Raw genomic sequence first — 141,366 nt, forward strand, 5'->3', positions numbered from 1 at the left:
GAGCTTGTCGACGGCTGGAGCGAGGCGCATCCTGCACGCCAGCGCGCCCCCCTTCTTGCTCAGCCCAGAAGCGCCCCACCCGGGCGAGAGGGGGAGAGGGGAGCCCGCGGAAAGCCCCGAGCTGCGCGCGCGGGGAAGGCGCCATCGGAGAGGCTCTTGCTTCGCAGGGCGCATCCTCGCCGCCCCCCCCCCGTGATTATATAGCGCCTGGCACGTCCCCGAGCCCAGTCTGGGAAGGGCGCGTGGAGCGCGGCGGGAGGAGGGCGGGAGGCGCGGCGGCGCGCACCGCGCTCGTCGGCAGGAGGAGGAGAGCGCGGGCGAGCGGACGAGCGCAGGCAGCCAGAGCCGGGCAGGCGCTTCGGAAGCGGCGCAGCGGGGCCGGGGGGCGCCTCCCTCCCTCCTTCTTCCTTCTCCCCAGCGGGCAGCGCACCCCGGGCCCGCCCGCCGGCCGGCCGGCTCCCTCCCCCGCCGTCTATGTCTTTTTCTGACTCCAGCGCAACCTTCCTGCTCAACGAGGTAACCGACCAGGCAGAGCGCAGCCGCCGCCGCCGCCGCCCCCCGCCCGCCCCATGGCAGCCCCGGCGCCATGCCCGTCTCGCGCGCCTCTCCCGCGCCAAGCGGCAGCTTCCTCGCGCGCCCCAGACATCCCTCCCCACCCCCACGCGCGCCATACAGCAACTCCGGGAGGATCCCGGGAGCCCGCCAGGGAGAAGGGGCGGGCGACTGCGCGCCTCGCCCGCCCGCCCCTTCGCCGGGCTCCTCGCCTCTCGCTCTCCCGCGCCTTCAGCCCCCTTGCGCTTCCTAGATTCGCGGCTGGGATGTCAGGATTGGTGCTGCGTCCTGGCTGGCAAAGGGCGGAGGGGTTTCTTTCTGCAGGGACTGCCCAACTTCCGTGGGACGGGGTGGGGGTCCAGCTGGCGCCTGCACCCCTGGCACCGGGCTTGGAGAGGCATCTGGAGACGCAGCTTGGGGGAATGGCAGGGGGAACCCCACCGGGCCCCATTTCCGGCAAAGCCGGAGGACCGAGTCCAGATCAGCGGGCAGCAGCAGCAGCACCTGCCCCGAAGTTAACGGGGGGGGGGCAGGCGAACGTCCCCATCTGCCCTTTAGGGATGGAGCTGTGAGACCGTCTGGGTGGGCAATCCGGAGCGTAGAGCCGGAGGAGAGACCCCCCTTGATGCCTTAGGGAGAGGCGCTGCATCAGGGGAGCTGGAGGGAGGCAGAGGCTGGCATTGCCAGGGGTCGCGCGGAGAGGCACCCAGTTGGCCCTGGTTATCCAGTGACCTGCAGGCAGTTAAGGCAGCCGGGGCTAGGAAAACAGGGGCACTCAAGGAACCGGGTGGGGGGCACGGCGTGTCGTGGTGGTGGCCTGGACTTCTCACCCTTTCACTGCCCACATTCCTTCGCTTGCCAGGTCTCGGTGCCCGGACCTTTCCTGGCCCAAGCAGGAAGGCTGTGTCTCCCCAACCGCCAATTCCCTTTTGTTTGGCTGAATATCCAGCAAGGCATCCTTCTCTGCCCTCCCTGTCTCTGGAGGCAGAATAAAGGGCAGAGCTTGGTGGGCACCAAGAATGCACTGAGAACGACCCCTGCCCCCCCAAACCCACATCACATGCCCTCCGGTCGTGTCTTCCCTCTCCCCATCCTGCTGTTCCCCTTCTGCTCTCTGCACCGCGCCCCTTGGCACCCCGCTTTGGTCTTGCCCCAGGTGGGTGCAGACGCATCCGGACAGTTCAGGAGCTGCTGCCTGCCCCACTTCTCTCTCCTCTCTCTCTCCTTCTCTCTGCCCGCCCCCCACCTCCCCGCTTCCTTCCGTGCTTGCCTGTCTCAATGCCTGCCCCCAGGGGAGGGCTGGTGGGTGGGCGCTATTGTTTTTGCCGTCGTTGCTGAGCGGAGAGAGCGAGCGAGCGAGCGAGCGCATCCAGGGTGGGGAATCTTTCTCGGGGAGCAGACAGCAGCTCTGCCATTGCGTGCCATCCGCTGCCCCCAACCCAGCTTGGGGCAGGGGGCACAGCGCTGGGCATCCCTCCGATTGGAAGAGCTGCCCCTTTTCACCCCCCCTTCACCCTGCTGCCACCACCACCACCTCTGTCTTGGTTCCTGAACGATTCTTTCATCCCCCATGTATGACGACTCCTGTCTCCATGGATTCGAAGACTCCGAGGTGGTGAGTCTGGCAGAAGCCAGGGGCTATTTTCAGCAGGGGAGCCGCCCACTTACAAGAACCTGGCATCGTCCTGGTTCGCTGGGTGCAGGGCTGGTTGGCAGGGGGTAAGGTGGGGTGGCTCTGGGGCTATTGACTAGGTGTTAGAAAGTTGGGGCAGAGGACCCATGAGGGCACTGGGGGGTTGTGGCTGGGGGTTGGGGAGACAGTGGAGTAGGCGACTGAGCTCATGGCACAATCACAGATGCCAGGAGGGTTTAACTAGGCACCTTTGGTGGAGAAAGACCAAGGCATGTTAAGGGTGCCCCTTAGTTATGGGGTGGTGGTAAGTTGCTTTCCTTGGCTTCTGTTTGGCTCAGGGCTGGAAGGCACTTGGAGGCTTGGTCCTCTCCAAGGAGGAAAATGGTTCTGGATAGATGGGGTGCTCTAAATATGTCCGGGTGCAAGCGGGCAGTAGGTTGGTTGCCCTGGCATTCTAGGGAAGTGGTATTCTTTCCCCTAACAGCTCCCCCTGCTGGTGGGTGAATCCAGCACGTAGGAACATGGGAAGCTTCCTTGCATCCCTAGTCAGACCATTGCTTCATCTAGCTCAGTCCTGCCTACCCAGCAGGCACAGGGTTTCACTCTCTCCCAACCATGCCTAGAGATGCATATTGAGAGGCATTGGCCGGACCCTGGCATGGTGTTCCTTGCCAGCAGCTGGTTCTTGGGAAGGGCTTGTGCTTTCCTGAGCCAGGAGCGGTGGGAGCGAGTGCAGAGTCCCTCGGACCACGCACCTGTTTTGGGGTAGATCCTTGGTTGGAGGTCCTCCTACATGGCTTGGGTAAGGGGTGGAGAAAGTCTCACGTCTCCCTTCAAGTGGGATCCCAAAAATAACTCCTTCCTGAAAGAGGAGGAGGTGTTTCTCTTCTGCACTTTTCCTGGCTGTTGTCACCCAGGCATTAGAGCTCGAAAGAGGAGTTGCGGGAATCCTGGCTGGAGAGTTTGTGGAGGGCTTTGGCTGGAGGATGTGGGCATAAAGGAACCTGCTTTGTCCAGAGCCAGACCATTGGGTCCACCTAGCTCATTACTGGCTGCGCTAACTAGCAGCGAGACTCTCCAGGAATTCAGGCGGGGATCTTCCTCTTAGCTGGAGATGCTGAGGATGGGACCTGGAGTCTTTTGCATGCAGAAGAGATGCTCTAGCCACTGGACAATGGCCCTTCACCTAACATGTGTAAGCAAACAGGGGCTATAATCTAGATAGATGACAAGGGAAGAGGACACATGGCTAGGAAAATCTCCACCCAGTAGGCTAGTTCAGCAGGTCTGGAACAAGCCTCTTTGTCAACCTCTGTAGGAGCCCATCAATTATAAGTCAGGTGTGGGGGCTCCCCTGTGTGATGCCAGCACAGTTTTTATCATGCCCGGTCCTTGGGCTTCCTGCCCACCTGGTTGGGGTTAGGCATCCACAGCAGGCACAGCTGCTCCGCTTTGAAATGTGTTGGTGGGTGTCGGCAGGAGGAGGTGGATGATCAGCTGACATGACGGAACTGGGCTTTGGAGGGGGGAGGGGGCTGGCATTTCCTAGTGTCTGCCTGAGCTCGGGGGGGGGGGGGAGAGAAGAGAGACGCTGCATGCTGTAAGTGCGAGATGTTCACCTCTCCTCCCGCCTCCATTTCTAGCACCTCTTACCTAAGTCATAAAAGCACTTTTTAAAGACTGTTGCAAAGTATTTTTTTCTTCTCAGTGTCTGTTGATCACACTCAATATGCAGAGGGAGGGGAGGAGAGTGAAGGTGCAGAATTGCAGGTGGTAGCATAGGGCTGCGAGTTATTAGAGGCATTCGCACTTTCCATTCGCATTCCGAATTCCTGGGAACCAGAATCAAGTTGTGCCCAGAAATCCTCGCTCCTGGTTCATTCCATCTCCAATCTTATTTCTTGGTTTATGGGAGCTGGATTATTTACATTTATTTTTGCAGGGGCGGGGGACCAAATTTGGCTCAGTGGCTGAGCATCTGTTTTGCGTGCAAAAGGTCATGGGTTCAATCCCTGGCATCTCCAGAGAGGACTGAGATTGTCCTCTGTCTGAAACCCTGGAGAGCCCCTGCCCAAGAGACTCTATATAAGGCAGCTTCCTATGTTCCTGTGTTACACTTGTAATCTGACTTTCTCAAGCTCAGGTTGGCATACATGGTTCTCCTTCCCTGCATTGCATCCTCACAAGAACCCTGTGAGGTGAGTTAGGCTAAGAGAGAGTGACTGAACCCAAGGTTTCCTGGGGATCTCAATGTGGCTGAGTAGTGATTTGAGCGCTGGTGGCGCTGTGGGTTAAACCACTGAGCCTAGGACTTGCTGATCAGAAGGTCAGCAGTTTGAATCCCCGCGACGGGGTGAGCTCCCGTTGTTCAGTCCCCGCTCCTGCCAACCTAGCAGTTTGAAAGCACATCAAAGTGCAAGTAGATAAATAGGTACCGCTCTGGCGGGAAGGTAAATGGTGTTTCCGTGCGCTGCTCTGGTTCGCCAGAAGCGGCTTAGTCATGCTGGCCACATGACCCAGAAGCTGTATGCTGGCTCCCTCGGCCAATAAAGCGAGATGAGCGCCGCAACCCCAGAGTCGGTCACGACTGGAGCTAATGGTCAGGGGTCCCTTTACCTTTACCTATCTCCCGTTCCAGACTGGTGCTCTTAATGACTACACAACATGCTAACTCTGGTTTTCAAAGGGCAAGGTAGGAATGGGGTGGACAGCAAGGCTGAACTGGAGCCGGGAGAGGAGAAAGTGGGGTCCAGACAATAGCCAGCTTTGGTCTTCAGGCTATTCTGAATCCTCCAATCCTTTTCATAGTAATCTGATTCAACGGTCTGGAAAGGGAGCAAAAGATGGGGTGGTTTCTTATTTAGCTCATCATCATCAAATTTATTGTTCAAGTTTAAAATTCAGAATTAAAAACAAATTACCATCACAAGGATCAGGTGTGGTGTGAAAACACACATTTCTGATGTCGCAGGCCAGGGTGAAGAGGGGCAGACTCAGCATTCGCTGAAAGCTGTAAAGAGAGGAAGTCAGACTGGGGCTGGGGAGGGAATGCCACAACCTAGGGCAGGGGTAGGCAACCTAAGGCCCGTGCGCCGGATGCAGCCCAATCACCTTCTAAATCTGGCCCGCAGATGGTCCGGGAATCAGCATGTTTTTACATGAGTAGAATGTGTCCTTTTATTTAAAATGCATCTCTGGATTATTTGTGGGGCCTGCCTGGTGTTTTTACATGAGTAGAATGTGTGCTTTTATTTAAAATGCATCTCTGGGTTATTTGTGGGACATAGGAATTTGTTCATACAGTGGTACCTCGGGTTACATACGCTTCAGATTACATACACTTCAGGTTACAGACTCCGCTAACCCAGAAATAGTGCTTCAGGTTAAGAACTTTGCTTCAGGATGAGAACAGAAATCGTGCCCCAGCGGCGGCAGCAGGAGGCCCCATTAGCTAAAGTGGTGCTTCAGGTTAAGAACAGTTTCAGGTTAAGAACGGACCTCCGGAGCGAATTAAGGTACCACTGTATTTTTTTTCAAAATATAGTCTGGCCCACCACATGGTCTGAAGGACGGTGGACCGGCCCACGGCTGAAAAGGGTTGCTGACCCCTGACCTAGGGGCTGTCACAGAGAATGCCACAGACACCCCCCCCCCAATTCCCAAGGGAGGGAGAACTACCAAGACGGTTCCCTCTGCAGACCTTAACACCTGGGAGGGTCTATAGGGAAAGAGGAAATCTTTCAGATATTTTGGGGGCCTGGGTTGTTTAAGGCACTGGTATTTGAGAGGCAGAGTACCAGGGATTGTCATTGTGGCACTTTCTGGATGTTGTCGGACTCCAACTCCCATAATCCACACGATGGGTGTTGCAGTCTGGCAATATCTGGAAGGCACTGCACTGGTCCTCTTCCTTCTCGCCTTCTCGTGACCTTCCTTGGTGTAGGAGTAGCGAGTTGACAGTGCAACCCCTCTCCCTTCGCATTCTCCTTTAAAACGAAGGATCTCCCAGGGTGGGTGGGTGTTTCCCCCCCTTGCAAAAAGGAGAGGCAGACTGAGAAGGGAGCTGGGTGAAGTGGTGGAGCTTTTCGTTGGGGAGAGGAGAGGGAGCGAGGGACTGTTGCTCGCTGACAGCTTGGATCTTAAGCTCTTTGGCCGAGATTCATCCTCCTCTCAGGGGGGGACTGTGGTTGCAGCTGTGACAACACAGATTGGGCCAGAAAGAGCCTCTCTCTCTTCCGCCATAGCAGAGAGGGTGACATTTTAAGGATTTTCCATTTTGTGCCTCCAAGTCCAGTTCCTTTCAGCCTGTCTGGAGAATGCCGTGTGAGTACATTGGCGCTCATTTTTTGGGTATCTGTAAAGTGGGAAGCCCCTTCAAATCTTAGGACTACAACTCCCATCATCCCTGACCACTGGGCCATGCTGGCTGGGGCTGCTGGAAGCTGGAGCCCAGCAGCACCGGCTTGAGGGGGGCACAAGCTGCCCACCCCTTGCTCTCTTAGGCAACCGTTCTTAAAACTGTTGGATCACTTCATAAACTTTCTCCCCATTCAGCCTCTGCTTCAAAACCAGTGCTGCTTTATACAAATTGTTTGGCCTAGGCCAGATTGTTGAGGAGGGCCAGTTTTATGGGTCAGTTTTAAGGGGCAAAATCCATTGTGAACAAACATAATAAAAATAAAAATAATTATTAATACCCCACCCTCCCGACCGAGACCGGGCTCAGGGTGGCTAACACCAAATGTATAAAATACATTGAAAAAACAAAATCAAATGATTAGTTTAAAATACAATTCGAATCATATTTAAAATCAAAATAAAATTAAGTGGGAACCCATGATCATAAGCGTAGGGGTAAGGAATTAAAACTTCATCAGGCCCGCCCACCTGTGCTGGTCCCATATGGGCCGATAGAAAGAGCCATGGAAGCCACTTACCGGTACATACAGGCTCCCATAGAAAGAAGGGGGTCAGACTGGACTTGGATCAAAGGCCTGGCGGAACAGCTCCGTCTTGCAGGCCCTGCGAAAAGATGTCAAATCCCGCAGGGCCCTGGTCTCTTGTGACAGAGCATTCCACCATACTGGGGCCAGGGCTAAAAAGGCTCTGGCCCTGGTCGAGGCCAGGAGAGAGATTTGTGATTGTTTTGCAATATTTTTGTGGACTGCCTGAATGGAGCTTGCAGGTCACCAGAGATCCATGGATCACAATTTCAGAGCCTCCGCTCTAAGGCTTACTTTGGGCAAGGACTCCAGGGTAGGGGATCTTAAGGTAGTGGTGAATGAAGGAGACGCGTTTCTTAGCCACATGCAATGTGCCTTTCTCTCGCCACTGATTAAAATATACACTTTGGATGCATTTGACCTGACATTAGGATGACTGGCATCCAGGGCAATGGGCAAGAATTCTGACTAGGATCTAGCACAACTGTTTTGTTTCGCTTTAGCTGTGATTGATGAACCACAAAATATCACCCTGCTGTGGTTCTAGACTCTAGAGCAGTGGTTCTTAACCTTTGGGTCCCCAGATGTTGTTGGACTACAACTCCCATCACCCCTAGGTAGCAAGGCCAGAGCTCAGGGATGATGGGAGTTGTAGTCCAACAACATCTGGGGACCCACAGGTTGAGAACCGCTGCTCTAGAGTCACTCCTCTCCCTCTAGTATTCCATCCTGTCCTTTCCCTGGCCAATGTAGAGGTTCAGATATCAGTAGAATGGAGGCTTGATTCTCTACGCCTTGGGTTGTGTTCAACTAAGTTTTCCTCAGAGTACTGTACTAGAAATTAATGGACCCAACTTTTTCATGGTTATTAATTTCAGTGAGTCTTACTGAATGTGAATCGAAACATAGTAGATGTTTTTCATGTCTTGTTTCATACCCCCCCCCACTCCCTCTCATTTCCCAGGCAGTCAGAGTTCCATAAAGCAAGCTTTGCACAAGGATAGGGAATTTGTGGCCCTCTGCGTTGCTCTGGACTACAGTTCCCATAATCTCTGACCCTTGTCTGTGCTGGCAGGGGCTGATGGGAATTGTAGTCCAGCAACATTTGGAGGACCCGGTTTTACAAGGTCCATTTTCTTTGGAGGAGAGAGCACTGGAGTCTTAACAGTCTTCATCATGCTGCATTTATGCACGGATAGGCTGAGCAAGCATTATAAAGCACACAGGCAGATAAAAGTCCCAAAGGAAACATCGACACACTAGAAGCCCAAAACGTATTCCTTGAATACCTGTCCAAACTGTTCGTTTTTAGCTGTCCAGGCACATGGCACATGCAAATGTATGTGACAATTTCCTGAGTTTTTAAATAAATGAAATGAGGTTTGGGGAAGCTGCAGTTTTGTGGGGGAGAACAGCAGCAGGAGGGGCTGATTAACCCTTTCACCACCAGTCATTTTCCTGCTCAAAATCATGCCCCCCAGGAGTAAAGAAGAACATGGGGAACAGCTTAAGCAGCCCCTCACCACTGTTTCTGCAACTCAAAAGTGGGGATGATTATGATAATAATAATAATTTTGTTATTTGTACCCCACCCATCTGGCTGGGTTTCCCCAGCCACTCTGTATGGCTTACAGCATATCTAAGAACATAATAAAACACCTTCTAAAAGGTGTGTAATTGTTTATCTCCTTGACATCTGAAGGGAGGGCGTTCCACAGGGAGGGCGCTACTGCCGAGAAGCCCCTCTGCCTGGTTCCCTGTAACTTCACTTCTTGCAGTGAAGGAACCAGCAGAAGACCCTTGAACAAGGACCTCAGTGTCTGGGCTAAGCGATGAGGGTGGAGACGCTCTTTCAGGTATACCTGAAGCTGCTTTAATTTAGTGAAGCAGAACAAAAGCTCTGAGGGCTCCATCATATCCATTTGCACACAACTGTGCATTTGCTGCTCAGGCAGTCCTACTTTGAAGGCCCCCCCCCCTTTACTGGAGGCTGAAAATCACATTCTGGATGCTTGGAACAGCAATTACAGTGTCCTATTATCACTGATCTGATGCCACTGCAAAATGGGGCTTTGAATCTGAAACTCCTTCAGCTCGTGATAATCTCTGATGGGCTTCAGAGTGGGTACACAGACCACGGCTTGGGAGTCTTCCTGTAGCCCAAAATGTTCTGTGTCAGGGTGGATGAAATGCAAGAAGAAGAGCAGGTTGTAATAACCCCTTTTCGCTAGCAGTAGCATCTGATCACTTTGGACTTTCTGCTCTCTTTGTTAAATCTGAAAGGGTGCATTTACAGCTTTTGTTCCTGCTGCCATGGCCCGCTTTTGTTAACCGAGCTAGCTGATGCAAATTTGCTATGCGCTCTGTTCCCTCACTCGCTTCTGGAGCTTCTCTTGCTTAGCAGTGTATCCCAGTAGCATCACAACAAGCTGCCATATGCATTCCTGCTCCCCACTAGTCAGCTATGGGCCCCATCGCATCCTTGTCGTTGAACAAATCTTGCCCAGATCTCTCCTCTGGACATTCAAATGCTGTTTACCTTTTCCCGCCTCAACTTTGGAAAGTGGCCCACTCCCTGCTTCATTTTATTCATTGCACTTATGTTCCACCTTTCTTCCAGAGTGGATCTCAAGATGGCATAAGTGGGGTTCCTAGATCTCTGGGTGGCCTTGAACCACCAACCTTCTGGTTAACATCCAGACATACTGGCCCACTGTGCGTGTCCAGCTCCAGGTTTGCTTAGCTTCACTGTGCGGTTGCTGCATCACGTGGCTTTAGACCAACAGTGGAGAGATGGTGTTGGACTACAATTCCCTTCATCCCTGACCACTGGCCGCGCTGGTTGGGGCTGATGGGAACTGAGGTCCAGCAATTTCTGGAGGACCACAGAGTTTGCCACACCAAGGTATGAGTTCCAAGGTATAACTGGGAAGGGAAAAGGTATTTCCATCTCTTGATGCCCCAGATGCAATGCTAGGCCTCATTCCTTGCAAAGGATTCCATCTAGTGATAAAGCAGAGTGTAAAACACTCTGAATCCTCTAAATTACCGTACCTGCTTTGGGAAAGGGACATGAAAGGGCTTAATTTGAGTCAGGGTTTAGGCCTAAAACTATTTTTGAATACAGTATAATAATATTGTCTTGGGACATGTAATAAAAAAGACAGGGAAATCCATAACATTAACCAGTCTTCTTAAAAGTAAGGAAATAACAATAATGGTTTAATAAGTGCTAGATTACTGGGGGTTTGCTCATGAGTTTTTGAAATGAGCACTGTCTGGCACCAGTCTGACAGTCATTGTAAATATGCTGTAGATGCTTGAATTTGAGAAATTGAGAAATTGTATTGAGAAATCAAAATGCATTTATTATACTGTACTAGCAGAAGGTGACATATCAATATGGTATGCATTTGACATTTCATTTATTTTATTTTATTTAACAAAATTATACACTGCCTTATTGTAAGAAAATGTTGAAGTGGTTTACAAAAATATAAAATAAAGCATGACAATTTGAGTTAAACACAGGTATTTTTAAAAATTCAAAAGATGGTTAAATCCAACAATACAGTGGTACCTTGGGTTAAGTACTTAATTCGTTCCGGAGGTCCGTACTTAACCTGAAACTGTTCTTAACCTGAAGCACCGCTTTAGCTAATGGGGCCTCCTGCTGCTGCCACGCCGCCGGAGCACGATTTCTGTTCTCATCCTGAAGCAAAGTTCTTAACCTGAAGCACTATTTCTGGGTTAGCGGAGTCTGTAACCTGAAGCGTATGTAACCTGAAGCATATGTAACCCAAGGTACCACTGTAATGAAAAAGAAATAAAACACATGTAACTTTTACATGTTTGGATAGGCTTACCTAAACAAAATACGTTTTAAGCAGGTGCTGAAAAGTGAAGGTACTTGCCTGGTGTCAATAGGCAGGGAGTTCCAGGTTGCAGGTGCTGCCACACTAAAAGATGGATTTCTTACAAGTGCAGAACAATGCCAGTTCTGCAGATTGAAGCTGTCAAGGCATTTGCATTTAATTTGGTGTTTATTTATTTATTTAAAGCCTTTTTGCCCTGATATTCAGCTGAAAAGGTCCCTAGAGCAATAAAAAAATAACACTGTGTTATTAGGCAAATAATCTGAAACACACGACACAAAAGGAAAAGGGGAGGGAGAGGGAGGATGAAAAAAGCAAACTCAGTCACCAGTTCTGAAAGTTACTCATAGGAAGCAAGAATATGAAAGAGGCTCTCAAAAACCTTGTGTTCTCTCTCCCCCCCCCCCCATTTAAACTGGCCAACTGTACACAAGAAACATAATCCAAAATGTAGTTGACCTGAATGTACTTCAGAAAACCCACCTAAATTACTGATTTCCATTCTTCCCTTCATCAACACTCTCCCATGTTAATTTAACATTGTTTCCTAAGTCTGGTGCTGAGTTTCCTGCTTAGCTGCGCAGAGCACTTCAGAGTGTTTTAAAGTGCTTCACTTCCCAATGCACAACAACCTTGTAAGGTAGGCCAGGATTACTATCCCCATGACCTAAAGCCGACAGGAAGCGGCTTGCCTTAGGCCACTGTTATGCACTGAGTTGAATAGGATCCAAACTGCAGCAGTCTGATTGGTCCTAGAACAATAGGATCCAAAATGCAGCAGTCTGATTGGTCCTAGAACAATGCAGCAGTATGATTGGTTGGCAGGAACCACCCAATCATGCTCCAGATAGAAGTGAATCCACAACCTGATTGGCTTACAGCAGAATTCCGGAATTAGCCAATCATGTGCAGCCCATTGTGTAAATAATGTATATAAAGCAGATACTTTGAGGGGACTTTCATTCATTCCTCCTCACCACTATGAGCTGAATAAAGAGCATGAAATCACTTTGCGACTCTGAGTATGTTTCAGCCACCGAGTGAATTCACAGCAGAGGTGAAATTTGAACTTGGCACAACTGGAGTTGCAAGTCAGCCTTTTGTCCTTGCACCACACCAAATGAAAACCCATACCAAAGTAGGGGCTGGGGTGGAAGAAGAGCGCCAACACGCATGTGCAAAATGTCAAATGCCTTTTCAACCCCCCCTCCCCCCCTTTGGCTTTTTGGGGAAAGATTTCAAGGCAGATGCGTGTCTCCTTTTGTCAATTAACCCTGGGAAACGAAGCCCCTTTGGATCCCCCTGCGCTTCGCAGGCCCGATTCCCCTCCCCAGTTTATCTACATCGCAGGCGGTTCACTGCAACGCGAAGCTCGGGAACAGGCAGGGCATCGAGGATGCGCGAAGAAGCATCTTCTCTCTCACCCACGCGCGCCTTTCCAGACTCCCGCGTTGCGGAAGAGCCGTGGGCCGCCGAGCTCCAGCCAGCAGAAACGCACGCGTCGTACACGTGTGGGGCGGGCAGGAGAGGAGAGGGTCTGAAGGCTGAACACGGGGGCGCCTAGACGCAAAGGCTCCTTTCCCGTTTGCACCAGAGAACCCCACTTCCACGCGAGATCTAAGCTCCATCGCGGGCCCCACTTGCGCGCGGCTTCTCCCACGTGCCTCTTGGGCCGTGTGGACGCGCGACGGGAGACACGCCTGTGGTGGCAGCTCCCTGTGGAATCTAGAGGCAGAGACACGCGTGGGCGATTCGTGCGCATCCTTACCAAAGGGGCTGGGCGCGCAGCCGCAGCTCTGAGCCAGCCAGCCAGCCAGCGCGCCGTGTTTTTAAAACGGTGCCCCACTCCTCCTCCATCGCCCTCGCCCCTGCCCGGCTTCGCTCCTTCTCCCGCGTTCACACAGGCCCTCGTGCTGCCACCTCCCCGTGGCGCGTTGCGCGTTGCCGTGGTGCTAGCTCCCAATTGCCTTCTCCCTCTCCGTCTCTCTGTCGCTCCTTCCCCGGGGAGGGACGCCACCTTCCCCGAAGTCGAGACGAGGGAAGATCGGAGGCTCCTGTTCTGCCCCTGCGCTGGTTCAGCATGGCGGTTTTTTCCTGGCATTTTTGGTGCCACGCTGCTGGGCGTGGGAAGGGAGGGCAGAGAAGATGGCTTCCGGGAGAGGTGAGGTGAGGGGGTACCCATCCTCCTCCTCCCACTGGAATCTTAAGAGAGTCACACTTAGGTGTTCATGTTGTTGTTGTTTAGTCGTGTCCGACTCTTCGTGACCCCATGGACCAGAGCACACCAGGCACTCCTCCTGTCTTCCACTGCCTCCCGCAGTTTGGTCAGACTCATGTTTGTAGCTTCGAGAACACCATCCAACCATCTCGTCCTCTGTCGTCCCCTTCTCCTTGTGCCCTCCATCTTTCCCAACATCAGGGTCTTTTCCAGGGAGTCTTCTCTTCTCATGAGGTGGCCAAAGTCTTGGAGCCTCAGCTTCACGATCTGTCCTTCCAGTGAGCACTCAGGGCTGATTTCCTTCAGAATGGAGAGGTTTGATCTTCTTGCAGTCCATGGGACTCTCAAGAGTCTCCTCCAGCACCAGAATTCAAAAGCATCAATTCTTCGGCGATCAGCCTTCTTTATGGTCCAGCTCTCACTTCCATACTTCACTACTGGGAAAACCATAGTTTTAACTATGGAATTGTAGAGTTGGAAGGATCTCCAAGAGTCATCTATTCCAACCCACGCAATGCATGAATCCTGCCCACAGGGTGGGCTTGAGCCACCCACCTTCTGGTTTACAGCCAGACACACTGACCCATTGCGTATTTTACAATATTGTAAAATACCAAAATAATAAATACACATTTTATGTGTGTAAGGCAGGGGTCAGCAACCTTTTTCAGCCGTGGGCCGGTCCACTGTCCCTCAGACCTTGTGGGGGGCCGGACTATATTTTGGATGAAGAAAAAAGAACGAATTCCTATGCCCCACAAATAACCCAGAGATGCATTTTAAATAAAAGCACACATTCTGCCCATGTAAAAACATGCTGATTCCCGGACCATCCGTGGGCCGGACTGAGAAGGCGATTGGGCTGGATCCGGTCCACGTACCTTAGGTTGCCTACCCCTGGTGTAAGGTATCCTTCTGGAAGCAGTTGGCGCCAAAACCTGGCATAGGCTGCTGCTATGTTTTCCTTGCAGCTTAGGTTGCAGCCCTAGTTTCACTTTCCTGGGAGTAAGCCCCATTGAATTCGACAGGGTTTGCTTCTGAGTAGACATGCCTACTATTAATCTGTGAAAACTGAAGCGGAAGGGGGATTAAAAGTGCAAACCCCACTGATGAACTACCTTTTTTCTTTTAAAGTTAATGGGGGAGGCAGCCAGGACTTTCAGATTCCCATTTTTTAAGGGAAGGGGAATTTCTGCATCTCTTACATTGCTGGGCAGAAAGGAGAATTTTGGGAAATGGAGCTTCACTTATTAGAAGCTTCCCTGCTTTTGTCACAACTCTCCTTTATCCGGTGCAACTGTGACAGAAGTACATCACACACACACACCACATTTAATGTAGCAGAGGGTGGTGGGGACTTGAGAGAGGTTTGGTCTAGTCAAGTGATGGGAAACCTTGAGTCCAACAGCAATTGGACGGCCCCAGGTTTCCTACACCGATGTAGCCCTTTGAACTGTGCTGATGAGACCTTCTTGGGATCTTTCAGAGTCGCCAACTGATCCATCTTTTTATACCCAGAGCTGATGCTCCACTTATGGCCCACCTTACAGGGCTGTTGTGGAGGATTGCTGGCATAATGTACACAAAGTGTTGGGACATTTCAAATATGCAGTATTAATAATAATTTATTATTTGTACCCCGCCCATCTGGCTGGGTTTCCCCAGCCACTCTGGGCAGCTTCCAACAAAGATTAAAAATACATTAAAATGTCACACATTAAAAACTTCCCTAAACAGGGCTGCCTTCAGATGTCTTCTAAATGTTAGATACGTAGTTGTTTATCTCTTTGACATCTGGTGGGAGGGCATTCCACAGGGCGGGTGCCACTACCGAGAAGGCCCTCTGCCTGGTTCCCTGTAGCTTTGCTTCTCACAGCGAGGGAACCGCCAGAAGGCCCTCGGCACTGGAACTCGGTGTCTGGGCAGAACGATGGGGGTGGAGATGCTCCTTCAGGTATACTGGGCATTAATAATGGTGGCGGCTGTTTTTGACTTCTAATAGGATGGCATTCCCAGATGCTTCCCTAGTGACATTGCTGTCGGTGTGTCACTTGTTAGACAGACTGGGAAACCCCATCTCCACCTTTAAAGACAAAGCAGTCAGGTTGTCAGTGGCCGCCCAGGTCGCATCCTCATCCCTTCTTTACCTGAACCCCCTCTGGTTTCCTTCTCTGAATTCCCACCTTGCTTAGACTGTAAGCTGTTTGGCGGGATGGTGGGGCAGCAGCACCTCCGGCAGCCTTTTCTTGTTCAGTATTGTATGCACAGAATTTGTTAAGCTGATATAGGCAGGCCCCTTCCCTCAAGGAATTTGCGCATGAAAACCAGCCAAGGAGAAGATAAGACAAGGCAGAGAGAAGTGGGAGCAAGGGAGGGATGTGGGAAAAGGCAACTGATGTGATTGAAGCTAGAAATGGGGACTCATCTGGGTTTCCTAAGGGGAAAGTAGGATTTGAAGGAAGGAAGATAAAATATATGGTATTAAGTGCAGTGGAGAAATGGGAAAGGAGAGCTTGGCTGCCATAGGAATAAGATTTTAGGCAAACCAATAAATACCAACAGCACCAATTATATAATTTAGCATTTATGTAGCATGTGTCTGGTTTCTAAGGGCTTCTCTGAGAAATTCTTACAATAACAGTCCAGTAGGGGATGCCAGTATTATTGTCCTCGTATTGCAGATGGGGGGGAGGGGAACAGGCTTCACCTGTCTGGAGGGCGCTAGGTTGGCAAAAGCTGACTTAGCGAATATGTGACTGAGGAGAGAAGGGCCTGAGGAATGAGGGACTTTTGCCATCTTTTTGTGGTGGGCCCTGCTCCGGTACCTTTAAGGACAGTCGGATACCCAAACATGTGGAGTTGGTGGTTTCCTGGGATCAAGGTGCATGGTGGGAAAAGCTTCACCTATTGAGTTGGACGGGACCTCTGAGGGTCATCTGGTCCAGCCCTCTGCAATGCAGGAATCTTTGGCTCAACATGGGGCTCAAAGCCATGACCCTGAGATTAAGAGTCTCTTGCTCTACTGACTGAGCTATCACAGCAGTTCTTGTGAACGTAGAGGAGCAGTCCTGGTGCAAAGTAAACAACACAGCTGCCACCCGGACCACTGAGCTATTCTATACTAGAACAGAACTTGCTCTGACTTTGGGACGTAGGAAACAGCCTGATGCTGAGAAAGACCCCTATTCCACCAACTCAGTACTGCACTGACTGGCAGTGGCTCTTTAAGATGTCACCAGGGTTATCTGCCATCCCTACTGGGAGATGATGGGATTGAACCCACAAAGCAGATGCTCTACCACTTCCCCTTATATGCTCCAGCTTTCCCTATTTACTTGTCCCTGGTACTTTGGCTGCCTGCATTTTGCCTTTGGGGAGATTTGGGAATCTAAAGAAATTCCCCACAAGCCATGTTCGGGTTCTTGCACAGTGCACAAGCTTCCTTTGCACCTCAGCCATGCTGTGAACATTTCCTTGAATGCATCTGAGTTGCAGCTGTTCCATAAGTCTGACTATATATCTTGTGAAAATAAATGCTATAAAATATTGTTTAGGTTGCTGTTTTAAAAAAGGAGATTTTTAATTTTTTTTGGCTTTACTAATAAGCTTTCATCCAAAACCAGCACAAAGCAGGTGATTGCACAGGAAATAAATATAGCATACAGCTAAGAGCCTTCAGCAGTGTATAATAGTGTGTGTGTATTGGGGTGTGGGGAAGCGGGTAGCCTTCTGGCAGTGATTTTTAGTTCAAAGACAAGGGTGCTGTAATTATACAAGAGTGTCCTCTTTTTCCGGAGAGCTGTTGGAGGGTATCTAATTTGAATATTAAGGCTGCAGTCTTATATACTTATGAGGAAATGTTAGCTGAGGAACAAGCTTTAAGAATTCTGATTTAACATCTCCACCATTGGCGTTGTAAAGCAGTTCCCAATCGTACCAGCCTTCCCCCAACCTGCTACTTTCCAGATCTTTTGGACTATGACTCCCATCAGCCCCACTATTTGATCCTGGAGCTGATGGAGTCCTAGTCCAAAACATCTGCTAGGCATCATGTTGGCGAAGGCTGGACTATAGGCTATTACACCTTGAACAGAATAGTGCCTTAAGGCACTATAGTTTAGCACTGTAGCTTCTGATATGACTGGCCCACTGTATTGACCCTGCCAGGGAAACCTCAAACATCGGGGGGGGGGGGGAGAGGTTAATACGTTTTTTATCCTCTCTTTCTTCCATCATGGAACTGGAGGACAGATGCATGTGGTTTCCCATCTGGTCTCCCATCCAGGCACACATCAGATCCACCCCTGCCGAGCTTAGCAACTTGCAAGGCTCTCAGCCTAAAAGTGCGTGGAGTCCAAATGCACAGGTTTTCAGTGTGAAACTGTGCGGCTGAGGTACCTCTTCTTTCAGCAGCCATTACAGAAAGAAAAGTCCCATCTGGGAGAGAAGCTCTGGCAGGCCTCCTCAAATCAGGCTGCATCCTGACTTCCAGTATGGCCAAATCCCTCACCTCATTCGAGCTTTGAACCTTCTCCTCAGGGCTCCGCTGATTCGTACACCAGCCGCCCATCGCTGGACTCCGACGTGTCGCTCGAGGAGGAGCGCGAGGGGGTGAAGCGCGAAGTGGAGAACCAGGCTCAGCAGCAACTCGAGAAAGCCAAGGTACTGGCAGGGGAGGGTACGCCAGCCTTGGTTTCAGCTAAGCAGATGTTGGGTGAGGACCTCTTTGTCCATGAAACAGCTTCCCTTGGTCCCCAGCAGCTCTGAATGCAGGGAGGCAACCTGTGGCCTCCCATATATTTTGGTACCACAAGTCCCATCGTCTCCAACCACTGGCCATGCCGGCTGGGACTGATGGGAGTGGGAGTCCAAGACAACATCTGAGGAGCCATAGATTCCCCAGCCCTGCCCTGGGCCAGGAGGGGTGGACTGTAAGGAGCAGAAAATAATCTTTAAGTTTTATGTAAACATCATACTGCTTTCTCATGAACATTCTGGAAAGGACTAGTGCATTTCCAATCTGCCTTCAGAATAACGGCGCCTCAGCCCTCCCCCAAACAGTGACCTCAAAATGATCCATGATGACAGGGGTGGGCTGCTCTTCAACGACTTCTTGGTGGCCCCACATCTGCCCTTCATTTTGGCTTCTGAAGACCACAGAGAGCAGGGCAGCGAGCAATTTTTGGCCTTTTGCTCACTGGTTTCCATGACTGCGGTTTCTTCTCCTTTCTGTAGATTACAATTGATGTAATCCTTACCTGTGTGTTCCAAAGGCATCATACACAACACACACAAGCCAATGGGGTGGCATTTATTAGTGAATAAAAGAGAAACGGGCTACAATCCAGTATCGGAGGGAGCACATCTGGGCTGCCCTGCGTGTTCTGTTGCTGCAGCTAATGACTACACTAAGGGCCAAGCTAGATATTACAAAGCAGATTCAGACAATAGTTTCCTGATCGTGGTTGTTGTGTATTTTTTTAATAAATAAAAAGCACAGTGTGAGGCTGTGGGTTTGATCTGAGGAGTGGGGGGAGGGAGGGGTTGCTTTGGCCTTCCTACTCCTGCCATTCTCTTGCTCAAATTTGCTTCCCACAACTGTTTTTGTCACTTGCGCAAAGGAAGCATGGGAGTCTGAAGACTGTTAAATGTAATACTGGATTTGGCCTCATAAATCACTTTTCTATATAATCCATATTACATTAGTTGTGATACAAGTATGATATCATGGCAGTATAGGTTGCCCTTGGTTCAAGTCTTGCTGCAGCCAGGAACTCACTGTGGGAATGTTCAGGGAGGCAGGAGAGGATATATTGTTTGATTATATCCTTCCCAACTTGTGTTAACAAGTTCTACAATTTAGCAGAGTAACATTCCCCTTTTAAACTTCCACAGCGGATAGGTTTGCCTGGCTTGTATAAGCCTCTAAAATAAGTTTCCTGGTAATTCCCCTTTATTCCCTCTTAAAAAGAATAGATACGACACAGTCTTGTATAAAAATATAAAAGAGTTTACTCACACGTTCTGTTCACAGATGGATCCCAGAAGGCAGACTTAAGTTACAAGATATATACACGTGGAATCTATCCCATAAGGAGATAGTTCCTTTGTCTTCTCTTGTCTGGAAGCCAAGAGAGCATCTCAGGCTAAGGAGATGTTGTTTCTTCGAGGAATGGAGTCAGAGAGAGAGATGGCTGCATCCCCTGTGCTATTTTGTTACCTGCACAGGTGAGGTCACGCCTACCTCTGGTCACATGTAGAGGAAGTTTGTCCCAGCCCAGGAGGAAACAGGAAGTTCCAACTGGCTGGTCCAGACACCCCCCCTTTTTATGTCCACTCTAGGAATGCTGTATTTGACTGCTCTGTGTTTCACACTCCACACTCACGAGACAACCCCCTCTCCTTAAGTTCCCCTTACCTGCAACGTGTGAATCTACTTTATAGGGCTGTTGCCAGGATTGCATATAAAGTGTTTTAAACACCTACAAGAAGAGAGACCATCAGTGGGCTCTCTAACCAGCGAGAGCGGGAGCAGGTGTGTGTAAATGTACAAACTGAGTGAGCATCCTGAAGTCCTTTCCTCAGATGACTCCAACAGCCAAGTCAAACCTTGTTCAGTCGAGAGAATTTTCTAGAGAACTAACAAACCTCATTAAAGGGAACTTTTCCTTGTCTAGCTTCCTCCGTGGAGGGCTCTATGGTCCTTGGCCCATCAACCGCCCTCGAAACCCTTTGGAACTGGGCATAATCCCGAGAGTGACGGATCCTGCACATTTGTTCTTGAGAGGGAAGTGACGAGGTCCCATCTGACCTAGCACTGACAGGCTCCCTCTCTGATTTCTTTTCCTCCCCAGAACAAGCCAGTCGCATTTGCCGTTCGTACCAATGTCAGCTACTGTGGGACGCTGGATGAGGAATGTCCTGTTCGTGACTCTGCCATCAACTTTGAAGCCAAAGACTTCTTGCACATCAAAGAGGTGGGGCCTGGGTGGAGATGGGGATGGGGAGAAGAGTTGTCAGCAACAGCTTGCAATTGTAGTACCTCTTTTTCCTGGAGGTACGATGCCGCGTGCTGAATCGGGGGAGATTCAGGGCAGACAAAATCAGTACTATTCACACAGCGCATAGCTAAACAATGGAATTTGCTGCCAAGAGATGTAGTGATGGCTGTCAAATTGGACAGCTTTAAAAAGGAATTTGACAAATTAATGGAGCATAATGGCTACTAGTCTTGATGATTGTGTACTAGCACCAAAATCAGAGTTGACATGGCCACTGTGGAAAACAGGATGCTGGACCAGATGGGCCAAATTTAGATTGGATATTATTGAATTTAGTGCTGTTTTTGTTGGCATCTATCTGACTTGGGAGACAATGGAGTGAGCTTCTGGGGGGCGAAATTAATAGCACCGAAGTGACCTTCCTGGTGCATATTGTGGTGTATGGTGGTCCTGGGCTGCACAGATTAAGGACCGCCCCCCCCAATGTCATTCAAACAGAAAGCAAAGCAAGACATTTGGCACCAGCTTGGCAGAAGGAGGCTCACAAGGCGCCACCCAACCGTTTTAGGAACTTCACTCTGGATTTGTGTAGGGTACTATTCTTCTTCTTCTTCCAGAGATATCCCCGAAGGCAGCGAAGGTTTAATTTCAGTTTTCCTTCTCCTAGATGGGATGCCTTTCCAGGTGAATGAGCTCCATCTGCTCCCCACTTCCTCTACAGTGCTAGCTTCTCATCTATTAAATCCTGCCGATTCTCTGATTGCTACAGCCAGTGGTTCTTCTCTCTGATATGTGACGTGAAATCTGGCCATAGCCTTCTGGTACTGAAGGGTCAGATCTTTAGCTACTGCAAGATTTATAGATGTTGGCTTGGTTTTTTGTTTTTTTAAATTAACATATTGTTACTCATCTTGAGGATTCAAAAATAATAAAAAATATATCAGTTGTTTACATTAGTAGTTTAACAAGTGAGAGATACTTCGCATTCCCTCCCTCTTTTTCTATACTGCTACCTCGGGTTACATACGCTTCAGGTTACATATGCTTCAGGTTACAGACTCTGCTAACCCAGAAATATTACCTGGGGTTAAGAACTTTGCTTCAGGATGAGAACAAAAATTGTGCTCCGGTGGTGCAGCGGCAGCAGGAGGCCCCATTAGTTAAAGTAGTGCTTCAGGTTAAGAACAGTTTCAGGTTAAGAACAGACCTCCAGAACGAATTAAGTTCTTAACCCGAGGTACCACTGTATATGGTAGGAAGGTGTCTTTAACGGGTCTATGACCCTACAGATCTGTGAAGCCTTAAGTCTAATTCATGACCCTCTACCATGATGTCTCTGCAGAAGTACAGCAATGACTGGTGGATCGGGCGGCTAGTGAAGGAGGGGGGAGACATCGCTTTCATCCCCAGCCCACAGCGGCTGGAGGCCATTCGGCTGAAGCAGGAGCAGAAAGCCAGGTAAGAGGGCCTTCAGTGGGTGGGATGGCACATAACTCTGGCTCAGTCAGCCACACCAGCAAGAGAAAGGGGTGTGATGCTTTTCTGTGGTGGGAGGCAGGTTGTAAAACTGGCAGTAGTACTGTGTACCTCCCCCCCCCCATCTAAATTCTTTGGTAGCTAAACTCAAACCGCTGTGTGATACTGTGCATGGTTTTTAATATACCGTATTTTCCGCTCTATAAGACGCACCAGACCACAAGACGCACCTAGTTTTTGGAGGAGGAAAACAGGGGGGAAAATTCTGAATCTCAGAAGCCAGAACAGCAAGAGGGATCGCTGCGCAGTGAAAGCAGCAATCCCTCTTGCTGTTCTGGCTTCTGGGATAGCTGTGCAGCCTGCATTCGCTCCATAAGATGCGCACACATTTCCCCTTACTTTTTAGGAGGGAAAAAGTGAGTCTTATAGAGCAAAAAATACGGTACATGTTCAGGGACACTGATGCTAATTCTAAGTTCAGCATCAATGAAGAGCTACATGAGATGCTAACTTAGGTCCTGTGAGCCACCTTCAGTATACAGCACTGGCCCTTGTTCCATTGAGAAAACTGGACTGTGGGAGGGCGTGCTTTCTTTAGGCAGCTGCTGAATCTTCCAGACTTTGCTTTCCTATTTGGAACAAGCACATCCACACAAGCTTGAGCTCCACATTTATCTCCAGTTGCCACACTAACTTTCTCTTTTCTTCCTCAATTAGGCAGTCTGGTAATCCTGCCATCAGCAACAGGCGATCGCCTCCCCCATCACTAGGTAAAACCTTAAACAGGGTTGAGTGTCTGCTGTGTTTCTGTGGGAGAGCTGAATGCAACCGCCTGAGAACCTTAGCTTTTATTAAACCACAGAAGCAAGATCCTAGCCCTTATGATATGCTTGAAAACGACTGGTGAAATCTTAGCATGTTTTTGCAGACAGAAAAGCAAAGCAAAAACACCCACCCACACTTTTGTTTGAAACAATTCTGGTTTGGTTTGGTTTATTTATTTCTTAAATTTGATATACTACTTGTTTGTAAGGGAAAAAACCTCAAAGAAATTTACAAAAAGAACAAAACAATAAAATTATCAATATAAACAGTTTGAAACATTCAGAAAATAATTAAAATCAACAATAAGCTAAAAGCAGATTAAAACACATATCAGCATTCTACATATTTGGGTAGACTTGCCTAAACATGAATGTTTTTAGCAGGCCCCAAAAAGTGAATGTACTTGCCAGGTGAAAAATTTCTGACAAAATAAACTGCTCTGAAGCCAGATGCTAGTGTCAAATTGCACCACCTGCTGGAGCCAAAAAGATTTTTTATTGTCTTGGGAATTTCACGTGTGGCAAGGGGAAGGCTCCTTGCATATGCTCAAAGACACTCTTTGAAGGAATTGTAGTAGAAGAGGCATTTCACCTATGCCAGCTCTTTCTCCCCCTTGCTAGTTTCACTTGAGAAACAGAGAGAGACCAAAAAGATCTTGCTGGAGGGTGGTTAGACAGGCAGGGCCAAAAGGGAAGAACTGCCTCTCTCTGCCTGAACCCACCCAGACCTTGCATTTGTCAGCCTAGGCCAGGGGTCGGCAAACTAAGGCCCAGGGGCCAGATCAGGCCCAATTGCCTTCAGGATCCGGCCCATGGACTGTCTGTGGATCGGCATGGGGATTCTGTCTGTTCGGGCTGCACCATTCCCCCCCCCCCCGCGCCATTCCATCCTGCCTCCTCTCCTTCCTACACACCGCGGCGGCGCCTCCTCCCTCCCTCCTCCTGGCTTCTCCCCGCCCTGCCTAGAGGAGGAAGGGGGCTGGGCTGAGCTGGCTGAGCTCCATTTTAAGCAGCCCTTCTCCGGAGCCAGGCCTTTCACGCCACTCATCTCCCCTCCGCCGCTGCCCTGGTGCTCCTGTAGGCCAGAGAGTGGAGAGGACAAGCTCCTTCTGCCTACCCACGAGAAGCAGCAGTGGTGGTGGTGGCAGCCCTTGGGAAGATAAGTGCAGCAGCTGGGGTTGGGGGGTGGGGAGGAGGACTACTTGCCCCCCTTGCCTCTTCTTCCAGCTCCCCCCCCCCGGGTGCCACTTCTCCTGCCCACCACAAGGTTTGAGGGACGGTGGACCAGCCCGTGGCTAAAATCTTTGCCGACTTCTGGCTAGGCCCTTATTTGTGTGCCCCCTCCCTCGGAGGGAAGTGTAGAGGGCAGCAACAGGAGAATGGTCCTTCTCAGTGGTGGATCCCTGACCATAGAATGTTCTCCCTAGAGAGATGCACCAGGCAACATCACTATCAGCTTTTTAGGTGCCAGGCAAAAAGGGGGACTTATTGGTTGGCTGGTTCTTGTTCTGGTTTTTATCACGTATTTTCTGCTTTTATATTTTATTTTCATGTTGTGAACTGCCCTGAGATCTGTGGATGAAGGGTAGTATACAAATTTAATAATTAAAAAAAATATAAAATTCCTGTTCATCCAGACATTTAGCTTTGAACTGGGCTTATACGGTGTGATGATTCCCCTAGCCTGCATTGGTGCTCTCTTTTACGTAATAGGGTGGAGTGGGAGATGTGCTTATGCAATTTCAGGACAGGCTCTTTGAGTCCGTAATGTTCTTTTAGCTTTTTGGTGTGTTTTGACTTTTGTGTTATTGTGTGCTTTTATCATTGTAAGTCGCTTTGAGACATGTAGTAAGCGAGGAATAAATTCAACAAATAAATAATGCCTAGTAAAACAAGAGCACTGGATTCTCAGTGTAGGCGGGGAAAGATAGATAGTGTTGCCAACCACACTGGAAGCTGAAAGAACAGAGAATTGCAGTCAAAGAGGGAAACACAGCGATGCATCCATTTGTCTGGATTTCACTTTCCTTAGCACAAAATTTGGATGCAATGCCCTGAGCACCAAATGCTTTTAATGTCATACATGCATAAGCCACTGCTGACTTCAAATGTATCCCTTTAAGACAAATTGGCCTAGGCCAGTGATGGCCAAACTTGGCCCTCCGGCTCTTTTGGGACTACAGTTCCCATCATCCCTGACCACTGGTCCTGTTGGCTAGGGATGATGGGAGTTGTAGTCCCAAAACAGCTGGAGGGACAAGTTTGGCCATGCCTGGCCTAGGCTTACTTTGTCCCTGCCCTGTCACATGATTTGGCAAATCAGAGGTTGTTTTAGGGTTGCAGAACCAGTGCCACACTGGGTGCCGTGCTGAAGGGGGTGCCACAACAGTGAGGCCAGAGATGCCTTGCGAGAGTGAGGCCGGGGGAGAAGGGGTAACAGGAAGGCAGCCACCCCCCACCCCAATTCCAACTCCCAAGGGATTAAAGCTCTTAAACTGCAGGGCCCCTTGTCCTCCTTGTAGTCTTGTTCATTTGCTGATACTTCACTGTTGACAACCCCGTATTTTCTTTTTCCCCCAACAAGCCAAACAGAAGCAAAAGCAGGTAAGGACTCAATGCTGGGATGACCCTCTTCTGTGCTGTGTCTTTTCCCTGCTAGCCAATTCTACAAGCGGAAGACGGGGTGAACTATGAGGCCGTCCTGTCCAAGGCTGCATTTCCAGTATGCCTCTAAACCACATTCAAAACACATTTCCCCCCTCAGAGAATTCTGGGCACTGTAGTTCACCTCTGAGTTACAATTCCCAGCAAATCTCGACAAACTACAGTGCCCAGAATTCTTTGAGGGGCCCCCGCGGAATGTGCTTCCAATGTGCTTTGCACATACATGTGTACGCAACCTAACTTTGAACAGAGTGGATTTCATGCTAGAATGGCATTCGAGGTGGAGCTGCCTTTGGCTGGAGCAGCCTGCAGTGATGGGGGTCTTCCCCCCCCCCCCGTACAGGGCCACCTCAATGTGTGCTGGGAAGCATTTTGCCCCATGTAGACCAGGATACAAAGGCAGCAGGCTTTTTAATTGGTTTTGATTGGGCTTCCTCCCCATGCTCAGCATAAAAATATGAGAGGAGGGGAAGGTTGGTGGCCCGGGTGTCCAAGGAAGGAGGGGACAATTGCTGTCCCTAGTTTAGCCATAATTCCTTGATTCCCAGCTTTCATTTAGAAGGGGGGGGGGAGTACAGGTTCTATTCTTCCCATTTTTTGGTGAGAAACTAGCTTGCTCTCCCCTTTCAGTGTTTTACTCCCTGCCACCCAGCAAAATGCCCACATGTAGCGGTTTGGGTGGCTGCTGTGGGCGCAGTAGGTGGTGGCAGTGTAGGGCAGAGAAGAGGGACTGGGGCTGAGCAGGTGAGGCCACTTCCTGTTGCAAGGAGTTCGTAGCTTGTTGATACTGATATGATATTGTAGCAAAGCAAAAGGGATATAGGGGTGGTATCTGATACCTCATCATCCATTGGGATTGCGTATACGCGTTTCCGGTTGAAATGGAGAGAGCCCCCAGTTTGTCATTACTGCTCTCCTTTCTCCTACTTTCTGGGCTGCAGAGGAAGGGAGAAGCCATTTTGTGACACACCCTCCTTTTTACAGACAGAGCACATCCCACCTTACGATGTCGTGCCCTCCATGAGGCCGGTGGTCCTGGTGGGGCCATCCCTGAAAGGATATGAGGTATGGGAACGTGGAAGGGACAAAACTCTGCCCCAAACCCACATTCTGAAATATGGCTGTAGCCAGTGCATTTTTGGTAGGGGCGGGGGGAAGACGAGCTGCCAGTACTCGTATATTCCTAAAAGTGCTGCAGGTACCAACATAAAATAGCTCCCATGTCACACAAAAAATCCTGGCTGTGGTAGTCATTTGACCAGCACCGCTGCCCTCTTGCCCTCTGTCCTTTCTTTTCAGGTGACAGACATGATGCAGAAAGCTCTCTTTGACTTTCTCAAGCACAGATTTGATGGCAGGTAAGGCACTATTCTGAAATGAAGAGCAATTTCGACCCCCACCTGTTGCCTGGTTCCCGTGCCGCTAGTGAGTGTTGGGTAATGGTCTTGTCGCCTGCCATCCTGTCTTTCAGAATCTCCATCACACGGGTCACAGCTGACTTGTCACTGGCCAAGCGCTCAGTGCTGAACAACCCAGGCAAGCGGGCCATCATTGAGCGATCCACAACCCGGTCCAGTATCGGTGAGTCCCAGCAGGTCCCATAAGGGCAACGGGAGTTGGCAGGCGAGCAGCTTGTCTGGCATAGCCATGGCGTTCCTTGGTCTTGCATCCCAGATTCCCTGCTTATAGAAAATGAGTGTGCCAGGGAGAAAGGTCGTCTAGATTTTCCTCTTGGTGTGGGTAGGTCTCAAGCGACGCTCTTGGATGCAAATTGTGCAAGTTTCTAAGCAGAATTCACAGCACTGTTTCCTTCTCAGCCACCTCCTGCTCTTTCTTTCTGCTCACCCATCAGTAGATTTCAGGGTCCTGCTTTGAAAGGCCGCAATCCACAGAGGGCCCTGGGTGCAAGCTCCCTGAAAGCATACAGGCTTCGCTCTTCAAGGATTCAGAAATGCCTGCAGAAACTATTAACTTTTAAACTTGGGGGGGGGGGGAGAGATCATTTTGGTTTGTGTATATGTTGCTGTCATGCTCTCATTGCTCGTCTGAGCACAACAGGGGAAATACAGTTTTAAAATTTCCTGGGCAGAGACCAGACCTTCTATGCATCCCTCTTGGGAACAGGCTGCAGCCCAGTGGTAGAGCCTCTGCTTTGCACACAGAAGGCCCCAGGCATCAACCCCTGGCATCTCCAGGTGGGGCTAAGAATTACCGTATTTTTTGCTCTATAGGACGCACCGGACCATAGGAGGGGGAGAACAGGGGGAAAAAATTCTCCCCCTCTCTGCTCAGCGCCCCTTCAGTGAAGCGGCAGGAGAAATGGAGCCCCTTACATTTTTCCTCCCGCTTCGCTGAAGGGGCGCTGCGCAGAGAGGGAAAACTGTGCAGCCCCTCTCCAGCGAAGCGAAGCCTGGAGAGCAAGAGGGATCAGTGTGCACCGACCCCTCTCGCTCTCCAGGCTTCAGGCGGCTATCTGCAAGCCTTCGAAGCACGGTGGGAACTCCTGCTGTGCTCCGAAGGCTTGCGGATAGCTGCCTGAAGCCCCCGGAGCACAATGGGAGTTCCCTGCGCTCCGGGGGCTTCAGGCGGCTTCAGCGAAAGCAACGCTAAGCCTCCGGAGTGCACGGGGAGCTCTCCCTCTGCGCTTCGGAGGCTTCGTGATGCTATCGCTGAAGCCAAGGAGCCTGCATTCGCTCCATAGGACGCACACACATTTCCCCTTCATTTTTGGAGGGGAAAAAGTGCATCCTATAGAGCGAAAAATACGGTATCTGCTTGTCTGAAACCCTGGAGAGCCACTGTCAGTCAATGCAGACAGTACTGAGCTAGATTATCTGTTCTTGTAAACATACAGTTTCATGTGGGGTGAAAAGAAATAGACGGCACAATTGAGTGAAGTGCCCTAATGCTGTTTTCTTGCACGATATCTGAGCAGTTATAGTTGCACATGTGGGAATGTGCTTGCGCAGAACGCAGACACAGTGCGAAAGCATCATGTGGCTGCATCTCAGTGTCACCCTGTAAAAATGAGTAACATTAGCAGAATTAAAGGTGTTTTTCCCCTCCTTACGTTGACATTGTACTATAAAACTGGATCCTGTCAGTTCACCTGAAGCAGCCTCCTCATTCTCCTTGAATGTACCCGGTGTCTTGCATTTCACCGCTTCCTGCAGGAGGCAACACACTGCTGTTATTTATATACCTCTCACAGCATTTTCAGAATGGGTTCCTGCTCATTTCCCAAGCTTACGGGGAAGGGTAATAATAATCTCAAAGACCCACCAAGTCTGAAAAGGGACAATTATTCTTTTAGAAACTGGTTTCTAAGTGGGATAGTTATTTATCTCATTTTCAGTTCTGGAAAACAGGTTTTGCAGGGCATTGTATGGCATAAAAAAAACCTGCACAATTTGCTTGACTAGAAGCAATAGTGGGACAATATAATAATGAATGAACCATGCATTTATATAGTGCTTTCAAATGCCCAAAACACTTCAGATGTGTTACCTTGTAATCCTTGCAAAACCCCTGTAGGATAGGTCAATAGAATTCCAGATAAAGGCTGGGAGAAAGTAGCAAACCTTCCCAATGTCACCTGATTAGTCCTTGGCAGATTGGAGGATTTGAAATAAGGAAGTTCTGGAGTGTAGCTCCCTATCTCTTACAGGGCAGTCCTATACTTGTCTACTCCGAAGCTCTGTCCTGCTGAGTTTAATGGGACTTACTCCCAGCTAGGATTACATGTGATTGACTCCCATCATCTGGAGGGCCACAAGCTCCTGTCCCTGCGCTGCACCCAGAGAAGGGCCCTGCCATTGGGCAGAGTGAGGAAGTAGATACTGAGGCAGTAGATACTGCTGTGACAGTGCCCAAATGATGAGAGGACAGAGCTGTGTCCTCTGCACCTGTCCTGCTATCCTGCTATCCTGACTGAAACTTTCACCAATGCTACATCCCAGACACTTAGGGTCTAGAGACCTGAACAGGCAATTATAAATCCTTTTAGAAACAAGAAGGAAGCTTATCATAAGTAGTTCTTCCAGCCTACAGTAAAAACTGTAGTTTCAAAGGTGGTGAGGAGCTGTGGAGGTGAGACTCAAGGGAGGCAAGTGTGTGTGGATGCCAGAGAGATGCCTGAGGCAGGAGGCAGACAGAGCCTTCTTTCCTGCCTATTCAAAGGGGCATCCAGCCAACTGTCCTTCTGCTTCCTTCACAGCTGAAGTCCAGAGCGAGATCGAGCGAATTTTTGAACTGGCCAAGTCGCTGCAGCTGGTTGTGTTGGATGCTGACACCATCAACCACCCAGCACAACTGGCCAAAACTTCGCTGGCCCCAATCATCGTCTACGTCAAGGTCTCTTCCCCAAAGGTAAGCAGGGGAGGAAAAGGCTCCTCAGAGACAAAGGGGATTCCTCTGAATCATTCTCAGTTTTTCTGAAGCCCCTTTCAGCTCTCCCAGCTGTGTTTTCTGCTAGTTTTGCAGTGGGAGATGGATTCCTCCCGTCTCTAGGCTGTTCCCCAGCTCACTAGGTAAGCTGGTTTCTGCTTAGTTTAATTTATGCCCACCCCACGTTTTCCTGAATGGGCAGGACCATGTTCAGAACAGGGATAGGAGCTTAGGGCCCCCCAGATGTCAAATATTAAGCTCCCCCCATCCCTGACTATTGGGCATGCTGGCTGGAGCTGATGGGAGCTGAAGTCCAGCAATGTTTGGAGGGCAGCAGGTCCCACAGTCCTGTTTTAAAACCTTACCAAAAGAGTTATATATACCCCCTCCCTGAAATCACAAATTTGCAAAGTTAGCATTTCAGCTCAGAGTTTGGTTTCCACTAGGACAGCCAGATTGCAACTCAGAGATTCACCACCGCTGCACCCAGTTACCTTGAAACCCAACTCGGACTCTGCATGTTGTTGAGAAGGAATCCAGCTGTGCTGCCCAACAGGTGCCAGCGGGGGAACCGGGCAGTGAAGTGGCAGCAGCACTTGATTTAAGGCTGTGTGGCTGGTTCCCCCACACAGAGTGTTGAACTGAGGGGTGCAAAATTATTATCATCATTAATATACCTATATTTATAATACTGGTACCTAGTCAAAGTACCAAAAGGAATTATTGTGAAAATAAGAAACTTGAGGTGGGGGCACCACATTTTCTCCTCACACAGGACGCCATATTACCAAAGTCCACTCCTGGTGGCAGGTGAGGAGAGAAAGTTGCTGCTCTCTTACTCTGGATATGTGAAGATACAGGGGAGGTCCCTGGCCACTCTAATTCCAGCTGCTGGGCCAAAGAAAAACACAAGGTTGGCTCACTTTCCACACTGGCGCACAACCCTTTTACCTTTACTGTACACAGAAGGTCTTCTCTTTAACCAAGATGGTTGCCCAGGTCGAGCTTCGTGCTGTGGGGGACGGCAGCAATTGTACATGGGAAATGTGTGCTTGGATTTCCTGATGTTTGCTTTTTTTTCCATATGAGGTTCAGTTGTTGGGTGGCCGTGGCAACAGCGGGAACTTTCTCATTGAAAATGTCAGTGTCAGGTGACCCATGTAGCATGCAGTCTTCCCATGAGAGTGTGTGGGATTAATGGTACTCCCATAAGCCATTTAGGGTTACAGGAAGGGTCATAGCTCGGTGGGAGAGCAGCTGCTCTGCATGCAGAAGGTTCCTGGTTCAATTCCACGCATCTCCCTGTCTGAAACGCTGGAGATCTGCTGCCAGTCAGTGTACTGAGCTAGATGGACCAGAGGTCTGGCTCAATATAAGGCAGCTTCCTGCACACCCCCTTCTCCGAAGCAAATTAGAGGTACTAATTATCTGCAATGGTGCCTTTTCAAAGCCTGGGCTGCCTCTTCTAGCCCCATGGCTCTGCCAGTCGGTGGCTTCATAAGTTTTAGGAGCTGCAGAGGTGGAGGGAGGAGGCTGAGAGAGACCATCTGATAGTTTCATAGTAAATTCTGCTTCACAGCTCAGTCATCTCAGCCAATGCACCCCTCCCGCCCGCTTTAGGTGGCCTGCTGGGAGCCTTCCAGCTCTGTAGCTGTGTCCTCTTCTAATTTTATTTTATTTTTGGAAGGTGCTGCAGAGGCTTATCAAGTCCAGAGGGAAGTCACAAGTGAAGCATCTCAACGTGCAGATGATGGCAGCTGACAAGCTTGTGCAGTGTCCTCCGGTGAGTCTGTCTGTCTCTCTCTGTGTGACATGCCTCTGCCTTGCCCTGGGCTCTGTCTGGCTCTTCACTTTCCTCCTGTGCCTCCTGTAACTTGACTTCCTCCACTCAGCACCTCCTGGTCCTCTCTTAATGGCAGAAGGAACCCCAGGCAAGTGCTTTCGCCATCGATGGCCACACTCTGTCTTTTAAGAAACTGATGTGAAGTCGTCTCATATGGTAAAACGTGCCTTTGAGCATGTGCAGAGTGCCTTTCCCATGCCCCTGAGCAATCTCGCCTTATGTGTTTAGAATTCAGGAACATCCTTCCAGGACAAGTGGCAGAGATTCCTTTGCAGAGCTTTTTCGTCTAGAAATTAAGAAGTGCTCCTGCCTCATTTAACAGACAATCTTAAGATTGCAGTCCACCATCCTCAAATTTGGGGGAGAACATTTAAAGGTTGGAGCTGAAGGTGGCACTTCTGTGCCCTTGCTATACACCATGCCAGGCCACCCGGTACTTGCTTACGTTCTCCACGCAACACTACAAGCCTCATATTCTTCCCTGCCCACTTCTCTGCTCTCTGTGCCTGGGTCTCTGAGGAACTGATCCCTTTCCCTCCCTCTTCTCACCCTTGCGCCTCATCCCTTTCCCCCAAGGAACTCTTTGATGTGATCCTGGACGAGAACCAGCTGGAGGATGCTTGTGAACACTTGGCAGACTACCTGGAAGTATACTGGCGGGCAACTCACCACCCTGCGCATGCTGCCGGCAGCCAAAACCTCACCACACCTTCGACTGCCATTCCAGGCCTGCAGGTACAAATAACCTAACAATTGGGGCAGGGGCGGGCAGCTGTGGTCCTCCAGGTGTTGGGACTGCAAGTCTGACTGTTGATTCTGATGGGGAAAATTGCTGAGAGGGGGAGGGTTAGGGGGAGAAGCCTCAACCTTATGGCAGGCCAAATAAAATAAGTCACCCTTAAGTGCCACTGGAACTAGCTGTGTGAGATGCAACACAATTCCATACCCAGTGGGAATTGCTTCCTGGTGCGTTGGCTCAAGGTTGCCATTTTTAGTTTGAAATGTTTCAATGGCATTTAAGTGTGAGTGACCGTAACTGTCTCATGGGCCCTGCCCAGACGCGCTATGCGCCCCCAGATAGCGCTGTGTCCTTGGGTGCTTTTTGTGACCCGCTTTACGGTTCCCCACTCCAGAACCAGGCCTCGCAGGGCGAGCGCGGCAACGAACGCTCCCCGGTGGAGCACGACAGCCTGATGCAGTCGGACGAGGCGAGCGACGCCTCCCGCAAGACTTGGACGGCGGCCTCTCAGCGCAGCTCTCGGCACCTGGAGGAGGAGTACTCGGATGCCTACACTGACCTGTACCAGCCTCACCGCAACCACAACAGCGGCCTCCACAGCACCAACGGCCACGACTCCCAGGACCGCCTCCTGGAGCGCGAGACAGAGCACAACCACAACGAGAGGAACTGGCAGCGCAACCGGCCCTGGGCTAAGGACAGCTACTGAGGCCTCCTGGCCGGGCACCTCCCGACCCGCCCTGGGCCGGGCAGCCAGGGATAAGGCCTCCTTCTCCTCCCGAGTCACGTCAATTGCCTGGTATTAAGCCTTCCTCTCTTCCTCCCCTTCCAGCTCAGCCCCACAGTATACAGGTCCTGCCCTGGTATACAGGTGCTATCCATGGAACCCCAGACACAGCCACAGCTGCCTGATTCGTAGACCCAGGACGGGTGGAATCTCTCGCTCACCTTTGCTTTGGGTTAATGAGGGCCACAATAACGTCCTTGCAGGGTAAATTCCATTGGTAGCTTCTCATCCCAGGTCCATTGTTTTTGGGGGAGGGATTTGGGCTTCGGGCATCTCCAAGAGAGAGGCAATTCTGTGTGTGTGCACACAAAAGGGGGTGGAGAAAGGGCTGTGATTCTCTTTTTCTGACTCCAGGTGAGCAGGTTTACTGTTAGGACAAAGGAGGCTTAGCAGGGAGCAACACCAGGATCGGTTTTCCTGGTAAGATGGAGTAGATGGATTACAAGCGGAAAGACAAGATTGTGGGCTTTTGCTGAAAGGACTCGGGCATCGTTCTCATGCTTTGCTGTAGGCCAGTTCAGAAGTAATACGATTGGGGTTGCTGAGGAACACGAATGTCTGCTGTGGGAATGGGTGTGGTCTGCAAGTAGATTTTCAGATTTGCAGTTGCAGTGGGTGAAGTCATGACACCTGAGCTTTGTGGCATTGGCGACTGTGCAGGTGCTTTGATGCATCACACACAGCCATATGCAGCAGTGGGGGGGGGTCTAACTGTCCCCTGGGCTGAACCACTTCAAGTTGCAGGGGTAGAAGAATTGCATAGTTAAACATATTGGAAAGGAATTTCCCTCATATAGAAAATTAGTGTGGAGAAGGCTAGATTATGATGCTTCTTCTTCATGTTTAGTTTCTGTATGCAGGGAGATATATGTATTCAGCAATGTGATTCCCTTACCTGTAGCTTAAAGTAGCAGTCTAGAAACAGTTCTTCCATCTTTTCCTCCCCTTCCATTCATGGCAGTGGAAAAATGTGGCATAATCCAATAGGTGAATGATGGGTTGTGAAATGTCAGACGGCATCCACATGCAGTCATAGAGGCCACCCCACAGCGGCTTTTCCACCTGGAGATATTCTCCTGAAAAGGGGGGATGCTTGTTTTTTTCAGCATCATCCCTCACAGGCGTGGCTAAGACCAATAGGAGAGCCCTACATGGCCTTTGCCTGACATTGCTCCTGTGAGCACCATGAGATTTGATGCCACTATGAGCAAAGTCGTGCTCCAAAGTAACCGTAAGAACTGCCCCAAATTCCTTCCTCCTTCTTCCACAGAGCCAGTGTGGTGTAGTGGTTAAGAGCGGTAGTCTCGTAATCTGGGGAACTGGATTTGTGTCTCCGCTCCTCCACATGCAGCTGCTGGGTGACCTTGGGTTAGTCACACTTCTCTGAAGTCTCTCAGCCCCACTCACCTCACAGAGTGTTTGTTGTGGGGGAGGAAGGGAAAGGAGAATGTTAGCCGCTTTGAGACTCCTTAAAATGAGTGAAAGGCGGGATATCAAATCCAAACTCTTCTTCTTCTTCTTCTTCTCTCCCAGTTTGGCTTCTGTGAAGCGGAAGCCCTCCTAATTCCTAGGAACCTGAGAGGTAAACTGCACATTTTACACAAACATGTGTAATAAAGTCCTGATATAGTAGAATCATGTCTTGCACACGGGTTAATTTCCAGGAGGTAGCACATAAAGCCGAAATTGTGTCTCATCAAAACAACCCCCTGGAAACGCCATCACGCAAGCAATTTTACCATCAGGAGACGGTGCGAGATCTTGTGGGGCTGTCCAGGATCTCCCAAGACCTTCTCAGACCCCAGTGAGAAAGTATGAGAGCTTAAAAGCATTTTCCGCCTTTTGTGCGTTTAATTTGTACGATATCAGCAGGCCAGCTGCCAAGTGCATAAAGCTGCGATCGTCCAAGTTAAATGTGTGCAAGTTGCAATCCTACTGCACTTCAGATATATATATTTAAAGCAGATTTGGGAGGGTATGATTTTGGATAGGGAGCAGCAGGTTTGCGCAATCATTTGCAAATTGGCTGCGCTAAAAATGCTCTCCCAGCTGCTTTTCCAGTGATGGGGGTTCCAGATCCACAGGAGATGGGTGGAGGGGGCAGGTGGAGCAAGCGTGTTTTCGGTGGGAGGAGAGTACAATTTTGAGTTGGGAACAGGCAATGGAGAAAAGATGAAGCACTCCTTTCCACCCTTCTGTTGTTGAAAAAGTTGCAGCCTCCGGAGACCAGGGGATATAATATTCAACTTTTTCCCTGGCACAGAAGAGAAGCCTGTCACGAACGAGCAATGCATCTCCTTAGAGCCACAGTCCAGGCGTCTGCTTGCACTGGACCCCCCTCTTCCCCTCACAGAGACTCTTCGTCTCCTTTCAGTGCACATCCACCCCTCCTCTGTCGAGGAGCTGGTGGGATAACAATCAGTTGTAAAGCCACAATGTGATAATTTTTTATTCTTCTTCACCCTCCCTGGAGTTCTCTGCTATAATTGCATGAGGCCTTGATCTTCCATAGTCTGCCTGGGAGGGGTGGGCGAGTACCAGCCAGCGTTGCTGCATGGCAGTGATGCCCACCTGCATCACTCACAGATTCTGTTTTGAGGAGGGAGGCATAGGGCTAGAGCCAACCCCACCCCACCATTTCCTGCTTCCTATCTCATGCACAAGCCCCCTTCCTACCCCAAAGGCCCAGCTGACCTGCCTTCGGTTCTCCCGCCGCCCCTTGCTCCAGGCTCCTCCAGCACTTCACTGGGCAGTGGATGGCAGCTCCCTGCCTTTAAAAACCACGTACACACCTATCAGAAATCAGCCTGTAAATACTGCATGCTACCATCAGGAGTTGTTGAGTGTGTGTCCTACGCCCTGGGCTGGCCGGAGGAACTGAGGCGGCTCCAGGGGCCAGGGATATCCGGGTTCTGTCCCTGCAATTGCCGGTCAGTCGGCCATGGCAAGAGCTTTGTTACTATTCTTTTGTAGAGAGCACTTATTTCCCTGACAACTTGTAAGCGGTTTGAAACAACAAGCGTTTGCTGTTTATAAAACATGGCTGGTCTGTCTTTTTTTAAACGGAATATGACAGGTAAAGAACAGTGGCGCTCAGTGGGTAATCAGTGAGCAGAAATTAATATGTTTTGTATGGTTTATGCACTCTTAAAGGCAATGTGGGTAGGGCCTGCTGTGAACTGGGTTAGGTGTGTTCAGTGTTGACTCACAAATGCGATACTTCTTGCAAAAACCTTCAAAGAGGCTTAACAGCTCTTTGCTGCATTGTTTAGTTCTAGGACAGGAGAGGGTTGGGGGAAACCTCAGACCCAGGAGGCAAATGCAAGCCTTTCACAGGCCTCGGGACTCTCCCTAGGCACCCAGCCCAAGTTGCTTTTGCCAGGCTGGACATTGCCAGACTGGAATGTATCTTTGAACTGCAACGATGCCACTCGCTTGCCTGAATAGAGACACGCCTGTTGGTTTTTGTGGAGCAGGAACATAGCCTGCCATACAAGGGGAAAAGTTGCATCTGTTGCTCCACACATTTTCTACTTCAGGCCCCCACCCACCAGGAAGGCTGCACAGAAGTGCATGTGACTCTCAGGACAAAAAGTGTTCCTCTCCCTGGAACTAAGGCTCTCTGCTGTGCCACACAAAACCATAGTTCCTAAGGATTCCTTAAGGGAATCTATGGCAGTTAATGTGGTATAGAAAAACACATAAATCAAATGGAAAATCTCAAGAGCTTAGCTGCAGCCCAAAGAAGTTCAGTTGGCTGTAGCTGGACTTGACAAGGCCACACACACACATTAAGCGATTGTCACTTGTGAAAAAGCCGGGCAGGTGAGGGAGGCCGTCGACATTTGACACGTGTGCTGATAATTCAATGTGCATTTCCCACCGAGCCTTAAATTTGAGCCTACCAATTCAGCAGCATACACCCTGCCCTCTGTCAGCACTACCTGAAGCACAGCACAAAGTGCACTTTAGCCAAAAGGAAGGTTTGAGTCTGCATATCAAGACTCCTTTCGCATTTCAGGTGTTAATACTCCTACTGGGTTAAACAAGCAAAGCAAGGTATGTGAATGGCTGCATGTCACTTTTGCTTCTAATGTATGTGTGTCCTGGTTTTCAGAGATGTATACCAGGAGCAAAAGGGGAATTTGTGTAATGGTTTAGTTCCCCTCACAATAAACTATCACATGAAGTACCTTCTCTCCTACCCACCCCTGCAAGCCCCCCGTGCACACACTCAGGACTCTGCACTCCAGCACCTGCTGTGGGGACTCTTTTAGAGAGCACATTTGAAGAATTCAGTCTGCAGATATGCAAATGAAGCTGTGGAAGTGGCTACCCAGTCCCAGAGAACAAAGATGGTCCAATAACACACTGTCCTCAAAGTCCATGTGGTACAGTCCTAAGCATCAGTAAGATAGGCCTTCCTGCTTTCAATGAACCAGACTCCGTAGTTAGTGAACTCAGCACTGCAGCTTTCTACCATAAATGTCTTCATCTCTGCATTATCACAATTCCTGGTGGAAATGCAAATTTATTGGTGGAAAATCCATACTCTTTGCCCTGGGCACTTAATTTACGTTTCAGATTATGCAATATTGCATCACTTGTTCCAGTTGCAGCAGAGTAAAGGAGCTTTTCAACATGCAGTTCTTGTCTTATCCAGCGCTGAGCAGGCCAGCAAATAAAGGTAAAGTCACCCCAAAGCATGGAGGGCTACACAAATCGAATGGGGTGCTGTCCAGTCACATTACAGTCATACCTCGGGTTAAAGACGCTTTGGGTTAAATCTTTTCAGGTCGTGTCCCATGGCGACCCGGAAGTACCGGAATGGGTTACTTCCAGGTTGCGCCGTTCGCGCAGATGCTCAAAATGACGTCACGTGCATGTGCAGAAGTGGTGAATCGCGACCTGTGCACACGCAGGTTGCGTTCTGCTCAGGCTGCGAACGAGGCTCCGGAACGGATCCCGTTCGCAACCAGAGGTACCACTGTATGTTGAATTTCATTTGGGGCACTCTTGCCAAAAATGACCACCGCTGTTTTGCAACAGGAGTGTAGGGCTGCAGCTCACCGGACATAGAGCTACTCACTTGCAAAAATACATGTGCCTCACGGTGTCTGCAAATGGTTCACTTTTACGGCAAGACACATAAGGTCCCACTTCTCTTCAAACATCTACTTCTGCACACTTTTGCTGAGACATACAGCAGTAACATCAAGACATGCCAGGTTTTATCCCAGGCATCTTCAGATAGGACAAGAAAAGGCTTCTGTTTGAAACCCCTGGAGAGCAGTGTAGAGGATACTGAGCTAGAAATATTTTGTTTGTTTTAAGTCCAACATGCCATCAACCTTTTGGGTTAGGGACATAAAGAACAAACAATTTCTACACATTTTATTTTTAACAAAAATAAGTTGCCCTTTTATTCTAGACCTCCAGCTGTCATGCTTCAAACACTGCTTTGTTCCAACTACTGCTACTGCCCTCACACACACAAGATTTACTATATCAGTAGTGCAAAACTGGTTATCTTGCTTCTAGCTCATAGTCTCAAAAATAGCTTGTAAGGGCAATTGCTACATTTAAAAGGCACAGAAGCAGGACACAGAGGAATGCAAGTTCTACAGAGGAGACACAGTTTGAACTTGCATCTGTGAAAAGGGAGGAGTAAAGGAAGAGACAGACCTGAGTAACATTTCACATGGATTTATAGAAGCACAGAAACATCATTGAAAAATATGAATGTCTTTCTGTACATCACCTGTCCCCTTCTATTGAAAGTAGCCAGTACTAACCTCTGAATAAATCAAGTTTTGTTAAGAAATTCACCCCACCCTTCCTCATGAAATTACCACCCTGAAACATGGTATTGGAAACAGGGTGATGTTCTCACCAGAGAAGGAAAGGAGGGCCCTGCAGCATCCCAGTCAGAGTGCCACACGCTGCATCACCTCCCCCCTCCCAAAAAAGTCGGGACAAAACCTCAGAGTCTCGCTTGATCATGGAGTAGAGGAGGTGGCAGGCGTAAAGCCACCAAGTGGCACAAATCAGCAAGGTGAGTCTGCAGGCCTGGCCTAGCTCAGCTTCCCAACTCAAATGTAAAGCAAGGCTCCAGGAAAAAGGAAGGAGGGAGAATTGTCTAGCTCAGGATTCCCAAGGAGACATTTAAATTTTTTAGATTGAAGTCTTCATTGTTTGGTCCTGAATTCTTTGCTGGGTGTCACATCAATGGCTCAAGGGGTGTACCTACTACGTTTGAAGGGGAGGGGGAAGCACATTAAAAGCCACTGTCTCTTTAAGGTCTAGGCAAGTGGGCCTGAAAGAGCCATTTTACCAGGAGGCTCTCACTCTATCAGTCTGCTCCAGGCTCCAGGCAGTGGCCCAGAGTGTCCCCTGGCTGCAATCACAGATGGACCTCTTGAATAGCAACCCTACAGGACTCAGGCAAAGATAGTCTCTTCCCGCCGCTTCTTGGTAAGGATGGTTCCCGGCTTGTGCTGTGCATCTGGGTGGTTGGCCAGTTCTGGAGGGCATGAAGACACCGGACTCTCAAGGATAGCCTGCTTAAGGTCATAGAAGACAGCAGAGTCCTCCTTGGTGACAAAAGAGATGGCTACACCGCTCTTGCCAGCTCGTCCTGTTCGGCCAATGCGGTGAATATAATCTGTAAGGAGGAAGGAAGGTGTTAAAACGCGGCTAACCTTTGGTGCTGGATGGAAAATGTAAATGATGGCTCATACTACAGGGTCAAGGACAGAGACTGACCACTCCTTAACAGAATATATATATATATATATTATCTGTTTTATATATGTGTGTGTGTGTGTGTGTGTGTGTGTGTGTGTCTCCGCACACGAAAGCTCATACCAAGAACAAACTTAGTTGGTCTCTAAGGTGCTACTGGACAATTTTAATTTTTTAAAAATATATTTCTACTGCATCAGATCAACACAACTACCTGCCTGAATCTATCACCCCTTAACAGTTAGAGATAAGTCATTAAAGATGAAAATGAAGATGAAGTATTAGTATAGAATTTCAGTGTTCAAAGCACTTCATACATCACATTAATCCTTACAACAGTCCTAGAAAAAGGTAGGCCATCACTAACAACTCCATATTGCAGAGGAGGCTGAGGCAGAAGGGCTTGCCCAAAGCAGCAGAGACAAGTTTTGACCCAGACTTTCTAACTTGTGCACTTTGTGACTACACACTGCCAACTCCCAGACGTGAAATTAGAAGGACCTACATCAACTTTGTGACTTCAGCAGCACAGCATGCCAACCACGGCCACCCCGCCTCTCCTGTTCGGTGGCCCAAATTGCTGAAGCCATGCCTCGCAGGGACAGAGGTTTCTGTTCTAAGACCATGGAAGTGCCCAGAAGATCTCTATAGAAAGGCAGAGAGCACTGGACAGCTCACCTTCAATGTTCTTGGCCATGTCGTAGTTCACCACCATGGACACATCATGGATGTCAATACCACGTCCAGCCACATCTGTGGCCACCAGAATATCCTTGGCACCAGCCTTCAAGTTGGAGAGGGCAAACTCTCGCTGCTCCTGACCTTTGCCGCCATGAAGGGTACAGGCATTGTACTGCAGAGATGGGAGAGCAACGGGTTACATTAAGCCAGATGTTTGTTTGGGCAATGAGGACAGTAACAATAAGGCAATGAACAAGCAACAATTCATCCAGAGACAAAGACAGCCAAGTGTTTCAAGAGGAGACACCAGGGCAGAGTGCTCCATCATTCCCAGACATTCCTGGTGAATACCAAGAGATGTTGATTACCTTGCAAGGGGCTTGCAAAGTGGGGGGAATGGCAACTGCCAGACCAAGAATGAGCACTGAACTCTGCTAATTCAGGGCTCAGCACAGTCAGCCAGAAGATGTCTTGCCAGCTGCCATAAACTCAACAGCTACACCACATTATTCTGATAATTTGCTGATAGTGTGAGAGGAAGCACCTATGTATCTTCCCAAAGTTTGACAAGGGACACAAGGACGCCAATTCTGGGAGCCTCAAAGATGGGCTGGCTAACTGCACATGGGCCTCAAATACTTTGACATAGGACCTGCAGTTCTTGAACTTACAGTTCTTTAGATTACCACTTACCCCCATCTTCTCCAGGGATTTAGCCAGCACATCACAGCCCTTCTTCTGGTTCACAAAGATGATGATGGGTGGGTCAAAGCCCTGCTCCAAAATGTTCAGCAGTTTCTTCCTGTACAGGGGAAAGGAGAGGAGAAGCAAACAGGTGAGGCACGATGGTGGGGTCTGAAGATGCAATCTATTCAGCAGAAATGTTACGTTGCACCCCTGCCCTCTGGCACACATCTCTAACCGTCCGTGCCAAAGACATGCCTCATCTCTGTATTATCATTTGGAACAGTTCAGTACCATGACATCCAGAAACAACACTAATAGCACTGGGCAGGGGTAGCCATATGTACAGCCTTGAGCTCCTTGGCAGAAAGGAGGGCTAGAACTTGTAACACGTAACTAAAAGGTGCACCCAGATTCAAGTAAGCATATGGGGGGTGGGCTGGACTGAATGATATTCTGGGGTCCCTCTGCAACTCTAAGCCACATGCCACGTTCTCTTTTCTGCACTCCCACCAAGGAAAGGAAGTACAAGTTGCTGAAACAAATAAAAAAATTGAAGAAATCTCTGGGAAAATTGACCTAAATACTAAAAGTATAACTGACCTTGGGAATAAAGTGAACTCAAATGCAGAAGCAATTGGGAAATTATTGGAAGATTCATCTATAACACGAAAGATAGCTGAGGAAGCTAAGGAAATTGCAACTGCTGCGGAGGAAAAATTTCCACCAGTTTACAAGAAATTGGACGAGTATGAACTGGCACTCTCTATGCAGGATATGCAACGCAAGGAGAGGAATTTAAGGATCAGACTTGTGCCGGAAAAGGAAGGAGACAACTTGGTGGATTATTTGACAAAAGAATTTTCTGATTTTTGGAAGCAGGAGTTGAAGAAAGAGGACTTTAAGATAGAAAGTGCATTTAGATTGGGAACAAGACAGAAGAAGAATCGACCCAGAGATTGTCTTATTACTCTAAGATCAAAGGAGGAGCGAGATAAAATACTGAACCTGCACTACCAAACAGCCCTTCGAATTGAAGACTTTTTTATTGAGATTTTTAAAGACATCCCTAAGAGTATATTGGACGCAAGAGGACATTATAAGGACCTGGTGACACTGCTGAAGAAGAACTACATACCATTCAGGTGGGAATTTCCCCAAGGCCTGTCTTTTAAATATAAGGGAAAGAAGAGAAGAATAAAGACTGTAAGTGATAAAGACAAGTTCTTGGGAGAGCACGAAGAAGACCTACAGAAAGAGACATTTCCAGGACAGGGGCATCCATCACTGGACACGAACACGGCACCACCGACGGACGAGGAACAAAAACAGGGAGCTGTAGGAGGAAGGAGTAAATAATCCCATCATGACTCTGCAACTTCTAACCTGGAATTGTAACGGCTTGAACATTCCCAGGAAGAGAAAAAGTATATTTCATGCCTTAAAGAAAGACCAATTGGACTTGATTTGCCTACAAGAGACCCATGTGACAAGAGCACACAGAAAATTACTAATAAATAAAAGACTGGGACAGGAATTTATATCCTCAGACAGAGTAAAAAAGAGAGGAGTGGTGATCTATGCAAAAGAAAAATTGCAACCGAAACAAATCTTTAAAGATGATCAAGGAAGATATTTGGCAATTGAAATTCAATCCCAAGGAGAGAAGTATTTGATAGTGGGAATTTATGCACCAAACGAAGGGAAAGCTGAATTTTTTAAGAAGTTGCATGAAATCTTGATGGACCATATGGATTACAACTTAATTTTGATGGGAGATATGAATGGAGTAGTTTCAACAAATATGGACAAGGCACAAAGACAGGTAATAACAAAAGATGGAAGACTACCAAAGACTTTTTTTGAAATGACTGACAATATGGACTTGATTGATATTTGGAGAACAAAACACCCATTAGAAAGAGAGGGAACCTTCTTTTCTGAAGCCAAAATGACATGGACAAGGATTGACCAAATCTGGGTGACTAGCAGTATGGCTCCGAACATAAAAAAAGTAGAAATCTGCCCAAAAACTTTCTCCGACCATAATGCTGTAAAGATGGTGATGAGGCAAACAACAACTGGTTCCTTCAGATGGAGAATGAATGACACCTTATTCAGAGATGAGGAGATTTGCAAGAAGGCCCAAAAAACCTTGAAAGACTACTTTGAAATCAACTTAAGGTCTGAAGTAGAAAAAAGAATAGTATGGGACGCAAGCAAAGCCGTGATGAGAGGGTTTTTGATTCAGCAAAATACTTTAAAGAAGAGAAAGCAAAATGAGAAGAAGGAGAGAATTTTGGAAAAGATAAAAGAAGGGGAAAAACAATTAAGATCAAAGCCAAAATCCCAAGAGATTTTAAGAGAAATCAAATTTTATCAAACACAATATATGGAACTGATGAATCAAGAATTAGAGTGGAAAATTAAACAAATGAGACAAAAGACCTTTGAATCTGCTGATAAATGTGGCAAGTTACTGGCTTGGCAAATAAAGAAGAGACAAAAACTCAACACGGTAACAAATATAGAAGTGGAAGGAAAAAACATAAGCAACCCAGCGGAAATTAGGAATTGTTTTCAGAACTACTTTAGACAACTTTACACACAAGGGCCGCAGAAAGAAATGGACATACAACAGTTCCTCGAGGAAAATGGGCTGAAAAAGGTTTCGCAAGAAAGTAAGACAATATTGAATCAGGAGATATCAGCACAAGAAATAGAAGATGCCATTCAAGGCATGACGCTGGGCAAATCCCCCGGACCGGATGGACTGACTTCCAAATATTACAAAGTTTTGAAGGAAGGGTTGATACAACCTTTGAAGGAAGTCTGCAATGAGATTATGAAGGGGAAAAGGGCACCCGATACGTGGAGAGAGGCCTACATTACACTTATACCAAAGACAGAGACTGAAAAGACCCAACTTAAAAACTACCGACCCATCTCGTTATTGAATGTGGATTACAAAATCTTTGCTAATATTTTAGCAAAGAGACTGAAAAGAGTTTTGATGGAGGAGATTCACGGGGACCAAGCGGGCTTTCTCCCAAAAAGGCATTTATCGAACAATGTAAGGAATATAATTGACATTTTGGAAAAGCTGGAAGTGAACATAAACACTAAAGCTGTTTTGATATTTGTGGATGCCGAGAAAGCCTTTGACAACATTTCTTGGAGTTTTATGTTGAAGAACCTCCGGGGGATGGGGGTAGGCCAAGGGTTTGAGAATGGTATAGGTGCAATATACTCTGAACAGAAAGCCAAACTAATTGTAAATAATGTGGTTACAGAAGAGTTCAAGATTGAAAAAGGGACACGTCAGGGGTGCCCTATCTCCCCATTACTTTTTATATCGGTCCTGGAGGTTTTGCTTAATATGATTAGGAGGGACCAGTTGGTTAAAGGGATTCAGGTCGGAGCTAAACAATATAAACTGAGAGCATTTGCAGATGACTTAGTACTTACATTACAAGAGCCAGAAGCTAGCACGAAAAGAGTTTTGGAAATAATTCAAGAGTTTGGTCAAATGGCAGGATTTAAATTGAATAAGTCTAAGACAAAGGTTTTGGAGAAAAATTTGACACAGATAGAAAAGGAAAGGTTCCAGAATGAGACAGGGTTAACTGTGGTTAAAAAAGTGAAATATTTGGGTATAAATATGACAGCTAAAAATGTGAATTTGTTTAAAGATAATTATGAAAAAACTTGGAGAGAAGTGAAAAAAGATTTGGAGATTTGGTCTAACTTAAAGCTTTCCTTGTTAGGCCGTATTGCAGCTATAAAGATGAATGTATTGCCAAGAATGTTGTTTTTGTTCCAAGCATTGCAAATAATTGATAAAATGGATTGTTTCAAGAGGTGGCAAAAAGACATATCTAAATTTGTCTGGCAGGGCAAAAAGCCCAGAATTAAATTTAAGATATTAACGGATTCAAAGGAAAGAGGGGGGTTTGCCCTGCCAGACTTTAAACTTTACTATGAAGCGGCAGCTTTCTGCTGGCTGAAAGAATGGCTACTTCTTGAAAACACAGACATTTTGGATTTGGAAGGTTTTAATAACATTTTTGGGTGGCATGCATATTTGTGGTATGACAAGGTTAAAGCACATAAAAGTTTCAAAAATCATATTGTCAGAAAAGCACTATTAAATGTCTGGGTCAGATATAAAGACTTGCTGGAAAATAAAACTCCAAGGTGGCTGTCGCCAATGGAAGCTAAGGCAGTTAAAAAGTTAAATATGGAGTCCAAGTGGCCAAGATACTGGGAAATTTTGGAAAAGGAAGGGGACAAATTGAGATTGCAGAGTTTTGAGAAATTAAAAGGGAAGGTGAGAGACTGGTTCCACTACCATCAAATAAATGAAGCGTTTAAACTGGACAGTAAAATTGGCTTCCAGGTGGAAAAATCAAAATTGGAGATAGAACTGTTAGAACCCAGTACTAAGAATTTGTCCAAAATGTACAATTTGCTGCTGAAATGGAATACACAAGATGAAACGGTTAAATCGGTCATGATTAAATGGGCTCAGGACATTGGTCATAATATTTTGTTTGCTGATTGGGAAAAGTTGTGGACCACCGGGATAAAATTTACGGCATGTAATGCCTTAAGAGAAAACATTATGAAAATGATATATAGGTGGTACATAACCCCAGTCAAGCTTGCAAAGATTTACCATGTGCCTGACAACAAATGTTGGAAATGTAAAGAAACTGAAGGTACATTTTTTCATCTTTGGTGGACTTGCCCGAAGATTAAGGCATTCTGGGAAATGATCTATAATGAACTTAAAAAGGTATTTAAATATACTTTCCCCAAGAAACCAGAGGCCTTTCTCTTGGGTATTGTCGGCCAAGGGGTGTTAAAGACGGATATAACTTTCTTTATGTATGCTACAACAGCAGCTAGAATACTTATTGCGAAGTACTGGAAGACGCGAGAACTACCCACACTGGAAGAATGGCAGATGAAGGTGATAGACTATATGGGCCTGGCAGAAATGACGAGCAGAATCCGAAACCAGGGAAGAGAAGCAGCGCAAGAAGAATGGAAAAAATTTAAGGACTATTTAAAGAAATATTACAAAGTTAACGAAAGTTAGAATGATGTTGGACTGGAAAGTAAATGGTTACTATTAGCAATGGTTATGATAAGGAGAATAAGGAAGAATAGTCTAAATTTAAATTAAAATAAGGGAAGATTTGCTGAACAATTGATAAGAATTTGGAATACAGAAAGGGGAGGCATGAGGAAGTCGGGGAAGATAGGATATGAAATTAGGATATGAAATGATACATGTTTTTTGTTTTGTTTTTGTTTTTGTATGTTTATGTTTGTTGTATTGTGTCTATATGGAAAAATAAAAATATTATAAAAAAAAAGAAAAAGGAAAGGATGCACTGGTCGTTATCCTGACCCACTGATCCCACCCCACAGTAAATGCAAGACCATGTTTCCCTCCACGCTTCAAGTCATTGGTATTTTCAGTTTCCCGACAAGAGGGTACATGGTTCCTTTGGACCTCCACCCACTCTGCTTGATCTGGGAACTGTTTCATGGTTCAAGTCATGAGGAATGCTGGCTCATTCCACGTAGCCCATCTCTGGAAATTACATTACGGCAGAAGCCCCATGTTTGGGTTGAGGCTTTACTTTATAGCCAGAAATGTGCTTATGCCACAATTTGGAAGGAGCGAAGATAAAAGCATAAAATGGATGTGAATTGCCTCTGCAAAGGGTTCTCTTTTTAAGCACAGAGCCCTGTGCCAATCAAAACAAACACAGCTCTATGTTCTATGCCTACCACACCTGAGGGCCCAAACCTCAAAGGCTTCCGTTACCTCGTTTGACCTAGACAAACCAAGCCCCTTGACGCAACCTCCCACACCAGCGATTACCTCTTCTCCGACTCTGACATGAGGAAGACCTTCTGCTCCACACGCTCATGTGGCTTGCCAGCAGAGCCAATGTAGACCACTGCTGGGCGGCGCAGGTAACTGCGGGCCAGGCGCTCCACAGCAGGGGGCATGGTGGCTGTGAACATCACCGTCTGCGAGGGGGGGGGGGGGAGAAGAGAGAGCATGAGTGCAAGGCAGTCTGCCTCTCCTCCCACATAATGGAACTCCAATTTAAGCAGAAAAGGGGAGGGATGCATTTTCACAAATATCACATTGCAGGGAATATGTACAAAGAGAGCTCTTTTATTAAGAAAGTTACCTCCAATCATAGCTAAAACAAGTCTCCACACTTCCATTTGCGGCATTTTAGCTAGAAATAAAGGAAATCAATGAACCCTTCACCTTGCGAAGGGCATCTAATCCTACCATTTCACCACTTCTGGCTGTTAAGTTGGGTTTATTTACTGTGAATGGTGCCCAAGCTTAAATGTTCTCCTTGTTCTGCCTCGCTCCCTCTCAAAGCACACTTTCAAGCACTCAGTATGCTCCACGGAAAAGGGAATGGCCACTAACATCAACCATCCTCTTCACCGCCTCACCTTTTGTGCCTATGAATCTGAACTCTGGGTGGAACCCAAGTGATCGGTTCCATTAGCACAAGGACTATTTATTATTATTATTATTAATATACAGCCCTATACCTGGAGGTCTCAGGGCCCTCTCCTCTCCCTACATTCCCTGTAAATCAGTTCTGGAGGATAGAGGGAACCCCCAGAACAGTTTTACAGTGCACACAGGGGGCATATGGGGAGAGAGGAGCAGACAGGGAAGCTCTATTGAACAACTAAAAGTCTTTGTGCTGTTTAGTGGGCTACCACCCTCTGGAATGAACATGGTTTCCTAAGAAACAGCTGTTCGATAAAAGCATCTCCCTGCCCACAAGCAGCCACCAACCACACCCTCCATCCCTTCAAAAAAAGTGCCTTATTTCTCATGTGAATTTAAAAACATTGCTAACCAGGTCAGATTAAAGGAAGGGTGTTTGGGTCAAAGGGTGGAACTCAATGGTGGCCTTGAACCCCAGTCCTTTACTTTTTACAAGTTAATACACCGGATGTGACAGCAAGGCATCCAAACCCCACTAACCTGCCGATATTTGTGCTTGCCCAACTCGAAGTTGGCCAACATCTTTTCAGGGTCTTCAGCCTCATCCGTATCTGGTTTCTGGTTAGTGACAGGTATGTGCTCCAGGATCTTTTGCACATCAGGCTCGAAGCCCATGTCAATCATGCGGTCAGCCTCATCCAGTACTACATAGGTGCAGCGGCTCAGCACCAGGTAACGGTTCTCCAAAACATCGATCAGACGGCCCGGTGTAGCAATCACAATCTGTGGCATTCAGCGAGAGAGAGCAGATACATAGAGGTGGAAATGACCCTTGCAACCTGTGTCCATATAACTTTTCCCCATCCTTCCCTGATGAACTCAAGAAACAGTGCAACATTTCCCAATGTACTATCCAGGCAAGGAACGTGAGCCAGGCCATGAAGTTAAGAGGATATTAAGCTATCACTCACAGGAGCACTGTGCTAATGCACAAAGTGAACATTTAGGGTTGTAGCCAACAATATGCCAAGAGTGTTCTGCTGGTACAATAGGATTTCCATTTCCTCTCCTCCCACTGTGTGCCCCTAAAATCTACTCTAACATCTCCCCCTACCCTCTGGAGCTGATTTTGAGGGTGTGCAGGGGGGTATAGTAGAGGAAGAAGCAGCTCCATTGCAGGATGAGAAGTTGGTTGTGTCAGCAGAGCTGCAGCATTGGCTGCGGCCCTTACAGACCACCCACCCTAACCTTTAAAGCAGAAGGGTGCCCCTCTCACCTCACAACCCATGCGCAGGCGGAAGCCTTGATCCTCACGCGAGATGCCACCAATAACAGCCACTGTGCGGATGCCCAGGGGCTTTCCAAATTTGATGGTCTCTTCCTCAATCTGCTGGGCCAGCTCACGGGTGGGAGCCAGGATGACGGCATAGGGTCCCTGATCCGACTCCTCAATCCTGCAGTGAACAAAAAACACATGCTGAGCTGAAGCAGACAGGGTGAAACCATCCCTCTCTGGCCTACGAGACTTCGCAGCAAAGGCAGGATCCCAACCAAAGAATGGCCCAGGTTCCCGCCTGCTAGATTGGACTGTGAGAAATGTATACATTTGTGACTACCCCTGAAACAAAATTAAGTAAGGGTGGGCGCCATGCAATTTTTTTGGAGAAGGGGAAACAAGCCCCCCCCCCCAAAGTGTCAACCCAGTGAAGTAAATGGGTTCCAACTGAACCAGATTATTTCAAGCTCACCTAGAAGCCACAGTTTCTGGGGAAGGGTCATCGCTTAGTGCAGGGGTCAGCAAGGTTTCTGGTGCCTGCGTCTGTGCAGACATGATTTTCGGCGTCTGCACATGTGCAGACACAATTTTCACCACCGCGGAAGCGAGTCCCTGCGCTGCACCGTGCTAGTTTAGGGCAGCATGTGGGGACTTGCTGAGTGGGCGGCTCAGTTCGGGGGTGGCTCATGGGCTGGTTAAACAACCCCTATGGGCTGCTTGTGGCCCATGGGCCTTAGGTTGCCTACCCCTGGCTTAGTGGTACAGCACACGCCTTGCATGCAGAAGGTCCCAGGTCCGATCCCTGGCATCTCCAGGTAGGGCTGGGAGAGGAACCTGCCCGAAACCCTGGAGAGCCGCTGCCAGTCAGTGTAGACAATGCTGAGGTAGATGGACCAATGGTTTGACTCTGAACAAGGCAGTTTTCTATGTTCATAAGTTGACACCAGCCATTCAGGTCTTATCACAGCCTGAGCACAACAAAAGCTGCAAGGAGGTCCCTGCAGTGTAGACGGGAGTGGGGGGTGGGGGCGGGGAGCCTTCTATCCATGGTGATTTGGCTTATCTCCAGCATGGTTGGTTTGTGAGCTTCCCAGAAGTCTCTGGGTAGCCACTGATGGAAACAGCATTGCTGGACAAAGATGGACCTTTTTTTGTCAATGTGAGCAAAGCAATTCTTATGTTTGTTATCAGGCCGTGACTGTGGTCCTGCTCACTCAAAGCTGCACACCTGGAAGCAATGGCTTTACCATGGGAGAAAAATCCTCATCTCCCCACCTCTCATTCATTCTCACATACACACAAAAACAGGGGCGAGCAGTGACTAGCACAATTCTCAGCTTTGCCACCAAAATTTACTGAAATATTAGGGGGTTTACAAAGGCTTCCCAAACAGATTACAGAGGTACACCTTGGTTCCCAAACAAATTAGCAAACGCCACAAACCCAGAAGTAAGTGTTCTGGTTTGTGGATTTTTTTTGGAAGCCAAACATCCAACGCGGCTTCCAACCGAGTGCAGGAAGCTCCTGCAGCCAATTGGAAGCCGCACCTTGGTTTTCGAACGTTTTTGGGAGTTGAACGGACTCCCAGAAAGGATTAAGTTCAAGAACCAAGGTACCACTGTACTTGATGTGTGATATTAGACAAATATCACTCCCTCACAGAAGAATGCCTGGCTGTTGAGAGCACCAGTGCAAACCGTGGTGGCTGAAGAATCATTTGCATGTGAGCATTGACCCAGACCCAAACCAAGACCCTCCAATGTCCATTTCATTTTTTTCCCCTCTGGAAAAGAGGCCTAACCTGCCGCAGCACCCATCACTCCGTCCCTCACCTGTCAATCTTTGGAAGTGTTGTGATCCACACCAGCAATGGGATAAGGAAGGCAGCTGTTTTACCACTGCCAGTTTCTGCCACGCCAATGATGTCACGGTTCTGCAGACCAATAGGAATGGCTTGGCGCTGAATAGGAGTTGGTTCCTGTGGAAAACGGGGCATAAAACCTTCAGGAAAGCACTAGACTTCTTGGGAGGAATCAAAGGGAATTCAAGCAGTCAACAACAGAACCAGGAATCCTGACTCTTAGTCCTCCCCAACATCCAAAACAGTATGTCCTTTCAAGAACAAAGCTGATCTCCAGAAGCCATGATGTTCAGTCCCTGTTCAACAACACCCACCCCCATAAACTAAATGATCATTTTTTTAAAAAATGATCATTTTAAAATATAAACTTTTTTATTTTAAAACAGCATTTAAAATATACACTTATACAGTCTCTCAAAATAAACTGAAGTTTCAATGGTTAACAGAAGGGCCAATCCATCTTTATGAAGTGACCTGCATCTCACCTTGTAGCCGCATTTGTCAATGACCTCCAAGATGTGAGGGGGCAGCGAAGAGTCTTTCCAGGAACGAATAGGGTTGGGGATCTTGCCTCCTTTGGTGGTGATGCTGTAGTCCTCCCGGAAGATACGCCAGTCCCTGTCTGTCATCTCATCCAGTTTCTTTTGAGACCAATGCCTGTCATCCCAGCGTTGCTTAGCCTCCTTTTTACGCAGCTTGCGCAGACGTGCCCTGGAAGAAGGAAGATCCCAACAGCGTCAGAATAGGAAGGCCAAAATGGGAGAAGACAAATGCAAAGAAAAACCCCAGCAAACTGGAAGAGGGCAGCTCTTATTTGCCCATGTTTGCACAAAACTTTGCTTACTGCAACCTATTAACTATACCAGGAATAGGACTGGGCGATATATTGAGATATCGTCCAAAACCGGTTAGACGTTCACATCACGATAACTGTTTCATAATATTTTACCTGGCAATGAACCACAGTATGTGCAAGGATTAGGCGATATCTGGTTTTCAACATCGCAATGTATCCCCAGCTAAACATTGCAATGTTATCACCAGCAAAACATCACAATCTACCACAATGTCTGAAATAAGCATGGAACTATGCAAAGGTGAAAATGACAATGTCCTGGCAACTGCTGCTATTTAGGGGTCTAAAACTGATAAATGACATTATCAATCACCTCATGGTCACTTTAATCACTGATTTAATCACTTTAATCACTCAAGGCAAAATGCATCCAAACAGGACTTTTAGTTTTGGGCTTGGCTACCCAATGGTGGTATTCAGGACAATCTACAGTACGGCAATGAGTCATAGCGAATACAAATACAACCTGGCAGCAGTAGAATCAGAAATGGTCAGGGGGCAGAAGTGGTGGCAGCCTGCAAAGGCCTTGTCATGGCAGTGGCAGTAATGGTTGCTTGCAAGGTCTTGCAGTGGCAGCAGCAGTAGTGGTGGCCTGCAAGGCCTCACTGAGGCAGGCTGCCACAGCTTCTGCCACCGCCTCCTACTAGTGCCAGGAGAACTTGCAGACTGCCGCCACTTTTTGCCACTGTGACGAGGTTTTGCAAGCCCCACTGCTAAAGGCACAAAACTCTAGCCAGGAAAGAAAACTGGTGAGCACAAACTGGCTCAAGTAACCAATTCATTACTTCTGTAGATCCTGAATGGCATGTGTGGCTAAAAAACCCAACAATGGATTTGATCTATTAATAGTGTATGCATATAATTTGAACACTTTTCATGATTTACACTCCTCACAATGAACTCTTAGAGTGTGACTTTCCCTGTCAGAGAGTTTTGGTTGGTTGAATTGGAAAAAAAAAAAAACCACCAATCCTTGTACAGTGGTACCTCGGGTTACATACGCTTCAGGTTACAGACTCTGCTAACCCAGAAATAGTGCTTCAGGTAAGAACTTTGCTTCAGGATGAGAACAGAAATCGGGTTCCAGCGGGAGGCCCAATTAGCTAAAGTGGTGCTTCAGGTTAAGAACAGTTTCAGGTGAAGTACGGACCTCCAGAACGAATTAAGTACTTAACCTGAGGTTCCACTGTACATGTGATGAAAGCACAGAATGTCTTCCCATATCCACCTGAACACCAACATCCAGCCAAACCACAAAAGTTTACTGTTCCCTCATCAGCTGAAGAAATGTCATCATAAACTTTGCAACACCAGCACCTGCCTCCCTCCCTCCCTGGATGTAACTTACTCCTCTTGCTCCTTCTCCTCCAGCGTGCGCCGCTTCTCCATCAGGTCTCCATAAAAACGCGACTGCTCCCGCTTCTGCTGTTTCAAGTCAATGCCAGCAATGAAGCCACGTCCCAGCAGCTGAACCTGATGTCGCTCCTTGTACCTGTTGAACAGAATGTCAAATGGTACTGTATACACTCCAAACTATAGGTGGTTAGAATCTGGTTAGGAACTCCCAGAACCCCATCTCAATTTTTCCCACAAGCCCACTTAATTTGCACAACTCACTGCCATGTGAGAATTTGTATTTTTAGGGTACAAGGATGTAGTTCTTTTAGAAATCCCAAATCCCAGACCTCTAGTCATCTTCCTCTCACAGGGCTGGGAATATTCCTGGTTCATTTGTGTCAGCTATAAGGAGGAAATGGGATTTTCAGATTCTTCCCAGGAGCAAGGATAGATATGTGGCTCTGCGGACACCAGTCTCTCTATCCTGAAGTAGCATCCCATATGGAACCCGCCTCCCACAGCAATACTCACAGGGGATTGTAGTCAATGGAAGTGTCTTCGGAAGCATCCCACTCAAAGACAAATTTGCGGTCATTCAGATGCCGAGTGCGTCTCCGCTTCTTGACCCCACCCAAGTACCGCTCCTAAGGGGACATGGTATTTATTTATTCAGAGCATGCCCTCTCAGACTTTTCCAAAGGAAAAACAAGGCAACATTTCCCAATGAAACAGAAAGGAAGTTTGCAAGGAAACTCTATGTGCCTCCCTTTGCAAGAATTCAGTCTGACCATGAAGAGACAAGGATTGTTGCTGAACACGCTAAGGAGCAAAATATACCTTAAAGCATGCTATAATCCAATACACACACCGGTTGGATCAAAGTTACAATAAACACGTATGCTGCTCTTTCTAAGTTTTCCAGACACTTCATATATAACAGCCCTGTAAGGTGGGTCAGTATTATTATTCCTCATATTTCTGATAAGTCCCTGAGGCTGACAAGACAAGAGTTGCCCTAAGGCCCTGTAGTGACAGAAGTGCACTTTGAACTAGGGACACCCTGGCTAACAGTTCAGACTCTGCATTGGTTCCCAAATCAGCTTTTTGCTCACTTGGGCTCATATCCAGATCATCCTTTTCATTCCCAGCCCAGAAAACATGTGTATCATCATTGGACTTTGGGAACGAAGACCCAGGAAAAAGCAGGAAGAATAAATTTGCCGCAGCCCAGTTTTGCCGCAGCAAAGGGGGAAAAAAGCATTTTATTCCAGTGCTGAAAACTCCAAACAGCTGTGTCTGAAGACGTGTTCCTGTTAAGAACTGGGCTGTTGCTTTCTTCTTCAGGTGTACATTTCAAAAACTCAGGAACCCCCAAAGAAAAGTCATCACAGTAGCCTAGCCTTAAGGTTATGAAGTCATGTAAAGGACAAGATATGAGTGATGAAAAGTGATCAAACAATTTTACGGACCATTTTCTAAAGCTGGCTTTTGGGAGAATGAAAGTACGTTGGCACGGTCAGGTTGATTTTGTGAGTGGGTCTACTGTGACAATCAACCCAGACCAATAATATATTTTTCAGGACATAGAAAACTGTGATGATTCACTCAAAAAACTGGTATGATTGCATTAAATTGATCAATGAATTCAACTTCAGCCACTTGGATGCACATCAAAGACACTCTCCTATCCCAGTCCCCTTGCTCAAACCCATTAATCTTCATCTCCATACTTCTTACAGAGAGAAAATGAAATGGCCTAGCATTACCTTGATGGCATGAAGTTCCTTACTCTTATCTTTCTCCTCACGGATTTTTTGCCGCCCTTCCTCATCTTCATTGCCATTGGTCTCTCGTTCCATGCGCTCTCTCCGCTCACGCCGCTCCCTCTCCTGGGGGTCTTCTGTAGTAAATGGCAGAATGTCAGGAAATGTGGCATCAGGACACATGCTCAGAGCAGGGAATCACATCATGCCCCTGAAGCTGAATACAGTTGCACCTTGGATCCTGAATGCCTTGCAAGTCAAACGTTTTGGCACCTGAACACCACAAACCTGGAAGTGAGTGTTCCGGTTTGGGAATGTTGCTTGGAACCCAAATGTCCGATGTGGCTTCCGATTGGCTGCAGGAGCTTCCTGCAGCCAATCGGAAGCCGTGCTTTGGTTTCCGAACATCTTGGAAGTCGACCGGACTTCTGGAACGGATTCTGTTCAACTTCCGAGGTACCACTGTACCTGACGATCTCCTGGGAGGTAATCTTTACCTAGCATCTTCCTCCCCATTTCTTGGAAATGTTTTCTCTTTTTCCTCTCCTCTTCTATGAGCCGCTGCCGCTCCTCCACCTCCTGCTGCCGTCGCTTCAAGGCCTCGGCCTCTCGTTCTGCCTTGGAAAGGAACTTCGGCTGCAAGAAATCAGAGCAAGATGTTGAGCATGCAAGGAAACCCTGTGTACTTCCCGCATCAAGAATTGCTGAAGATGCCTGGAAGCAAAGCACAGCTTTAGACACACACAGCTTGCTGTAATCCAATACACCCACCTGCTGGTCTCACCCGGGCAAAAATGGAATTGGTAGGTGGGGAAAAAGAAAGTGGAGGCATGCCCCATGCTCTTACCTTGGCTTCAGCCTCTTCCTCAGCTTTCTTCTTGGCCAGAAGCTCCTCCAGAGAAAGTGGCTGGGCCTGTGAACAAAATAAGTGAACGTTAAAATCAGGGGTGGAGGTGAGTGGGGTGGGAGAGAGAAACCCAAAAAGTAGGAATTACTGTCACTGAAGCTATACTTTTGGCTGTACGGAAAAAGTGCTATGCTATAAAGTTCCAAAGTAGCAAGGTTGAAAGAGAATGTAAAAAACTGTTTTTAAGTAGCCTGATTAATTGAGAAGAGCTGCCCTTTCATCTCACAGTAAGCACTTTCCAGAGATACTGTATAAAGAAGTAGAGAACAGAAACATACCAGAGATTTATAGTATAAGGCCTTTCAACCAACAAAAGGTTCTTATCTATGCCATCCTAGAAACGCACTTTGAAAAATATACATGGACTTGTAATTTTTAATAAAAAGAGGTCTCAAATTAAAAGAATCAGGGTGCTGTGGGGAATTCAAACCCACCCACCCACCCAAACTGTACATGTTCTGACAAGCACTGGACATCTAGAAGGTAAATGCAGTTACCTTCTCCTTCTTTGACAATGAATCATCATCATCATCTCTGCGAGAATCTCTGTCCTTCCTGGATTTGGAGTCTTTGTTCCGACTTGGAGAGGAGCTCCTGTGCCAGAGGGATAGAACAGTCAGGAGTTGGGGTTACCGTATTTCACTGGGTAGATCTAGGTTCAGTCCCTCAGGTTCAGCTGGCCTCAGTGACGGACCATTCCTTTAGTGTGGCAAGCCCTGCCCTGTGGAACTCCCTACTAGTAGAGGTTCAGCAGGAACTTCCCCTCCCTTCTTTTAGATGTCTTCAGTTATTTAGGCAGGCCTTTGAAATATGAATTTCTCTTTTTAACCAACTAGTATCTGCTGATGTTTCACTGATGTTTTTAATCATATTTTTATGGACTATTTTACTGATTTTATTATATTTGGTATGTTAGTCACCATTCTGATCTACTTTATGAAAGTATGGATTATAAATATTTAAATATATCCAAATCTAAATAAATCTATTGAACAAATCCTCAGCACCAGTCACTCGTGGTAACTGTAGATGCTACTGCATTGTACCTTGAGCCCAATTCCCGTAATAGTAACCTGTTAACCCAAGAATTTAGATGAAACTTCTCTTTAAATTAAAACATAAGGCTAAAATGGTGAAATTGTAGGTAACTTTTTCATCATGTTTCTACCCCAGCTACCCATGAAACAATGCTATATTCCACAACAGCTACGACACCTCAGAAGTAACTGCATTCATTGTCTAGGAAACAGTGTTTTACCTGGACCGTTTACGGTCCTTGTCCCTCCGGTGCCCATCTTTATCACGATCCCGGTCCTTCTTGCTGCGCTCCCGCTCTTTGTCTCGCTCCCGCTCTTTATATCGCCGCTCTCTACAAACAAATGGTTTACATGCAAATAACTGATTTCAGTGCACACAGATCAAGCCACCCCTTCCATCAGACAGTAGAAACCTGAATCAATAGAAATCAACCAACTGTAGAAACTGTTCAATCTCACCAAATTAAATTAGCATCCTCCTATAGATATTAGCATCCTCCTATAGATATAGGACTGCCAACCTAGCAGTTCGAAAGCACGTCCAAGTGCAAGTAGATAAATAGGGACCGCTCCGGCGGGAAGGTAAACGGCGTTTCCGTGCGCTGCTCTGGTTCGCCAGAAGCGGCTTAGTCATGCTGGCCACATGACCCGGAAGCTGTACGCCGGCTCCCTCGGCCAATAAAGCGAGATGAGCACCGCAACCCCAGAGTCGGTCACGACTGGACCTGATGGTCAGGGGTCCCTTTACCTTTACCTATAGATATAGTCCCTTTATGCTTTGCTCACATCCATCAACTCAGCCTTTATATAAAGGGTACAGCTGTGGTTTATCTGTACAGCAGACCTAGAAAGGCATAGAAATTGACAATAAATGTAATCAAGACTGAGTGGATGTAACTCAGCAACAGTGCCTCTGAAGTGCTGAATTTGGCACTGAGCCCTTAATTCAGCATCACAAGAACCTCCATTTTCTTTCTTAAAAAAAAAAAAAAAGATTAGCCACAGCTCAAATTCAGGAGAGAATTAGGACAGAACAACATTTTCATTGGTTGGGCTTCAATAACCTGCATAGTCTCACAAGCTCCCTTCCCCAAAGAAAGCAGATGCGTTATATCAAGTAAAGTGATACACTGTAATCTGTTTAGCATGCATAGCACTGGGCAACAATTTTTTTACTTTTTGAATGTTGTCTAGATTTCTACAACTGGTTTAGGGTATTTTTGCACTGCTGAATCAGGAAATGGCATCCGTTTCTCTCCATCAGGTCAGGTTTACTGTAAACTGAATGGTGGGCATTGATAAAGGTAAGTACACGTAAATTGCATGTTGCGTCACCATTTTTCAAACTTCAAGGCTTGAACTTCCGTTTCTTTGAACTCATGGAATGCTCAGCGGCAGGGAGGTCTCTCTTCAGAGACCTCTCCAACAGTAGTCAGCCATCATGACTGCGTCCCAGCGACCCTGATACCTGGTCTCCATCTCTTTCATGTCCTGATGGAATCTCTCCCCCTGCTCGTCACTCATTGAACCCAGGTTCTCAGGAAACCGGTCCATATGTGAAAATAGGTATGCATCTTGACGCTCATGTTGCAGCCCAGGTTTCTGAAAACAGTCAGCATGTTGTTGACAAGTTCTGCGTAGTTTCTGGCCTTATTGTTGCCAAGAAAGTTCTTCACTACCAGAACAAATGCCTTCCACGCTTCCAGTTCCACTTCGTTCATTGACTTTCCGAACTCTGGATCTCTGATGAGCTGACGGATCTGAGGACTGTCAAAGATGCCAGCTTTCAACTTCTCCATGGTCAATCCTGGAAAAGCCTGTCACAAGTAAGTGAAGCAGTCACTATCCTTGTCCAGAGCCTTGTTGAACTGCTTGATTAAACCGAGCTTGATGTGCAGCGGTGGGAAGAGTATTCTGTCTCTGTCCACCAGAGGGTCGTTGATGACATTCCTTTCTTTGCAAGGCACCAATTCCTCCCGCACAGGCCAGTCCTTCTTCGTGTAATGCTGAGCACAGTCCCTACTATCCCACATGCACAGAAAACATGGGTACTTGGTGAAGCCAGACTGTTGACCATCTTCAGGTCAACACAAATAAACCACTTATGCTGATCATAACCAATTTTCTCCAGCACATACTGCACCGCTTCATAGTTCTCCTTCAGTGTACTCGAGTGAGCCAGGGGTATAGAGGCAAACTGGTTGCCGTTGTGTAGCAGAACACATTTCAGTGATCGCTTGCTGCTGTCAGTGAACAGTCTGCAATCTTTGGGTTCATACTGTGGCACTCCAAGCTTGAGTAGAAGCTGCGCAATATCTGCACAGTACACCAAGTCCTTCTCTTCCGAGAAAAAGCGGAGGTACTCTTGATGCCTGTTGCGGAAGAAGCTGATGCGAGCACTGTCAGAGAGGGTTTTTTTCCTTCAATCTGGATGCCAACAGTTCGGCAGAGTCCTTTAACAAGCTGAGGTTGCGAACTAGATCATTCAACTCCTTTTGGGAAAATGGATGTGGAGCATCATCTTCAAGAACCACTTCTTCTTCATGTCCTTCAACACTGGAGGCATCTTTGTCACTAATGTCAGGAAGTTCTCCGAAGATAGGCACTGGAATTTCATCACAGTGAGCTACAGGATGACGTGCTGATTGAAGATCAGGATACTTCATGGGGCGGCTGCCCCATTAACTTAGTTTTGATCCCCCAACTTTATGCTTTGCCGTACCAATTTATGGAAGATTTTGAGGTTTTATGACTTCAAACTGATCCCTTTTCGACATAATCACCCAGAACTATCGGACCTGAATACTTCTTGTCATTAAAATAATCATTTCCAATCAAAACAATTATTCGACATGGCATTATACCCCCACCAACTTCTTCTAAAATGCTCCACACAAGCGTACATGTGAACAAAAACGTAAAAAAGACATGTGGCCATAGCTCAAAAACTTGACCTGATTGAGCAAAACCAATGTGATTTTTGGATTCAGCGCATCAGATTCGTCTTAAATCAGCTGAAAAAATGCAGACAACAAATTTGTTGCTGACCAGTGTAGTGTTTGCAGGTCTTAGAAACCAAGCTCTATCAGTGTAGTTTAGGAAAACTTTGTACCCATTTTTTATTTCAAAACCAACCATACCGACTACCTAGCCCCAGTGTAACAAGGGATGCAGAACAGTATGTCCACAAAGGATATGCACTGGGTGTCCTTAAACTTATGTAAGCACCATTCCTGTTGGGAATAGATTGTGACTCTATTACTAAGTGCACCCCCAAAGCATTTGAAAGTAACTGCTCTGAGAAAATGGATGCTACCTTGGTAAATCGTTGGTTTGAGTCCAAAATCTAGTTCAGTGCTGGATTGTTGAATCCTACTAAAAACCAAATAAAAACAGCTGAAGCTAACAGCATTCCCTGCTTACTTAAGACACTCAAGGCTGACTAACCTTCATCATCCTAGCAGCAAACCAAATTGACTTATAATCTGGCCTTACCTCTCAGTCGATTTGGACCTAGATCGGGATCTCGATCGACTGCCTCTCCTCCTCTCACGGGAGCGGTGCCTTTTCCTGTCCTTTGTGACGGGGGAGCCTTTCCTGTCTCGCTCTCGTTCAGCTGAACGTGAGCGTCTCCGCTCTTCCTTGAGGGGTGAAGAATCTCTCTCTCTCTTCTCAACAGTTTCCCCAGCCATCTGGATTAAAAAGGTTTGTTGATGGTATTAATATACAGAAGTTATTAGGAAGAGGAAGGGGGATTGGAGACCTGCTTCAGTATGGAATTGCCCCAACTGTCTGTGGATATAGCTTAATTAAGAATCTGAAATCTCACTCCTCGAATTATACACCAATTTTGTCATTCTTAAAATCCTGAGCAAGTTTTCAAGGTGTGGAAGTTGGTGAGGGACCAACAGTTGGAGCCCCTGATTCCCAAGAGAAATGCCACCTGAACCTCTCCCAGTTACTGATTCGGACATGAAAAAGGAATCTGTGGAGGGGATAGTATCTCTGAAAGAGGATTTGCTGGCAGGCTATTTTGGGAAGGTGGCAGTCTTGGCATATTGCTTTCTACTCCATTCTCAAGATGGTCCTCTTAGAATAAATAAATACTGATTAAACAGGCTATTGCTACCAGTTTTAACACAGCAGGCCTGTTTTTAGAGGGGAAGCCCAAAAATTGATCAGGACAAATTTATAAATGTCACATAGACTGAAATAAATTAAAGTCTGCCAATGAGCAATTGTTTCGAATTCATATACTGTAGACTGGTAGTGGAAAAAAGCATGCACGCACACACACAAAAATCATCATGTCCAACAACAAGTAGTTCTTCTACATATAGGCGTGATAAAAAGTCATGATCAGGTGCATGCTGCATGTTCACATGAACATGCACTTCTTACAGCTGATGAGCCACATGCTGGTCCTATGACTGCAGGTATAGTATAGCAGCAAAAGTGTCAGACTGAGAAACAGGAGAACTGGGTTCATATCTCCCCTCAGTCATGCACAGAGTGGTTGTGAAGATAAAAGCTGGGAGGGGGAGGAAATACTACTTTGAGCTCTTTGGAAGAAAAGTGGGATATAATAAAATGTAACAAATAAAACATATTTTAACATAAAAATAGAGCATAAAATAAAAATTTATGTTGGAAAAAGTGGCATGTGATGCACAATGACAATCACAGTTATTTCGGCACAAACCTCAACAGAACAATCAAGACTTCACTCTTCTCGAAATCTTTCACCCAGCTCACTCCCTAAAGCTGGAGGGAGATACTTGATCTTTGGGCTGAAGGGGCTTTGGTGTTGTAGCAGGTAAGACAGTGGAGCTCAGGTCAGGCTAGAAATGCCCCACTCTGCATGGGAGCCCATGTGGGGTAGTGGTTAGAGCAGGCATAGTTAAACTCTGACCCTCCAGATGTTTGGGACTACAATTCCCATCATCCCTGACCATTGGGTCCTATTAGCTAGGGATGATGGGAACTGTAGTCCCAAACATCTGGAGGGCCGGAGTTTGCCTGTGCCTGGGTTAGAGTGCCAGACTGGGTCCTAGGAGGCCAGAGTTCAAATCCCCACTTGGTGATGAAGCTCAGAGGGTGACCTTGGGCCAAGTCACACACTCTCGGCCTAGCCTACCTCACAGGGTTGTTGTGAGGATAAAACGGGGAGGAAAAGTAGGATACAAATTAAACAAACAAACAACAACAACGTCTCTTCCTCCCACGAATCCTGGTGCACAAACCTCTGTGTTTATTCTGGCACCATCCCCGTCAGGGCTGAGCGTCTGGAAACAAACCAAGGCGAGGGAAGCGACGGCGTGAGGCGCCCGCAACTACCGCTGACCTGAAGCCGGCAGCCCTTCTGCCTCCAGCGGCAGCCCTTCTTCTTTGATAGCCTTCCCTACTTGCAGTCGCTGGAAACACCGAAGGTGGCCGGGGGAGAAGCGGGTGCGCCTCACCTGTAGCCCTTCCCGACGTTACCAGCAACTCACTGCGCCGCCAACATCGCCGCCATCTTACTAAAGCTAATTCCGGTCACAACAGCGGGTTTGCCGCGGAGCATCACGGGAAAGCAAGTCCTCTCGGGCTATCCCTCCCGCCTCAGTGCCCGGGCTTAGGACTACATTTCCCACAGAAACCGCGAGGCAGGGAGAGAAAAAAACAAAAACAAAAAAATCCCAGCATGCACCACACTCGGAAGGCGCCCTGTTCGCCCTGCAAATAAGCTTCTCGGGGTACGCAGCTTGTGCGTTGGGAACGGAACGTAAGTAAAAAAAACTACAATTCCCAGAGGGCGTTTCGGCGTCTTGACGGCGTTTAACACCGCCTTCCCACCATGGGGGCTACTGGGAAATGTTGTTTTGCCGGATCCGTGGGCTCAGACGGGCCTTCATGCGAGGGGATGGAGACGGGTTTCCGGCGAAGGAACTCGCTGGAGCGGCACCGCCGCCCTGCGTTCACACCGTTGTTCCTGATGCGGATCTTCGCTCATCCCTTTTCCCCCGGTGGGAAGGAAGGGCTTTCCTTTTGTGGTTCCCCCAGGTGCCAAAATGGGGCCAACCTTGCCTCCTCCCCCCCGCAAAACCACAACTACCCCCCCTCAAAAAAAACACCCCCCAGCCAGTGCAAAAGCCAAACAAACCTGAATCACCACTTTGACTACGTGCTGGTTTGATTTTTATTGTGAATTCGTAATTATGTTTGAAATTGACTTGAATGATAGGTTATTGTTGTTGTCTAGTCGTTTAGTCGTTTCCGACTCTTCGTGACCCCCTGGACCAGAGCACGCCAGGCACTCCTGTCTTCCACTGCCTCCCGCAGTTTGGTCAAACTCATGTTAGTAGCTTCGAGAACACTGTCCAACCATCTCGTCCACTGTCGTCCCCTTCTCCTTGCGCCCTCCATCTTTCCCAACATCAGGGTCTTTTCCAGGGAGTCTTCTCTTCTCATGAGGTGGCCAAAGTACTGGAGCCTCAGCTTCAGGATCTGTCCTTCCAATGAGCACTCAGGGCTGATTTCCTTCAGAATGGAGAGGTTTGATCTTCTTGCAGTCCATGGGACTCTCAAGAGTCTCCTCCAGCACCATAATTCAAAAGCATCAATTCTTCGGCAATCAGCCTTCTTTATGGTCCAGCTCTCACTTCCATACATCACTACTGGGAAAACCATAGCTTTAACTATACGGACCTTTATAGCTTTCACTATGCGGAATGATAGGTTAAAAGGTTTTAAATAGCCGGTGTTATGTACTGAGTTGAATAGGATCCAAACTGCAGCAGTCTGATTGGTCCTAGAACAATAGGATCCAAAAGGCAGCAGTCTGATTGGTCCTAGAACAATAGGATTCAGAATGCAGCAGTCTGATTGGTCCTAGAACAATGCAGCAGTATGATTGGTTGGCAGGATCCACCCAATCATGCTCCAGATAGAAGTGAATCCACAACCTGATTGGCTTACAGTAGAATTCTGGAATTAGCCAATCATGTGCAGCCCATTGTGTAAATAATGTATATAAAGCAGATACTTTGAGGGGACTTTCATTCTTTCCTCCTCACCACTATGAGCTGAATAAAGAGCATGAAATCACTTTGCGACTCTGAGTATATTTCACTGGCGACGAAGGTGGGATCCCGCTGAGCTGACTGCCACACACAGCACCGCAGCACCGCCACCTGCCGCACCGCTGCCTCGCACCGTGTATCCAGGCTTCAGCTCCGGGACACAAGGAACTCAGAATGGCAACCGACGCCTCCCGTTTCACCTTCCTCCTAGAAGCCAAAGGGGTCACCGAGGAAGAAGACGCCAAGAAGAGGGCAATATTCTTCAGCGTCTGCGGAGAGGAGACGTTTGAAATCGCCCGGGCTCTCCTTGCGCCTGAAGACGTTGCTACTGTTCCATACAAAACAATAATGGAACAGCTGAAGGGGCACTTTTCGCCACAGCCCTCAGTGGTGGCTCGTCGAAATGCCTTCTACGCAAAGCGGCAAGCCCCTGGGGAAACCATAACTGGGTTTGTGACCTCTCTCCGCCAAGCTGCCCGGTTCTGCAACTTCTCAGAGCTGGAGAACATGCTTCGTGACCGCCTCGTCGGTGGCCTGAAGGATGAGAAGCTGCAACGACGCCTCTACGCTAAGAAGGACCTAACGTTCCAGGTCGCTCTGGAGGAGGCCCTGGCAACGGAAGCTGCCGAGAGGTCGACGCAAGAGGCACGGCCGAGCCAGCCGTCCCAACAGAGGGTCCACCATGAAGACCTCACCGACGACTCAGGATCTGACAAGGAGGAGGTGCACCGAGTACAGCAGCGCACTCAAGCAGCCCACATACGACAGCTGCCTCGACGAGAAGGAGGGAACTGCGCAAGCTGCGGGGAAAGTCACGAGAGGAGGACCTGCCGTTTCCGCAACGCAGAGTGCAGGCAGTGCAGAAAATTGGGACACATCGCCCGGGTGTGTCGAGCTCGGCCCGCCCGACGCCAGGCATCAGATGACCAATCCAAGAGCCCCAGGTCCCGGGGCCCAACGCACCAAGGCAACTCGACGGAGCTCACGGACTTCCAGGTATACCAGTTGCCCCACCCCAACGTAGAGAAAATTTATGTAGAGGTACAGATAGAGGGGGCCCCATGCCGCATGGAGCTTGACACGGGTTCAACTCTATCCATAATCTCGGCAAGGACCTTAAGGAAACTGTGTCCTACTGGGGGTCCCAAACTCAGGCCGGCCCCATTCACCCTCCGGGACTTCCAGAAACGTAAGGTCCCCACAATGGGGGTGGGGACCTTCAGGGTGCAATACCGAGGGCGGACGCGGCAACTGGACTTGCTTGTGGTCAAGGGCCCCTACATTAGCTTACTGGGATTGGCATGGTTTGGACCACTGGGGCTAGCCGTCACCGGGGTGAACCACACAAGCTTACAAGTGGACGTGGACGCCATATGCAAGGAATTTCCGGGGGTTTTCGATGGGAAATTGGGACAGTATACGGGCCCCCCCATTGCTCTACAGCTTGACCCCGCAGTACGACCAGTCAGGCTCAAGGCCCGCCGGGTCCCGTTCGCTCTGAAACCCCGTATAGACGAGGAATTGGACCGACTCGTGGAGCAAGGAGTGCTGGAGCCGGTGCCTAATGCCCCCTGGGAAACCCCAATCGTCACACCCGTCAAGCCTAATGGTTCGGTCCGCATCTGCGCAGACTACAAATGTACCATAAACAAGGCCCTCACGGCCCATGCATACCCAGTGCCAGTGGTCAGCCATGTCCTTGCCACCCTGGCTGGGTCGAAAATTTTTGGCAAGCTGGACTTGGCCCAAGCATATCAACAGCTGCCAGTAGATGAGGCCACAGCAGAGGCACAGACGATTGTGACGCACAGAGGAGCGTTCAGGGTAAAGCGGCTGCAATTTGGTGTCAGCGTGGCACCAGGCATATTCCAGAATCTAATGGACTCTCTCCTTAAAGGGATTCCTGGTGTCACCCCCTTCTTCGATGATGTGTTGATTGCCGGGCCCACACCAGAGGAGTTTGAGGACCGCCTCCGCACCGTTCTGCACCGTTTCCAGACGGCGGGTCTCAAGGTGAAGCGGGAAAAATGTCTACTAGGAGTGCCTCAGGTGGACTTTCTGGGATTTATGGTGGACGCAGAAGGGGTCCACCCAACTGGGGACAAGGTACGGGCCATTTGTGATGCCCCAGCGCCCAAGAACAAGACTGAACTTCAGGCCTTCTTGGGACTATTGAACTTTTACCATTCCTTCCTTCCCCACAAGGCGGCGGTAGCGGAGCCCCTACACAGACTCCTGGACAAGCGGGCCCCTTGGGTGTGGGGCCAGCGCCAGGAGGCCGCATTCCAGGCAGTCAAGGACTTGCTGGTCTCAAACTCGGTCTTGGCACACTTCGACGAGAGGCTGCCAGTGGTGCTAGCATGCGACGCCTCGCCCTATGGCATTGGCGCTGTCCTGGGACACCAACTCCCGGATGGAAGAGAGGTACCGGTGGCATACTTTTCCCAGACACTCAACGCAACCGAGCGGAACTACTCGCAAATCGACAAGGAGGGTCTGGCAATCGTGAAGGGAGTAAAAAAATTCCATGATTTCTTGTACGGGCGGCCCTTCACCGTGGTGACTGACCACAAGCCGTTGCTTGGCTTGTTTGCCCCCGAAAAGCAGACCCCCCAAGTGCTGTCTCCTCGCGTCCTCAGGTGGTCAATTTTCCTTGCCAGCTACCAGTATGCACTGATTCACCGCCCTGGGAAGGCGATGGGCCATGCAGATGCCCTCAGCAGGCTACCACTACCGGAAACAGGCCCTGACCCAGCACCTGCACAAGAAGTTATGAGCCTGGAGCTGCTTCCTGACCGCCCCATTCAGGCACAAGAAGTTGCACACCATTCCAAGAAAGATAGGGTCATCTCCCGGGTCCTGGACTGGGTGTGGAGGGGATGGCCCAGCAGCAGCCCCGGGCCAGAATTCGCCGGCTACACAACCCGCAAACATGAACTGTCGGCCCACAAGGGGTGCCTGTTATGGGGAAGCAGGGTCGTTGTTCCCCAGCCCCTCCGCAAAAGGGTCCTCGCAGCCCTACACGAGACACATCCAGGGGTAGTAAGAATGAAGGCCCTTGCCAGGAGTTATGTGTGGTGGCCGGGGATCGACGGAGAGATAGAGGCCTGGGTCAAACACTGCCAGGCCTGCCAAGAATCCCGCCCAGATCCCCCAAGGGCCCCAGTCCAGTCCTGGGAGTCCGCCCGAGCACCATGGTCACGCCTGCATGTGGACTTCGCTGGCCCCTTTCAGGGGAAAACATTCTTCATCGTGGTGGACTCCTACACCAAATGGCTGGAAGTCGCACTGGTACCGTCCACTTCTACGTCCGCAGCCATCCGAGTACTACGCAGGCTGTTTGCAACACACGGGCTCCCTGACACTCTCGTCTCAGACAACGGGACTGCATTTACGTCAGGAGAATTCCAAACCTTCACAGCGCAGAACGCCATCCGCCACATCCGTTCGGCGCCATTCCACCCTGCCACCAATGGCCAAGCAGAACGCATGGTGCGGACCACCAAGGACACCCTTCGCCGCATGACGCAAGGGGATTGGGAGTACCGCCTTGCCACATTCCTTCTAGCACAGCACAGCACCCCCAGCTCAACGACTGGCCGGAGCCCCGCTGAACTACTAATGGGTCGGCGCCTTGCAATCAGATTGGACCGCCTTCACCCCGATAGAGCTCAGGATGAGGTAGTGGTGGGGGAAGGCAGGAACCCCCGGACCTTCGAGGCCCAGGACCCAGTGTACGCAAAGAATTTTGGGGCAGGCCCTGCATGGGTACCAGCCACAGTCACCAGGGTCACTGGCCCCGTGTCGTACGAGGTGCTAACAGATGGGGGGCAATGCTGGCGCCGCCACTGCGACCAGATACGGCGACGATTCCCGGGAGAAAACCAGGAGGAGGAGGACAGGTCAGGGAACAGTGGGGCAGGGAGGCCCATAGAGCAGCAGGGGCAAGCAGGAGAGGCAGAATCAGTAAATACAGAGGGGACCCGTGAGGCCGAAAGGACACCGGAACCAGAACCACGACTGAGCGAGCCGGTTGCGCCAGACCAAACAGCCCTATCACAGCCAGCATCCTTGGAACACGAGCCAGAACCTGAACCCCGGACCAGGGAACACCCCAGGCCGCAACGCACACGTCGGCCGCCGGCGTACCTCGAGGACTATGAATGCGACCTCCCGGGCAGGACTGGAACTTAGAGGGGAGGGGTGTTATGTACTGAGTTGAATAGGATCCAAACTGCAGCAGTCTGATTGGTCCTAGAACAATAGGATCCAAAAGGCAGCAGTCTGATTGGTCCTAGAACAATAGGATTCAGAATGCAGCAGTCTGATTGGTCCTAGAACAATGCAGCAGTATGATTGGTTGGCAGGATCCACCCAATCATGCTCCAGATAGAAGTGAATCCACAACCTGATTGGCTTACAGTAGAATTCTGGAATTAGCCAATCATGTGCAGCCCATTGTGTAAATAATGTATATAAAGCAGATACTTTGAGGGGACTTTCATTCTTTCCTCCTCACCACTATGAGCTGAATAAAGAGCATGAAATCACTTTGCGACTCTGAGTATATTTCAGCCAGCCAACCCAAGGTGCCACCTTTGGTTGTGAGTTCAATTTGATTTGTAGCTGCAGGTTGGTGCAGCAGGCATTAGAGGGCGCACCCAGCCTGTATCAAAGTTACGGGCACCGGAGGGTTCAAATTTATTTTATTTTTTGTTTATTGGAAGTTTTCCCATATTTCTCCCTTTAAACTCTTAAGGATTCACAAGGTGCCTGTCAGCATAAAGCAAAGCAAAAAAAAAAACAGCAATAAAAACACGGCACACCACAAACTCTTGTGTGCCACCATGATTAATTTCATTCTTGGAGGTTTGCTGGCTTCTCAGCTTGTCGAAGGGCTGGCATTAGAAAGCATTTCTGCTTGTGGAGGTTGTGTTTGAGTGGAGGGAGAACTTGGGGGCCTCTAAGAGGCACGGGGTGTTATGGCGCTGGGGGATGGCAGATGGTCAGTGAAGGGCAGGAGTATCCAATGTATTAAGGCGGTTGCCTCTTCAGGGCCGTCCCTCACCTGAAAAGGTTTGGGATGACATGCCAACCTGCCAACTCTCACCTGGTGTTGTTAGAAGCCAAGTCAGTCCAAAATGCAAACAACTCTCACCCCCAGTTTGACTGTAGATGATGTGGTTCACCTGGCATGTATCACCTGTGTGGATGGGCTGGGCAGGCTTGATCTGACCCAGTTTGCTCATCCTCCCTCTGTCCCGATACTTGAAGCAGCACCAACACTGGGGGTGCAGAGGCAGTTTTAGGGTAGTGTGACCAGTGTGCCACAACAATGCAGGCGGTGCCACAACAATGCTGTAGAACAGAGCACAAGAGAGGTGGGAGGGCACCAATTTTAGCATAAATTTGAGAGCCCAAAGCCCATCACTGAGTGCAGGTTGCCATCGTTCATAGGAATTCTATCTAACTAGGAAGCAATGTGTCTGGAAGCTGGAATTGGATGCTTTTTCTTGACACTGGATCAGAGACCGAACAGGGATCTGGTCATAGCTGTCAACTTTTCCCTTTTCTGGTGAGGAATCCTATTAGGAATAAGGGAATTTCCCTTTTAAAAAGGGAAACATTGACAGCTATGGATCTGGTTGGTGTAAAGCCTGCCCTGGTGCTCAACAGCCTTCCTTCCTGAGCTGATGCAGGTGGTCTTGGTGGTGGTTAGAGATGTGAAGGCCTGGGGAAGGAGGGGGGAACTGAGGGGGGGAAATTCCACATTTCCCCCTAAGATTCTCCCCCCACCAGGCCTATACATCTCTAGAGATGCTGCTGGAGGAGAGGCTGGGAATGATCTGGTAATACGTGAGGACTACAGGTCACCCCACCATTATGTATGTATCACTTCCTGGTGAGGTTTGGATTTGCAGTGGCTGTTATTCCCTCTTGTGGTGTTAGGGGGATCATTTAATATTCCTGAATGCTTGGGATGGGCGTGTTCAATGGAAGTAATAGTACTGCTCTATTCTGCCTTGGTCAGACCACACCTGGAGTGCTGTGTCCAGTTCTGTGCAGTTTTAAGATTATTGACATGTCCGAAGGAGGGTGACCAAGATGATAAGGGATTTGGAAACAAAGTCTTATGAGAAATGGTTGAGGGAGCTGGGGCTGTTTAGCCTGGTAGAGAAGACTAAGAGATGATAGCCATTTTCAAATATCTAAAGTGCTGTCACATGGAAGCTGGAGCAAACTTGTTTCTCCTTATCTGGAGGGTAGGACCCAAAACAATGGATTAAAGTTACACACACACAAAAAGAGATTCTGACTAAATACCAGGAAGAACTTTGTGACAGCAAAAGCTGTTTGACAGTGGAATGGTCTTCTTCGGAAGGTGGTGGACCCTCCTTTATTGGAGGTTTTCAAACAGAGGCTGGATGACCATCAGTCATGGATGCTTTAGCTGAGATGGGGTTGGACTAGATGACCCTTGGGACTCCTTCCAACTCTACATTTCTGAGATTCCAGTTGACATGACTTGACACACCTGTCAAGGCCCTAGTCTTGTTGCAGAATTGCAAGATGGGAGAGGTGTCATCTACACAGTTGCTCCTAAATCCCTTCTCTAGCACTGTGGAGCCCAGTTGGCTCCCTCGTTTTCTGTGGTCAATGAAATAAGTATGACAGTTGGATGACAGGTGGTGCAGGTCCTGTAGTGAAGTTGACAGAACACAGCTTAAAGCTTATAGTCTAATGTATGGCAGTGATGACAGCATATAAAACTTATTCCATTACACCCACATTACATAGTGCCATCCAGCGGAACAGGCTGGGATAGCATAATCTTGGGAGGCCTGCCATGATGGATTTGCAGCGCAGTGCGAGAGGAAGTCACTCAACTCAGAGCTTGATGCCGTGGTTGGGACAGGGCATAGGGAGGCTTCCAGAGTGCTGTTTATGGGATAAGGTTCAGTTGTTGCAGCCTGAGCTTCTGAGTACACACTTGTGGTGGTCTAGCGAACTTTGCCATACCCCAGGTCAGCCTGTTTTCTCATCCTGCTGGATCAGCTCCAAGGCCTAGCTAGTCCAGCATTCTGAGTATTGTCTGTACAAACCAACAGTGACTCACTGTGGTCACAGTCTTTCCCAATACCGACTAGCTGGTCCTTTCAATTGATCCAAAAACCATCATTACTGTTAAAAGCAAAAATGAAAACCAGGGACCTTTCACCTCAGCAGCTAAGAAAGGGCACACCTGTGGAAGCTGTGACTCCTCTTTCCCATGACATAGTTCCCTCCTGCGGTATTGCTGTTGCAACTAAGAGAATTAGTATGCCGGATGTGATAGTAGGCCTCTATTTGCTGAGAGGGTAAAGTCCAAGCACAGCATGAGATCTTGCTTGGCTATAGCCTTGCATAGTAAAACTAAGATATGTGGAAGAAACCTGGGCCAAGAGAGCTGGAGTGGGATGTCTATCCTCCCTTCTGCCACCATTTCTCCCTCTCTCTGAAGGATCGATCTCTGCCAGGTCTACCCAAGGGATTACTTAGGGCTTTGGATTTCAATAATTTTTATCCCTGTAACAGAATTGGGTTGCTACAGGATATTCATGAACCAACCACTTGGAAAGCAAAATGCTTAAAGCTTGCTCTAAACAGGATATAACATGTAAAAACTAAGCAAATAATGATCAGCAAGTGAAACAACTCTGCAAGTGTCAAGCTATTCAAATGTACTCTCTTGTTCAGGTACTCTGCAGAGCCCTTTTAACAAACATTGGGTAGGACATCATAAGGAGGGCTAGGACTCTTCAATCCTTTTGAGGAAAGCTGGAATTCAGGAGACTCTGGTAGGGCTCCTGCCCATTTCCTGAGAGCTGCAGTTGCAACACAAGCACAGCCAGGCAGTAACAGCAAGATCACAACTTATATAGGTGTGCCACTGTCTGCAGAATAGCTGGCCTCAGACATTCTCAAGTTAACTTCCAGCAGCAGGGGTCAGGTAGTCATGAGGCCTCAGTGAGCTCTTTTGGGTAAAGAGAAGAGTACAGACAGCCTCGTGTGAGAAGCTTCTGTTACCTAAAGCACTTCATTCCACTTGAAACTACAGGATTAAAACTTCCATACTATATTCCACTAACCCAATTTAGACATGGTGAAAGGATGCAGAATTCCAGCCCAGCTCAAGCTAAGGCTTGTAGTGCGGGTTAACTGCGGAACACAACCAGGTGAGGACTTGGATAACCACTAGGAAGGGAGGCTATATACAATTTAACATCATTGTTACCTGCAACCACTTTGTACTGAAGTGCGCTTCCATAGTTGATGCTTAAAAGGGAGCCACGACCTCCAGCATCCCAGCTTAATTGGATAGTGCTAGCATCATCTTACATTAACTTTAGCTAGAGAGATTGCAAAAGGTATACCCCTCAATATTATTCTAGCTGTATTCATTGTATTCCCCTCCACTCTAGAAGTATTGCTAGGCTATGGTATGAAGAAATTGTTTGGGGACTTATCCATTGTACTGGCCAGTTAAGACAATCAAAACTGCTGCAGGAACTGTATCATTCCCTAATCAGAAGATCTGTAGCAGCAGACAACCTGTCCTAGAAATAAGCTATTCCTGAAACACATTGTCACAGAGCATTGGGTATGTTCTAGAGTGCACTGAAGCATAGCACCAATGAGGCGGATTTGGCCAACTGACTGCTCACTTGAGAACATGCCCCAGAATCTATTGCAATGGACCGAGGCACCATAAGACATGTCAATGAGGAAAAGGATTCCCTAAAAGGCTCACTTTGGTTTGGACTTGGTATCTGCGAGTCAATCTCTCCCAGTTCCCTCCATGACCAGGAAAATCCAAGAATGATACTAACAAATAAGAAACCCCTCAAATGTGGATGTTAATCTGCATTATATTTTCATTAATAAATAAGTTTTTTCTTTTAATAACACTGAACATTTAACAGATTTGCCCCATTTCCTTTCCTTCCCATACACAAAGAGACAATGTCTATAAAACAACCACTCCCTCATCCTGCCCTCCACCCCCTCCACCCGCAATTGCAGAGGCGAAGGAGAGGGTACCCGGACACCTCTCCTGCTAGAGGGAGGAGGGTAAAAGGAAGGACACAATATTCGGCAGGCTTTGGGGGGGGGGGGAGAGAAGGGAGAAGTGATCTGCACTCGGCCTGCTTCACACAGGCAATGGAGACAAGCAGCTGATGGGAAAAGGTGATCAGGGCCAAACAAAGATATTAACTGTGCATCAGAAAGGGGGCGATTCTTTAGAACCTTCCAAATCTATGTGGAACGACCACCAGAGCCACTGCTGTCCACGATGTTGCTTTGCCAAGGCCCAAGGCTTTCCGGAGCAGGGTTGGTCTTGGGCCAGCCTTCACCTTTGCAGTCCAGCCAAACTCCCCCTCCCCGCTTCATGTCTATCTGGAAGAAGCGCACACTGCAGCTGCATGGAGGGAAGCATTGCAATGCGGAAGGGACGGCAGGCTTGCTCAAGCCGGCGAGGGAGTTGGGAATGGGATCCTTCTGGAGTCTCCAGGCCTGGCCCCTGGGAGCCAGGCAGCCCTCTCCCTTCCCCACCCCAGAAGGGCCAGCTGGAGGGCCCAGTGTCCGCAATGGTTCCACTGCCACCGCCACCCCCTGCTCCCCGGAAGTAGGCGGCCCCTTCACATGACAGAGCAGCTTTTTGCTTTCTCCTTCTTGAAAGTGGAAGAGATGAGCTCAGATCGGCTGGGAAAGCGGAGGAGTCTCTTGGGGAAACTTCGGGCTGGGCTCTTGGGGGGCTGGGGGCCAGGCTTGCTCAGGCAGATGGACGCTGCTGTCCGGAAGATGCTGTGGATGCTTTTCTCCGATGTGAAGGCTGAACACTCCAGGTAGGTTTCTGCTCCTAGCTGCTTGGCCACAGCGCAACCCTGAAAAGGGAAAGAAAAGAAGGGCATGAGGACCCAAGCCAAGGAGCAGAGCTAGTGCTCCAAATTAGCACACACATGTTGAGATGGTTGGCACATCGTTGTTTTTGTTTGCTATATATTTTTGTGTTTTTATACTGCAAACTGTCCTGCAATGAAGGGTGGCATAGAACTGTGCTAAATAAAATTATTAAGCCATAGTTAGATGGAGCACTGTGGTTTGCTATGAACATGCAGCGCACTGGCGCATGTTGATGAAAAGTTCTCACTCCACACTCCTGCCCCACTGGGAAACAAGCCAGAGTCCGGATTGTAATTTGAAACTAGGATTGTGGTTTGCTTTCCCCAAAACAAACCACGAACAGTAAAGCCAAGATGCAGATGCCAGAATGTAGCCTTCTGAAATGCATCGCACTTGAGCAGTTGGGCATTGGATTTGAAACAGTCCTATAGCCAAACCACAGCCCAGGTGCCATGAAGCTGCCAATATCCATCTCAAGGAGGGATGTTCCCACGGTGGCTTGTTCCTCCCAAGACAGTTCCAACAAAAGGGCCATACCCCCAACATACAAGATATCAAAGTTCTATTAAATTTCAAATTCCTCAGCGTATTTGTATTTCAGCAAGGCCACTTTATTATAGTTGGAGTAAGCCTTTGCAGAGAGGCTTGTAGGTTATATACCCAGTGGATTTTAAAGAGATGTTTGTAGTTGGTATATGCAACTGGAGTGTTATTCTACCCAAACTAGTACTTCCAAGGCTGCATAGATATATATCTATACTTATCTATAGATTGAAAATATCATTCTTAGTTGGAATCATTTTGTGAGGGTATGTTCAGAATGCCTTTTTAAGTTGTATACAAAGCTAATTTCAGTTTGCAAGGAAGCACATTCAAGCTCAAATTCCTTGAGGGATAACTTAAAACAAAACAAAACAAAAATAACGATTTGAGGAAGGAATTTGAGCTTGAATTTAATCATGTGTGCCATCATATCTACAGGTGCAAGTAAAACCCTAAGCACAGAAGACTAAAAAAATGAAGACATCTACTGCTCAAGGAAGGGATTCATACTGGGGTGGGTGTGGAGGTGTGCAGTACATTACAGGTTATAAATGCAGACCTTACCTGTTCATAAGAGACAGGGGCTTGCTTTTGGTGGGACAATTCCATCAAGGTGCTGAGGTCGGTGCGCAGGTCTATCTTGCAGCCAATCAACAACACACGGGTGCTAGGACAATAGTCCAGGATTTCTGTCTTCCACTAGAAAAACATACCAAAGAGGAATTGAACCCTCTAGCATTCCAAGACTCAAAATGTGTCCCAGGTAGAGATATTGCCACATCACCATGACACAAGCTGTCCTGTCCTCTGGGGCTCACTTAACAAGCTGTTTTGCTAACTGGGGGAAGTCTAACTTGGTGTTGCCATTGCTTAATTTCTGCAGTGGGCATGGGATTTTAAAAAACAGTGTCAAGAGTTCTGTATGAAAATTCAAATGCATGTTCTCTCCCCCACTCCCGTAGACGGCACACCTGGAAGCAATCTCTATAGCCCCCTCACCATCCAACAGTTCTAACAGTTATGCACGACAAGAATTACAGAGCATTTGTGGAAATAAGAATAGAGAAGCAGCCCCAGAACCTACAAAACCAGGATCACAGTCCTAAATAGCTAATATCCTTTATAGATCAGTTGGTTTGGTGTTAATATAGTAATATCTTAGGCTAAACCTCTTTCAAAAGACTTTAAAGACCTCCTCTCTTTCTTTGAGCAGGATAGGCTATGAAAAAAATGCAATTTCTAACAGAAGAAAGTAACACTAACTTTGGGATTAGCTGTCAGGCAGCGTATACTCTGCAGCTTCCTGAACAAGTGGATCAGCTCACATTTTCCCCTTAATAGCCATTCTATACTCCTTTTGCAATTTACTTCTCCGGATTTGTGCTTTTAATGTGTTTTAACCCACCAAAGAATCCATTAATGCTACCAATATGGCTCACAAGTAATGGGACTCAACTACAGGACTCATTGGCTGCCTTACTATCCAAGGAGTGCCAGCCTAGAATACTTTCCACATAGATTTAAAGCAGCAAGTATGTACAAACAGGAAGGGATTGTGAACAGAGACGTTTCTAAACATAACGGCTCAAAGTGGCAAGAAATTCAAGTTGGAAACTAAGAACTGTTATTTATATGTTAGGCTGATAGAGACCAGGACTTTAGGGATACCTTGCTGGAGTATTTATTGAAGACCAGGGAGGAAAAGTTAAGTAGGGGGAACAGCAGCGCTATCCATTTGCAATTGTCCGTATGGCATGTAAAAATTGTGGGTGCTGGAGGCCGTTAAGGAGAGGCAGAAATGCATTTGTTTAGGTGGCTGAAAGGAGAGAATAACTAGATGATGTGGCAAGTCACTTTCAACTCTGGGGACACAGGATATTAGGCAGGGTCCTGGGCTCAGCAGTCCTGCTTTGCATGCAGAAGGTTCCAGGTTCAATCCACGGCAGCCCTAGGTAGGGCTTGAGAGCGGATGCCAAGTCAAAATAGACAACACTGGGCAAGGCAGCCTCTCATGCTGTGTTTTATGGCCTTTCAAAATATTGCCCCATAATTCTCCCGGACAACCTGGATCTCCAAGACCATCTGTAGTCTTGAAGGCCATTCTTCTTCAAACAGTGGTTGGGGAGAGGTGGGAGGAAAGACAGGGATGAGTTTTGCGGAGTGGGCAGACTCTGTAATAAAGTTGGGCACCTCGTTTATACTGTGCTTGTGTATGCCCAGGTGTAAATAGCTCTCAGTATTGAATATATCTGCATGTAAAGTTAAAATGGAAGAAATATTAACATGGAGCCAATTCCCCCCGTGCACCATACTTTGACTAAAGTGTCTCTGAGATCCGGATACAAGTACAGCTGGGATAGCTCAGCGGTAGAGCATAAGGCTCTTAATCTTAGGGTCATGGGTTCGAGACCAAATTGGGCAAAAAGATTCCTTCATTGCAGGGGGTTGGGCTAGATGACCCTCATGCAGGCCCAGACCGGGGGGGGGGGCATATGAGCCACTTGGCCCGGGCCTCCGATTCCAAAGGGGGCCTCGATCAGCATATTCACTATTGTATATCTATATTTTCCATTTTGTCTTTATATGCAGATACGGTTCAAGCCTTGAAATAAAATTATTTGTCAGCATAACTTTTGTGAAAGTTATTTATATACTTACTTATTTATAAGACTTCAGTTATCCCCAGGGTAAAGAAGGGGGGCACATTATCTACCTGGCCCGGGCCTCTGCCTGACTCTGCAAGGCCCTGCCCTCATGATCCCTTCCAACTCTACAGTTCTATGAATCTACACTGGGGGACCTACGTTAGAGGTTCTACATCCCCGGTATAACTATGCCTGGATGCTCATGGATTTCACAAGATCTGAGAGGAAGCATGGATGCTTCCCATGTAGATCAGGGACCAATGACCCCCTTAAGGATGCCTCTCTTCCCAGGAGGCATGTAAGTCTGGCTTGTGGAGCATTAAACTCCATGCCAGCAGGTACCCCCAATCAGACTCTCAGGCCTTATTATAAGGGGGATGCATGGAATGGGGATGAGCACGCCTCTCTCTCACCTTCTTCAGTGCGCTGTCCATGGTCTCAGGGCGGCTGACATCAAAGCAGAGCAGGACCGCATCTGAGTCGCTGTAGCACAGGGGGCGCACATTGTCATAGTATGGGGATCCTGTGCAGAGAGGAAGGTCATGAACCAGCTCAGGACACTCTCTCCCACCTCCACCAAAAATCAAAGCCAGTAAGCAGCATCCGATTCGAATAAGCCTTTTAGGTGAAAGTAAAAGGAACCCACCCACCCTCCCCTCCACATTGCAGGGCTCTGCATGCTCACTCACACCCATTTTAATATTCAGCCTTCTCAAGGAATAGCTTCACCAGGGTTTATATAACCAAGGCCATCTCTCCACTACCCTTCTGCACAAGCCGTATTGAGGGCAGGAGGGGGGGTGCAGGGCCCCCGTTTTTCCCAGGGATCTTTTTTTTTTGGGGGGGATGCAACATACAGGGAGGAACGGGTTGCTTAGCAACCCCACTCATCAGCGAGAATAGATAAAAAAAGGGTTGCATATGTGCAAGGGATGTTACGGATGCAAGAACTGGAGGTGGGGGTGGGGAACTGCTGCGTAGAGGCAAGGGGGTGAAATAAGAGGAATAGGATCGCACAGCACCCCCCTCTTCGAAGCAGCAGCAGCAGCAGCAGCATCCAAAATGCTTCTGCAGCCCAGACGCTGCGTGCCCAGAATAGCAAGCAGCCCCTGGCTCCCTGCACCAGCACAATCACCATGGCAACAAGGGGGATCCGAGTAGCCAGGGACCCCCACCACCTCCAGCCCCCTTCAAAAGAGGGGATGCTGCAGCCATTCCCCATCCCCGGTTGCTAGGGCAACTCCACTACACCCCTCTCCACACGCACACACACAATACCCTTTGAGAGCCCCTTATTGTTAGTGTCCATTTCCTCCCAATTTCACGACCAAAGTCCACACCAAGCCCCCTCTGCCCTGGGATCCCTCCTCCTTAACATGCACACAATGGACAAATCTCCTCCCCTCTGCATTCTACAGGAGGGGGGGGGATGAAATAATAGGCAAAGCTGGAAGATCACAGACCTTTCAGCAGCTTCCACATCTTGCAGAAGATGTGGGAACAAATGGGAGTCTTTGGGAAGCCGAGTGGGGGTGGCAGGAAAGAGGATTACTGCATTTTTACTTCAGCCCTGAGGGACTGGAGTCTCTCATTCTAACAGCTAGAAGGGCAGATTTAAGATATTGCACACAGCTGTCCACACACACAAACAAGTTGCTTTTTTAGGGCAGCACCCTTGGTTCTTTTTTGGCCAGGATTCCAACTCCAAGATGGTCTAAAGTCTTTGCCTCACCTACTCCTCCCTCCTTTGCAGGAGCCATCAGCTCTGCATACCAATGCTAGATGTCCCCTTTTTTCAGCTCAGGACTGCAGTGCATAACACGTTCTCCCCACCCCCAAAGCTCTGAATTATGAAGAAACCCTCCACCCCTTCTAACTAACACACACATCATTCAAAGCCATTTACTCGGGCTAGCAAGATCCTTCCCTTAGATCTAGGTGGGTAGAGCAGAATTTAATCCACACCCACTATTATCACTGTATTCTCCCATACCCAAAGCTAAGGTAGACCAAGGGACAGAAACATCGACTAGACAGGCTGCTCCCCACGCCTCACCCCACACTGAGCCCTTGAGAAATCCTCACTTCCTCATCTATATCTGTTCTCAGAACTGATTCACTTGTATTGTTCACCTTTCTGGGATCTTATTAAAAGGGCGGTATACAAGTTGAATTATTCTTATTATTGCCACAAGTTACCCCCTCTAGAAAGGCTGCTTGACTGCAGCATAGCCGAAGGGTGTAGCTTGGTCCTTAGCAGTGGGGCAGAGTCCAGAAGGGGAAAGGAAGCCTCACCAGATGTGTCCCACAGACTGAGCTCCACCCGTTGCTCCTCCGTCTCCAGGCACGCCGTATAGTTCTCAAAAACGGTGGGCACGTATGTCTAGCAATGGAGACAAGATACACAAAGGCATTAGCTATAACTTGTTTGGTGGCGGGGTGGAAGAACTGTCAGCTACAGTGTCAAGCTCTGCCAGGAGAACGTTACAGATATCCAAGGATCTGGAGGGCAGGGAGGTCAGTACCTTCAAGTACCAACAGCGGTGGGGTCAGCCCCCGACGTTGTGGATGTCCGGACACCCCATCCACGCATCATCAGACGCGGATGGGCAGAAGCCGGTTAGTGCGCAGCTATGTGCATCAAGCCCATTTCACAGAAATATTGCCTGCTGTGCGAGCGGATGAGATACGACAGCAACGCGCGCGCCCCTTCCGAAACAGCAAGCCCTCTCCAGCGCTCAGCTCCACAGAAAAGAGAATCGGTGGCCAAGGCAGAACCCGAAGCGGGCCTGGAAAGCCGGGGAGGCAACGTCGCATCGTAGTCCCTGGAGGCGCGGGACGCCGTCACGCCGTCGAAGCTAAGTCGGTCTCCGCCGGATCGGGGGCCGCTGCGTCGGAGATTCCCGAAAGTGAAAAGCAGTGCGCCGGCCGAATCAAGATGGGGCGCTTTGGGCGATGCGACGTCTCCACCCCGGCGATCCAGGCCAGACCCAGGCCAGACCCCCGACGCCTCCTGCAAGCGGAGGCCCCGATCCCGGCTGGTCCACTTACCTCCGGGTAGCAGTCCTTGGCCAACACTTGCAACATGGCAGTCTTCCCGCAGTGCACATCCCCGACGAGAACCAGCTTGCAGCGGGCCACCACCGGCTGAGGCGCTCTCCTCTCCCTCATGACGGCGTCGAGGGGCGAAGCGGGGCGCACCGGCCAACGTCTCTGCAGCGCAAAAGGGAACGGAGAAAATCCCTGCGCGACTCCCGGCTGCTGGCGCGCTGCCTCCCTCCCCGGCTGCAGGACTCTAACCAAGCCCGGCGGGGCGGGGAGGCTACCTTTATAGATGATAGGAGACGCCAATGACCAGCGGAGGCGGGACTCCGCGCAGCCAACCAGGAGAGGCCGGGCTCCAACCTGGTGGCCAGTGATAGAGACCAAGGTGGCTGAGTCAGAGTTTCTTTCCCTCCTTCCTCCTCAGGTTAAAGATACATCCCGGGGCCTGGAAGGATTTCTCACCTTTCGGGCTCAGGGTACAATTGGGGGAGAGGCGGGTTACGGCAAAAGAAGAGCGTTCAAGGCACCGTGGGGCAAACGAAGTTGAGATCCCTGCATTACAGGGGGTTGGACTAGATGCCTCTGGGGTTCCCTTCCAGGTCTAGAGGTTCTATGGTTCTAAGTGTAAATCATTTAAAGGGGGTCCTTGGTGTTTGCTTTTTCACGTGGCTCGAGCTGGAGCAGGCTTGAAGGTAAGGTTTTGGAAAGAGAGTTGGAATCATAGAATTGTAGAGTTGGAAGGAACTACAAGGGTCATCTAGTCCTGCAAAGCAGGAGTCTTTTTGCCCACCCCAGGGCTCAAACCCACGATTCTGAGATTAAGAGCCTCATGCTCTATTGACTGAGCTGTCCTAGGAGTTGTCAGGATTTTTTTTTTAATCAACCAGTGACTAAGTGTGTTGGTTTAATGACCAAACAATGTTTTTTTTGTTTTGTTTCAGTGTCACACGTAGGAGGAAATGGACAACATCCTGCCAAATATTCTTGCTCCCCAAACAAGTGTCATTCAAATGCTCAACTTGGAATTCATTTACACAGATCCCGAAATCTGTCCTAATTCGGGCCTGGGTTTTTTTATAGCAAGTTAATAATTCATTTGCTGCCGGCTTCCAGGTTAAAAATAGCTCAACAATAGAAAGAGGCAGACGCAGAATCAGCTGGTTGGTAGTTTTCAGAGGGTATGGCTGTTTTGCTGGCTGGAAAACATACTAGTTTTGTATGTTGCAGGTAGAGGAACTGGGAACACAAAACATTTTTATGATATAGGTTTATTCTGTATGTCGATGAGGCAGAGCAAACACCAACCCAGACATACAGAAGGCTTGGGCTTGATTTAATTTGATTAGGTGGGATGAGAAGGGAAGGAAAAGGAAGGGGATGGGGAAGCAATGGATATCTTAATGCCAGGCATTTCCCCACAATATTGTAACCTGCTCCGTCAAGAATGCTTTGATGATCTGCCTTGCTTTGTACAACGACAAATCACACTTTTGTCAATGTACATCTTTTCATGGGAGGTACTCTCTTGAGTAGGGACGCGGGTGGCGCTGTGGGTAAAACCTCAGTGCCTAGGACTTGCTGATCATAAGGTCAGCGGTTCGAATCCCTGCGACGGGGTGAGCTCCCGTCGTTCAGTCCCAGCTCCTGCCAACCTAGCAGTTCGAAAGCACCCCTAAGTGCAAGTAGATAAATAGGTACCACTTTATAGTGGGAAGGTAAACGGCGTTTCCGTGTGCTGCGCTGGTGCTGGCTCGCCAGATGCAGCTTCGTCACGCTGGCCACGTGACCCAGAAGTGTCTTCGGACAGCGCCGGCTCCCGGCCTCTTGAGCGAGATGAGCACGCAACCCTAGAGTCGGTCACGACTGGCCCTGACAGGCAGGGGTACCTTTACCTTTACCTTACTGTCTTGAGTACTGCTTTGTATGTTTTGTTTCTTTTTCTTCTTTCAAAACCACCCCTAAATCTAGAAATCTCAATGTCTGCATTTGTATTTTCATTTTTGAAATGTAAGCCTCAAGTACAGTCTTTGAGATATGTGCTTTGAGATACTTGGTGAGTCTGCATGTGTGAGTCTGTGTGATCTCACCTTAATGATAGAATTATACAGGGCAATAATATCCAGTGCTGGCTATAAGCCCACTGCTTAAGTCCATTCACCGGTGGGTGTACTCTGAATATAACTTAGTTGAATATCACCCACAGTTCAATGAAAAACAATTTTTCAAAGTCATGGTTGGTCCTCCCCTTTGCTCCAGATGTTCCCAGATAATAATCTGTCAGAATCGGAGTCTGTATTTCAGACGAGAAAGAATCTTTGTTGGTTCAATAAAATAAGTTTGAGAAAGACATTCAGTTTTCTCTATCCTTTCTCTAAACGTTGAGAAATTTATACAAAATTTCATTTCAGCTCTAACAAAAAAAGGAAACAACGCCCCCTGTAGGAAACACATAGAAACAGCAGAGTGACACAAAGCGAAACTGATACGTGATCTAAATTAGATCAAGTCCTGACTTGTCCAGTTGCTGCTCTGGTTAATGCATACCAGTTTCTGTGGCAAGCTAACCTACTTGTTACATTATTCTTTTCTCTTTTTTAACCAGTCTTGTTCCTGTCATAGAGGGTGGGGCCCAATCTAATGCTGACCTCCTGATCCAAATTAGTCCCAGCACCACTTTCCCACCAAAAATTGCTCTTCCTGGTGGCGATTGTTTTCTGAATGTGCTGTTTGTAGTATATAGCAAAGGCACTCATCCAGATCAGGAGTGTGGTCCCCCATGCCTGCTTTTGGTTAAAAATAAAGGTATAGTTTGAGTGATGTGCCTCATCCCACATTCAACCAATTTTTAGGTTCCATACCCTCCAACATTTCTCCAGTGAAGATAGGGATGTCCCATTCCGTAATGAAACATTACCTATTTATACCCCACACATTTTATTTGGTTGCCCCAGCACTCTGGGAAGCTTGCAACGTATATAAAAGCACCATAAAACATTCAACATTAAAAAAACAACAAGATTGTTCCAGGATCAAATCAGAAACCGGGACGGCTTCTCTAAATCAGGGATGTCCCTTGAAAATAGGGACACTTGGAGGATCTGAGGTTCCCAAGTGCGTATATACCATGAGAAACTCTATGCTGAGTCAGACTCATGGTCACTGGTGAATGATGGTCAGATTGTGGCTAGGAATGGTGAATCAGATCAGTATTTTAAAATAACTAAGTGTCACAACCTTTTTTGTTTTGGGGACCAGTATGTGAAGCAGTTGAAACACCTTTACTGGACCTTGGGTCAGCGACTGAGAAAACACAGACTAACATTCTAACCCTCTTCACTGTCAAGGAAATTCTGGACGACCTGGTGATTGAGGGCTAAGCTGCACCATTATATTATGGCCATGTGTGTAATGTTAGCCATCTCTGTTGTCACACCAACAATTGTCAGGCAACCCCCCAAAACAAACCCTGATTCTTTGCCCCTCCAAACAATCCCTCCCGTGGCAAATTCCACTCCTGCATCCCGCAAAGTCACCTCTGTCTCAGACACGGAAGCGGGTTGCTCTAATAGCAGGAGAAGCAAACAGACTTTACTGGGAACTCATGTAGGGCTTGGATGGCAAACAGGATTTGAGCTCCAGCAGCAGCAGCAGCAGTCCTGAGGACCATACACATAATTAAGTGTAATATGACAACATGGCAGATGATGGCACATTGCTTTGAACACATTTGCCTAAGGGGGGGGGGAAGACGTATAGTTTCCAAGCTTGCAACTTCTAAGGACCAAGTTGGCTCAGCAAAACATGCCGTTTTAGATGTGTTTGTGTCTTAAATGGCTCCAGGGTAAATAGGATGATGTAACTGCCCAGGAATGGGCAGGGATAAACAATAAGACCAAGACCCGGAATGGGATCCTGCCTCTAATCTAGGGGGATCACACTCATCCTATTCCCAGCAGTGATCTAAGAATGTTGCCTTCTTATACTTGTCCACAAACTGTCACTGAACCAAGCTGAGTTTTGAAGGCTATAGTGGGCATTTGGTTGCCACTTTTTAGTCAATGTTCCCAACGCCACTGATGTTTGGAACTGGCTGGAGTGAACTTCTCACCTTGCTTAATGCTTGTGAACTGACCAAGTGTCATTCCGGTGAGATGGAGGTAATCTTTGTTGCATTTCTAATAGATAGTTTTTACATTGTTCCAGCACAGAGGAATCCAAATTTGTGTCATGTTTGCTGGACTCATGTTTGCTTAAGTGGCTCACTGTCTGAGCTGTTGAGACTCACTAACTAAACTGAGTAATTTGACAATAATGTCACCCAATTTAAAGAGCTGTCTTGGTGTATGCCTAGGATCTCAATAATTTACCTAGGCTTTAAAATGCAGCTAGATTCTTTCAACTAGAGATTCTCCTACAAAGTTCCCTTATATATGGCAGAGGGAGAAATCATCTGGTCCCATCCACCGTCCTGAGAAAGAGAAGCTATACAGCGTTTGCTTTCAACATCCCTGTCAAAAAGAACACATAAGTACCAACACACAGTTGCCCTGGGCCTGTACAGTGGTACCTCAGGTTACATATGCTTCAGGTTACATACGCTTCAGGTTACACACTCCGCTAACCCAGAAATAGTGCTTCAGGTTAAGAACTTTGCTTCAGGATGAGAACAGAAATCGTGCTACGGCGGTGTGGCGGCAGCAGGAGGCCCCATTAGCTAAAGTGGTGCTTCAGCTTAAGAACAGCTTCAGGTTAAGAACGGACCTCCGGAACAATTAAGTACTTAACCCGAGGTACCACTGTACATACAGCAGGAGACTGGTCAGCTTCCCAGTCTCACAAAATCTTATTAAGTTATTATCAGTTATTGAACAACAACAATTGTTGGCATCCAAGTCTTGAAAGACAATGAAATGCATCTCCAGGAGTGAAGTCAAGCTGTTGGAGAATCACAGTACCTTCTGTGGCTGCAGAGACCGGTAAGCTGTACCTGCTGCCTCCCTAGTGGTTTTTGCTGTTAGTAGAGAAGACTCCCTGGAAAAGACCCTGATGTTGGGAAAGATGGAGGGCACAAGGAGAAGGGGTCGACAGAGGACGAGATGGTTGGACAGTGTTCTCGAAGCTACCAGCATGAGTTTGACTAAACTGTGGGAGGCAGTGGAAGACAGAAGTGCCTGGCGTGCTCTGGTCCAGGGGGTCACGAAGAGTCGGACACGACTAAACGACTAAACAACAAGCACCAAAGTGACCTCTCTGGGGCGCAAGCCTAGGCAGTGCATATGGAGGTCCAAGGCTGCCCAGACAACAAGACCCCCATCTAGCAATCGTATGTTAAGGAAAGCTGGAGCTGTTGAGTGTGTGCTGGGCATCAAGCTGCCAAAGATCATAAGAACAGAAAGAGAGTCCTTCTGGGTTTATTTGTTTGTTCAATGTACTGAATTACATGTCTACCCTGCCTTTCCTCCCAAAGGTGCCCAGGGATGGGGTCAGCAAACTTTTTCAGTAGGGGGCCGGTCCACTGTCCCTCAGACCTTGTGGGGGGCCAGACTATATTTTTTGGGGGGGAATGAACGAATTGCTATGCCCCACAAATAACCCAGAGATGCATTTTAAATAAAAGGGCACGTTCTACTCATGTGAAAACACCAGGCAGGCCCCATAAATAACCCAGAGGTGCATTTTAAATAAAAGGACACATTCTACTCATGTAAAAACATGCTGATTCCTGGGCTGGATTGATAAGGCGATTGGGCTGGATCTGGCCCCCGGGCCTTAGTTTGACTACCCATGGATTAGACTAATGGTACATCTGGTCTGGCCAACCAGTTGCCTCTGGGAAGCCCAAAGACAGGACATGAGCCCAACTGTACTTTCCTATTCTTGTTTCCCCAAACACTGAAATTCAGAGGCAGCCCCAGATACTGAAAGCCCCTGTTACCAGTAGCTTCTTATTAATAATGTCACATATCACTGCTGCTCACTGATGGCACCCAAGGGGGGGGCTGGCGGCTAAGTGAATTGCACAATAGCGCACAATAGCCAGCTGCAGAGCATTGATTTGGGTTATTTCCCCCTTAAGTCCTTAGCCTTAGGTCTCTCACGTACGTTGCAAGAGGCAACTCCCTCCGAGTTTGTTTTGTGTGCCTGTCCTTGAGGCAGGGAGGCAGCAGCTCTACGCATTGCCCTGTGCAGTGACATTTATTATTTAGGAGTGAAGGGCCCTTCTATGAGGAGGAAGGAACAAAGGAGAGAATAAGTACAGACCCTCCATGTGTCCCTTTTTTCCGGGGACAGTCCCAAATTTAAAGAAGCCATTCCGATTTCTGATTTGATCCCAGAATGTCCCACTTTTTCTTCTTTTTTTTATAAATATTTCTTTATTAATTTTTACACATATTTTCCAGCATAACATCCTTTAAACATGCTTTCGAATTTTTTGGCTATCACAGCCTGAGACTTCCTTCAACCTCAACTGATGGTTTTCTAAAGTCTTTCTAATTATGCATTTTGTTACTAAAGTTATTGCTATAAACTCAGAGTTCTCTTCACATTAATTTATAAATTACTCCTTACAAAACTTCTTTTAACCCTACAAGCAGAATCAATTGATTACAATTGCTTTCCAGATATGTCAAAATCTTCTTCCATTCCTTTAGGAAAGTCTGGTCCTGCTGGTTCCGAATTTTCCCAGTTAGTCTTGCCATCTTGGCATAGTTCATCAATTTCTCTTGACAGTCTTCTTTAATTGGCATTTCTTTTTGTTTCCATCTTTGGGCTAACAGTGTCCTTGCTGCAGTTATTGCATATAAAAACAGTTTTTTATCATTCTTATGAATTTCTGTACCCACAATACCCAATAGAAGGGCTTCTGGTTTTTTAACAAATGTATATTTCAACCTTTTTTTCATCTCATTATAAATCATTTCCCAGAAGTCCTTCACCAGAATGTCCCACTTTTCCTTAAGATGGCCCTATTTTTATCAGAGAAATGTTGGAGGGTATGGAGTTATGCGACCCCCCCCCAAGCCAAGGAGATATAACTATACAGCCTTTAGAAGACATCTGAAGGCAGCTATGTATAAGTGTTTTTAATGTTTAATGTTTATTATTATGTTGAAAGCTGCCCAGAGTGGCTGGGGCAACCCAGTCAGATGGGTTGGGTAGAAATAATAAAATTATTATAATTATGGAATAGGATGTCCCTATTTTCTTTGGAAAAATGTTGGAGGATGTGTAAGGGGCCACCCACTTTCACCAAAAATAGTGGTTGCCAACACCAGACATACCCTCCAACTATGTGCATGTGTTGGAGAGGTTAAGGGTGCAATCCTAAGCATGCTTGCCAGGATGTCTTATTGCACATTGATACTGAAGATGGACTGCAGTGCCATGCTAAGGCAAATGATATGAATGGAGGAAGCTGTAGTTTTAATTCCTGGCATCTTTAGTTACAAGCTTCCAGGAGCAAGTCATGTGGGAAAGACCTCTGCTCAAGACCTTGGAGAAGAGCTGCCAGTAGCCAATACTGGACTTGGTGGACAATTATTCTGGTCTGGAATAATGTAGTTTCCTGTGTTTCTAACTCCGTGGGGCTTTACTGTGAGTAAACAAGCATAGGATTGCAATGTTCATGACTGTCATTTCAGGATGTTTGGGCAGGAAGAAGTTCAACGGAGGAGCCAAGTGAAATGAAACAGAACTGCCCACCTTCTTTTCAACGTAGAGAGAAAAGGCCTATACCCCATAGGAGAGAAAGGGCGATACTAGTTGCAACTATATATATAAAAAGATTTAGTTTTCATTTATACTATGAATTTTAATGCTCAAAACAGCTTATGAAATAGAATAGTGAAACACAGCAACCCCTTGTTAAAATGTTTTGTTACAGATGACAAAACAATAAAGAAAAAGAGAATAATGCCAAGAACCAAATAAACATATTAAGTGGTTCTTCATCTACCCACCCTGCCTAGATTCATTTTCTTAAAATTCAAATAGATCTGGCCCAGTGGATTTCTTTTGGGAGGGAACCAATGCTGCTGCAGAGAGCAAAGGGGGTGGGGGTCGGTTCTGGCCAGCCAATATGCCGTGGAAATTCCCAGTGGCTCTTCCCATTAACTGAGCAAGAAGCAGAATTCCAAAATAGCTTATCATGGATAGTCACTTGAAACAGATTTGGCCCTCATGTGTCAAAGAGGTGTGACATCTTCCACTTTCTGTTCTAGGTGTTGATTCACAGTCTAGTTCCTGTCATTAGCAACATCAGATAATTCACATCACTTTTGCAGCTGGGCTGCAAATCTGTCTGAGCATTTGGGGATGGGGATGAAAAGAGCTTGCTCTCTGCTGTTCAAACAGTTGAGCTTATGAATCGCCTTTCATAGAACAGATAGGGAAACTGAGGCACAGAGCTATAAAAGTGATTTCTCTACAACCCACAGGCAATAATTTGAGATCAATTATACAGACACCCGTTTCCTATATCTTTAGCCCTTGGACCCATTTCGAAGATGGGCAAGGAGAGAAACAGCCCTGCTGGCTCTCAGTCTCCTTTGTGTGACCAACAGTGGCCTTTGACCAAATGGCACACTGTACAGAAATCATCTCGTGTCCCATCCCTATTGATTCAACTTTTGGATACCTTGTGTTGTATATGCAGCTCACTTAATGATTTTAATGTAGTTTAAATACAAGCTGATCACAGTTGCATACATTTATTTGATCACAATTGCTTGTGTGTGCACCCAGTTCTCAAACAGGCATTGATTATGCAAATAAAATAAAACAAACAAACATCAATGGAATGCTGGCCACACTGGTTAGTGTCACCAGCTTTACAAGGGAAAATTAACGATTTGGACTGCGAGTGGGACCTGCCACAAAATGCGCGGAATGCTCCTGTTCAGTATCCCAGACATACAAGCTTCTTCCAGGATACTTCATTCCTTCTCTCTCCCAATCTCTGGGGTTTTCCTCCCCATACCATCCAACATTCACTCAACATGTTGTGTCCACTGAGCATGCTCAATGCTGATTGGGTGGTTCTGCAGCAATCCCTCCCCTTAGTTTTTCTTCTTCTTACCAGGGCCGTCTTAAGCATATCTGGCACTGTGGTGCAAAGATCCCTCCGCCCTCCCCCCAAATCTCTTTTCTGATGAGAGCAGCTTTTGCATCTCATTTGGAAACCAAGGACCCGGAGTCTGGAGGAAGAATGGGGAGGCACACAATGCCAGATGCTTGAAGTCCAATGTGAAGTTTCCACAGTCTGTGTTGATTTTGGGAGCCATGTCATCAGCTGGTGTTGGTCCACTGTGCTTCATTAAGTCCAGGGTCAACGCAGCTGTCTACTGGGAGATTTTGGAGCACTTCATGCTTCCTTCCGCAGATGAGCTTTATGGGGATGCTGAGTTCATTTTCCAGCAGGACTTTGGCACCTGCTCACACTGCCAAAAGTACCAAAACCTGGTTCAATGCCCATGGGATTACTGTGCTTGATTGGCCAGCAAACCCATCTGACCTGAACCTCATAGAGAATCTATGGGGCATTGCCAAGAGAAAGATGAGAGACATGAGACCGAGCAATGCAGAAGAGCTGAAGGCTGCTATTGAAGCTTCCTGGTCTTCCATAACACCTCAGCAGTGCCACAGGCTGATAGCATCCATGCCACGCCGCATTGAGGCAGTAATTGATACAAAAGGGGCCCAGACCAAGTACTGAGTACATATGCATGCTTCTACTTCTCAGAGGTCCAATATTGCTCTATTTGCAGTCCTTGTTTTGCTGATTTCATTTAATATTCTAATTTTCTGAGATTGTTAATTTGGGGTTTTCATCAGCTGTACACCATGATCATCACAATTATAACAAATAAAGGCTTGACATGTCATGAGTCTATCTCATATTTTAGTTTCACCTTTTAAGTTGAATTGCTGAAATAAATGAACTTTTCCGCGATATTCTAATTTTCCGAGTTTCACCTGTAGAGTACTTTTTGTACTCCTGCAAAACCTGGGGTTCCACTGAGCCCACTGATACCTCCCTCTTGTGCTCTTGTGTGTTTTTGGCTGCATAAGGATGTACACTCCTACCCTGAACTTAGGAAATTGTCATCCTCCAGAAGGTGCCCTCAGAGAGTGCAGGCTTTCACTGAAGCCTGGAGAGGGAGAGGGGTCGGTGTGCACCGACCCCTCTCGCTCTCCAGGCTTCAGGAAGCTATCCGCTAGCCGTGGGAGAGCTTGCCTGCACCCAGAAGCTTGGGGTGCGCTGAGCTCAGCACGCCCCAGGCTTCCGGCTTCGCGCAGCTCTCCCACGGCTAGCGAATAGCTGCCTGTTCTGGGGGCTGGGGGCCCAAGCTTCCCCCGCCCCAGCCGCGCACCTGGGGAAAAAAATAATTTCCCCCCCTTTATTTCCCCCCCCCCAAAAAACTAGGTGCACCTTATGGGCCGGTGCACCCTATGGGGCGAAAAATACGGTAAGTTTGATTTTATTTGTTTTTCATCTTATATTTTGGAAATGTACATGAAGTTCTTTTTTCCTTTAATTTTTTGGGGGACCCCTAAGAGAGTGGGGCCCTAAGCTATAGCTTGTTTAGCTTATATGTAAATCTGGCACTGTAAGCCTCTCACCTAAGCATGCACAGACTAAGGAAGTTCCCAGTGCAGTACAGTCTAAATCAAATAAAGGTCAAGTGCAGGGAATCAGTGTAGGTCCAAACACAATTCGGAAGCAAGCTCAGGAACCAGTCCAATATCAATATCCCAGAGCGTTCAGTAAGGCAGGGGAACTAGACCAACAACTTGAAGGCCCAAGAGGGAGGAGGTGCAAAAAAGAGAAATGAATCTCACAGATGCCAGAAAAGGGATGGGTTCTTTAGGTGTTTCAGCCAAAAATGCCTTTGCCAACTTTTGGCTTATTCCTTTGTTTCTTACCAGACCAATCTCAAAACTTTCCGTTAAGAAAGAAACAGGAAGGGTAACCTCCAAGAGAGAGGACGCCTTATGTACTCTGGCCTCCTGACCTCAGGTGCTGGTCAAGGAGTTTCAGGGAATGCTTACTCGCAAGTAGACTCTGGTCTGTAGAGGCCTACAAGCTCATTGCTCTTCAGCCTGAACCCAAACCTTTTGGCGCCAGCATCCTTGAGAACCAGTGGGGTGGTTCCATTTCCTCCTACGCAGCCCCAGGGATTCTCCAGCAGGTCCAACCAGCCCCTTGGGTGCCACAACCATGATTTACAATGGAGCATGACAGGTGGAGGGGCGCCAGAATTTGGTGTCGCACAGGGCGCTGCTGAAATTTAAGACCCCAAGACTTGCCACTGCCTCAACATTGCCTCTTGACCTGTGGGGTGTTGGGTTTGTCTTCAGTGGTTTCCATGTCTGGTAGCAGGTCAGAACAGGGCAGAAATAGAGGAAATGCTTTGTTCCAGGTCTTCATAGATGAGTAGAGAGCCCATGGAAACTATCTGCTGAGCTGGCTCCCCCAGCAGTCAGCTGGGCAGCTTGTCACTAAATTTGGCTCTGGACATTGTTCCTGAGTAGTTCCACATACATCTCCCAAGGCAGAACAAGCACTCAGAAGTCTTGGTTCCCTGCTACCAACGGTGATCCGATGGTAAGGCTGGTTACTGGTTCCCTGCAAACTGCATTTCAAACTTTTGTGAAAATAAAGTAATAGGAACTAGTAATAACCAACTTCATAACATCAATACCTGACATCAATACCAGGGAAGATTCTGGAGCAGATCATTAAGCAAACAGTCTGTGAGCACCTAGAAAGGAATGCTGTGAACACCAATAGTCAGCATGGATTTCTGAAAAATAAGTCATGTCAGACTAACCTGATCTTGTTTTTTGACAGAATTACAAGCCTGGTAGATGAAGGGAACGCAGTGGATGTAGCCTACCTTGATTTCAGCAAGGCATTTGACAAGGCGCCCCATGATATTCTTGTAAAGAAGCTGGTAAAATGCAGTCTTGACTATGCTACTACTCAGTGGATTTGTAACTGGCTGACTGACCGAACCCAGAGGGCACTCATCAATGGTTCCTCTTCATCCTGGAGAAGAGTGACTAGTGGGGTGCCACAGGGTTCTGTCTTGGGCCCGGTCTTATTCAACATCTTTATCAATGACTTGGATGATGGACTCAAGGGCATCCTGATCAAATTTGCAGATGACACCAAACTGGGAGGGGTGGCTAACACCCCAGAGGACAGGATCACACTTCAAAACGACCTTGACAGATTAGAGAACTGGGCCAAAACAAACAAGATGAATTTTAACAGGGAGAAATGTAAAGTATTGCACTTGGGCAAAAAAAATGAGAGGCACAAATACAAGATGGGTGACACCTGGCTTAAGAGCAGTACATGTGAAAAGGATCTAGGAGTCTTGGTTGACCACAAACTTGACATGAGCCAACAGTGTGACGCGGCAGCTAAAAAAGGCAATGCAATTCTGGGCTGCATCAATAGGAGTATAGCATCTAGATCAAGGGAAGTAATAGTGCCACTGTATTCTGCTCTGGTCAGACCTCACCTGGACTACTGTGTCCAGTTCTGGGCACCACAGTTCAAGAAGGACACTGACAAACTGGAACGTGTCCAGAGGAGGGCAACCAAATGGTCAAAGGCCTGGAAACGATGCCTTATGAGGAACGGCTAAGGGAGCTGGGCATGTTTAGCCTGGAGAAGAGGAGGTTAAGGGGTGATATGATAGCCATGTTCAAATATATAAAAGGATGTCACATAGAGGAGGGAGAAAGGTTGTTTTCTGCTGCTCCAGAGAAGCGGACACGGAGCAATGGATCCAAACTACAAGAAAGAAGATTCCACCTAAACATTAGGAAGAACTTCCTGACAGTAAGAGCTGTTCGACAGTGGAATTTGCTGCCAAGGAGTGTGGTGGAGTCTCCTTCTTTGGAGGTCTTTAAGCAGAGGCTTGACAACCATATGTCAGGAGTGCTCTGATGGTGTTTCCTGCTTGGCAGGGGGTTGGACTCGATGGTCCTTGTGGTCTCTTCCAACTCTATGATTCTATGATTCTATGATTCTATAACATCAAAACACCGCCGTCTCAACCCTTCCTTTTTATCTTAATGGTTCAATTTCATTTTCTCCCCAAATTTAATAGCCTACGGGACCGCCTCTCCTGGTATGTCCCACAGAGAAACTTACGGTCCCCAAATAAAAACATCTTGAAGGTCCCAGGCCACAGAGAGGTTAGGCTGGCCTCAACTAGAGCCAGGGCTTTTTCGGCTGTGGCTCCGATCTGGTGGAACGCTCTGTCACAAGAGACTAGGGCTGTGGTAAACCTTCGCCTCCAGCCGCCTGCCCCTCCCTCACCTGTCTTTGCTCTCCGGCCAGTCCAGGCTTCTTGAGCAGGGCTGGTAGGTGTGTTTACGTTTTACAGAACCAAGACCAAATAAACCCGGTAGGGCTGCCACCACTCCCTCTGTTCCCGGGGACCCAGAACCACAAGCCAGGGAGTAGGCTGTGACCCGTTATCACTGGCTATCCCCACTCTGTATTGTTTTCCTGAGCGGGTTTTTGGTAAAGGACCCACCAAATCAATTCCCCATTTTTCCAAAACGTTCACTTCCAAGGGGACACTTTGTAACTCATTGGGCAAATTATCACGGTCATTTCCTACTTTCTGGCATATAACACAAGAACGTACATAGGCTTTGGTAGATTGATACACATCAGGCCAGTAAAAATAACGACTCAGTCTCTCTACTGTTTTTTGTAACCCCATATGTCCTGCTAAGCCATCTTCATGGGCCAAGCCAAGGACAATTGACCGTTTCTTTTCTGGGACCACTAGCTGCAAAACCAAGTCTTTTTCTTTCACCTTTGTTGGTACAAATTGGCGATACAAAAGTCCCTTTTTATATACAAATTGGGCCTTCTTTGCTCCTTGAAGGGGAGCATCAACCGCCTCCCGACAACCCTGCAGGGAGGGGTCCGCTCTTTGTTCTGCCGCAAATTCCCCCAAGTCCCCCAGTTCAACAGAAGCATCAAAATCTTTCAGGGGCTCCAAATTAACGGTGGACAACTCTCCCTCCCCTCCGGGTTTTCCATCCAGCCCTGGTTCAGACTTTACCTGCTTCAAATGAAGTGGGGGGAGTTGCTATAGTTACGGGATTCACAGGTAATTGTTGCTGCAGGTAAACTTGGAACCCAAGATCATTCCCAACCAAAACTGGGCTCTTACAAACTTTTGGATCATGGACTATCACAAGATGGTCCCCACTATAACCTTTATACTTAAGGGGGACAATGGCCGTTGGCTGGAAAATTTCTTCCACCCCATAAGGGCTTATCTTTAAGGGCCTATCTTGCATCTGGCTGGGTAAGACCAGATCCTTAGACACGCTAGTAATGTCCGACCCAGTGTCCCGGTAAGAGTTAACAATGGTTTTATTGATTTCAATAGGGGCAGAAAACTCCAAATTTGCCCAATTCACATGGGGTATTTTCACATTACCTCCAGTACTCACAGGCCCCACAGTAACAGCGGTTACTGGGACTGCTGGTGTTTCCAAAAGCTTAACATCGGGTGCAACCCCACCCTTCTCTTCCAGGACCAAACTCTCCTCCACGCCAGGTTTTGACTGCTCCGCCTCCCAGTCCTCCTCCGGCCGATGAATCAAACGTACAGGTGTGGAAGTGAGAACGGGAGGTTTTTTACTGTCCAGCTGGGGGCAAGCCGCTTTCACGTGCCCCGGTTTTTTACACAAAAAACACAGTCCAGAGTTCGGAGACAATTTGGTACGCTCCCCACCTGCTGCAGCAGAATCCTTTGCAGGAGTAGGGAAACCTTTGCTGTGTTCTTTAATGGGGGGGGGGCGGAGCGCCCCATCAAAGCTGCTGGTTTGTACCCGGTACTCGGCCCCTTGTTAGACGAATGGGAGCGGTTAAGCCTAAAAGACTCAGCAAAGGCGGTGGCTTCCGCCAAGGTTCGTGGCTTTTGATCCGCAACCAGGCTAGCGATTTCTGAGGGCAGGGAACGCATCAGTTGCTCCATCAGCAAGAGTTGTTTAAGCCCTATGAAATCCTCCACTTTCTCGGCTGCCAGCCACAGTTCAAAGTTTTGAGCCATCTTTGCTGAGTAAACTGCAATACTGTCATTGGGCCCCGCTTTCTCCACTCTCCGAAAAGCTTTTCGATAATTCTCGGGGTGCAGCCCATGCCTTTGGCTGGGCTTTTTGAAACTTTCATAGTCCTTAAGTTCATTTGAGGGGAGATGACCCATAAGCTCTGTCAGGTCGCCACAAACTAACTTTTTGAAACTTTCATAGTCATTAAGTTCATTTGAGGGGAGATGACCCATAAGCTCTGTCAGGTCGCCACAAACTAAGGGACGCAAGACTGCCATATACAGTGTAGGGGCAACCCCCATATCTTGACAGGTTGCCTCAAAAAGGTTCAAATAACTCAGAACGTCAGTGGGGGGCTGATATTTTGGGAACACCCTCCAATTGAGATTATTCAAGGTTAGTCCAGGAGGGGACTGTTGACGATGGTTTCCCCCCCTCACGGGAACAAGTTCATACCTCAGTGCAGATTTTTGCGATACCTGCCCTTCCGGGCGCAATGATTCAGCTGCCGTCGCGTATCCACGCTTGGGTCTCTGAAAATACTCCTCCTCTTCTTCCTCTGCCTCGTAACGTCGCACCGGCACGCGCACCTCTTGAGCGCTGACTGGCGAGTAGACTCTACCCGGACTGAACGAACGCTGTCTCACCATCCGGAGGACGTCCGGCGCACACGCCTCTCGGCGGTCGTCTCCCACAGTCACCTCTTGCAGCTGGCGCGGCAGGTCTTGATAGTCATACGCCATCCGGCTGACTTTCGGCCCCATCCGGACAGACTGGCCGATCTTTGGATACTTCTCCCGGCAACGGAATCCACCATTCACCAGATCTCGCACCCACTCCACATCATGACCTTCTGAGAAATCCATCTCTTTAGGCTCTGTGTGAACAAGATAATTCCCCCTAGGGCATGTAGAGGCCACCCCGGCTTCCACTTGCTCACGAGGTGATCGGGGTTGGGTCACTGGCGTGCCCCTTGCTTTTCCCACAATACAGGACTCTCGCCGACCCTTCCAAACTGTGCTTAGCTCACTGGCATCCACCAGCTCCCCCTCTGAATCAGGGTCTTCCGAAAACCAGGAAGCAGATTCCGCTCTGGGGCTTAAAGCTTGGGGGGGGGTTGGTTTCCGGAGGAAGGGAACTGCCTTCTCCCACCACTCCCCATTGGTCTACTGTGTTCATGGTACAGTCTTCGGAAGTAATAGCTGGAAATTCTTCCATCGCTCCTAACTATCTCTATTCCAAAAAAATAAACTACCTGTAACCCACAAAGAATACGTGCCAATTTTAAAAAAAAAAAAGATCACCGTGCCTTTCCGCAGGGAAGCCAGATCCCACCGCGCTGCCACCATGTGGTAAACCTTCGCCTCCAGCCGCCTGCCCCTCCCTCACCTGTCTTTGCTCTCCGGCCAGTCCAGGCTTCTTGAGCAGGGCTGGTAGGCGTGTTTACGTTTTACAGAACCAAGACCAAATAAACCCGGTAGGGCTGCCACCACTCCCTCTGTTCCCGGGAACCCAGAACCACAACCCAGGGAGTAGGCTGTGACCCGTTATCACTGGCTATCCCCACTCTACAAGTTGTATCCACAGACTTGCAGACAGAAATTCTACGGTAGAGCGTAACCAAGCGCAAGGCTAGGATTTAGCTATTCCCTTGGAAAGACGCATAAACCAAACAGTTTCTTCTTTAAAAATTTATTTTAAAAGAACAACAGAAAAACATGCTAAAATAGCAGGCACTTCTTTGGCAAGTTACAAGTAAGAAAAATAAAGACATTGTAGAATCTAACTGACTTACATACTCACAACTAAGAGATAGATAGAATAGTCGGAGTCCTTCCAAAGTCCGCATTCAAAGTCTTTTCCGATTCTCCATTACAAAGGATGAAAGGACGGCTACTAGGTGGAACATCAGCAGCCTGGCGGTTTGCGGATTGCAGAGCGAGGCTTCTCAGCCATTTCCAAGGCCTTTTATCCCCAATTTCCAAGTAGCGTCGGAACCCCACAACCAATCATAACTCCTGATTATTTTCTTTTTGAATTCGCCAATGACGAGCTTGTGGACTAATCAATCTAACTCCTGGCAGCTGGACTCATTAAGAACCCAGAGCCTAAATCAAAGGGTCCCTCCCTTTCTGTGAAACTTATGTAGATTCACATTCTCAGGCAATCAAGGCCAGATAACATCACTGAGGGAATGCACTTAACTTCGGACCCAGGTGTCAAAGCTTTCATTAAATCAAGGGGTTTCCTTTCCCATAGTAAATCTCTCACACTCTGGGAGCCTGCTAGTCTGAGGTTAAAGGGACAGAACTTATATCCCATGATCCTTGTGGCTAGCTGGTTACCCACAAGGCCTCACTCTTGTTGCTTGACCAAGGAATAGCTTCCAACTAAACCTAACTTTACTACAAGGGCCCTGCGGGACTTGACATCTTTCTGCAGGGCCTGCAAGACGGAGCTGTTCCACCAGGCCTTTGGCCAGGGCACAGCCTGACTCCCTCCCTCGGCAATCTTTGCGGAGCTCAGGCCCAATGGTTGCCAGTGGCTTGAATAAATTAATTTTATAAGGAATGATTTTAGAGTGTTGTGTGGTGTTGTACTGTTGTACTGTTTGATTGTTGTTAGCCGCCCTGAGCCCGGCTTCGGCTGGGGAGGGCAGGATAGAAATAAAATTTATTATTATTATTATTATTATTATTATTATTATTATTATCATTCACTTCCAGCAACATTGTCACCAAAATGCATCTTATATTTCTCATACTATAAAGAAGAAACCCAAACCTGCTTAAACTGGCCACTTTGATTTTGAATTTAGAAAACAACAGCTGGGGTCCCAGTCTAGAATGTGCTCTCAATCCAGCTTGGAGCCTTGCCCCAGTTTCCTTGTGAAAAACACCGACAGCCTGGATAGCTCAGTTGGGTAGAGCTTGGTGCTGATAACACCAAAGTCGCAGGTTCGATCCCCATATGGGGCAGCTGCATATTCCTGCATTGCAGGGGGTTGGACTAGATGATCCTGAGGGTCCCTTCCAACTCTACAATTCTAGGAATCTATGATTCCCACCTGCTGTTTGCCCCCTCCCCCTGCAAAGGTAAACAGGAAATAGCATCATTAGGGGCAAAATAAAAAATAAAAAAATGGGGATTTTCAGCAGAAAACTCACTGTGTTCAGCTCATCTTGAGTTAGGGGTAGGATTTTCAAGCTGATGTAACTTCCAGGCAGACTTAAATCCTGCTTTGTTTCAGTTCAGCGCCTAAGCCTTGCTTGGTTTATTCAGAATTTCATGTATGTTGCAATGTCGTCGTTGAACATTAACCAGAGTAGGAACTCCCCACAGAGAGAAAATCCCCGAGCTGTACAAACTTTTCCTTCCTACATTCCAAGATGGTTCTTAAAATGTCAGTGGTGTGGGAGAGAAATATGGTTAGATTAATAATAGTCGGGGGGAGGGGAGGAAAGAAACTGAGTTTAAGCACCACAGTACTGTCGATAATCTCATTTGCTTCTGTCCCATAGAAGTGAAAGGGAGCTAGGAGAGCCTGCGTTACATTTGTGATATTTTGGTTGGGCTAATAAAGGTTTTAGTTACCCTGATATAGATTTAGGGATTTTTCTTAGGGTCAGCACAGCTATCTTTAATTATTTTAAATTTTCAAATATATGAGGAAAAGAAACAGAATAAAATCCACAATCCAAGCGAAACCAACCCTTCCTCTAACAAAGGATGCCAGAGATCAAGGTCAAGACGTATATTGCCAGTACATCACATTTCAACCTCCAGCATGCAGGAAGAATTAAATGTGAAAAACATACGTAATGAGTTCCATACTGATAAAGATGCAGAAGATGGATGCTCACAACATATAAACTCACAACATATTGCTTAGAATTTATCTATCTTTGATGATCCATTAATAACTCTGATATTCCAAGTATTTTTTTCCCTATTATCACAATATTCCAGGTACAGTGGTACCTCAGGTTAAGAACTTAATTTGTTCTGGAGGTCTTTTCTTAACCTGAAACTGTTCTTAACCTGAAGCACCACTTTAGTTAATGGGGCCTCCCGCTGCCGTTGCTGCGCGATTTCTGTTCTCATCCTGAAGCAAAGTTCTTAATCCGAGGAAATAATTCTGGGTTAGCGGAGTCTGTAACCTGAAGCGTCTGTAACCTGAAGCGTATGTAACTCAAGGTACCACTGTATTAGTCAGCTATCTTTACTTTTTATGTTACATTTGTGTAGCAGAATATCCCTGTTGCAACCACAGCATCACACTGCCCCCCCTTGCCTCCCTCCCCACCTCCCTGCCTTCCAGCCAGAGTCATCAAAGGATTGTGAGCTCAGTTTCTGAGAAAACAAAAGCCCACTGTCCTGTGCACAAACAAATCCAAGGTGAGGTTGATGACTTGGGATAACAATTTCAACGCAAATTGTTTGGCAACCTCCCCTCTCTTTTCTCTAACCCCACGCCAGCAAGTAATGCAAAGAAGCTTCAAATTTACAAGCAGGGATGTCAAATACTCTTCTCTAAGGCTGGGTACACACTACTGTTTATTCTGGCTCCAGTGCACTCCTATCGTTGGTATTGAAAACCGAGTTTGAATCCTCTGGTTTCTTGAGAAATGCATCTGATTGGTGTACTGTCCCTGAACCCAGCTTCCATTCAGTTTGAAAATGTAAGGTGTGTACGTACATCTGAGACATCCATCACATATGCTCAGATGATAGCTTCATTGAACAGCAGCTCACAGGGTTACAGGGAAACAAATCAGGCAGTCAAGTATTGGTTTGTGCAGCAATGTTAAACATGACTTGAAATGCACTAGAGGAAAGGGGTGCATTGATGCATTTGCAGCCACTCATGTGCACATGCCTAAGTGTGTCTGCACCAAGGGACAAGCCCATCTGGGCACATGGAAGGGGATCCGTTGTGTCCCTATCTTCATATTCTCCAATTGCCCCTGTTTATGAAGCACAATCCCTGTTTCCCTTGTAAAAACACTGTCCTGGTTTTACCTTTTCTTGGGGGAACGATGTGTCTTTAGAAGGCAAATCTCTCAGAGCAGGGAGCAGATGCATCTTGATTCAAGTTAATACACACATAAACATGTGGATGGGGAAATGCCACTGCTGCACTGCTTTCCTTCCTGGCCATTTCCCTTAACAGCCTAATTGACAGTGTAATGAAAAACAGCACAAGGGATAGTCAACAAAACAAAGAGAAGACAAATTCCTTGCTTTATTTCTGAAGACTCTGGAGAAGACAAATTATGTGCCTTATTTCCTGGCAATGCTTTCCTGGCTTTGGGACCACACATGGGAATTCTGATGTTGTTATGTGCTGAGCGAGATGTATTCCATATAAATATGCAATACAGTGGTACCTCGGGTTACAAACACCTTGGGTTACAAACACTTTGGGTTACAGACTCCACTAACCCAGAAGCAGTACCTCGGGTTAAGAACTTTGCCCCAGGATGAGAACAGAAATCATGTGCAGGCGGCGCGGGGGCAGCGGGAGGCCCCATTAGCTAAAGTGGTACCTCAGGTTAAGAACAGTTTCAGGTTAAGAACAGACCTCCAGAGCGAATTAAGTTCTTAACCTGAGGTAACACTGTAGCAAACAAAAAACAAAAAACACAACACCTTCCTTGTCTGGCAGTGGAGGAAAGGAATGCATGGATCAGAGCCAGCCTAATGAGAAAGTGGGAAAGTCCAGGCTGAGGGTTTTTCCTTCCCTTATACAGTATATCATTTATTTAGAAAGTCATGTTCTGAGCAAGTTTAGCAGCTGACAGATGGAACTTGCTCATCAGGAAGGCCCCGGTTAAAATCTCACCCCAGCCAGGAATTCACTAGGCAAGCAAATCTTTCAGCCGCATTTGAAATTTGGGGATAATAATACTGACCTGCTTTAAAAGGTCATGGTAATATATTTTTTTAAAAAGTATTTATACCAGGGCAGGGGACCTTTTCAGACCAAGGGCCACATTCATGGGTATAGGGGGGGCAGCCGACCCCCATCAAGTAAAACAATAGAAATACTTAACTAACTGACCAGTTGGTTCTCCTCCACACACAAAAGTCCTGCCCCCCCCCGAACAAAAATCCTGGCTATCCTGTGGCCACATTTCCTTTTGGGGGAAATTCCAGGGGTCACATTTCAGTGGTGGGGGGAGAGGCAAAAGTGAGCAGAGCACCAGTTAAGCTGGCAAAGATATATAAATTGAAATCCAACCTTTGTTGGAGATGTGGTAAAGAAATAGGAACAACAATACATATGTGGTGGAGGCGTCAGGAAATTAAGAAATTTTGAACAGTAATACATGAAGAATTAAAGAAGATGTTGAAAATATCAAATAACCCCCCCCCCCAGAGATCTATCTCCTGGGGGGGGGGGATCTTCTTATATTCTTATATGCAAGTACAGCAGCTAGAGTAATGATTGCTGCTAAGTGAACGTCACAAACTCTACCCTTAAGGGAGGAATGGGTTTGAAAACTAAATGAATACTTAACTCTGGCAAAACTAACAGCTATTATAAGAAACCAATTGAATAAAAAAATAAAAAAAGGAGTGGGAATGTTTTGATGAATATATGGTAAAATACTGCTCAAAAAAGATGTGCTAATATGCCTAGTATAAAATGTAAAGTATTTGAGGGAAGGTAAATTAGTAAGGAAAGATAATAAGAATATATAGAAGATTTGAGAAGATTATAAAATGCAAAGATAAATGTAATCTCAGAATGTAGAGGAAATCGAGTTGGGGCGGAGGGAAGTGGGGGGAGGGACAAGGGAATATTAGGTTTGATTGATGGATATGTGGGGGGATGGGGAGGATGTGGTGATGGCTTTGGTGTATTTATATTGTGATGTAATATGGAAAAAACCCAATAAAATATTGTATTTGGGGGGGGGGGAGTGAGCAGAGCTATTTTGCCTTGGAACAGGACGCTACTTTCTTCACATTCACACATCCCTCTTTACCCTCCAAGCAAGAAGCACCCTCAGAGTTCAAGGACACACCCTAGGCGAGTGTTTCTCAAACTTGGGTCCCCATCTGTTGTTGGACTACAACTCCCATCATCCTTGAACTCTGGTCCTGCTAGCTAGGGATGATGGCAGCTATAGTCCAACAACAGCCGGTGGCCCAAGTACGAGAAGCACTGCCTTAGACAGACAAAAACACTGAAGGAGGATGTGGCGTTTGCCCGTTCTTTTGAAAATGTCTGTACAGGGGGAGAGAAAGAGTTAATAGGTAGAGCAATAGAAAAGCCAGAGGCAGAGCCTACCTGTTTATAAAAGGGCTTAGCTCTGAGGTTTAGTTTGAGTTGCTTGGTTGGTTGGGAAAAGGCAGTTGGGAAAGCAGTTGTCAGACAGATGGAAATACCTGTAGAGAGACAGTTAGTGCAGTTGGTTCTTGTGTGAGGGGAGGTAAAAGAGTTAGAGACAGAATAAAACAGAGCCTACGACTTGCCGATCAGAAGGTCGGCGGTTCGAATCCCTGCAATGGGGTGAGCTCCCGTTGCTCAGGTCCCTGCTCCTGCCAACCTAGCAGTTAGAAAGCACATCAAAGTGCAAGTAGATAAATAGGTACCGCTCTGGCGTGAAGGTAAACGGCGTTTCCGTGCGCTGCTCTGGTTCGCCAGAAGCGGCTTAGTCATGCTGGCCACATGACCTGGAAGCTGTACGCCGGCTCCCTCAGCCAATAAAGCGAAATGAGTGCCGCAACCCCAGAATCGTTCACGACTGGACCTAATGGTCAGGGGTCCCTTTACGTTTACCTTCCCGCCGGAGCGGTATCTATTTATCTACATGCACTTTGATGTGCTTTTGAACTGCTAGGTTGGCAGGAGCAGGGACTGCTAGGTTGGCAGGAGCAACGGGAGCTCACCCTGTCACGGGGATTCGAACCACCGACTTTCTGATCAGCAAGTCCTAGGTTTAACCCACAGTGCCACCCGCGTCCCATGAGTCGTGTGGCTTGAGGGAAATCCTGAGAGTCAGATAGAAAGACCTGCTGGGCCACATTGCCCTATAAAAGTTCAGGGCAATTCACAAGAAACATCGAGCACAGCATAACTGTATCTGAACCACTTTGGACATTCAAATGTGCTGCATTTTGAGAAAGACGATGCTCTGGGCAGGAGGCCCCCTAGTGTCACTTTTCCCCCTGTGAGTGTTCAACAGAGGTAGAGCCAGCGTGGTGTAGTGGTTAAGAGCGGTAGTCTCGTAATCTGGGGAACCGGGTTCGCGTCTCCGCTCCTCCACATGCAGCTGCTGGGTGACCTTGGGCCAGTCACACTTCTCTGAAGTCTCTCAGCCCCACTCACCTCACAGAGTGTTTGTTGTGGGGGAGGAAGGGAAAGGAGAATGTTAGCCGCTTTGAGACTCCTTCGGGTAGTGATAAAGTGGGATATCAAATCCAAACTCTTCTTCTTCTACTTCTAGAGAAGTATGGGAAATGGTGACTTTTGTGAAACACCAACCTGTTCAGGCAGCTGCAGCGGAAAGAGGGGAAGAAATGAATTGCGAACAGGAATCCAAGAGAGATGCAGAGATGGCTGAAGAGATGATGTTCAAGAGGCAGCTGAAACGGACAATGAAGCAGAACTCTTGATAAGGGGTTGAGAGGGGAATGAGAGGAATGATTTTTTCAAAAGAAGAATTACGCTGCTGGGTGAGGACAGAGATAGGTGGCTGCATCCAATCAAATCCCCACCTGTTGCCATGGCAAACTGCGCTGCAAAGCAGCCCTCTTCAAAGATGGGGACAAAAGTAAAAATATGCTCTAATGTGCCACCTCCCAACGACGTCAGGTCTTGAGCGGTGTGCTGGCATTGTGGAGAAGCCTTCTAGCAGACAGTGCTGTGTTTGGATGATCAGTGGCTGACAAGTTCTCACTGAAGTGATTCTGGACTGTATCTAGAATGATGCATGTTCAACAAGCTTTCTAAGAAAAAAATAAAGGTTCTTGAGTTTATTTTTTGTTTGTTGGTTAAATGTATATACTGCCCTTCATCTGAGGATCACGCAAAAATGTTTGTTTGTTTGTTTAGTCATTTAGTCGTGTCCGACTCTTCGTGACCCCATAGACCAGAGCACGCCAGGCACTCCTGTCTTCCACTGCCTCCTGCAATTTGGTCAAACTCATGCTGGTAGCTTAGAGAACACTGTCCCACCATCTCGTCCTCTGTCGTCCCCTTCTCCTTGTGCCCTCCATCTTTCCCAACATCAGGGTCTTTTCCAGGGAGTCTTCTCTTCTCATGAGGTGGCCAAAGTACTGGAGCCTCAGCTTCAGGATCTGTCCTTCCACTGAGCACTCAGGGCTAATTTCCTTCAGAGTGGATGCGTTTGATCTTCTTGCAGTCCATGGGACTCTAAAGAGTCTCCTCCAACACCACAATGCAAAAGCATCAATTCTTCGGCGATCAGCCTTCTTTATGGTCCAGCTTTCACTTCCATACATCACTACTGGGAAAACCATAGCTTTTATTATACAGAGGCTATAAATCCTGAGGCTACAAACAACTAAAAGGTATTTAAATTCTCTTGCCATCTCTTGCCCTACACTGACAGGAAGCTCTCTTCCCGAACTGGCTGTAGCTGCCTTTGAATGCTCATCATCATTCTTCCTCATCCGTGTTCTAAAAAAGCCATGGCATTAGTTACTTGTAAGTAAAGCAATGATAGCAATGGCCCTTTGAAATATATTTAATGAAGTAATCAATCTGATTAAACTTATAAGGAATAGCTGAAACATAAACACATCCAGAATCTCACACTCCAGGAAAAGCCAACATTGTGCTTTCCAGATGCTGTGGAGTACAGCTCTCATCACTGACCATGGACCACGCTGGCTGGGGCTTTCAGGAGTTGTAGTCCAAAACATCTGGAAGGCACCACATTGGCTTTACACACTTACCTGGGAGCAAGTTCCATGTAACTGCTTTATAGGGATGTTTCATGGGAAGTGATTAAAAAGAAAGGAAAACTCAGGCAAAGCTTTGTCCTGCACTTTACCATGCTGGGGAAGCAGCATCTATTGAATTTCTACCTGCATTCACATGTTAAAGATACACAAGTTTGCCAGAAAATAAAATGATGGCCTGGAAAAGAAGGAAAACAGACTGGTAACTCTTAGGAAGTGCTGCCACCTTGTGGGATCAGTTTGTTTGGGCATTTTCTGACACTGGAGAAGTGTGCATGGACATGAAAGCTTATACAGTGGTACCTCGGGTTACAGGCACTTGAGGTTACAGGCGCTTCAGGTTACAGACTCCACTAACCCAGAAATAGTACTTCAGGTTAAGAACTTTGCTTCAGGATGAGAACAGAAATTGCGTGGTGGAGGCGCGGCGGCAGCGGGAGGCCCCATTAGCTAAAGTGGTACCTCAGGTTAAGAAGTTTCAGGTTAAGAACGGACGTCCAGAACAAATTAAGTTCTTAACCTGAGGTACCACTGTACCCAGAACAAACTTAGTTGGTCTCTAATGTGCTACTGGACAATTTTTTTATTTATTTCAAGTGCGTCAGACCAACACGGCTACCTTCAAATATTGTGAACAGTGATCTTTTATCCTTCTGAGCAGTTGGGGTACAGGCACTGAGATAAGGGATGGACTAACTGAATCTTTCAGAAAGCTGAACCTTCATTCCATCCCCTCCAACATTTCTCCAATGGAAACAGGGGCGTCCGATTCTCACCACAGGGCAGTATAAGGAAAGGCTTCTAGCTGGGGTGCGGGACACATGTGGGCTTCGTGTTTAGATTTATAGGGGTGCTCAGCACTGGCACAAAGTTCCATAACAGAAAAAAAGCTTCAGACATTCAACATTTCTTCAGGCTGGGCTGTTTCTTGGAGCTGGGGTTATTTACCCGTCAGTATTTGCTGGCCCCAAACCATGTTCTGCCAAGGGCACTCCTTACTCACCCTGGTGCTATTTATCCTAGAGCTGGCCCCAAATTATGTGTCATAAAAGTGTGTGCCAGCGATACACATTTTTGGGAGGTCAATAACAAATTTAAATGATCTAGCAGAAGTGTAATACAGTGGTACCTCGGGTTACATATGCTTCAGGTTACATACACTTCAGGTTACAGACTCCGCTAACCCAGAAATATTACCTCGGGTTAAGAACTTTGCTTCAGGATGAGAACAGAAATCGTGCTCCGGCAGCGCAGCGGCAGCAGGAGGCCCCATTAGCTAAAGTGGTGCTTCAGGTTAAGAACAGTTTCAGGTTAAGTACGGACCTCCAGAACGAATTAAGTTCTTAACCCGAGGTACCACTGTAGTCATTATCCTTTCAATTTGTATACTAACAAACTGTTTTTCAGTCATCACCTGGCATTGTATATTATTATATTATTATCTTAGCAGTAGTAATTATTCCTGTTGTCATTATTTCATCGCCCATGAACATGACAGTCCCTGCCCCAAGTAGCTTCCAGTTAGAAACAGATACAAGGGAGACAACAGGGGGAAAGAAAGAAATGGACGCAGGAGTAAACTGGTGGTGCATGTGTAATCATTGCAGTTCATATATTTAGTGTTATATATTTACAGAAGGGTATGGCGACTGGAGTTGGTTTTTTAGTGAATATAAAAAGAAGAAGAAAAAGTACATTGCCACACCACTCACTACAGAACACATTTAGCCAGGATGTTGTGTCTGCCCAGGGCCGGATTTAGGTTTGATGAGGCCCTAAGCTACTGAAGGTAATGGGGCCCCTTATATGTCCAGCTTTCCTTTGTCAACAACAAATTGTCGCTGTTATTTGTGTTGAATATATGCTATATGGTAATTTATGGACTTAATAGGTCCATACACAACACAAAACACTGTTGCTGTATGTAGGTTTTATTTTATTTGTTTTTTATCTCATATTTTGGAAATGTACATCCCGTTTTGTTTTACTTTAATTTTTTTTGGGGGGGCCAAGAGAGTGGGGCCCTAAGCTATAGCTTGTTTAGCTTATACATAAATCTGGCACTGTGTCTGCCCATTGTAACAACTTCACAGGGGATGAGCTCCCACTCCCTGCTTTAACCTACTGTGTTCATCATCCAAGTTCCTACATTCTGTTGAAATTGAACAGAGCTTGTGAAGGATGGTCTGACAGTGAAAGGAGGATCCCAGGTTATTTTTAGACGGCTGTTACCTCAAATGGGCCAGGCTGTGTCTGGATATCTAATGTTGGGTACCACAGGCAGGTTCTGTTGTCATGACAACTGCAGTCTTTCATCTCCAAAGAGGCTCCAAAGCAGGACATTGCTCTTAGGCTCTGAAGAGAGTCTAGGGATGCCTTAGGTAAGTGGGTTGGATGGATTAGCAGGTGCGGGGATGCTTCAGGACAGGGATGGGGAATTTGAGTCTCGCCAGGTGTTGCTGGACTCCCAGCTCCCATCTGCCCCAGCCAGCATGACTAATGGCCAGAAATGATGGGAGTTATAGTCCAATAACCTATGGAATGCCACAGGTATGACTTAACAGCCTTAGGCAATTGGACTGCAGAGCATCTCTGTTAATAACAAAGGGGCAAAGACCTGGTTGAAAATTGAATCCTGCTACCAACTGCGGGAGGCAGTGGAAGACAGAAATGCCTGGCGTGCTCTGGTCCATGGGGTCACGAAGAGTCGGACACGACTAAATGACTAAACAACAACAACAACCAACCAACCAACCAGCACCTTTTCAACCAGGTCTTTGCCCCTTTGTGGACTGCAGCACTCATTTTATTGATTTCTTGAAAATATTTCAATCCCACATTTTTAAAGCTCAGAGCAGTTCACAATCGAGTATTAAAATTGCAGCAAAACAAGCCCCTGTTCAAAACCAGCAGACCAATTTCATTGGGATCCTCATACCCTGTATTTATTTATTATGTTTCTACCCCAGCTTCCCTCTAGGGAGCTCAAGATGGCGAGAATAGTCCTCCTCCCCTCACATTTTTATCCTTACAACAACCCTGTGAGGTAGGTTAGAGCAGACAGCAGCTGCAAGAGAGAAAAAAGAGGGCTTTTCTCCAGCCTCCGCTGTGAGGCTGCTACACTGGCTTCTCCAAAACACTATCCCCCCAAACCCAATTATATGGGACCCCCCTTTTCTCCCCCCCTTTAAAAACATCTCAGCTAGCTGGCTAAACCAGATGAGAGTAGCCAATGGGTCTCAAACCCTCTGTGAGTTAGGGACTTGCCCTGCATGCAAAGACAGGCACTTTCTGCATGTGATGTAGAGGGAATTGAGGGATGGATGGGGCTCACTGTGAAGGTAGCCCATCTCAGAGAAGGAAAACTCTGATCCTAAACCTCCTCTGCCTTGAGGCATATCTTTGGGAGAAGAAAAGCTATGAAATAAACCCTGCACAAAACCGGAGTGGAATCCTAAGACAGTTGGATGGCAACTCCTGCAGCCAAGCTGGTGCCAAACATCTTGTTCTGCTTTACTTTGGACAACATCAGTGAGGCTGAGAGGGGGGTCTTGTTGTCTGGGCAGCGCAGGACCTTCAAACACACTGCCCAGGCTTCCACCCCAGAGAGGTCACTTCGGTGCTGCTAACACAGTGGTTTGACTTCACCCCCAGAGGCACACTCCATTGTCTCTTGAGCATAGCTGTCAACCGTCCCTTATTTGGCGGGAAACTCCCTTATCCCAGCGCCTTAAATTTCCCGGGTTTCATGCTCACCCGGCTCGGGAGGGAAGCAGCGGCTCGGGGTCCTCCACCGCGCGAGAGAGAGCATGCACGAGCTGCCGCATCTCCGTCTCTCCCTTTTCCCCCTCAGGGGCACATCGTGAGGAGACAGGTGGTGGCGGGCCGGCAGGCAGCCCCTCTCTTGCGAGACTTCCGCCGCGCTGCCAAGGGAAGCCAGAGGCGGATGAGGAGGCGGCCTGAGGGAGGAGGAAGAGGAGGGCATGGGGAGGGACGCAGAAGGGCGGCGCTTCAGCGGGCGCCGCGGCGCCGCAACCACCTCATGCCGGGCTCACGGGTGGCGTGGGCGAGAGTCTCTCTCTCTCCCCCCCGCTGTCGGGCGGGGAAGGGCTGATGAAACTCCTCGCGCCAGGACGACGGCAGCCCGACGTGCTGCACTCCAACCAGTGCAGCATATTAATGTAGTGATTTCCCCCTCTGCATCCCTTTCATAACTCTATTTTTATAAATCATTTGTCCATATTGTAACTTTTTACAATAGCTTTTCAACTAAATTATAAACTTTCCCCATTCTTTATTAAAGAGGTCCTCTTCCTGGTTTCTAATTCTGCCTGTAAGCTTTGCCATCTCAACATCGTTCATCAGTTTTGTCTGCCATTCTTCTTTGGTCGGAGTTGTAGACCCTTAGGATCATCTAGTCCAAGCCCCTGCAAAACACAGTCAGTGGCAGCAAAAGCAGCATGGCTCCATGAGTGCCGGATTTCTGTATAAGCTAAGCAAAATCCCTTATTTTGGCTGCTGGTCCCTTATTTTCAAATCTGTAAGTTGACAGCTATGCTCTTGAGCAGGGCCAGATTTAGGTTTGATGAGACCCTTAAGCTACTGAAGGTAATGGGGCCCTTTATATGTCCAGCTGTCCTTTGCCAACAACAAATTGTCACTGCTTTTTTTCTGTTGAATATATGCTATATGGTAATTTATGGACCTAATAGGTATCTCAAACTATTTGCACATAACAAAAGACGTATTTTATCAAAGTAACTGTTGAACTGAAATACAATTAAGAAGGAGTATATTAATAGATAAGATAAAACTTTATTCGCATTAGCCAATGGCCATAGCAACAGTAAAACATTACAGTACTGTATATGCAGAAAAGGAAATTTGATATAAGAGCAGAATTTAAAGTCCTGAATCAGCTGTCAGTTAGTGGCCATGATTCTGATTGCCCCTGCTATGAACCTAGCAACCTTTGCTGTTATCTGCTCATTTTGATCTGATAGAAGAAAGGACATTGTGGCAGTGGTTGAGTATATTAATAGTGAAATACAATTAAGAAGAAGTATATTTTGGCGGGGGGGGGGCAAGAGAGTGCTATAGCTTGTTTAGCTTATCCGTCAATCCGGCGCTGCTCTCGAGACAGACGGAGGCCAACAACAGCAGCAGGTGCAGCAATAAACCTGCCCGCACCTTTGCAGCGCAAAGCAGGGTCCGGCATGGTTGCAAAGTGGATTGGGGATCCTGCGTCGAGATCCCTGCAGGGCACGGGGTTGGACGAGACGGCCCGCCCCTCGGGGCCCCTTGAAAAGTCTCCGGACGGAGGCCGCTTCGCCCAGCGGGCCGCCCAGAGCGCGCTCCGGCTCCGCCCTCCACGGCTGCGCCGCCCTCGCTCCGGCTGGGGAGGCTGTTGCTAGGAGACCGGAGGGACTCGGCCTGCAGCAACGAGGGGGAAGCAGAGAGGTAGGCGCGGGCGGGGGGGGGGGGGGGGGACGAAGCCGGGGGGGGGGCAGGTTTAACCACGACAGGAGAAATTCCTTGGCTGGCTGGGAAGATGTTTTGCGCCGCATCCAAGATCCGAAGTGCCTGCCTGCCTGCCTGCCTTTCAGGGGCTGGTGCCACATCACCATATCAAAATTAGGGCTGCACAAGGGGGAGCATCCAACATGAAGCGTTTCTGTTGGGTCCATGCGACAGGCTTTAATTTTTTTTTTAATCATGCATCATCATCCATATACAGTGGTACCTCGGGTTAAGTACTTAATTTGTTCCGGAGGTCCACAGCTGTCCATGGAGGCGCAGGTCAATTCTGTGTCCAGGGCAGCTGTTTACCAGCTCCATCTGGTACGCAGGCTGAGACCCTACCTGCCCGCGGACTGTCTCACCAGAGTGGTGCATGCTCTAGTTATCTCCCGCTTGGACTACTGCAATGCGCTCTATGTGGGGCTACCTTTGAAGGTGACCCGAAAACTACAACTAATCCAGAATGCGGCAGCTGGACTGGTGACTGGGAGCGGCCGCCAAGACCATATAACACCGGTCTTGAAAGACCTACGCTGGCTCCCAGCATGTTTCCGAGCACAATTCAAAGTGTTGGTGTTGACCTTTAAAGCCCTAAATGGCCTCGGTCCAGTATACCCAAAGGAGCGTCTCCACCTCCATCATTTTGCCCGGACACTGAGGTCCAGTGCCGAGGGCCTTCTGGTGGTTCCCTCGCTGCGAGAAGCCAAGTTACAGGGAACCAGGTAGAGGGCCTTCTCGGTAGTGGCACCCACCCTGTGGAATGCCCTCCCACCAGATATCAAAGAGAAAAATAACTACCAAACTTTTAGAAGACATCTAAAGGCAGCCCTGTTTAGGGAAGCTTTTAATGTTTAATAGGTTATTGAAAGAAAAAGAAAGGTCAAAATTTGAATGAGAATGAAGGGAAAGGATTTGTTGAATCAAATAAATTAGAAATTGGAATACAGAAAGGGGAGGTATGAGGAAGTCGGGGAAGTAAGTTATAAGAAAACAAGGAATTGAAAGTATACTTGTTCTTATTTTTGTTTGTGTGTAATTTTTTTTCTTGTATTCTGTTTTTATATAATCTTTGAAACTTTAATAAAAATCTTTTAAAAAATAATAATAATGTTTAATAGGTTATTGTATTTTAGTGTTTTGCTGGAAGGCGCCCAGAGTGGCTGGGGAAACCCAGCCAGATGGGCGGGATATAAATAATAAATTATTATTATTATTATTATTATTATTATTATTCTTAACCTGAAACTGTTCTTAACCTGAAGCACCACTTTAGCTAATGGGGTCTCCCGCTGCCGCTGGAGCACGATTTCTGTTCTCATCCTGAAGCAAAGTTCTTAACCCGAGGTACTATTTCTGGGTTAGTGGAGTCTGTAACCTGAAGCGTATGTAACCCGAGGTACCACTGTACCCAAAAAGCCTTTTCCTCCACCCCATTTATGTAAGAGTGAGAATTTCCCAGACTCAGGGGAGCTGTGTGTTTTTGCCTCAGCTTCACGTGCCTGGAAGCAGGTAATGCCAGAGGAGCGACTCATGCGGAGATGCAGCCCTCCTTCCTTCTCCCCTGAGGCTGGGTAATTGGGCCTAAGGCCGGGATGGGTGATCCAAAGGCATCTGATGGAGAGACACCACAGACCAGAGCAGGGAATCATGCAAAGGGCACAGTGAGCAATCTTTGCTTGGTGCTTTGGGCTCTTAGGAGCCCTTGATTATGCCATTTTATTTCTTGTGGCCATTAGCAGTTATGTCAGGCCACACCATTTGGGAATTAGTACTTTAAGAGCTTCTGACAACAGGTGTCGTATGCTTTATTGATGAGAGAAACGAGAAGATAGTCTCGTGAGCATGGGTTAGATGGCAAAATTGATCCCAGGAGGGAGGGATACTTTACAGGCAGGATAACACATCTAACAAGAAAGAAAAAGGGATTGTCTCCAACTTATTTGCCACTTCTTTAAGGACAGAGGCTCTGCTCCTTGAACAGATGCATGACAGGTAATCATTTAAAATGGGAGCATTACCTGGCATGAAAAAGCAGTGACAGCAGGAGACACGAGTTGTTGATTTCTGACCTCTACACACTGTTTTAAAGAAAGCACAGAGCATCTGTCCGTAAACAACGTGGCAACGCTAATTTTTAGGAAGTGGGGCCTTCCCAAAGCACAACCAAGTCAGGCCACAATGATGTTTGATTATTTCCCATTTCTAGGCTCATCCATGCTTGCTTCCTCTCCTCTAATAGGCATTCCTGGCAATTCTGGTCTCATCAGACGTGTCCCTCACAAAGCTTGGGTAGTGTTGGTGGGAAAGCCTTCATAGCCAGCCTGTGAGGCAGTGGATTGACCCAGATTTGAAGCTTCAGGCAAGGTGAGTTCTAAGAATTGCAATAAAAATAATGGTGAGGGAAGGGTAGGAAATAAAAGGCAAGAAAGAGAGAGCTAGTGGACTTAATCTGAGGAGAGCCGGGTTCAAATAGGGACTTAGCTATCAAGCTCCCTGGGTGGCTTTGGACCTGCCATGATTTCTCAACCTAATCAATGTCACAGGATTATATGTGGATGAAAGGGGGAGGGACCATGCACACTATGCATGGGGGATCTGTGGCCCTCCAGATGAGGTTAGACTACAACTCCCATCATTCCTGGCCATTGATCATGTTGGTGGGGGCTGATGGGAGTTGGAGTCAACATCTGTAGGGCTACAGGTTTCCCATCTCTGATGTTCATAATCCTGAGATCCTTAAAGCAAGGCCAGGATAATAAAGAAGGAATGGGTATGGACAACAAGTTAAAGGAGGCTACAGTAGAGCCATATTGGTGTGTCTATACCAGTGATGGCCAAACCTGGCCCTCCAGCTGTTTTGGGACTACAACTCCCATCATCCCTAGCTAACAGGACCAGTGGTCAGGGATGATGGGAACTGTAGTCCCAAAACAGCTGGAGGGCCAGGTTTGGCCATCACTGGTCTATACTGACAAAAGAGGTATAGGTGCAGATGTGGCCTGACCATTAGAGCTGCCCCCTTTTAGCATAGACCAAAGGGGTAGGAGGAGGCTTGGGTTCCTCCTCTTTGTACTTTCCTCCATTATAGGTGCAGTCATGCCGAAGAGGAGAGGACGCAAGCGGGCGGCCCTGACTGATGAAGAACGGCTGATTATGATGCAACAGAAGCGGCTGGCTGAGGAAGAAATGACAAAGAAGAAGGAGGACATGCTGGCCCAGTTCCTAAAGGTACCATTTGTTTGCCTGGACATAAAGGGATTTGTGCTACAAGGAAGCATGAAGATATGTGGCGTTTTGTGGGGAGAGGAGTGTCAGCAGACCTGCTCACAATTCAAAACAGTGCTCCAGGGGTCTTGTTTCCAAATGTGAGAGAACAGGGTGAATCACATAATCTTAGGGTGTTCTCAGCAGTGAGGCTAAGAACATCTTTTAGTCTGCAACGTGCCACTTGTAAGATAATGCAGGATGGAAAACAGAAAGAGTCGTTTTAAAATCATATTCTCTGACCGCAGCATTTTATGCAGTCAGGAGGTGAAAGAGCTTGAATCTAGCACGGTAGATTGTAGTGAAGTTTATATGTAATCTCTGGAAGGTAAAAGGTCAAAACTAGGTTAGTGGTTTGGAGGCAGATGGGCAAGGCCAGACACAATCTTTATGGGGAAATCCTAGAATCTCAACACATTTTGAGCTCAGTACTTTCCCCCAGAGGAGTATTCTTTGAGATCAAAATAGATGTTTAATTAAATGGCTGCCTGTATTGTTGGAGTTTATTTTAAAACTACTTTGAGGAAGTCTTTCAAGCGCAACACCTTTGGGATTTTCCTGTAATTACTGTTCTGTACCATTTTGGGGGTCTTTGCTTCTGTTCTGCTGTAAGAGGGAAGACATAGAAGGCAAGCAGATGGGTAAATAGATAGATGTAGGCAGGTAACAAGTTACTCAGAGGGAAGAATAGTGAAGGGCCTTGGAACCTATATTGGAGAAAGTGAGCTGTGGCTGATTCTCATGGTCACCTGACTTCTTAACTCATGAAGATTCAGTCTAGTGAGCAAAGTTACAGTGCAGCCCTTATTGACGCTTTTGATATTAAATTGAACTGATTGCTGCTACAACAGTAGCCGATGCCAGGCATATATAGCTGTCAAGTGTCCCTTATTTGAAGGGACAGTCCCTTATTCCAGCGCCATGTCCTGCTGCTGTCCCTTATTGATGGATGTCCCTTAAATGTCCCTTAAATGATGTCCCTTAAATTTCAAATGAAGCAGCTCCTCTCCCTCCTTCCATGCCAGCCAGGGAGGAGGGAGGCTCCAACTGTGTTGCTTGGCTGTGTTGCTCACTCAATAAGAAGTCTAAGAACGACTGGGGGGTGGAGTTTGCATGCCTTGTGTGTGGCTAGTTAACGCAAGCTGAGGGGGGTTTTGAATGCACGTGCTGCTGCAAACTTTGCAGTGCAAAGCCAGGCCGGGGAGCCATTTTAGTTGAGGCTGCATAGGCTTTGTGGTGCATGTGATTCAGATTCTATTCAGTTGAACATCTGGTCACAAAGTTGGCTGGACAGTGTTCTCAAAGCTACCAGCATGAGTTTGACCAGACTGCAGGAGGACAGGAAGACTGGAATGCCTGGAACAGGTGAGGCTGCAGGTCCCTTATTTTGGCTCCTGATCCCTTATTTTCAAGGCTGCTGGTCCCTTATTTTCAAATCTGTAAGTTGACAGCTATGGGCATATATGACTTCCACCACAGAAATCCAGTGAGAGAGCATTGGCCCTATGTGTGCCATAGAGGGCCATGGCAACGGGTGAATTTAAATTTAGTACCGGAAGCTTAGATTGTGTGTCACTCTAGTTTTTATCATATCTCTTTTGTTCTGACCAAAGGTTTCTGCCAATTAGCCTGAAAAGCTTTCAGTTCCTTTTCTTACCAGTTGACTTGGTGGCATATTGAGTGTGAAACTGGAATTGGGTGATGTAATGAATAGTTTCAGGTAAACATGGCAATAGAGTTGGAAGACCCCAGTGATAAAAGGTAAAGGGACCCCTGACCATTTGGTCCAGTCGTGACCGACTCTGGGGTTGCGGCGCTCATCTCGCTTTATTGGCCGAGGGAGCCGGCGTACAGCTTCCGGGTCATGTGACCAGCATGACTAAGCCGCTTCTGGCGAACCAGAGCAGCGCACGGAAACACCGTTTACCTTCCCGCTGGAGCGGTACCTATTTATCTACTTGCACTTTGACGTGCTTTTGAACTGCTAGGTTGGCAGGAGCTGGGACAGAGCAATGGGAGCTCACCCCGTCGCGGGGATTCGAACCGCCAACCTTCTGATCAGCAAGCCCTAGGCTCTGTGGTTTAACCCACAGCGCCACCCACGTCCCTTACCCCAGTGATACAAATCCCTAAATTTAAAGTGGTCCTCCAGTGTCTTCATGAACACCTCCGAAGATGTTTCAGAAGTCCCCCAGTCTGTCTGTCATATTGACATGGCCTAAGGGGCTTTACATTTGGGAAGTATTTCTGATGATCATTTGATGGCACTCCCACATCACTCCGAAAGGATCAGTGCTATTTCAATGCAGTTGATCAGCACAGAACATGCTCAGGGTGTTCATTTGACACTGGGGCTAATATGTGACCAGTGTAAGTGGTGTCTGACCTGTGGAGAAGGTTGCCATCCTAAGAACATAAGAAAATTCCTTTTTGATCAGACCAAAGGCTCATGTAGTCCAGCATCTTGTGTTTATTGATCAGTCACTAGTTTTGTGATCACAATGGTTTTAGCAAACAAATTTTACTGCCTACTACCTCTATTCTTTGTCTGGTTCCTTATCTTGCAATGTCTGGGATGTGTTGGGCTTGCCTGGGTAAAGTTGTGGCTCTTAATACAGGAAAAACTGGCCAAAGAGGAGCGCAACAGTGAACTAAACCTGCACAAGATCACCCTACAGTGGCGCACGGTGCTCCGTGAGGTCAAGGCCAGGGAGCTGCGTAAGGACATTGAGATTCTTAGCCAGACCTTTGAACGTGTGGTGGACTGCAAAGACAATGTCATTAAGGTGAGTCCTGGCCGGGAAAAGCCCTTGGAAGGAGACTGTGAAACTGTTAATGGCTCTCTTAGAGATTGGAGAGGGAAGTCACGCAGCTTCTGAGACTCACAGCAGCTCTGTGACACTTGCCAATAAGGAGCAAAGGGGAATAACAAAGGGCACATCTGTATTGTAGGAAAAAGTGGTTTGCACTTTGTACAATTCTGCAATGACCTCTTAACAGTTCTTTATTATTGCTATCAGTGGGTCCCAGTGGTATAAGAACTGAATGCAGTGTGGAATGCCAGGCTCAATCCACAGCAGATTCAGTTCAGAAGCTTTATGTGTGTTTACCAGCTTAATATAAGTTATTTCAGATACCACAATTTATTATTTTAGGTCTTAGCATTCTCAGTATTTTTAGTGTGGAATTCTTTAGCTCTTTAAAACAGGTTGGTCTCCTGCTGTGGTTGTCTAATGCATCTCTGTCCCCTCCAGTCCCTCGCTAAGGACCTCACGGAGGCAGAAGCTCAATATGCGCATGCTTTGCGCAGCCACTTGCACAACATAGACCAGCTGTTGGAACTCCAGCGCTGCCGCATTGGCTACTTAGAGGAGGATTACCAAACGGAGCTGCAAGCTCTGCAGAAGGAGTTTGACACAGAGAGGTAGAAGGGAAGAAAGGAGGGAGGCGGGGCTGGGAAAGATGGTGGCTCAGCAACTGTGGAAAACTGTGTTTCGTTGGACTCTTAGAACTCACGCGGCTTTTCATATTTTCACCAGGAAGATAATTATAGGTCACCATAATCTAGAGAGCCGGTACCTGCAGGATGTGCTGCTGGCTATGGAGCAAAACTTTACTGACAGTGAATACGAGGCCAGGCTCGACTTCCAGAGTACAAGAGATGACGTCAAGAACAAGGTCTGGGTTAAAACTCTGGGAGGAAACTTTATGGCAATTACTAAGTTTGCTAACGAATGGGAGGATTTATCATATTTTGAAACGGACAATATCCTCAGGAAAAAATATATACACGTTTTAGCAATGGCGTGGCCCTGAAACCTGCCTTTCATAGGTCTTCTAAAAGTTATTTAATATGCAAATTAGGGCCTCATCCAGCAGGCTCCTTCAGTGTTCTTATGTGTCTGCTTTGTGCCAATATGTTTATATATTGGTTAATTTAAAAAAAAACAAAGAAAGAAAGAATGTGGGACAGGTAGAAGCTACATGGAGATGTTCAACGGAGGTTTAGTCATGCCAGGAATTCCTTGAAATTATAAAGCTTCTAAATATATCCTGCACCCACTATCAGGCATTGGCACCTCATTTGACTGGAAGCCTATGTGTATTCCTTCAACTCTTTGTCTGTTAACACTCATCATCATATACTTAGTTTGGGTTTATTTCCCCGCCATTGATTTGTAGCTGCCACTAGTGATGAAGGGCCCCAGCTCAAACACATTTTATGTAATCAAAATACACCCATTACCATCCCTGTGTTTGCTTGCACATAGAGCTGTAGTCAGTGGCTGAACTGGTCTACAGACAGAACTAGACACTGAAAGGAACATGGAACCACCTCTGCTGTATATTTCTTTCTCTCTTCTTCCCAGTAATGTGTAGCGAATCAACTCATGACCTGATTTTGTAGCCCCTTCACCCCCACATAATTGGCTTGCAGGCTGGGGGGATGCACAGGCGGAAGGTGTCATTTTCATGCATTGTGTTATCCCACACATTACTGGGCGGGGAGGAAGAAAGAACCCACAGAGCTGATGCTGTAAAATCCAGTTCCATGTAAGATCCCAAGAAGAGCCATATGAGAGATTCTAGTGATCGGGGAAACAAGACTGTAGCTGAAACTATGTGCAGGTCCTCCTTATTTTCATTGTTTCTCCAGGTACAAGGTTTCTTGTTCCTGGAGCCCATACTCATGATTTTAAAACCCCCAAAGAAAACCAGTTGGGCATACTAAGGCTTTTTATTTATTTATATTAAATTTCTGTACTGCCCTTCATCCAAATATGACAGGGCAACTTATAATCTAAAATTACACAAATATATAGCATAATAACAAACAATAACAATTTTTTAAAGGGCAGATCCTCCACACCATACATTTAGAGCACATCCAATGCACATTTAAAGCTCACAACTTCCCCTAAAGAATCTTCCAAAGTGTAGTTTCCTCCCATAGAGCTACATTTCCCAGCATCCTTAACAAACTACAGTTCCCAGGATTCTTTGGGGGAAGTCATGAGCTTTCAGTGTGCATCAGATGTGCTCTAAATGTATGGTGCTCTTTCTCTTGGGAAAGGAGTTCCTGGGCAGGCTGATCTAGGGTTAGTCCAAAATGAGTCAGTTAACTGGAAAACTCCAGAGCAGACCAGAATAGGACCGGCTGTTCTGCTAGCAGAATACTAATCTGTGTTCATTTCCGCCCCAGAACTTGGAGGAGAAGCATTACCTGCGCATGCAGTTGGAGGGTAAAGTGGAGGAGCTGTGGAAACGCTTCCAGCAGGCCTTGCGTACTTACACAGAGGCAACGGAAGACCGTAAGTTTGCCTTTGAAGGCCTCAAACGCAGAGATGAGAAGAGCACCAAGGAGATTGAGATGCAGATGAGGAAACTGCAGAAGATGCAAGTGAGTGGCCCTGCTTGGGCTGGTCGGACCAGGGAAACATTTGGGCTTTATTCAGGCATTGCTTTCTCCTGCAGCTGAGATATTGCTGTGCTGTCCCTTCTACGCAGTGGTGTTCTTTCAAAATGGTAGCATTAACAGCCTCCCCAAGTTACCTTCGTTGACCTATATCCCCCCACCCCTTGCAATTCACCATCAAGAGAGATACCTACGGTAACCGGTGGCCCAGTTTCTACAATTGGCAGTCCACTTGCAGTGACCTCCAGGATTGTATGAGGTTGCCACTTGGCTCACAGCTTAGTTGGGTTCCCATGGTGGAGACACTCTTTGCAGGGCCTTTACCTGCATTGGTGATTATCATGGCCTTGTCTTGAAGTGTTGCTGTTGATTGCAGGAAACAGGGTGTCTGTATGAACAATTAATTTATATGAACTATCCCCTCTATGTAAGGGACGTGGGTGGCAGGTGGCCACTGAGCCTCTTGGGCTTGCCGATCAGAAGGTCGGCTGTTTGAATCCCCACGACGGGCTGAGCTCCCGTTGCTCAGTCCCTGCTCCTGCCAACCTAGCAGTTCAAAAGCACGCCCCAAAAGTGCAAATAGATAAATAGGTACCGCTCCAGCGGGAAGGTAAATGGCGTTTCCTTGCGCTGCTCTGGTTTTGGTGTTCCGTTGCACCAGAAGTGACTTAGTCATGCTGGCCACATGACCCGGGAGGGGGGGAACCTCTCTGCGGACAAACGCCAGCTCCCTCGGCCTGTAAAGTGAGATGAGCGCCACAAACCCAGAGTCGTCTGCGACTGGACTTAAGTGTCAGGGGTCCTTTACCTTTACCTTTGTATCCCCTCTATCCTGGCTTATAAAAGCTAGCCGGGAAGGACTGGGCGATGGGCTTCGTGGGGTGGTGAATGCTTCCCTCCGTGAGGGAGCCTTCCCAGACCCGCTGAAAGAGGCGGTTATTAAACCGCTTCTTAAAAAACCATCTTTAGATGCGGCCACGATGGCCAACTATCGCCCAGTCTCAAATCTTCCATTCTTGGGCAAGGTGATTGAGCGAGCGGTTGCCGAACAACTCCAGGCACGCCTGGAAGAAGCGGACCATTTGGATCCCTTCCAGTCGGGATTCAGGCCTCATCATGGGACTGAAACTGCCTTGGTCGCACTGGTTGATGATCTCCGGTGGGCTAGGGACAAAGGTGAGAGCTGTTTCCTAGTTCTGCTGGATCTCTCAGCGGCGTTTGATACCATCGACCATAACATCCTTCTGGACCGTCTTCAGGGGCTGGGAGCTGGAGGCACTGTCATACAGTGGTTCCGCTCCTTCCTCCTGGGCCGTGTTCAGAAAGTGGTGGTGGGGGATGAGTGTTCAGACCCCTGGGCTCTCACTTGTGGGGTGCCTCAGGGTTCTGTCCTCTCCCCCATGCTTTTCAACATTTACATGCAGCCGCTGGGAGAGATCATCAGGAGGTTTGGGCTGGGTGTTCATCAGTATGCGGATGATACCCAGCTCTACCTCTCTTTTAAATCAGAACCAGTGAGGGCGGTGAAGGTCCTGTGTGAGTGTCTGGAAGCGGTTGGAGGATGGATGGCGGCTAACAGATTGAGGTTGAATCCTGACAAGACAGAAGTACTGTTTTGGGGGGACAGGAGGCGGGCAGGTGTGGAGGATTCCCTGGTCCTGAATGGGGTAACTGTGCCCCTGAAGGACCAGGTGCGCAGCCTGGGAGTCATTTTGGACTCACAGCTGTCCATGGAGGCACAGGTCAAATCTGTGTCCAGGGCAGTTGTTTACCAGCTCCATCTGGTACGTAGGCTGAGACCCTATCTGCCTGCAGACTGTCTCGCCAGAGTGGTGCATGCTCTGGTTATCTCCCGCTTGGACTACTGCAATGCACTCTACATGGGGCTACCTTTGAAGGTGACTCGGAAACTACAACTAATCCAGAATGCGGCAGCTAGACTGGTGACTGGGGGCGGCCGCCGAGACCATATAACACCAGTCTTGAAAGACCTACATTGGCTCCCAGTACGTTTCCGAGCACAATTCAAAGTGTTGGTGCTGACCTTTAGAGCCCTAAACGGCCTCGGTCCAGTATACCTGAAGGAGCGTCTCCACCCCCATCATTCTGCCCGGATGCTGAGGTCCAGCGCCGAGGGCCTTCTGGCGGTTCCCTCCTTGCGAGAAGCAAAGCTACAGGGAACCAGGCAGAGGGCCTTCTCGGTAGTGGCGCCCGCCCTGTGGAACGCCCTTCCAGCAGATGTCAAAGCGATAAACAACTACCTGACATTCAGAAGACATCTTAAGGCAGCCCTGTTCAGGGAAGTTTTTAACGTGTGATATTTTATTGTATTTTTGGTTTTTATGGAAGCCGCCCAGAGTGGCTGGGGAGGCCCAGCCAGATGGGCGGGGTATAAATAATAAATTATTATTATTATTATTATTATTATTATTATTATTATTATTATTACTATGTGGGTAGATCCTGGTCTGGCTGCCATTCCAATGGTAGCTGTGGAGGTCATGCTGGATGGAGGGAGCACTGAACATTTGATTTGGGCTTGCAAAGCTCAGTGGACAGAATCGGAAGGCTGGACAGGTCAAAAATTCATCAGCCTCCAGCACTCTTCTCCATAAATCTACCTTCTCCCCCTCATCCCACCAACAGAAGAACCTGGGGAAAAATAGATTCATGGGCAAACATCTGGTGATGCATATCAGTGGTGGGTGGAGCAACAGATCCTCATGAAACCCCGCCCCCATCTCCCATGCCTTATAAATATCTGCAGTTGTTCCTCATCCCATCATTACTTTGAACCCCCTACAACAGTAAAATCTCACACCACCAAAGCTGTAAACCAAAATGGCCATCTAATCGCACCTCTTCCTGCAGCCATGAGTTTCAGTTTATAGTTGCTACAGAAGACCTCCTGTCGGCTGATTAGATCCCTCTCTTGTCACCAGGACCTCATTGGCATCCTGAAGAACAAGATTGCTCTTCATGCACGGGAGAGCGAGGAGCAGAACCGGCGAGTCCGTGATGAGAAGGAGGTGGTGCTGAAGCAGCTGCAGAAGCTCAAGAGCGAGATGAACCGGGCCAGAGCCAAGGCCCGAAGCAACCTGGCTAAGCTGTCCAGGGAGAGCAGCGGGGCTCTCAAAGTGTTGGAACATGTTATGCAGAAGGTAAAACTGTATGCACTTCTGGGTAGTCATGGTCTCAGGCTCCTTCCTCCCACAACTGAGAAAGTACATAGGATGGGGAGAACGGAGGTAGCTGAAGACAGTGACGTCGCAACGGGGGGGATGCGACGGTGCACCAATGTGCCCCGGGTGCCATGTCGGGGGGGGGGTGATAAGAAGGCACCTTGTGTAGTACGGATGCTGTACAGATGGCGATAGGATTCCTCTGTCGCCACTACAGCTGCAAACGGAGGATCGTCCGTTCGCGGCTGCAGCCGTGAGCAGAGGATCCCGGCACCATCCATACGGTGCTGGAGCAGTGCTGGCAGCAAACCGCTATGTACAGGGCATGTGCGGCGTTGTTACTTACAGCACATGCATGCAATGCCGCACATGTGCCGTACATAGCGGTTTGCTGCCCCAGGTGTCACGATGCCTTCGTTCACCCCTGGCTGAAGAGAACATGCATAAATCAAACTTTTGGTGATCTCTGGTAGCCCTTGGGATTCCCAAAATGGAGTTCAGATCCAGGACAGTTCTTGCAGATTATGTGCAAGCACAGCTTTGGCCTATAAAAATAGCACCTGGTTGGCTCCAAATAACGCTGTTTTAGTGGAGACTAGCTTTCTGGGGAGTGGGGGGCTACCGCCTCCTGAATGGACACAGATGCCTATACTGCTGACATTTCCAAGGCAGGGAGGAATCAGCCAGGTTTTACCTCCCTTGCTGAGAAGCTCCCTTGCTTAGAGGAATTGCCCTTTGTTTCCCATCTTGCATATGAGATATATTACACTCGTGAGCAGCTGAGATCTGGTAATGTGGAAAATAATAGGGTTAAAAAAACCCCACCTTTCTTTAAACTACAGTGGTACCTCGGGTTACATACGCTTCAGGTTACAGATGCTTCAGGTTACAGACTCCGCTAACCCAGAAATAGTACCTCGGGTTAAGAACTTTGCATCAGGATGAGAACAGAAATCATGCTCTGGCGGTGCGGCGGCAGCAGGAGGCCCCATTAGCTAAAGTGGTGCTTCAGGTTAAGAACAGTTTCCAGTTAAGAACGGACCTCCGGAACGAATTAAGTTCTTAACCAGAGGTACCACTGTATTTTAAGAAGCAATGGCTATTCTGTGTGCATGTGCTCCCAACATGACCTTGGAGAGCAGCGGAGTTTGACTCTTGCCTCTCTTAGTCCTGGCCAGGCTGGAACAGAAAGAACTTCCAGAGGAGGGGGGGGGAGGGAGGTGCACAGGCTATTGGGGGCAAAGATAAGGTGTTCTTGACTGGGGAAAGGAACAAACAGTGGCTCGGATTGTTCAAACAGAAGAGATGGCTGGGAATTCCTGCGAGAATAAGAAATGGTGAGAGTGAGAGAGAAGCAGCAGTAGTGAAGGGTACTCCTTATGCTTATATGCTATATGGAGGTTTTTAGCATGTGGTTCCTTTTATCCACCACCCCTGTCGAATGCATAGCTTTCTTGTGCAAGTTTACCCTGATTATTAAAGTTGGACCCTTTACTTTTCTATCCTATGATGCTCTGTTATATTTTTCAATTTCAGATCCTGGTTTGTTTTTAGTGGTTTTGTATCAATGGGGGTTTTTGTACTTGAGTTTTTGTACACTTGAGATCATCTATCTATTTAACTATCGGTTTAGAAAGGTTCTTTAAAAAAATTAATGCTGGTCCTCCCAGCCTCAGATGGCAGGAGAGCATGCAAGCCATCCCAAGACTCATTGTCTCCTCTGCCTTGAAAGGATGATGTTCTTTCCAGACACTTTGGGCAGCGTCAAAAGCACTCATTTGATCAGCAAAAGGAGTTTTGGCTGTGCAACGGAACATCCCCTCCCTCTCCTCTCCCTGTACATCCCTTAAATCTGTTTTGGGATTTCCCCCAACCTTCTGGAGCAGATTTGGGGAGGGTGCACGCCATGCATGCGGGGGGTGGGGGTGGGGGGATTCCATTGTGCAAACCTAATTCCTTGCACTACAACAGAACAAGTGCTTTGCATACTATACCGTGTGCCTGTTAATCTTGTCACATAATCTTCCCTTGCCAAGGAGCTGCCCGCAATTCTGGCTCTCTTTTGAGTGTCCCTGTGTGACAGACATGTTGTCACATATATGTTCATCCCAGTCAGATATTTTTAGTGTACATTTAAATAACTCCAAATCTTAAATCTCTTCATGGTGCGGGGAACACTCTTGTGTGAAAATTGTACTCGTGTGAAAATTGTGCAGGCTCTCATTTTGTCACAATAATCCGCTTAGAAGCCAGGGTGCTGAGCAGCTTTCAGAGGACAGTTGTGTGTGCAGTTTTCTCACAAAGTGGTATACATGTCCCTTCTTACACAGATTACTTCAGCATGGGGGGGGGCATCATGTGTGGTGACTCTTAAAGATACAGGAGCCCAGGGATGATTGTAATGTGGCAATGAGATACAGGCTGTGTTCACGCTGCACCCAATGCGCTCCCACCACAGGTTAGAGAAGTAGTGTGCCCATGGCATTATCCACAATTGATATCTATGTGGTTGTTTCTTATGAAATACTGTGTTTTGATGTGCTTCCCCTCAAACCAGCTTCAATCTGGATTGAGAAAAAGAACAATTTCGCTGCATTTTGAGCCATTAATGTGTACACAGCCGTATAGCCTCTTCTTCCCAAAGGAGCCATGCATGGCTTGAAAGTGCCCTGAAATAGTAGTGGAAACTCAAAACTCCCAGAGAGCAGAGCAGACTCCATGCACGCTGCTCTCTTAGCCGAGATGTACAGTTCAGAGTTTCTCTCATGTGACGGTTGGCAACTAAACCTACATTACAAACTTATATTGGTTTTATACTCATTTAATTGCCATGGCTTTCCCTAAAGCAGGATTGAGGAACTTATGATCCTCCCGTTGTCAGAACCACCAGTTCCACTACTCCTGACCGCTGGCCAGGCTAGGAGTTCTGGGTGCTAGAATCCAGCAACAAACATCAGGAGGAGCACAAGCTCCTCACCCTGCTCTAAAAAATCCCGGGAATTGTAGTTTGGTAAAAGTGCTGAAAATCCTGTGAAGGCATTCCTAGCCCTCCAGAGAGCTAAAACTCCCACTTTAGAACTATACCGAGACACTCCAGTGCCAGACCCTGGGAAGTGTATCCTGTGGCAGATTGAGGAAAACCGAGTCTGATTATTGTTCCCCGTCCCCCATAGGCAGAGCTGATCCTGCGCCTGGCTGAGATGTGCCGCAGGCTAGAGTCGGAGGAGGAGAAAGTGCTGCCATTTTATGCCAGTTCCCTGACCTGGGAAGAACAGAAGACTGTGGATAAGGTGGTCCTGGAGAAACCGGAAGAGCCACTAGCCCAGGTGAATTGTCTGTGTGTGGAAAGGGGAGGAAGGCATGTGTGCCTGCTTCACCAGCAGAGGAGGAAACAGTTCTTTCGGTTCATTGTCAGGATTATTCTGTGTCTCCAGTTTAGCATTCAGGGCTGTTCTTTCCCAGAAGATTGGTCAGATTGAGGCAATACAGCCCTGGCACCAATGGGAGCCCCCACCCTAAGGCTAGCAGCAGCAGCTGGGGTGGGTTTCCATTCAGACCATGGCAGGGGCAGAGTTAACCCCCATGTCACAGCCCCAATCCTGAGCAGGCTCCCTATGTCTGCTCTTCACAGCAGGGGAACCACCATACAACTTCCAAGTGATGCACTTAGCACCATGCAAAGTTTTCCCCATGACACTTGCTCAACCTTTGCCTCTGGTACTTTCCCAGAATGCATTCTGCCTGCCTCTCTATCCAGGCCCACCTGACTTTGTGGCGTTCGCTTGCCACACAGCTATAGGAAATAATCTTTGCTACAAGACATTTGGCTGCTACATTCACAAGCAGCACTTTTCGACTTAGCAGCTGCTCAAGAGCAGCTTGTTTCTCCCAGTGCAGCCACTGACTCAAAGCAGGGAATCTTGTCCAAAGATAGCAATGCAGCTCCTTAGAACCAACCCAGAAGCCTGTCTTTTCCATGTCTTTTCCAGATGATGCAGGATTACGTGGGGCTGGAGCGCTTCTGGCAAAGATACAACAAGGTGAGGCTGGAGCAGCTTTCGCTGGAGCGGACTAAGCAAGCGCTGCTCCAAGACAACCTCAGGCTGAGGCAGCTGCTCAAGCAGTACCTGGATGGCATCTCGGTGAACGACGAGGTTCTGAGCCAGATCAATCCACTGATGATTGTCAACCAGCAAAACATTGCCCCACCTTCGTCCCAGCCTGCCAAGCAGCCGATCTATAACGTGGTCGAGGCAGCACTCGAGGTCAAGCGGATCCTCTAAGTCAGCGGCGTGTGATTTCAAACTATCCTCCTCTGTCATGTTAACAGACCACTGGACATAGAGAAGAGTGAGGACTGTTGGGGGGCCTTTGGGGAAGGGCCAATACCTGCCATTAAACAGCTGAACAGAGCTGAGCTGATGCGTACTAGAGCCTTTTCTTCCCTCTGCAAGCAAAGCCCCCGAGGCTGGTATATTGGGAACTCTCATTTATGGTGTGTCTACTGCCAGTGGTTTCTTTTATAGGCTTGTGCACAGGCCTAAGAGCTGTTTGCAAAGGAGGCGGCTAAGCACTTGCGCAGGTGCCAACTTTTGTCTGTGATTCCTTTCCAGAGTGCTAGCTTTTTATTTAATTCTCCATCCTAAAGTTCAGAGTAGAGGTAGGGTTTAGCTGACTTAATACCCCTGCCAAATGCTGGGAGATCAGATCTATCATGTGTGCTGCAAAAAGTCCTTCACTTTGCAGGACTACAATTCCCAGGGCCTCCAAGTAAGATGTAATTAGTTAAAGCTCATTGCGCAAATCAAGGATGCCCTTCAGACGCTGCTGGGCTTCTGCTCCTGGAGTACCTGGCCTTTGTCCATGCTGGCTGGGACTGGCGAGAGCTGGAGGCCACCGACGTCTAGAGAACATATTGCAAATATACCTGAAGGATTGCAAATGCATCACTCTGCCCCCTGTTGCAGCACAATCTAGGCCATGGGAATTTTAAACTTTGTAAAACAATACATGAGTACTGCTCAATGTATATTCTGAATGGCCTGCCAGTGCTTTGCTAGACGTGACTCTCAGAAATAGGCAATCTTCGATTGACCAGCTAGACTGAGCTGCTTATATATTGCAATAATATCCCCTAGATACCCTTCCCTGGTTAAAGACTGTTCAAACTACTACATCCTAGTAGGTGAGACCAGCCCTTCATCCAACCTACCCCTTCCCTCCGCTTTTTTGTGAAAGTGCGAGCACAACAGAGCAGAACCCCACAAGAGAAGCAACCGCAAAGCCATGTCCAAAAAGGTGAGGGGGCACTTTATTTCTTCTTAGCCTTGTTTCTCTTCTCCTCCTTGAGTTTCTTCTTGGAGACACGGGGTGCCCGGGCTTTCTGGTACAGGTGGTAGCCAATGAGCCCCAAGAGCGCAGGGACAAGCCCGATGCAGAGCAGGGGCAGCACGTCATTCAGCATCTTCTGCCAGTAGGTGGCTCTGGACAGCCCCACCAGCTCCACCTCAAACTGCAGGACTGCATCCGCTGGAGAGAGAGGAGGGAGTTGGGTGAAGCAGCGCTGGGGGACAATTCAGGCAAGGCAGGTCCTTAGGAAATCTGTCCTGTCAGTGTTAGGCATCTATGGCAGCTGGAGAAGCACAAACAAGGCTCGGCTCTGCGCTGCTCAGTGGTGCTGTCAGGACTTTGGGGGCTCACTCAAAAAAATTAGCAAGAGGCCCTCCTCAATATCATAGTGCAAACTGCACCCACTGGTGCTGCTGCAACTAAATGTCACTTCTAGCATAGGAGGAAAGAGAAACTTAGTTCTGCTTCCCTGTGCTAGGCAATCGGTCCCTCCAGCCCCATATCCTGTATTGGCAAAAGGTACCGTATTTTTCACCCTATAAGATGCACCAGACCACAAGACGCACCTCGTTTTTGGAGGAGGAAAACAAGAAAAAATATATTCTGAATCTCAGAAGCCATAACAGCAAGAGGGATCACTGCGCAGTGAAAGCAGCAATCCCTCTTGCTGTTCTGGCTTCTGGGATAGCTGCGCAGCCTGCATTCACTCCATAAGACGCACACACATTTCCCCTTACTTTTTAGGAAGGAAAAAGTGAGTCTTATAGAGCAAAAAATACGGTAACTTTTGCAGAAGGACTGTGGCTCAGTGGTAGAGCACCTCTTTTGCATGCAGAAAGACACACACCCAGTCCCCGGCCTACACAGGTAAGGCTGGAAGAGAATCCTGCCTGAAATCTTGGGACAGTCACAGCCAGTCAACGTAGACCACACTGCACTTCCTGTGTTTCTCTGAGGGTCTGTATTCTTCACAGGATGCTCCACGCAAGAGACCCAAAGGGTTGCCTTCACCCTCTTTATGCCGGCATCCCTGCACTGGTGCAATTGCCCAGGGCACAAAAGCCAGCAGAGCACAGCCACCAACCTGCATTTGCATGGAGGCTCAAAATGCATGGCTCTGCAGGCTACATGAACTGCCAGGCGAAGGGCAGAACATAAGCAGGGCCACGGCTGCTTGTCTAACTGCAAACTAGATGCAAACTAATTCCCAGGGGAGCATATACTTCGCCCAAGCTGATACCTGGATTGCAACCACATATGCCAGCCACACTTTGGGGGCAGCCACAGATCCTTAAAGCAATGGGGTTCATGTGGGGTGATGAGCACAGGGCAGCTTCAGCTGACGATGCCATCCCATTCAGCCCCAATGCCAGCAGCTAGTAAGTCAAACATCCTAATTCTTTACTGAACTGGGCAGATGCTCCATTGTGAGCTACACAGGTTGGCCACCATGTTTTCTCCAGAAGTTGTGTGCATTCAGTGACACTGCAACACCTGTGGATGCGGCTCTTACCTCACACGTTCAAATGCAACTCTGGACTTTCCACACGTTTGTGTGAATTTTGTCCCATTCAGTCAACACGCCTGAATTCACCTTAGGTTAGGGTGCATTTTCACTAGAAATGTGAAACCACGGCTCAGCCCAGAAAACTTTTTTAAATGCTTTGTTTTGGCCCAGGAAATTATGAAGTAATAATAAAGGGAAGAGTGCTTCTGAGTGTGTGCAGAGTACATTTCACCATTGCTTAACTACAGCAATTCTTTGCAGATCTGGGTGTAGGAGCATAGCCAGGAATTTGCTGCATGCTGCAGCAAAACTAAAAGCCCTAACGGGCCATTGGGCTCTGCTTCAGGCAGGAAAACCTTGGAACCAACACGGCTTCTGTGCAGGATTCAGGCTCAGCTCACCCCTTTTTAGAACTTAAACCCACTGCTTGCTACCGCTGCTTCGTGATAAGCAGGAGATGAGAAGGGAATGGAAGGAACTAAATATCTTGCATTTAAAAAGAAGACTGATGGAGAAATGCTGTCTTGCAACACTGTACCAAGCACCCCACATCGCCTCTTTCTCATGCAGCCACCCAGTGATAGTTCACATCTAGCTATCCCACAGCATCAAAATGCTGTAAGAGGCCACCCCGCTACAGTCAGTCGCTTTCCAAGCTCCCCTTTTCAGTTCCTCAACCCCAAATCAGAGCCCAGGTGCCATCTGTACATCCAAAGGCAACGGAAGCAGATAGACCAGCCTAGAAAAACACAGCCTGCCAAGATGTCCTGCCGAATGGCCATCAAGTAGGTGCTAGTCGCTGGATTGTACCTGGGACAGCTGGCGGGGAACCTCGTTTGCCGTATGCCAGGTGAGGGGGGATGATGACTCTGCGTTTTTCCCTGCCAGGAAGAAGGAATGCCATGTCAGCATTTGAGGACAGGACACGGGTGTACAAAGCTGTTGACTTCAGTGGGGATTCATTGGGCATTTAAAAACAAACAAACCCCGGGCAGAAAATTGCAGTCATCAGTGAAACAATCTAGAAATTCCTTGGCTGGAGGGAGCAGGATTCAAATAAATGCTCCACGGATGCTTCACACCAATTTTTTAAAAGTTGGATTTCCTTTTCACATTTATACATAAAAATATTTGTTTGCTGCTTATTGATATATAGAAATAAATCATAGTGGTTTGCAACTCTATAAAATCATAAAGGTAAAGGTAAAGGGACAGGGACCCCTAACAGTTAAGTCCAGTTACAAACGACTCTGGGGTTGCGGTGCTCATCTCGCTTTACAGGCTGAGGGAGCCGGTGTTTGTCCGCTCCGCAGACAGTTTTTCCAGGTCATGTGGCCAGCATGACTAAGCCGCAGCGGAACACTGACACCAGAGCAGCGCACGGAAACGCCGTTTACCTTCCTGCCGGAGTGGTACCTATTTATCTACTTGCACTTTGACGTGCTTTCGAACTGCTAGGTTGGCAGGAGCAGGGACTGAGCAACAGGAGCTCACCCTGTTGCGGGGATTCGAACCGCCAACCTTCTGATCGGCAAGCCCTAGGCTCAGTGGTTTAGACCACAGTGCCACCCACATCCCTATCATAAAACCATACAGTAAAATAATAAAAAATCAAAACCATCCTAAAGTCAAAACAATTTAAAACAAACATCTTAAAACCATTACAGGATATCGGCCAATCAATCATTTTATTTGCATGCTGCCTTTCCAAAGTTAAAGCTCAAGGCGGCTGACAACATATAAAAAAATTACACAACTACAAAAATAACAAAAGTAGTCATAAACAATAAACAAATGAACAGGAAGTGCACAACCAAATTGAACAACTTCCACATAAACCAGAAGATCCAAAATAAAGATCCAAAAAATTAACAGCAGCAGCAGCAGCAGCAACCCTCTAAACAATACTCCAGCCCAAGATAATCTTAATTACCCGCATAAGCCTGACAGAATAGAGAGGTTTTCAACAGGCACATTTATGGGAGGAGACCAAGAGTCCTTACACTGCCTCACAGAGAACCTTCCCAAGTTAAGAAAGTGAGAAATTGTGGCTTGCATTAAGCTTGTGAAAGGTCCATTTTAGGGAAGGGCTTCAGAGATGTACACAGACTACAAGGCAAGCACACTGAAAGTTACTTACCCAACACACATATCCAGCAGACCCTGTTCTAAACCTGAGCAAAAGAAGAAACACAGGTAAGAGTTAAGTATGGCTTACATTCAGCACTGTTTTTACTTGACAGAGAATGCAAGCCGCACGGCTTTCAGCCAGGGTCAGAGTCACTTGTGAGCTGCTGAGTGCATCAGTAAAGTAGCAAGCACTCAGTGCAGAACTTAAATGATGCCACATGCAAGCAAAGTAAAGGAGCAACAGGAAACACAGGCTTCCAGTTTAACTTTTTAAGTTTTTACCTGGCACTAAAGATATATAATGAAGGGGAAGAGTGTGTCCCTTTTTTTGGATTACAACCCATTTTTTTGGGGGGAGGCCCCATTGGCGAAAGCGCGCCTTGGGTTACAACCTGTTTTGGTTTACAACAGGACCTCCGGAACGGATTATGGTTGTAAACCAAGGTATCACTGTATTGGAAAAGGTCCAATAATGGATAACGTTCCTGCTCCAGTTCATGTCCAAATTGCGTGGGAAGTGGAAGTTCGTTAGCCAAATTGGCCTCAGAGTGCAAGTTCCAAAGATGTACCTGGGATGACTTGTCTTTTGCCCAGCTCCACTTGCAGTGGGTCACGGGACAGAGAGCTGTCAATGACGCGGCCATCTTCAAGGGTACCCTGCAAAGAAAGAATGCTATGATCCAGCAATTCAGCTGCTGCCATCAGTGCTGACAGCTGCTAGATCCCACCAAAGCCCCAGCCAGTCCAGCAGCTAGTCTAGTCTCATGGCAGCTAAGCAATTTCCTAAGGGAAGCCCACAAGCAATTGCTAAACTGCACGGAAAAACAAAACTTGCAGGAAGTGTGGAAACTTGTGGTTCTGAGACAAATGGAGCAACATGGTGTCAGGAAAAAGGCTGGTGGCGATTTCTACCATGACGTCATTTTCCATTATTATTTTTAAAAAGCCAGATTTTTAAAAAGGAGACACATTCGCTTTTCTCACACTGACAGGAACACCTCTTCTACGGTGTTGTGGTGTGTGTAAGAAAATATGCTTCCCTCCCTTCAGAATACCTGTTCGACTTTCAAGGGACACTTTCTACACCAGGGGCAGCCAATAGGTCAGGGGCAGACTTTGGTAATACAGCACCATGAATGAGGACAAAATTTGGCACCTGTTCTTATTTTCACAATAATTCCTTTTGGTGCAGTTGCTTTTTAATGGATTTTCTCAGTAGGCTGTTGGCATCTATCATGAGAGACAATGGAGTGCACCTCCAGGGGTGAAGGCAATAGCAGCACAAAGGTGAGGCCCCTGGGGCGCAAGCCTGGGCGGTGTGTATGGAGGTCCTCAGCTGCCCAGATCACAAGACAGGCCTTGCTGATGTGGTCCAAAGCAAAGTAGAGCAACACATTTGGAACCAGCTTGGCTGCAGGAGTTGCCTAAAGGAGGCAACCATCTTATGGACTCAACTCCAGATTTGTGTAAGGTTGCCGCCTTTGCCTTTTCTTCTCCAGAAGATGTCCTGCATGGCAGCCAAGGTTGAGGATCGGTTTCCTTCTCTGAGATGGGCTACCTTTCCAGGTGGATGAGCCCCACCTGCTCCTTAAGTACCTGCATAAATCTGGGTTTTGTTGTTGTTAATACTATTATTATTATTTTGTGTCCCCTGGACTGGGTGCCCTGTGAGGGGTAACTGCCTGCACTCCCCTAAATCCCCTCCATATGTTGCGACTCCCAGCTCCGCCAGCCGCTTGCTTGCAGGACCAGCGGTCGAGACTGACGGGAGCCAGAATCCACCGACATTTGGAGGGCACCCGGCTGCCCCACGCCGGGTCTGCACCGGGTCTGCCTGCAACTGAAGCCTTCTTCCTCTGCCCTTTTGCTGGGAGCCCTTGCGCCCCGCAGAAGCCTCAGCCAGGGCTTGTCCCGCTGTCCATGTGGCAGCCGAGCAAAAGCCTATTGGGCCCCGTGACGCGGAAGGCTGCTCCGAAAACACGCGCAGCCTCTTCCACGGCGGCAAAGGGAGGACTGGCACCGGGGCGCGCAGCTCGGCTTTCCAAAACCAAACGCACCAACGCGCCCCCCGCTCCCGATCTTTCCTGCCCAGCACCCGCGCCGACCCGGAGGGCGGAGCCGCGGGAAGCCCCTCCCCAGGCGGCCGGGAAGCGCCGGTGCTGACGTGTTCGTGCGCGGCTTTCCCCGCGCCCTCCGCCCGGCCCCGGCTTACCGTGTAGTGGATGTGCAGAGTGTCTCCCAGCGCCGAGCGCGCCGCGCAGTCATCGGGAGGCTCCACCTGCGGAGAGCCGAGAGAGAGAGAGAGAGAGGGGAGGGCGTCAGCGGGGGGCCCGGATCCGAGCCGCACGTGGCTCTCCATCCGTCCAGCAGCGCGCAAACGGGGGGCGGCGGAGGGGCCTCTCCAAAAACTCCGCTGCGCCCCAGAGCGCGCGCCGAGAGTCAGCGGCCCCGGCGCTGCTGCTTCGCTCCTCCCGCCCCACCCGCCGCGCAAGAGGCCCGCGCGAGGACCAGGCGCGCCCCCGGGCTGCGTCTCTCCCTCCCAGCTTCGCCGGCGGCATCTCGAAGGCGTGCCGGGCACTTCTCGCCGCCGGCCGGGCAACTGCGCCCGCGCGCCCTCACCAGGGTTTCCAGCTGCAGCTCCCGGGGCGCACTTTCGCTCGGGCTCTCGGGCTCCTCCTCCGCCCGCTGCGCGCGGCTGCCGGCTGCGCACAGGAGGGCGAGGACGAGGCCGAAGCGGAGAGGTAGCATGGCGAGAGAGAGGTGGCCCAGAGTCGGAGCAGCGGCGGCCGGGCTTGCACCGCAGGGCAGGGCAGGGTGCCTCCTCCTGGCGCCGCCCCCTGCTGCCCGCTTCCCCGCCCCGGAGGAAGGAAGGAGGGCCGGAGCGAGCGAGCAAGGGGGCTCTCCTGGCACCGGGAGCGCAGCTGAGGTGCTGCTCTCAGGCCTTCGAGAGACACGTGCGCAGCAACACCGAACGGCGTGCAAGTAATGTAGGAATGTTGCTGGAGAAGAATCGTGGAGTTGCAAGGGGTCCCGAGGATCATCTAGTCCACCCCTTTGCCATGCAGGACCCCCCCTCCAATTTGAAACCATACATGACCCTTCTTAACTTTGCAAATGTGCTAGCAGTTTTATTGCTGCAGAACAGGTGCCTCCTTGTTTGTGCCCTTCTGTTCGCAGGATTCCCACTGGCATCTGGCTGCTGTGGGAAGGGGAAGGTGGGCTAAGCAGGCCTCTTCTCCCCACCCCCATCCAGGGCTCTGGTGAAATCCTGCAGCAGGGAGTTCCGCAGGTCAGCACACTGTTCCCCACAGCACCCACACAATGGCGCCCAGGAAGGTGCCCACCCTCTCTGAAAATACAATAATAATAGTAATTATTATTATTATTTATTTATTCCCCGCCCATCTGGCTCTGGATAGCCCTGGGAGGAGGAGCACACTCTGCATTTGCTCGCAGGGCACTTCTTCACAAATTGGAAGACTCGGCTTTGGTGTGGGAGATTAGCAGCCAAAAGCTAATAAAGGCATATTCTTGTCAGCATGAGAAAGTGCTAACACCACAGAGCTGTATTACTGATAGGCAGATGCTCAGACCATAGAAACACAAATGCTAGAAAGAACTCTGTGTGATGTCATTTCCCCTCCTTTCCTGGAGAGGAAGGAGCTTCTACTACTCCCTGTTCCCCTCTCTCTTCAACCAACCATGAGGGCAGAGCTATGCTGTACTTGCTCCAGTTCAGGCAAATGCCTCAAGCTGGTTACACTGTAAATATAAGTATTTTGCCTGCATGGCTTTAACTGCCGCCATTGCTGTGAACCAGTGCAACATCATAAAGTACCAGTAAATAAATTATACTTTCCAATTTACTTCCCAATTTGTTGCCTGCTTGTTTGTTAAGCTGGTAAGAATAGGAGAGCCAGCTTACTTCAAAGCTGGACTTGCTCAAATCAAGGTTTTACAGCCTAGGACATGGGTGGGCAAACTAAGGCTTGGGGGTTGGATCCGGCCCAATCGCCTTCTCAATGCGGCCCATGGACGGTCTGGGAATCAGCGTGTTTTTACATGAGTAGAATGTGTCCTTTTATTTAAAATGCATCTCTGGGTTATTTGTGGGGCATAGGAATTCATCCCCCCCCCAAAGAAAATAGTCTGGTCCCCCACAAGGTCTGAGGGACAGTGGACCAGCTCCCTGCTGAAAAAGTTACCTATAAAAACCCATCCCACATTTGGGAATGAGAGCAAGGGCCTGGTCACACAGACTGCATGACCATGTGGAGGTTCTGTCCTTGTGCACTGTCATCCCTGCCTCACACTATTGGGACTAGGCCTAGGGTCAGCAAGCTTTTTCAGTAGGGGGCCGGTCTACTGTCCCTCAGACCTTGTGGGGGGCCGGACTATATTTTGGGGGGTGGGGAAATGAATGAATTCCTGTTCCACAAATAACCCAGAGATGCATTTCAAATAAAAGGACACATTCTACTCATGTAAAAACACACTGATTCCCCGACTGTCCGCAGGCCGGATTTAGAAGGCGATTGGGCCGGATCCGGCCCCCAGGCCTTAGTTTTCCTACCCATGAACTATAGCCCACTGAAGGTCTCCTACTCTCTTAAATTATCTCTCCCTGTTCTTCCAGGGCTGCTGACCCTTGCATGTACTGTTGCATTCACAATACATAAACATGATCCCCGCTCTCTCCCTTTCTTCAAAACCCACCTTTTCCACAATGCGTCTGGCTTTTCCTCTTAATCCCCACTCATTCCTAATTACCAGCACACTTTTAAAAAGATGACAGCATCTGCCTACATTTCCTCTGCCTTTCCTCCCTTTGCCCTATTGTTTCTTCACTGTTTTAAACTGTAAGCTCTGTGGGTACAGGGACCTGTCTATGTTGCTTGTCTAGCTCTATGGTGCTTTACACACTGGCATTGAATAATTTTAATGGTTGTGAATATGCACAGGTGTGCACTGGCTTGGAGCGGCCAGGTGGAAAGGAGGTCATGGGACTTCTGAACTTTTACTAATTGTTTCCAAAAGGAAATGTGTACACCTGCAGCTTTGCATATCCTGCAGAACAAGCTCTGCCTGCCCAAAGGCTGTTTGTGCACCGTAATAAAAAGTCCAGAAGCCTGTCCGTTGCACCTAATGATTCAACCTCTAGCCCAGATATGGAGAAGCCTACCAAAATGGATATAATGTTTATTTGCACACTTGCAAATGCATGTGCAGATGTGTACACAAACTGATGGTGGTACAAGCAATGTGGACACTAGCACACAACTTTGAATACACAGAGACACCTCAACTTGCAGTTAAGATGTGTCTGACTACAGAAAATCTTTAGACCATTACACACACTCAGCTACAGGGTTCTTTGACCATATGGAATGGAAAGGACTGGACAATTCTCAGGCATTTGCTTTCACAGGTAGCTTTACCTGTTATTAAAGCTGACGTGGAAAGCAAACATGCCTGCCATTTCCTATCAGCAGGGACTGTCACCTTGAGCCTGCTGCAAGAGCAGTTGCCAAAAAAGATAAGGGGACTTCTCGAAGATGAGGAAAGATCTAGTACTGGTGGTGTTTGGAGGGTCTAAACAAAACAGATGTAATACAGCAATGTGTGTAATTTCACATTTCTAGAAGTCTGGATTTCAAAGTGAACCCAGACAGTAGAGGAACAGCTGTTGTAACAAACTGTTAATGACTAGGGGGGAAATACGTTGCATTCTTCAGCAGCAGCCCTGTATGTTTTCCTAATTTCTAGGGGCCAGCACCAAAGTCGGAAAACTCTTGAGTCACCAGCATCCCAAGATTCATCTAGCTCTGAACATGAACATGGTCACTGCCCCCAATCACAGAGCAGTGGTACCTCTGGTTACAAACTTAATTTGTTCCGGAGGTCCGTTCTTAACCTGAAACCGTTCTTAACCTGAGGTACCACTTTAGCTAATGGGAACTTCCGCCGCACGGCCATCGCACGATTTCTGATCTCATCCTGAGGTAAAGTTCTTAACCCGAGGTACTACTTCCGGGTTAGCAGAGTCTTAACCTGAAGTGTTTGTAACCCGAGATACCACTGTACAATTTTGTGGAAGAGAAAGCTAAACAGCACAAGGCACTCTTATAAGCCATTGGCATGTAGCTAACGAGAGAGATTTCATTTTAAAGGGTACATTTGCAACTAACTTGCTAGCTATAAGTTACCATCAGCTTATGTATTGCATTAACTTGTACAAAACTAATGCTAGTGACTTGTTTGCACAAGCTTGCTCAGAACTATATTGATTCAACTGGAGGGACATCCCATGACTTTGAATCTATTTGGGCGGCTTAAAATGTTTAAGTGTACATTTGAAAATGTACAGAGAGGGGCATGGGAGGAGGACAATAAATCTGTGTTTGCAAACACATGTGACCTAGGCACATATCTCAGTGGTAGAGTACATTTTGCATTCAGAAGATCCCAAGTTCAGTCCTTGACATCTCGACGTAGGAATGGAAGAGATCCTGTCCGAAATCCTGGACTGCTGCTGTCACTCAGTATTAGCAGTATGGAGCTAGATGAAATAACTATCTGTGTGCATTCATGATAATAATATTATGATGGTTATACATGATCCCACTTTCAATACAGTCTGTGCCTGGGGAAGTTTTGGGGCAGACATACTCCTTTGCCTCTCATTGGTGCACATCCTGTAGCCTCCTGCTGAAATCATGTAACCTTTTTTATAGCACAAATGTCCAGAGATCATTTTTATTTTTTGGGACCTGCTTTTGTTGTGCAAGAGTGCCCCTCTGTATCACATTAATGCAGTGGCTTTGGGGAAGCTTTGCCGAGCAACTAATAACACAGAACAATGTGTGGACATTCTAGTATATATCCACCATTAATGCATTATTATTGTGTCAAAGACATGTTGCAGGAAAACACACCCACACCCACACCTATGTTTGGATGTGCCTTTAAAATTTCAGTACACAGTTGAAGAGGTGCCCGGCGTGTTCTGGTCCATGGGGTCACGAAGAGTCGGACACGACTAAACAACAAAGCAAATAGTGGCAGTTCAGAGGCATTCTTATAAATTACAAAATTCTTATAAATTCCAAAATGCAGATTTTGCAAAGGTGCAGTACATTGCTGTCACCACTGTGTGGCAGCAAAACACCACAAATCCTCTTTCCACCCCCACCCCCGGAAAATAAGCACCCCGAGGTTATTCAATCTAAAGGCCTAAGTGACGTCCCTTTCCTCTAGCCATCCCAGTCCCTGACAAAACAGGTTTGTCTTCCCACTGGAATGCATCCAGCATGAATCACAAGGAACTAGCTCATGGTGCTTTATTGACTTTATCTGGCTACATTTGAAGGGCACTCGGCAGCCCTAGAGCATTTTTGCCCCCTTGGGAAAAACTCCTTATGAACTATCAAAGGTAGCAGTCTACCAGGTGTGCAATGCACATATGCCCAAATTTGAGTAGTTGTGCCAGGTGGACTTACCTGTGTTGTAACCCATCCTTTTACAAAACACCCAGGCCTGTTGGCTTCCCGGCATTGTCAAAGCCATACTCCCTACGCCAGTCTAGAGATACACAGATGGGCGAGGATAACTGGCATTCAGGCATTCCCACAAATCCACTCCTCCCCCACCAGGGATCCCAGGATCCTTACTTAAAACCTACTGCTCTTCCAGTCATGCCTGGGGATGAAAGGAAGGAAGGAAGGAAGGAAGGAAGGAAGGAAGGAAGGAAGGAAGGGAAAAGAGAAAGCAGCTTAGCCTGCTCTTGGACTCTTTCGACTTGATATGCAGAAGCCCAGCAGGGAAGCTTCCCAGAGCATGTGGAGACAGTGATCTGTGCATATCAAGCTGCTCTGAGCAGCACAGCTTCGGTGGCCAGCTAAAAAGTTGGCAGTATTCTGAGTTATCCGAATACTGTGGACCCACACCCCTGCCAGCTAACTTGCCCCGCCCTCAGAGACCACGGCTTTGCGGCATCTGGATGGCGCTGTAGACCACTTGGCTAGGCAGGCCCAGACTGGGAATGGTGCTTAAGAGCGCTCTGGAACGGTGCCTCCAGAAGGCCGGCTGGGTGCCCCCGGTGACGGGATAGGCATGCCAGCTATTTCCCCTGCTGTGTTGCTGCCCCCATTGTCATTCCAGGGCTCTGGCTGCCCCCCTCCATATTGACATACCAGCCCTCGTTGCTGTGATGAGCCGAAGACGGGCTGGCGGCATTTAATGGGATTATGGGCGCTTCCCCCTCCTCTGCCCAGAGACAATGCAAGATGGATGAGCCCAGAACTGGTGAGAAACCAGAGGCAGGCTCCAGCTCAGGCTGGGGGTAGGTGGGGGGGGGGGAGAAAAGGCACTCTGTCTCTTCCCGTCAATGTTGTCAGCTTGCTCCCCTTCTCCTCCATGATGCCAAAGAGCAATGGCTTCTCCACCGGTGCAGCAGGATTGGGTGCTGAGACTGGCAAGCTCTGTAGCCGCAGTGACAGGCAGCCCCAAGTGCATCACGGGCTCCTCTGCTCTCATCCATTATCACCATTCAGTCCTACTCCTAAGACTTCAGCATAGCACCAGCCTGTTCGGAGCTGTACACAGAATGGGAATGACCAAGGCTGCGCCAGTGTTGTCTCCAGGTATTGGATGGCGCTTGTGCAAGATGAGCCCTCCATCCATCCGTTTCCCTTCTTCCTCCAAGCCCACTTGCACCTCCACCCAGAGGGGGAGCGCAAGGCAAATGGAGAAGGATGCTGCTGTTCTGTTGCTCCTTCTCACTTGTCATAGCTCCCATGTTCAGAGGGGCAGGTGATAGCAAGGCGAAGGGCTTGGAGCTTCCAGGGGTTGGCAGCAGGCCCACTGGGTGGGGTGTGGGCCTCATGCCAGTGCCCAGTAATCCGGGCCAGTCCAATACATTTTGCCGCCCGAGACAAAGCAGGGCACAACACCCTGCTCTGTCATTCCTTGCCCAGGAGCTGGCAAGACTGGCAGCTGAATCCCACTTCAGCACTGGCTGCCACCACTGCACCTGCAGGACTAGGTTAGGGGGCACAGGGCAGGCCACATGGCACACATAACTCTGCCCTCCCACACCAAACTACCACTACCTACTGCCCAGCACTTGTTGCCTGAGGTTGCTTTGCTCTGTCCTAACGGTAGGGCTGGCCCTGCCAGTGATGCTAACCTCCGATTCCAACCCTGGATTGTTTTCTTCTTCTGCAGCAGTTAGACTATAATAAAATACTGAGTAGCAACCAGCAGGGAGCATGACGTAAGAGAACCCGAAAAGAGAAGCATGATTAAAATGTCAGCTTTTGGTGGCAGTTTTCTTTCACATGAAAAATGGAAGCAATTACCTTTTCGTGACTGGATTAAAACGGGGTAGTAGAGTTACAACAGATCAGGTGAAATTGTTTCCTTAGCAAATCTGACTCACGGCCTGTCAGATAGCGAACTGTGGAACATAAAGAAAGAACACGGCTTTCCCAGGATTCACACTCCACATGATATGCCGGAGAGAGAAGCCTCTCTTCAGATGAGCTGAAATGGGCAATGAGGCTACACCCCACCATGTCTCCTGGTTCTGCCCTCTGACATTCACAGCTGGAGGGGGGCATCTGAGAACAGGGCGCCTATGCATGTAGCCGGTGCTCTGCAGGTATAGGCAGCCAGTGGCATGTGTAGATTCTCTGGCTCTGGGTGCCCATGCTCCATGTAGGGGAAGGCAGGGCAACAGTGTGACTTCAGGGGGTGTTGTTGTTGTTTAGTCGTTTAGTTGTGTCCGACTCTTCGTGACCCCATGGACCAGAGCACGCCAGGCACTTCTGTCTTCCACTGCCTCCCGCAGTTTGGTCAGACTCATGTTTGTAGCTTTGAGAACACTGTCCAACCATCTCGTCCTCTGTCGTCCCCTTCTCTTTGTGCCCTCAATCTTTCCCAACATCAGAGTCTTTTCCAGGGAGTCTTCTCTTCTCATGAGGTGGCCAAAGTCTTGGAGCCTCAGCTTCAGGATCTGTTCTTCCAGTGAGCACTCAGGGCTGATTTCCTTCAGAATGGAGAGGTTTGATCTTCTTGCAGTCCATGGGATTCTCAAGAGTCTCCTCCAGCACCATAGTTCAGAAGCATCCA

The 141,366-nt window shown here is 48.0% G+C and overlaps 5 protein-coding genes and 1 long non-coding RNA gene across 9 annotated transcripts in view; 2 read left to right on the forward strand and 4 right to left on the reverse strand.

Annotated features, from left to right (window-relative positions):
• The first annotated feature begins 282 nt into the window (after positions 1–282).
• Positions 283–35,979, forward strand: CACNB3 (calcium voltage-gated channel auxiliary subunit beta 3). Its single transcript, XM_083591728.1, has 14 exons — positions 283–516; positions 17,761–17,883; positions 20,076–20,198; positions 21,565–21,680; positions 22,416–22,468; positions 25,107–25,126; positions 26,171–26,251; positions 26,486–26,544; positions 26,658–26,767; positions 29,403–29,554; positions 31,260–31,355; positions 31,992–32,150; positions 32,549–34,218; positions 34,475–35,979. The coding sequence occupies exons 1-13, from the start codon at positions 475–477 to the stop codon at positions 32,861–32,863; spliced, it is 1,449 nt and encodes a 482-aa protein (XP_083447854.1). The 5' UTR covers positions 283–474; the 3' UTR covers positions 32,864–34,218; positions 34,475–35,979.
• Positions 35,980–38,631: 2,652 nt separating this feature from the next.
• DDX23 (DEAD-box helicase 23) lies at positions 38,632–62,168 on the reverse strand. 4 transcript variants are annotated; one of them, XM_083599627.1, is made up of 17 exons: positions 62,053–62,168; positions 60,089–60,285; positions 56,815–56,925; positions 56,054–56,150; positions 55,497–55,562; positions 55,147–55,285; positions 54,653–54,786; positions 53,418–53,530; positions 52,897–53,040; positions 51,178–51,403; positions 50,664–50,809; positions 48,832–49,009; positions 48,096–48,338; positions 46,950–47,101; positions 41,060–41,168; positions 40,364–40,538; positions 38,632–39,605 (listed from the first exon to the last, which is right to left on the reverse strand). In XM_083599627.1, exons 2-17 carry the CDS (start codon positions 60,283–60,285, stop codon positions 39,382–39,384), a joined length of 2,454 nt encoding a protein of 817 aa, XP_083455753.1. In that variant the 5' UTR covers positions 62,053–62,168; the 3' UTR covers positions 38,632–39,381. The 4 variants fall into 4 exon arrangements, with proteins under 4 accessions (XP_083455753.1, XP_083455752.1, XP_083455751.1 ...); XM_083599626.1 differs by having other exon boundaries at positions 61,999–62,132; XM_083599625.1 differs by having other exon boundaries at positions 61,938–62,060.
• Positions 62,169–72,545: 10,377 nt separating this feature from the next.
• On the reverse strand, positions 72,546–80,260 carry RND1 (Rho family GTPase 1). The gene is made up of 5 exons (XM_083599689.1): positions 79,839–80,260; positions 79,083–79,170; positions 77,201–77,310; positions 74,707–74,841; positions 72,546–73,580 (listed from the first exon to the last, which is right to left on the reverse strand). Exons 1-5 carry the CDS (start codon positions 79,956–79,958, stop codon positions 73,335–73,337), a joined length of 699 nt encoding a protein of 232 aa, XP_083455815.1. The 5' UTR covers positions 79,959–80,260; the 3' UTR covers positions 72,546–73,334.
• Positions 80,261–110,223: 29,963 nt separating this feature from the next.
• On the forward strand, positions 110,224–126,666 carry DRC2 (dynein regulatory complex subunit 2). The gene is made up of 10 exons (XM_083599657.1): positions 110,224–110,327; positions 112,627–112,751; positions 113,476–113,615; positions 116,270–116,437; positions 116,906–117,075; positions 117,191–117,329; positions 118,855–119,052; positions 122,010–122,228; positions 125,423–125,575; positions 126,239–126,666. The coding sequence occupies exons 3-10, from the start codon at positions 113,484–113,486 to the stop codon at positions 126,530–126,532; spliced, it is 1,473 nt and encodes a 490-aa protein (XP_083455783.1). The 5' UTR covers positions 110,224–110,327; positions 112,627–112,751; positions 113,476–113,483; the 3' UTR covers positions 126,533–126,666.
• An 872-nt stretch (positions 126,667–127,538) lies between these two features.
• Positions 127,539–134,056, reverse strand: FKBP11 (FKBP prolyl isomerase 11). The gene is made up of 6 exons (XM_083599682.1): positions 133,855–134,056; positions 133,448–133,513; positions 131,805–131,892; positions 131,246–131,279; positions 129,916–129,986; positions 127,539–127,778 (listed from the first exon to the last, which is right to left on the reverse strand). Exons 1-6 carry the CDS (start codon positions 133,981–133,983, stop codon positions 127,561–127,563), a joined length of 606 nt encoding a protein of 201 aa, XP_083455808.1. The 5' UTR covers positions 133,984–134,056; the 3' UTR covers positions 127,539–127,560.
• A 3,613-nt stretch (positions 134,057–137,669) lies between these two features.
• The window catches only part of LOC310756084, a 4,660-nt gene continuing 963 nt past the window's right edge, over positions 137,670–141,366 (reverse strand). The window contains exons 2-3 of the long non-coding RNA XR_014544692.1: positions 140,595–140,692; positions 137,670–137,794 (exon numbers count right to left, since the gene is read on the reverse strand). This is a non-coding gene — a long non-coding RNA (uncharacterized lncRNA). The remainder of the gene's footprint in view (positions 137,795–140,594; positions 140,693–141,366) is intronic.

The sequence above is a fragment of the Podarcis filfolensis genome (assembly GCF_964270895.1).
Source record: "Podarcis filfolensis genome assembly, chromosome: 2".
NCBI lineage: Eukaryota > Metazoa > Chordata > Lepidosauria > Squamata > Lacertidae > Podarcis > Podarcis filfolensis.

What these genes read in the sequence shown, in the direction of transcription:
- CACNB3 (XM_083591728.1), top strand. Translation starts at nt 475, where the DNA reads ATGTCTTTTTCTGACTCCAGCGCAACCTTCCTGCTCAACGAG. An exon ending in CAACCTTCCTGCTCAACGAG is followed by an intron (nt 517 to 17,760) that starts GTAACCGACCAG and finishes CCTTCTCCTCAG; the next exon opens with GGCTCCGCTGATTCGTACAC. An exon ending in AGCAACTCGAGAAAGCCAAG is followed by an intron (nt 17,884 to 20,075) that starts GTACTGGCAGGG and finishes TTTCCTCCCCAG; the next exon opens with AACAAGCCAGTCGCATTTGC.
- DDX23 (XM_083599627.1), bottom strand. Translation starts at nt 60,285, where the DNA reads ATGGCTGGGGAAACTGTTGAGAAGAGAGAGAGAGATTCTTCACCCCTC. An exon ending in TCCATTGACTACAATCCCCT is followed by an intron (nt 53,041 to 53,417) that starts GTGAGTATTGCT and finishes TCTGTTCAACAG; the next exon opens with GTACAAGGAGCGACATCAGG. An exon ending in GAGGAGAAGGAGCAAGAGGA is followed by an intron (nt 51,404 to 52,896) that starts GTAAGTTACATC and finishes TCCTTCTTCCAG; the next exon opens with GGCACGTCTGCGCAAGCTGC.
- RND1 (XM_083599689.1), bottom strand. Translation starts at nt 79,958, where the DNA reads ATGAGGGAGAGGAGAGCGCCTCAGCCGGTGGTGGCCCGCTGCAAGCTG. An exon ending in CCAAGGACTGCTACCCGGAG is followed by an intron (nt 79,171 to 79,838) that starts GTAAGTGGACCA and finishes CTCCATTGCTAG; the next exon opens with ACATACGTGCCCACCGTTTT. An exon ending in TGGACAGCGCACTGAAGAAG is followed by an intron (nt 74,842 to 77,200) that starts GTGAGAGAGAGG and finishes ATGTTTTTCTAG; the next exon opens with TGGAAGACAGAAATCCTGGA.
- DRC2 (XM_083599657.1), top strand. Translation starts at nt 113,484, where the DNA reads ATGCCGAAGAGGAGAGGACGCAAGCGGGCGGCCCTGACTGATGAAGAA. An exon ending in TGGAACATGTTATGCAGAAG is followed by an intron (nt 122,229 to 125,422) that starts GTAAAACTGTAT and finishes CGTCCCCCATAG; the next exon opens with GCAGAGCTGATCCTGCGCCT. An exon ending in CGGAAGAGCCACTAGCCCAG is followed by an intron (nt 125,576 to 126,238) that starts GTGAATTGTCTG and finishes TGTCTTTTCCAG; the next exon opens with ATGATGCAGGATTACGTGGG.
- FKBP11 (XM_083599682.1), bottom strand. Translation starts at nt 133,983, where the DNA reads ATGCTACCTCTCCGCTTCGGCCTCGTCCTCGCCCTCCTGTGCGCAGCC. An exon ending in CTCTGCACATCCACTACACG is followed by an intron (nt 131,893 to 133,447) that starts GTAAGCCGGGGC and finishes CTTTCTTTGCAG; the next exon opens with GGTACCCTTGAAGATGGCCG. An exon ending in TTCCCCGCCAGCTGTCCCAG is followed by an intron (nt 127,779 to 129,915) that starts GTACAATCCAGC and finishes CTCTCTCTCCAG; the next exon opens with CGGATGCAGTCCTGCAGTTT.